This window comes from Arvicola amphibius, chromosome 9 (genome assembly GCF_903992535.2).
Source record: "Arvicola amphibius chromosome 9, mArvAmp1.2, whole genome shotgun sequence".
In the NCBI taxonomy this organism is placed as follows: Eukaryota; Metazoa; Chordata; class Mammalia; order Rodentia; family Cricetidae; genus Arvicola; species Arvicola amphibius.
The window spans coordinates 33,593,860-33,734,428 of NC_052055.2; the positions used below are offsets into that span (position 1 = coordinate 33,593,860).

The following is a 140,569-nucleotide window of genomic DNA, read 5'->3' on the forward strand; positions in this document are numbered from 1 at the left end:
TGATGTATCACTCAGTAAAATAAAAAAAAAATGTATCAAAAATACAGCTGGCTTTCAAAAGAAATGATGGGGAAAAAGGGACAGCATAGATAACAACAACAACAACAAAAGTGACTCCTGGTGCATCTGGAGAGGAGTGGCCACTTAGGAAATTTACCAAAGGTCCTGGCTCAAGACCATTGTCCCCTCTTTCTCCTACCTAGCACCTGAGCTCTGCCATCCGGAGCCCTACTTGTCTGTCATGGCCTCAGACCTGCCCTGGATTTCTTGGGCCTGAGCAGCAGGACTGAGGCATGGTATGGGCACAGGCCAAGGGAGTTTGGCATATGGAGTGCTTTCAGTGCCAGGCAGGTTGAGGTGATGAGTACTGGACAAGAAGGGGTGCAGCGAACAGTGGGGACACAGTCTCTTCCTTCCCAAGGGACCTAGGGCTATTCATTTTCCCCATCGTGGAGGTGACTGTTGTATTTGCTCTCTCTAGATAATCCAAGTCAAGGTGGATTGTGCACTGGCCTGGAGAAGGGCTGGCCCCGGGCAGAGCCCCTCCAAACACTGTCAGAGTGGCCCCATGTTCTGTCTGATCTTTCCTGCTGGCAGTTCAGCCTGGTTTCTAACCACATCCCCTGAATTACTCCTGTGTCATGAAGAGGAGTGGCTTACTGGGGCTGATGAATTGGGTGACTCCTGCCTCTGTTTCAGGGTCTTCTGTCCCATATCCCTTGTGGGACTGATGCATGGGCCACCCCACTTCTTTGCTGCGGGTGGAGCTTCAAGAGGCCTTGCTGGCCCAGACTGCACCAGGCAAATGGGCCTGAGACCGTGGCTGGGGAGCAAGTCATACAGATATGCCCTCTTTATGTTTGTACCTCCGGGAAGGGGGAGGGTTTCACAGATGCTTGGCCCTCTCTGACCCTGAGTCCTGAGGACTTCACACAGGTTGCCTTGACTCCACATTAGAGGTCCTGCCAGGGCCAGGTGGCGAGGCCACCTCTGCAACTGATGATTGAGGTCTGGGAGGCCCATGGGAGTGGGGATATAGGGAACACCATGAGCAAGGAGGACTCCCCCCAACTCCCCCGTCTCCTGGACAGTCCTCAGTGCCCAGGGTGCCTGCCCCTCCCCCATTGCAGCCTCGTCTAGTACACAGGAGGGCACTGTTTAGAGGCCGCAGGACTACAGAGTGGCTTTTGTAGCTGGTGTCTAGGATGCCATTGGCAGCCTGGGGTGGGGAGGGGACACAAGGCGCAGGCCCCTGGTTGATCTGTTGATCTGGGACTAGGGCAGGGCCTTGAGAAAAGATGGACACACAGAGGCTGGAGAAGGGTCTCTGACAGCATCCTATCTATACCCCTGAAGCATGATGTAGAGACCAAGTTACTGGGCCTGATTGCTGTGAGTGTGTGTGTGTGTGTGTGTGTGCGTGCGTGTGTGTGCGAGTGTGTGCGTGCGTGTGTTTTGATTGAGTTTATACTGGAATTTACACTAGGTTGGACTGGATCTAGGTGGGAATCTGGTCTTCGGGTATGGCTTGGATCAGTTAACTCCGCCCCCAGTGCTCCAAAGACTTGAATGGTCATGAGGGGCCATGCTTATTCTTGCCTGCAGGTGGCACTCAAGGGGCCAAGTCATGGGTTCCCCTTTCTCCTGATTGCTGCTCTTCGCCCCACTTGATAAGGCATCATTAATTCCATCAATGGGACCTCCCCACTGACACCTTGCTACTACTTCCTCCCCTCTGAGACTTCTCTGGGGGCTCTAGAAGATGCTGTGTCATATCGAGGTGAGCCAGCTTTCTCTGCAGAACCTACTATCTAGACACTAGGAAGTAAACACGCGGGCCTTGAGAAGGGTGTTAGGAGAAAAGAGCCTGTGGAGGATTTGGTACAAATTTGACAGTCTTTGAGAACCAGAGTGGGTAGGAGGGTATATATACTTCTCAGTGTTACTCAGACCTGGAGATGGGGACTCTATCAGAGAGGGAGCCTGTGGTTTGGCAGGGGCAGATGCAAGATAGTCACTCCGTTTTCTGGAGAGAGGGCCAGTGACAGCCTTGTATTAGGTAGAGAACATTTGTTCTGAGGCTCCATCAACACTTGGGAGGGAAGCATGAAACATCTCTAGCTGATCTTGAAGCTTGTAGGCTCTAAAATTCTGTGGGCTGCCCATGACAGGTCAGGCTGACTTCCTGGCTCCTGATGGATGCTTGGACCATCTCTGGGGGATGAGGCTGGCAGGCACCTGCAAGGTGTGCCAGGCATTCACTAGGGAAGGACAGAGCATGGCCTTGGGAAGTATGGAACTCAGAGTGCCCGGTCCAGGCCTGAGGAGCCCAGGCACCCTCTCAAGGAGCAATGTATGGACTGTAGCAGAAGAGAGCGACACAGGATAGGTAGAGCAGAGGATCTCTGTGCACGCTACAGTGGCTGCAGGGCCACTTCCTGTGGGAGAGCATCTGACTCAGCTGTCATCCTCCCCGAGCTCCTGGCCTTCATGGTTTTCTGAAACTTGCTACCTAGGTGAGTCCATCTTTCCCAGCCTGACTGGCTCATCTTCCTCTGGACAGCAGAGTGGGTGTACCTCTGAGGCTGGGCTGTCCAGCACATTATATAAATACACCTTTTCTGTGCTCGTATAAACACATGTATGTGTGTAGACAGGGATTACACAGACACGTGTGAGTGCAGTCACACAAGGAACACATGACTCCTCCACCTCCCCATCTCAGTGATGGCCACCAGACACCCCTGCTTGCCCACCAGCCATTGCCTGTGGCCTTCTGTCCCCACTGATAAGGGTCTCCTTCCTCTCTCCTTGCTATAGTGTTCCCTGACATCACAGATGCCTCTCATGAAGATTAGATGAGTCTTGAACCACAACTCCCAGCAATCCACTTGGGTTTGTTGGGGCTGAGAAGGAGAAGAGGGACCTTGTGGGAGGAGCCAGGCAGGGGGCTGCAGGCCCCTGCTGAAGGGCCACTGGAGGCAGACTCCAGTGTAGGCAGGGGGCCAGTGTGTTGGCACCCAGGCTTCTTCCTAGACCCTCCTGTGACAGAGGACAGCCAGGCCCTGCTATGACTCTCTCTTATGTTGGTTGTGATGCCTCTGGGCCATGTGTGCTTTTTCCCAAGCAGAGATGAGGTAAAGGTCAAGTCCAAGGCTCTCAACCCGTGGGTTGCAACCCACCATGGGGGGGGGGGTGAGTCCTGCATATACTATATTTACATTACGATTCATAACAGGAGCCAAATTACAGTTATGAAGTAGTCGCAAAATAATCTTATGGTTGTGGGAGTCACAACATGAGCTGTGTTAAAGGGTCACAGCATTAGGAAAGTTGAGAACTGCGGGTCTAAAGAATGCCAGACTATCTGGAAGAGACCTGAGCCTTACCACCTTCCTCCCTTGGTGTCCCTGTGTCCCTCTACAGGAGATTTAAGAACCTGTTTAAGAAGTCCATAGGCGGTGTTTGTTGAAGACCTTGGGGATTTCCAGGAGTATGTGGTCTGACACTGGACAGTGCTCTCATCTGCCCCTTCTTCTGCCTCTCATTGGAACCTCCTACGTTCTTAATAACCAGTCCAGAAATGTTCCCTCTCGGTCCCCTATTAGTTGGCTCTGGCTCTAGGCCCTTCTTCCTGCTTCCTCCTTGGCCTCTTTTGCCCCCGGCCCCCAGCCCACAAGTGAACACCTGCCTGTCTGATGGGCTCCTTTAAGGGACAGCTCTGTGGCTATACTGCCACTGGCCTCCCTGGCTACCTTTTGCCGCTGGGATAAACATTTGGAACCTATGTCCACGTCCAATACTCAAGGAATAGTTGGCCATTCTGTAGGAGTTGACCAGTGACAAGAGTCTGGCCAGCAGGGACACTGGGCAGGCCTGCACCCAACTAGTGCCCTGGGTTCCTGGGATGGTGGCAAGTGAGGGCAAGGTAGGGATCTTCTGTGGACCTTGGCCATTTGTGAAGTGGATCCAAAACAAGAGTCCTTAGGCTATTGACCGCAATGACAGAGTGCAGGTATAGGGCCGTGTGTACCATGTGTGCTCCTTCCAAGAACTGGGATGAGTTTGCCTGTGTTTGTCACCAAACTGACCCTTGGAGGCCAGTGCCACAGTCCATATGTTTCTAGGGACACACTACTGATAATGCCACACTGCCTGGCTAGGTTTCCAAACGGATGCTAGAGGCCTGGGGGTGCTTGTATTTGTCCTCAGATCCGGAAGTGGGGCTTCAGAACCAGTGTTTTGGGGAGAGGGCCCAAGGAGCCAGTGGTCCCTTGGTAAAAGGCAGTGGTTTAGGGGGTGATCACAGCTGTGAGTTGTGGCTCCCGAGATGACCTAGGTTTCCCAAGTGCCACTTGGGCTGGGCAGAGTGAGGTCGGCTGGCCTGGGTTTGTGTAGTGACAGCCTGGGTGACTGACCCAGGCTTGGGTGAGCGTTTCCTCCAGATCTTACTTAACCAACATTACCCTGGACCTGGTGCTGATCCCTGCTTTTCATGGGAGAGAGTTTGCCCCCGGGGTGGGCTCTACTGAGGGACTGGTATCAGGAACAACAGAATGAGGGGCCTACTGAGACCCTGGCTATAGCTTCTCTGATTCTGTAATGGGGAGGATGGTCAGGGAGGCAGTGGGAGGCCATAGCAAAGGTCATCCCTAAGGATGTTTACCTTGGAGCTGGTAGAGGTAGGAGACCTGGGAAGTGCTTTCCAGGGTACCTGGAGGCACCAGGGTTAGAAGTTAGCAGAGCAGGTTTGGACTTTTTAAAGACCACGATGAGGCTGGAATGCGTGTGCTTTGACCCTCCTTCTGGGAGCAGTTGGGGTCCTGCCCATTCTACAGATGCATAAACAGAGACTTTGTAAGGAGTGCCCAGCTTCAGCCATCCCGGCTTCCATCAGCTCAGAACCTCCACCCAGGCTGGGGCTGGGCCTGGAGGCTGCTGCCTGTACAGGAGGCAGTCCAGGAAGGACGCCAGGATGAGATGCAGAGCTGTGACTGACCTTGAATCGCTGGTCAGTTTGGGCCCAGGCTGCGTAGAGAGTCCCTGGGGTGGGGCCAGGCTGCTACATATGCAGGGTCAGCAGAGCCAATGAGTCTGCTCCCAGAGGCTGAGAGGGCAAGGAAGGAGGGGCTTGGCTATAACCTCCCTTCTTCCCCTACTGGCTCAGCGGTGGAGGGACAATGGGGAAACTGATATCTTTAGCAGAGCAGTTCTGGGCTGGGTGGCACACAGCAAACATGCTGAGCCCAGACTAGCTTTCCAGTCTTTGCCCTCAGGAGTGCACAGGGAATCGCCCAGTGGTGCCGCTCCTGCACCAGAGGCACTTGCTCATCATCAGTCCGGGGTTTGGGTTGTAGTCTATTACTCAATCCCTGTGACCTTGAGGAAGCCCCATATTCTCTATGCCTCAGCTTCCTCATCATGAATTGTGGGGTGACTGTGTGGCCATTCAGAGCTGCGGGTAAGGGGAGAGCCAATGAGGCAGGTAGTAGAGGGAGGAAGGACATTCCCAGCATGGCATTTCCAGCCTGGCGTGCACACGGTGCAGGGACTGCCATGGATGGGAAGCAGGCTGTGGATGCTGTCATAGCAGCACTGTGTATGAAGCCCTTCATCTCCAGGACTGCCTTGTACCTCCTGTTATGGAAAGGCATGGAGTCTTTGGGGAGCCCTGGAGATGCCATGGTGACCTCTTTTCTCTTCCCTCCTGCCTGCCCAATTGTCAGATTCTCAGGAAGGAGGAAGACCCCTGAGAAGGGAGTGGAGGTCGAGAGAGGGTCTGAGGGAGCCAGGCTTCTCCTCCTGGGGCCATGATAAACCAGGCATGGCAGAGGCCTGAGGAGCATGGCATGTCTTTCCTCAGGAAGCGAGAGGACGAGGTACAGTGTCCCCTGAGTTGGACCACTGGTGGAGACCCAGGAGTAGGTGGACAGAGCAAGTGTCTGGGAGGACACCAGGGCCATATACCGCCCAAAGCCTCATGCCTCGCTAGACTTACTGAGCTCCTGCTTCTTCAAGTTCTGAGCCCACGCCCCCAGAGGCTCACACTATCCCTTCTGATTTTTCTTCCAGCTGCCATTGGAGGCCACAGGCAAACACCAGGAGCCTGGACTTTAGGAGTCATCGCTGCTCTCACTGTCTCCTGAGACCCTGCCCTGTCCCCACCTTGCCTTCACCCAGACCCTGCCTCCGGCCCACTGCTCTGGACGGCCCTGTTTGCTGCCGGACCCTGGCATGTCAAGGCCTGGCCTGCACTTGCCTGCCCAGCCCGCGGAACCCCAGCGGCCCCGCGAGCTAGGATGAGGGGCCAGGCTGCCGCCCCGGGCCCCATCTGGATCCTTGCTCCACTCCTGCTGCTACTACTGCTGCTGGGGCGCCGGGCACGTGCTGCCTCTGGGGCAGACATAGGGCCTGGGGCGGAGCAGTGCACCACGCTGGTGCAGGGCAAGTTCTTCGGCTACTTCTCGGCAGCTGCTGTGTTCCCAGCCAACGCCTCACGCTGCTCTTGGACCCTTCGCAACCCGGACCCTCGTCGCTACACGCTCTACATGAAGGTGGCCAAGGCACCTGCACCCTGCAGCGGTCCTGGCCGCGTCCGTACCTACCAGTTCGACTCCTTTTTGGAGTCCACGCGGACCTACCTGGGTGTGGAGAGCTTTGACGAAGTTCTGCGACTCTGCGATCCTTCTGCACCCCTTGCCTTCCTGCAGGCCAGCAAGCAGTTTCTACAAATGCAACGCCAACAGCCACCCCAAGATGGTGACCTTGGTCCCCGGGGAGGGTTCCCAAACTCTGGTGACGACTTCTCTGTGGAGTACCTGGTCGTAGGCAATCGCAACCCCAGCCATGCTGCCTGTCAGATGCTGTGCCGCTGGCTGGATGCCTGTCTAGCTGGCAGCCGCAGCTCGCACCCCTGTGGCATCATGCAGACTCCCTGTGCCTGCCTGGGTGGAGATGCTGGAGACCCTGCTTCCAGCCCTTTGGTCCCCCGTGGGGATGTCTGCTTGAGGGACGGCGTAGCAGGTGGCCCTGAGAACTGCCTCACCAGCCTGACCCAGGATCGGGGTGGGCACGGCTCAGCAGGTGAGTGGTGGAAAGGGGACTCTGTACAGTGTGGCAGCAGAGGGAGTGAGGGCATGGGGGAAAGTGTGGTCCCCAAGGCCAGAGTCTAGACAGCATTACCTTTGTCATCTGGGTTGAGAGACCACGCATAGAGTTCAAGTTCACTGACAACTCCCTGTTCCCAGGGTAGGAAGCATGTGAATGAAGGAAGGAAGAAATGATCAGTAACTAGTTACTCCCTCAGTTTAAATCCTCCCACTGCAGGAGGACACTACTTAGCCTCAACATTTCCAACCATCCCAAGGCTGTGGGAGCTAGTGCCCGGGGACTGAAGTGGAGGTCGTTGCTCTCCCAGAGTAGAACATGGGAGCACTATAGACAGTATTCATAGGGCTGTTTCCAGGAGGTAAGGTTTTGGGGTTCAGTGTAGCATGTCCAAGGCAGCTGCCGCTGAGGTGTGGTAATAAAAGCAGGGGCAAAAGTGCCATCCTGGTCTTGTGGCTACAGGAAGGCGGATGACATCCCGAACCCAACAGTATATAACCATCTCAGGCAGAACCAGGGTGTCAAGGACATCCAGAAGCCATTGCTGAAGGAGCCACTATTCTAATTCAAAGCTAGAGAGGGCCCAAGGGCTGGAGACCTGAGGACAGGGGCCCTTGGGGAAGAATGACAGGACCCGGCCTGATGGGGATAGGTGTGGTTGACAGGTAGTCATGGAGCTATGGTGTCTTTGTGAGTGTCCTGCCCACTACTGAGGTAGGGTGGGCCCTGCCTGCTGTTACCTGAGAGAAAGGGAGGTAGGAGCCTCCAAGCTTTGAGCTGGAGACCCGCAAGGGGACTTTGAGGTATGAGAAGTCAAGACTGTTCCCCACCTGGTGTGCAGGGTCAAGGCAAGGCCTAACTGAGAGGACTTGATGCCAGGAGGGCCAGAGTGGGGTGGTGATGCCCTTGGAGTATTTCTGAGACCATGAGGTCATGCAGGCTGCAAAGGAATTTTCCAACCCTGAGCACATTCTGGTCAAAACCCTGTGGCAAGCCTTGGGTCAGGACCTGTGTGAAACTGAGGCTGAGCTGACCTCTCCAGGGTCCGCAGAAGGCATCCTGCACACATCGTTGTTGTGGGAAGGGGGGGAGGAGGACCAACCTTCCTGCTGAGTAAGCTGGAGGTCATTGTGACCTTGACAAGGGCAGGTTTCATTGTGTGGCCGGAATGGGAGTGGGCTCAAGGGGAACCCTGGAAGAATGGAGTTCTCACTGGAGGAACTGGGTGGGAGGACAGGGCCAGCTGTCACAAGCGGAACTGGCCACGTACCCTGCTCTACCACGCCCCATCATTTAACTGCCCTGGGCCTTGGTTAAGTCAGCTGCAAAACGCTTCCCGGGGTTGCACCATCACCTTGGTTCTATCTGTCTCTGGCTGGGGCCACAATCATCCCCTTTGGGCAGGAGCCTGTCCTCTGTGGTATATTAGGGCAGCTACTATGCCAGGGAGCTTCTGAAAGCTGCTCCAAGCACCTTGGCACAGCTGCCAGCAGCTAAGACCTTTGGGACTGGTGTGATAGATGCTGGGGGCACCAAAGGAGGTGCTTGTGTGCTGTGATGCTGGAGGAAGTATCGACCTGCATTTATCTCCATTTCCTGAGGACCTACTATGTGAGGGCCTTGTTGTGGAGTGGCCAGGCCTCTCTGTGGAGTGTTTGTATGACCTTGAGAACAGGAGGACTTTGGGGCTTAGTGGCAAGGAGTGATGTGTCTGGGCTCCTCATAGGAGCCAGGAGAGGGAGGTGGCTGATGTCGGTCTGGTCAGGGTGCAATGGGAAGGGGGAGGGAAGAGGAGGGCCTTTAATACTGCAGATGGACTGTGGATGAAAGGGTGCCGGTGTGGAGGAAGGAGGAGCAAGTGTGGCTTCCAGGATCCTGTCAGGAATGAGGACATCCATGTGGGACAAAGGGAGCAAGACTGCAAGATGCAGCTTGAGGGTGATTCTGGGGTCAGGGTAGGACTGGACGCTGAGATGCTTGTGACATAGGTCATGGAGTATGTGAGCACAGCCTGGTGAAAGAGGACAGACCCAGACTGAAGCAGTGGCCTTGGAACCCCACTTTGGAGCCTTGGGACTGACTCTGGCCCACCTGTGTTGCTAGGCCAGCCCCTCAGCTCTCCTCTCTGGAGGCCTGAGAATGCCTTCTTCTGTCTCTGTGAGGATAAGAAGTGGGATGGAGCCGCCAATGATGAAGAATCAGTGTCCTTGTTTATAGCTCAGCACACTCCTGGGGCCTAGGAGTAGAGGCAGACAGCCAGGGGTGTATGCAAGTTGAGCTTGTGCAGTTTGGGCTATGAGTATGGATTCCAACAATGTCGGCTAGTGGTACTCAGAGGCAAGCAAGAGGTGTATGTGCATGAGTGTACATGTTTGTATTATACACGTGTGTGTACAGGTACAAGTTTGTATACACACATGAACATGTATGCATATGTATACGGTAGATGCACCCGTGTATGTATACATGTGTGGAGTGTTTTGCACACATGAACTCAAATGTGGACATGTATGACACATGGAAACCTATTGGGCATACTGATTATTGTGTTTGCAATTTTTTGCATATGTGTATGCACTCTTGTGTATGTATTTGTCAGCGTTGTGTGAGCCCACACATGCCCTTCTTTATTGCAAGGCAGACCTCTGTATGAATGGGTGCATGTAAACATGTAGCACATAGTGGTCATGCTTCAACCCATGCAAAAAAATTGTATGTGTACACGTATGAACACAAGTGTTCATGCAGCACATTGTGGCTGTGTGGCTGTGGATATATATATGTGTGTGTGTGTGTATGTGTGTATGTGTGTGTGTGTATGTGTGTGTGTGTGTATGTGTGTGTGTGTGTCCGCAGTATTGTGCATTGAGCATGTATGTTCGTGTGTGTGTGTGGTGAATGTGTGCTTGTGTATCCAGGGTAACCCCCATCTGTTTGATTTGCATAGACTGCTGGTCTGTTTGGAGAGCACAGAGACCAGACCCCAGCATATGAGGCAGGGAGCGTTCCTGTGTAGGGTAGACCATGGCCACCCATGATCAGATCAGGGAACTGTGCCCTGTGCCCGGAAGACTCTGCCACTTCCTGGCTGTGGGAGGGGAAGGAGGCCAGTAGTAACAGCAGTAGATGGTTGGTCACTGAGTGTTCTGGAAGGGTCACATATGGATGAGTCCCCCCTTCACATGGCCATGAGTCAGGCCCCAGCCGAGGCCCGTCCCTGCCTTGCTCACACCTTCACAGCATCTGTGCTTTCCCGGGATGCTCTCCCTAGACCCTCCTAAACAAGGATCTTTCCTGGAGCCCTGCTTATGTGTGTCCAGTGAGACACTTAACCCCCTTTTCCCTCTCAGACAAGTATCACTTCCAAACATGCCATGTAACTCCCCCAGTGGGCCTCTTGCTCACTATCTGCCTGTGTTAAGATGTGACCCCAACAGATGATGGGCATGTGCCCCATTCTCTGACACTTCCTTAGTGTGGAGGGCAGAACCAGGCCCCAAACGGGCCCTCAGTACATGCTTGTGAAATCAGGCCCAGCGCTATCAGGGTGGGTCAGGTCCCACAGCAGGGATGGACTAACAGCAGACAAGTGGGTGGCGTCATGTGCACTGAGCTCTGCTTTGGGCGGTGGCAGTGGCTAAGGATGCACACGAGATGGGTAGCCCTTCAGCAGAGAGGAATTTGTGCCAGGATGTGCAGCGGATGCCCTGTTCTTACCTACTCTGTGCTCCAGGCCTTCACCCTCCTTGTCTTTGGGAGCAGGCAAGCCTGGACACCCATCCCCTCCTAAGACAGGCAGTGTGTAGCTCAACCGGGGAGCCAGCAGGCAGCCCACTGAGCATGTGGCCCATTTTCAGTCCTGCCCTTCCACCAGGAGTGTCCAAACGCCACATGGTCGTGTCACGCGTTGGATTCCGTAAGCACTCCTCGGGCTAGGGCAACTGTCCCTGCTGCCTAGTCTCTCTGAGGCTGCCAGACTCTGGCACCCACCCTTATCTCGCACAATCTTCAGCTCCCTGTCTCTCTGTTTCCTCCTTCATCTCTCTCCCATCTCTGCCTCTGGTGAGATGGACCATTTCTCTCAAGGGTTGCTTTAAATATTCATGTTTTAATTAAAGAATATTACAGAAGTAACGTGTAAGATAATGAAAAAAAGCAACATTCTGGGTGTGGGAGCCTGTGCGTTCCTGTGAGTATGTGTACCTGTGTGTCTCTTTGTGTCTCTATGTGTCGTGTGTGGTTCCTATATCCTGTGAACACCTATAAGTATGACTCATAAACCCTTGTATGTCCCTGTGAATGTGGCCCTGTGAGCGAGTCCCTGTGGGTGTGTCTCCATGAGTCCCTGTGAGTGTGCCCTATGAGCCCTTGTGAGAGTATCCCTATGAATGTGTCTCTGTAAGCATGAGCCCCTGTCTCTGTGTGTGCCTGTGTGAGGCCCTGTGAGTCTCTGTGAGGGTGTTCTCATGAGTCCCTGTGAATATGTCCTGTGTGTGTTTCCTGTGTGTCCCTGTGTGTCTTCAATCATCTTTGTATGTTCCTGTGTGAATATACCCATGAGTTCCCATGTGTTTTCATAAGTGTGTTCCGTATTTCCCTGTGAGTGTCCTTGAGCATATGTCTCTATGAATGTGTACCTGTGAGTGTATCTCTGTGTCCCTGTGTGTATTGATATGTGTATTTGGGCATACATGTTCATCCCACTTTAAATGTAGTGTTAAATGTGTTTGTGTGCGCATGCGTGGGGTAGAAGGCTGGATTGAATATGCATGTCAGGGTGTGTTCACATGCTACACTTGTCTGGGGGCCTGGGGTGCTTGGGGGCTCATGACTTTCCCATAGACTAGAGCTGGTCCCCTCATTGTGTGTGCAGCCCTGATCCTACTTGGCCAGTAATCCCCCAATCTCTATGAGGCTCAATCCCCGCAAGACACCCAAGAGGAGGGGGAGCATTATATGGAAGTAGGGGCTGGGCTTGGAGAGAACCCCTAGTTGTGGTTTGGGATGCAGTGGAGTTGTGGGATGATAGGGAGGCACCAGGGTCCACCATGGAGATTCTGATGCCGTCTTGGCAGTGTAATTGGCTCTGTTTGTGTGTGTGTGTGTGTGTGTGTGTGTGTGTGTGTTTATTTATACATTTTAGAGAAATCCAGAAAACTGGCTTCAGTGCGCATCACAGACAATACTTCTAGAAGTAAAGAACAAGACAAGGCCCTGTGGAAACGCTGGATGTGACACCGTCATCCACAGGGAAATTCCCATGTGCCTTAGCTCTTACTGTGTCACCTGCCTCAGCTCAGTGCCAGATCTGCAAGAAGTCCTTGTGACCTAACTGGGTCATGCTTCCCACGCTGAAGGAAGGGTCAGCAGCCTCTCTGATAACTGAGGACAGAGGCCACTTGTCTAAAGTCTCCAGCAAGGACTAAACATTTTGGGCCTTTATATAAGATACCTTCTCAGGACAGGAAACATCCAGCAGCAAGAATTCCCTACAGATGTGGCTTGCTTGATCTTCAAGTGCCTTGGTTTCCCCGCTGAGAACTGGGGTTAGGATAGTACTCATTGGTAGAGCCTGCCAGAGGCCTAAAGGAGGCTGTGCAGCCATGGGATCAGGAGGTCAGTGCTCCACAGAGGACAGTGAACTTGGCCACTCCGGCTGTCTTGGGATCCGACTGCCCTTTTGTGGCCCTGATGGTTGCTGGCAGCCTGCAGATGGTGGCTGAGTCAGGGCCTGCCGGGTGAAGGAAGGGCTGTGGAGGAACTGTGGACAGGTTCCTCAGCATCCCCTGCTCTGCACTTGGTGTCTTCCTTGTTGCTGGTTTAGGAGGTCTAGACCCAGCTGTTGGTACCAGTGCCTAAGAACTTCATGATAGTCTTGCTCCCGCTGGGTCACTGGAGAGGCAGGGGCCTTGCTAGCCGCCTGGGCAGGGACTGTCCCTGAACCTGCCATGAGAATCTGGAAAGCTGAGTGGCACTGTAGATGAACCAATCTGCTGCTCAACCTGCTGGAGTAGGGGTCCATCTGCTGGAAGAAGATGGAAGTGCATGCTTCCCTTCCTCCAAAGGAGATTCCTGGGACTCCGGAGAAACTGGCTGGGGGAAGGGATCTCCTTCCTTCCCCCATTTCAGACCACTTGGGGTGCAGGATCAGGGGAACCCACCACCCTCAAACCAGGACATTAGGGTGGGAAGGGTACCGGAGCCTCCTCACTGCACACCCTCCCTCCTGGGTGGCCAGCCTGCCTGGCCAATAATTGGCTCTATTCATGCCTGTAATGAGATGGAAATGAGGCCGCCAGACAGAGGAGCATTGAGCAGGGGAGAATGACAGCTTCTTTCCGGGCCTGGAGGGGCAGCCCACCCCGGAGCCCTGCCTGCTCCTTCGCTGCCCCCTTGTGCCCACACAGCCCCGACACACCTCTGTGTCCCCCGGTGCCCCTCACTTCGGCCCCAGGACTTCTTTCATAATGCTCCCTCTGGCATGAATGCTTTCAGTCTGGGCAAACATTTATCGTGTCAGCTGTGTGTGAGGACACACATTAAAAATGAAAATGATAATAAAAACAGCAGTTACCATTTTCTGAACATTCATTAGTGGAAGGAGTGTGGCCAGCACTGGGGAATCAGTCTGTGACTGAGATCAGGGCCCAGTTTGTGATGGAGGATCGGGGATCAGATGCCTAGGATCCTAGGTCTGTGATAACAATCAGGGATCAGTGTCACCGAGGTCAGATATTGGCCTGTGACCAGGGCGAGGAATCAGTATATGTCTAGGATCAGGGATTAGTATACCACCAGAATGAGGACTCAATATATGAATAGGATTAGGAATCCGCATGTGGCCTGGATGAGGGTTCGGTGGGACCAGAGTCAGGGCTGGGCTAGAGGAGGGCATCCATCCTCTCCCCCAGCTTCTGATATGCCCCACCTCTTCCCTCCCCTCCCCCTCCCACATCTTCACCACCTGGGTCACCAAGGTAACCAGCCCCGAAATAGTGGGTGTTTTGGCAGCTGAGGCCTAACCTGGGTCTATCCTGAAAGGCTGTGTGCTGCAGCAGTTGCCATGGGAACTGAGTGGCATCCTCCGATTAGCCCAGCTTGGACACCCTCTCTCCCACCCACTGCCAGTTTTCACATCACTCAGGCTTCCTTGTGGGGGCTGGGCTGGAGCAGTGAGGGGGGCACAGGAAGGATCCAGAACCCTGACCCCACCCTGGGCCAGAATCAAAGACTCCCTGGCTCCTTTGTCTGGAATCATGAGACAGGAATGGCTGAGGCAGGTGAGATTCCTGAGGCCAGAAAGCTGGGCCCTGGTCGGTCCTGGCAGGTGGCCTTCCTGGGGCTGGTGGGTGGGGCAGAGATCTGGAATCCTATTTGGTTCAAGACCTGGAGTCTGACCTGGTTGAGAGCTGCTCTTGCTTGTCCTGAGTTAGAGCATGTGACCGGCGGCCTCAGAGCAGCCACCTGGGCCCCGTCTGTGGACAGCTGCTGCCCTGTCCTACCTATGATGCACGTGAGGCTGTGCTGGAGACGCTCTGCCCTCTCGTTCTCAACATTGTCTTGGTGGGGGTGTCGCTGCTTACCTTTTCCCGTACCCTTGCTATGCCCTTGCCCCCACCCTTGGGGCTCTGCTGGTGAAGAGAAGAGGGCATTGAGACAGGATCCTCCGTGCTTAAAACCATTACTCAGATCTTGAAACCCTGACTCCCTACCTCGACACCTCGGAAGAGGCAGGCTTTTGGGTTTCTACAACAAGCACAGGGGCATGGAAGATAGTTCTTCTGGGAACCCAGCGCCCCCTGCTGGTGCAGTCAAGCAGAGGCAAGGGGAGAGGCAGGCTCTGGCTGTGGTTCTTTCCAAACCCTGGAAGTTGACTGTCCTTGAGATGATAAGGCCGAGGTCCTCGGAGCTAACAGGTGGGACTGCTCACCCTCTGAGATCTATCCCCTCTGAGTTCTCACCTCAAGAGATGGGGCATCTTCCTTCCTATCACTACCTAAGCCAGGTGTAGCCATGAGTGTCCTGGACTTATTTATCCTCGCCTTGCTTAGTAGGTGGGCAGATCTGTCTAAGGAAGGTTTCTGGATCTATGTGTTTCTGAATGGTTGCCCACACTGGTCTCCAGGCCTCACACTGTAGGGAGCATGGGGTGGGCAGGAGCTGATTGTCTACTCAGCAAGGCAGCCCGGAACAGCAGTGTGTATTTGTCCCAGACCTACCAAGGACCCTCTGGCTCAGAGCTGACACAAGCTCTCTAGAAGGAGCCCGGACCTAGGGGCAAAGCTTCCCATGGCCTTGCCCTGCCTTGCTGTCTTCCCATCCAGACCTGACCTCTGCTTACTCTTTCAAAGACCATAACCACCTCTTCTGGTCTCCGCTGGACCCCAAAGATGGCAGGACCCCGAGTTTCACCCTTGTTCCCCCAGGTGGCTGGAAACTGTGGTCCTTGTGGGGTGAATGTACGCGGGACTGCGGTGGAGGTCTGCAAACTCGTACCCGTACCTGCTTGCCCACCCCTGGCGTGGAAGGCGGAGGCTGTGAGGGCGTTCTGGAGGAAGGGCGACTGTGCAACCGCAAGGCCTGTGGCCGTGAGTGGGCAGGGCATGGGTGGGGCTGACGTGGTGGGCGGGACCAAGCCTGGAAGGGCCAGGGCAGCTAGGCTAGGGCTTCAGTGGGAAGAAGGTGGGCGGGCTTTGAAGAGCTGACAGTGGTTGGGGCCCTGGTTGCTTAGAGGCGGAGATTTGACCCAGGAGGAAGCAGGATACCTGAGCTAGGTAGGACTAAATTAGGCTTCCTTATCAGATGGGGGTTGGGATTCTTGAGGTTGCCCCGCAAGCAAGCTGCAGCCAAGCCAGTCAGCTCCAGCAGGATAAGCCTCCGGGATGTATTTCTCTAATAAGGCTTTCTAATGACCTCATGCATTTTTTAGCTGCTTCCATAAAGTTAAATCAAGTTCTAATGAGACTGTCACTCTTCAGGTTTTGTTTTGGTTCATTGGATGCACTTTCCTGAGGAGACAGCTCTTCTCAGGAGCCTGGGGAGGCCCATACATATCTCACAGGGAGGAAGGGATGGGATGTTGGGTAGGAGGAGGCAGGAGACACAAGGGGTTGTCCTGCAGTTAATTACCTTCCAGCGGTCCTGGAGGGACTTCACAGAGGGACCCATAGTGAGCTGAAGAGAGTTGGTGCCATGGGTGGGGTCCCCCACTTGTCCGTTGGAGTTAAATTGCTCTGGTGACAGTAGCTGGCCACCTGTGGCCAAGGGTAGAGGGAATCACACAGGGATGCTGACCTGAACCCACCCCACAGCCACTGGGCGCACCAGCTCAAGGAGTCAGTCTCTGCGGTCCACGGATGCTCGGCGGCGTGAAGAGTTCGGAGATGAGCTGCAGCAGTTTGGGTTCCCATCCCCCCAGACTGGTGAGCTGGCAGGATGGGTAGGACTGGCCTACACACAGCCCTAGGCGGGGAGAGGGGGAGACAGCTGGCTTCTGGGGCCAGGTTAGTAATGGCTACTAGTTGCCAATTATAATTCTAATAGCTTATTGCTCATCTCATCTAGTTGGTGCCAGACTCCTGTTCCAGGCAGACTGGCTTAGGGGAGCTGATAGGAGAATAGAAGCCAGACCCAGACCCTGGGGCTTCCAGCCATTGGGGAAAATAGGCTATCATGAGACACGGGCCCCAGCCCGTGGCCTGTTACCCCACAGCAAGGTCCTGCCTCCCCAGTGGGCCTCCAAATCTGGCGCTGCCTTATGGGAGGGGGCATGGCAGGCCCATGATGCTGCAGGGCTGGACCCACAGGTGACCCAGCAGCCGAAGAGTGGTCCCCATGGAGCGTGTGCTCCAGCACCTGCGGCGAGGGCTGGCAGACCCGCACCCGCTTCTGCGTGTCATCCTCCTACAGCACTCAGTGCAGTGGGCCTCTGAGGGAGCAGCGGCTCTGCAACAACTCTGCCGTCTGTCCAGGTGGGTGGAGCCGAGCACGGGGCGGGGCTTGGGGTGGCAGGGTGGAGCCTCTGGGCTGGGGAACAGCCCTATGGCTTCCCATTTCTCTCCACAGTGCACGGGGCTTGGGATGAGTGGTCACCGTGGAGCCTCTGTTCCAGTACCTGTGGCCGTGGCTTCCGTGACCGCACACGCACCTGCAGGCCCCCGCAGTTTGGAGGCAACCCCTGTGAGGGTCCCGAGAAGCAAACGAAGTTCTGCAACATTGCCTTGTGCCCTGGTAGGTGAGAGGGAGTGCGTGGCTGGGGTTGGGGATGGGCCCAGCAGGCACTGGCCCATCCAGGGACCCAGCTTGACCCACCTCAGGTTTACCTCAGGGTGCTGAGGGGTTAAAAATTCAGACTATGCTACGTTGAGGTGGGACCTTGTGGCATTCCTTCCGCAATCCCAGGTGGGTTGTTGCGTGATGCCCCTGGGATGTTTTTGTGTGTCCCAGGCCAGGCCTTGGGGTGCTGGATATTCACACCAGCTTCCTGTTCCCTTCTTCCCCCGGGCCGGGCAGTGGACGGAAACTGGAATGAATGGTCTAGCTGGAGCACCTGCTCCGCCAGTTGCTCCCAAGGCCGCCAGCAGCGGACTCGAGAGTGCAATGGTCCTTCCTATGGAGGCGCTGAGTGCCAGGGCCACTGGGTGGAAACTCGAGACTGCTTCCTGCAGCAGTGCCCAGGTCAGGATGCCCTCTCGGGGCTCAGGGAAAGGGTAGGGCCCACTGGGGAGGTATGGCTGCGGAGGTGGGTATAAGGTGAAAACAGGGGCATTAGGATGCGGGTTAGGGTATTAGGAGGGAAGTACAGAGTGGTGGAGGTGGGCATGTGGTACAGGGTAGTATGGTGCTCAGGTCAGGGTGCTGGCTAGGGTGTCGGAGTCAAAGTACAGGATGGAAATGGTAGGGTAGTGCAGTTCAGAGTGGTGGGGTTGGCTGAAGGGTTAGTCAGGTTCAGGATGGAGCAGTGGAGTCGTGGTCAGGTGGCAGGGTTCAGCTGCACGTGCCACCTGACTTTTTGAGTCAAGCTGGTTTCAGACCTCTCCTTCACTGATCTAAGTTTTATGTCTCCTCATGGTCCTGCCCCAGCACTCCTGGGTCTTTTTTCCTTGTCTCATCTGAGTACTGTTTCTTTATGTCCCCCCGGCCCCTGACCCCACTTCCCTACTGATCCTGGGTCCCACCTCCGCTTCCTGTTACCTGTGACCTGTCTTTGGCCACCCTTCCAGTGGACGGCAAGTGGCAGGCCTGGGCGTCGTGGGGCAGCTGCAGCGTCACATGTGGGGGTGGCAGCCAGCGACGGGAGCGCGTCTGCTCTGGGCCTTTCTTCGGGGGAGCGGCCTGCCAGGGCCCCCAGGATGAGTACCGACAGTGTGGTGCCCAACGATGTCCTGGTGAGAGCCTTCCCACTGCATACTAGCTCAGAGGGACCCGGGACAACTGACTGTCACGGCCCTTCATCCCAAACCCTGTTCGCCTCACTGTCTGGCCCCTCACAGAGCCCCATGAAATTTGTGATGAAGACAACTTTGGGGCCGTGGTCTGGAAGGAGACTCCAGCTGGGGAGGTGGCTGCAGTCCGGTGTCCCCGCAATGCCACAGGTAAAAATGGTGGTCCAAGAGGCCCTGCTCATGCAGCTCTTGGGTGTGCTCATGCCAGATGGCACCAGATGGGACATCATGGCAGCCATTGTGTCTTGAGTTCACAAGGGTCAGGGCACATGCCATGGTCTCTGCTTGAGAGGTCCCTTTGAGTATAGACAGCTCTGTGAACCTGATGCCATTGCCTCTGTACTGGTAGGAAGCAGGCATAGGGCAATCAGCATACCTACTGTGGGCTTGCATTCTATAGGAGAGAAGTTGCCTTTGAACATCGGTAGTTAATAGTCCCATGTCATCCCTGGAGACTGATGGGGTACTTTCAAAGGGTATGAAAAGCGGGGTGGACTCCGTGGGGAAGAGACCTGCCCACCCACAGGCATTGGTCTTCTTCACTTGGTTTGAAAGAGTGTGAGTAGTTTTCATATCTGGGAGGTCGCAGGGAAGAAGGTTGGGAACCTAGTTCAAACCCCAGCTGTGCCCTTGTTTGCTATATTGCTTTTGAGAAGTGACTTAGTTTTCTCTGAGCTTCAATTTTCTCGTCCATGAAATGAGACTTCAGGTGATCCTTCACATTGGGCTGCTGTGGGCAGTGGGTGAAGTGACCAAATGCGTGCAGGGGAGGTGATAGGCGCTGAATATTAAAAGTCATGCTTGCTGTCCCTATCCTTGGGACACTGTCTTGTGTCCTTGGTTACACTGTCTTTCTGGTACATTGCAAACCCCCAGAAACAGGGAAAGATAGCTCCCATCCCTCACGGTATCCTTCCCTGGTCTTTCTCTACCTCCATAGTCACTGGCTTTCCCTTGTTGTTGCTCCCACCTAAGTTCAGACTTCGGCATCAGCCACTCTCTGGTTCCTGTCTGGTGATAGGGCTGGAACCATTCCATGTAGCTGTCACCATGTATTTATTTACTCTGCTGTCCCTGCTCAGAAATCTTTCTGGGGGTCCTCTGAGAGTGAGCTTGTGTTTCAGGCTGTTGATTTTTGATAGCAAGTGGCCCCAGGAGGCTGCACCAGTGTCCAGAGGCCAGCAAGGTCCCTGAAGCCTTGTGAATGTGCCAGGACATGGCAAGGGGCTAGAGAACAGCTGTCCCAAAGTCTCTAGATTGCAAGACTCCAAGAGAAGCTCTGGCTGAACCCAGAAGCCACTGCTTAGCTTAGGATCCCACCTCCACCCAGCAAAGTTCCTTAAGCTCTGGTGCCTGCCGCTCCAGGTCTCCAGCACCTAGAGTAGGACTGAAGTATGTGGCACATAGGCGTGCCCCGAGGTCCCTAGGCTCCCAAACAGAGCACTCCTGTCTGAGAGTTGTGGGTGGGACCCCAGAGCTCCTTGGTGAGCAGTCATACGAGGGGTAGAGTTTCCCCAGGCCTCATCCTGCGCCGCTGTGAGCTGGACGAGGAAGGCATCGCCTACTGGGAACCTCCCACCTACATCCGCTGCGTCTCTATCGACTACCGGAACATCCAAATGATGGTGAGGCCGGCCCCAGGGGCTCCGGGAAACGTCCCCGCTCTTTGAACGTGAGGTTAGGGCTGTGGGGGACCCCAGGCATCAGAGCCCCTGGCCCCCACCTGACTGTGACCTGCAGCAGTGACAGCACCCAGTCCTCTCCATCTCCCTAGACCCGAGAGCACCTGGCCAAGGCTCAGCGTGGGTTGCCAGGGGAGGGAGTCTCGGAGGTCATCCAGACCCTGCTGGAGATCTCGCAGGATGGCACCAGCTACAGCGGCGACCTGCTCTCCACCATCGATGTCCTGAGGAACATGACAGAGATATTCCGCCGGGCCTACTACAGCCCTACACCTGGAGATGTGCAGGTGACTCCGAGGGGCAGCCCCAGGGGAGAAAACTTGAGGAAATATCAGAAGAACCAACCCACATCCCAGTCAGACTAAGTCCCAGTGTTGAGTGTGGACGGGGCTGTGCCCCCACCATGATAGTGAGCTTTAAACATGGTTAGTTACATGCTGAATCCTGGTGTGGTCATAGGATGATATCTGATCTAGATAATATACTGAGTCCCAATCCAGTTTGCATACTGAGTCCTTGATCCTCGTCATAATAACCTCTGACCCTGATGATAGCCTGAACCCTATCCCTGGTCAAAGACTGAGCCTTGACTCAGACCATACTAGGATTAAGTCATCATCCTGGATCCTGCTCACACACTGAGCCCTGTTCCGCTCACACACTGAGCCCTGGCCTTGGTCACATATAAGTCCAGACCCTGATCACATACTGAGCCTTGATCTGATTCTGGCTATGCTCTGTGCTCTGATTCTCGTCCTACACAGCTTGGATCCTGGTCACTGACTGAGTCCTGATGTTGGTCATTCACTGAGCCCTGGTTCTAGTCTAAACTGAGCCCTTATCCTAGGCCTAGGCTGAGCTATGATCTTCATCACACACTAATGCCTTGTTCCCTTCCCCTGGCCCTTCCTATTTCTAGAACTTTGTCCAGATCATCAGCAACCTGCTGGCGGAGGAGAATCGGGACAAGTGGGAGGAGGCGCAGTTGGTATGTGTGGAGGTCTGGAGCCCCTGTGTTAGTCACAGGATCAGGATAGGGGCATGCAGCTCTAGGCCTCCTACATCCCAGGCCAGCCATGGTAGGGCCTGGCTTTGTTAGGCTTTGTTTCTCCACCCATGAAAGGACAGTGGCTATTTCCTGGGGCTGAATGAGGAGAGCCGGAACCTTTTTTAATGTCACTGAGTATGTCCAGAGGAGGGGGTGTGGTGACTCTCCCCAACTGCTCTCTTCCTTCCAGCTGACCTCAAACCTCTTACCACACTAACCCCAGGGCAGTAACCCTCATGGTGGATATTTGGACGCCTATGGTGTGCCCAGCAGCAGCTCTGGGCCTCTGAGCTTGTGGGTAAAATGCAAATGGGCACTCAGAGGTCAGCAGTCTGCTACCCCGCTCTGCAAGGGAATGACCCATAGGGCCTAGAAAAAAAGACTGCAGAGGAGGGGAGGAGGCGGGGGACAAGGGAGGGCACAGACAACTCCCCCAGCTTGAGCTCCTCCACCTTTCCCTACCCCAGATGGGTCCCAACGCCAAGGAGCTCTTCCGGCTGGTGGAGGACTTTGTGGACGTCATCGGTTTCCGCATGAAGGACTTGAGGGATGCCTACCAGGTGACCGACAATCTGGGTAAGCCCCTCCATGGCCTGGCCCTGTGCTTCCGGGTTCCTGCTTTATTTTTCTCATCTATAAGGAACCAATGGCCCCACCCTTCTGCAGCCTCTGATTGGCATTACTTATTAGCCTGAGGCTTAGGTCAAGTTCAGAGAGTTCCTATCAGGAGCCCTTTGGGACCTGGAGATCTCATGCCAGGGACCCATGCAGAAGTCCAGCCACCCCTGGGACTGAGGATCACTTTATCCTGCTGCCCCAAAGCCACCTCCACAGCTGCTGTTTTACTGCCCTCCAGTCTATAGAACCTAGGTGCAGTGGGGCAGGGGACTGGCATTTGCCTGGTTGCAGTTTCCTCCTTCCTGTATTGTAAGATTGAAGCTGTAGACTCGTCAGTGGGCCTGAGAATAACTGGTAGCTGTCTTCAAAAATACACGCCAATGCTGAGATGACCCCTCTCTAGGTGCCAGCTCTGCATCCCCCTGAGGATGTGATCCAGCTTCTCACTCTGAGTCTTCATCTGGTTTTACTCTTTGGCCAGCTCTGTCCCCAACTCATTCACTAGTGCCCACTCTTCCAGCATGAGACTGCTGTGCTCTGGCCTTGGAGTCCCCACTCTGTCCTAGACTGACGCCTGTCTCCTCTCTAATTCCCTCCTCTCCCTCCACCAGGTCAGACTGGCCCTTTGCACTTCAGGCTGACTTTACCCTTCTTCGTCACTGGGCCTCTTGCTTACCTGACCCTCCAGCCTAGGCCCCAGGCTCCATCGGCCTTCAGTGCCATGCCTTCCCCCAAGCTCCCAAAAGCCCCAGTGTCCATGTGAGCCTGCCGTCCCAGGTCTCTGAAAGCCCAGGTCTGGGCCCCTGATTCTGCTTCCCCTCACAGGACCTAGGAGTCACATGCTTCTGCCTCTGTACCTCCCTGCCTTCCGCCCACAGGGCCATCTTTCAGAGGGTTGCTGTCACACTCATCTCTCCCCCTGCTTTCTGCCACTTCTAGATTCTTCCCTCCCTGCCCTCTCCTCTCCTTGGGATATGTCTCTCTTTCTCTTGTCCTCTGCAGAAGGCTTGTCTGGCTACTCTGTATGGGAACATCACCCCACTTTATTGCCACTACTGACAGGCCATGTCCCCATTCTGTGAGCACCCCAGAGTGCTCTGTTGCCCACACAGTCTCCTCAGCACCTGTAATGGCCCTGTGTGCAGTTGGGACTGAAAATATGTGCCAAATGAGGTGGTGTGCTTATTCCCTGGGAAACTCTGGGTGCTGACATTCAGAGGGAGGCTTGTCTCTGTTCCCGTGGCCTCTGGTAGGGCAGATACTTAGGGAACACTGTGGGAGAACCCTCATGCTCCCGAGGAGCGTGCCGTCATGGTCACAGGAGGGCAGGGCCAGGTGGGGAGGCTGCTGAACCTGGCCAGGCAGAGTCGGTGGGACAGAGCAAAGGTAGAAATAAAACACAAGGACCATGCCTGGGGTGCATGGCCTGGAGCTCAGCTCCCTCATCATTACAAGTAACCTCAGGCTGTGGCACTAGTTGAAGGGTGGAGTGTGTTCCCAGAGAGCATGGATGGAACTGGAAAAGCCACCTCACTTACTGGGGGCCTCCCTTTGTCTCTCAGCCCTGTCCCCCGGGCCTTGGATCACTGGGCCAGTGCACGTGCACTGGAGGAAAGTGGGGTGGCAGGCAGGGAAGTCCTCTAAGATGTGCCCTGAGGTGGAGAAGGGACCTTCCTGCTGAGGTTGGCGCTAGACTGGAGCCTGGTCCTGAGTGTGCTGGGAGGGCCCCAGGGACTGGTCTGCTGCCTGGTAGAGGCTTGCCAGGCTGGGGTACAGGACAGTGGCATCCTACCTGACTACACTACCCAGAATTCTCCCTCCATACCTTCTGCTCCTCCCTCACCAAAACCTCCCACCCAAATAGAGAGATCTCATGCCTGAAGCTCATTTACACACACACACACACACACACACACACACACACACACACACACACACACACCTTTATAGAGAAGAGTAGGTCTCAGAGCTGACTCATGACCCCAGTGAGGTAGGGGCATGGTGGGAACCAAGATGGCTGCCTAGCTCTTGTAAATCCTTCTGTGCCCAAACCTTTTCCTGACCACAGTGGCTGAGTCTGAGCCTCGGTACTAACCAGGATGGACAGGGCCTGGTCGGATCTGAATCACCGAGAATAAGACTTCCTATAGGGATTCTGGCCTGATGTCTCATACAGTCCCCATCAGCCAGCTCTAGGCTCTGGGGTTTCTGCTCATCTGGGAGTAGAGGCCTGTGGAGGATCTAGTGAGTGCAGGGGCTAGGGTCTACAGGCTTGGAGCTCGTGTGTAACAGCAGCCTGACCATGTGGCCCTTGCTCACCCCTCGCCTCAGGAAACTGTACCATCTTCTTGCACCAAGGCATGCTGCCTGGGTCCCAGCTGACTGACATTCCAGGCGAGTGATGCTCTGTTTGTGTTGCCCTTCCTCCCCCTTAGTGCTCAGCATCCACAAGCTTCCGGCCAGTGGGGCCACCGATATCAGCTTCCCTATGAAGGGCTGGCGTGCCACAGGAGACTGGGCCAAGGTGCCAGAGGACAGAGTCACCGTGTCCAAAAGTGTGTTTTCCACAGGGTTGGCAGGTGAGGCTTCCGAGTGGGATGGGCCTGCTAAGAACCAGGGTCTCAGAATCTGAGGATTGTCATCCTGGGATGTGTCTTGTAGAGCTTTTGTGCATTGTCTCCAGTGACACCTTGTTATTCCTGAGGCCATCTCCGTGCAGGAGCCTCTTCCTTTCCTCCATAGGAGAGTGCCTGGGGACCACACTAAGGCAGAAGTATAAGCAGACTGGAAGGGGCTGGGTGGATCATACAGCAACAAGGACATTGGTTCCCAGGGAAAGAAATGTATCTTGCTTCCCCATATCTCTTATGGGATCCCTTGAGGGGATGATCTAGTTCTCTCTACCCATGTAGATCCAGACTGGTACCCCAGATCCAAGCTTCACCTCAACATCTGTGGTGGGATAGACTTTCTCTTGTCAGTACCTTGGATGTGACCCAATAGATGGGACAGTGGAGGCCATTGGGGTGGGGTCCAGACTAGGGAGCAGTAGCAGGGTTGGGGTAACACATGCTTCCTTCCAGAGGCTGATGATTCTTCCGTGTTCGTGGTTGGTACTGTGCTCTATCGAAATTTGGGCAGCTTCCTGGCCCTGCAAAGGTGGGTGTCATGGGAAGCGGATAGATAGCCTAGGTCCCTATGTGAGGTCAAGAAGAAGCTGGTGGGTTGGGCATGGTGGTGACTGGTGGTGTGGGTCAAAGCACCCCACTGGGACTGGGGGATGGGCTGCAAGGCTGGCTCAGTGCCATTCCACACCTCTGACAGCCTTTGATGCTTTGATGTCCCCAGGAACACCACTGTCCTCAACTCTAAGGTCATCTCCGTGACTGTGAAGCCCCCACCTCGATCTCTGCTCACGCCCTTGGAGATCGAGTTCGCCCACATGTATAACGTGAGTGCTGCCCATATGCACGGGGACATGGGCATGTTCATCAGTTCTGAGTGCATCCTTGCACATCCTTCTCGGGCACAGTTGAAGTGGTTCTCATCTAAATGCCAAGTGGGGAAACTGAGTCTTAGAGTTAGGGACTCACCCAGGACCATACAGCGGGTTCACATAGATAGTAAAATTCAGCCCCTTTCCGACCTACCCCCTGACTCTAGCCCACTCCAGACCCTGATCCCTAAAAGGGATCCACTCACTATTCCCTGTGCCCACGGCCCAGGATCCTCGGCAGCTGTGTGACAGGCCATCTACCCCAAACCAAGTCTCCAGACTCCCTTCCCAGTCCACATTGCTGGGAGCATGTGAGAGCCACCTTCTGCCAGAGTCAGGGCTGACCACCAGGCCATGTCATTCAGGACATCTGGGATGGCCGTGCCAAGAGCATCCTTCCCAGATTCCCAGGACTCCAGCCCACGACTGCTGCACAACTCTGGCAGGTCCCCAGTTCCAGGAATTTGACGGGCACAAGGAAACCGGGGGCAGGGAAATCAGTCCTTTCATATGACTTTTCAGAGACTATAGCTGAGGCCCCTGCAACCCATTGTCTCTGCTTCCTGGTGGGTTGAGTAAGAACCCCAGAGGAGCAAGGCAACTGCGTCACTCAGCCAGAACATGGCAGTGCCCAGCCCCAGGCCTCAGACCAGAGGTGTGGGAAGCATCTGGAAGAAACCAAACCTGCCCTTTCCTCCTGTGTGGCCTTGGGGGAGCTGCTTACCTTCTCTACGTCTTGGCTTCCTTCCCTTATCAAACAAGGACAAGTAACTCTCATGAATACTCAGGGCATGTAGCTACTGTGAGCACAGACACGCCCCACCGTGGCTGCTCCCATCTCTCCAGTGCCGAGCCCAGTCAGTGCCCTCTCAGGGATGGTGCCCTACAATGCTCTCATGGTCCTGCTTCCAGGACCAAGGACAGCAACAGCACCGCTTCCCCTTTGGAGCATCTAGCCCCTTCCCCTTCGGACAGGGCTTTGTCCTTCAGCCCAGCCCTGTCATGGGGTTTGAACCAGAGAAGGCACAGAAACTGTTTGAAGCCATGTGATGGGCATTGGTGGCCGGGAGAAGGGAGGTCAAGACAGGTCTAACTAACCTTGATACAGTCTTCTCTGCTTGAATTTAGTTTTTTACATCACAAGATGCAGTCTCTTGGGGGATGGCGTCAGCAGCATAGGTAGTGCCCCCATGAGTGTATTCAGTGACCCAGGCTATGGCTAGAGATGGCAGTGATGGCAGTGTCCCTGACACCTCTCTCTCTCTCTCTCTCTCTCTCTCTCTCTCTCTCTCTCTCTCTCTCTCTCTCTCTCTCTCTCTCAGGGAACCACCAACCAGACTTGTATCCTGTGGGATGAAACAGATGGGTAAGTTCTTTGGGGCTTGGTGGCCCCAGGGTCTCCGGGGTAGCGGGAGAACTTGGAATGTGGTTGGTTTTAAGAAGTGGTGCCACTGTTCCCTGGCCCCCTGTCCACGGGTACACCTGCATGGCTCTCCCCTTCTTTCTGTCCAGGTCTGTGGCCAGCTGTCCTTATTATTATAGGGAAGTCCGTGGCTCGGGAGGAGGGCCAGCGAGGTGTGTCCTAGCTAGATGCTGAAGTGGGGCAAGCTGTCCTGTCCTGTGTTGGGTTTGGAGCAGGTATCAAGCATTAAAAATCAGAAATGTGACTATGAGGACTGAAACAATATCGGGGTTGAGGATCCCGAGACTCCAAATAACCAGTCAGGGCAAGGACCCCAGGTGTCTCTCGCAACATTGTATGACCCTGGACCCTGAATTCAGACTTTTTTCAAGAGCATAGGGGCATAGGTCTGCTCCGGGGTACTGTCATGGACTGTAGCCTCGTGACTGGAATAAGATCCCACGTGAAGTGACAGGGAAGTGGGGAGAGGCCTCCAGAGGGGAGGAAGTATGTGGAAGGCTGGAATAGTGTTCACGGAAGCCAGGAAGGTCACTGTGCTTGCAGTGAAGGTTTACAAACTGAAGGCCTGGTGGTGGGCTGTGCCCGTGGGCCTTGGTGTGTGTTTAAGATGCTTTGGTTGGAAGAAGGTACAGAGGCCTTGTTGTCTTCCCTGGGCCGAGTGGCATGGGAGCTCAAGTGGGCCCAGGCACTGTCAGGTGTGTACCAAGCCCCAGTTCTGCGGGTTATGCCTTGATGGACATGTCCTAGACATCAGGGAAGGTCCCCCGAGTGACTGGCCTGGGACAGGAAGAAGGTTCCCAGAGAGGTGCAGTCAGGGCACCAGCAGGAAGGCTTGGAGAGCTCAAGGATGCTGGGAAAGCATGGACCAAAGGCATCTCGGAGAGGCAATGGTAGGAAGCAGTGAACTGTTGTGTGGGGATAGTTATCTACCATCCATCAAGTGACCGTGACCATTGATGACTGTCTGTGAGGTCCCAACCCTCATTTCCTCCATCCCAGGGAAGAGGAACAGCGCATAGTTTAAAGAAAAAATAACTGGTCCATACCAATGTCAGGTCCTGTCCTACACCATCAGGGTTCAGAAGGCTCTGCAGTAGGTTGTGTGGTAGCTTTCTGAACAGGGACATGGTGGTCTCTGTGTGTACATGTTGTGATTTCAACACAGAGTTCCAGCGAGCTCTGTGTGGCGGGTGACAATACTCGTGGTGACAAGAATCTCAGCAGAAGGAATGTCATGAGTGCAGAGCCAGGCCATGCTGCCTCACCTGCAGGACATGGGTCTGTGTGCTGTGGATGTGACACCAGACTGAGATTCCTGTAGCCTGGAAGGCCAGCCTAAGGGTGTGTGCGTTCTTGTTGTCTATGGATTGCTGCAGGTGTTGTGAGTGACGTGTGCTCTTTGGATGCGAGATCAGAGACGGATGCAAAAATGAAAAGTGAGAACGGTTCTAAGTTCTTGGCTCTCAGCTTCACCCTGGGACTGCCATGGGCACGTTGGGGCTTTGCACTTCACAGCTGGAAGTGATCTCCTTGGAGTGTTCAATGGTGGCAGCTTGTGGAGCGGCCAACCTGTTCACCCTCTTAGTCCATATTGGTGCCCTGCAAAGCCCTCCCTATTGCTAGTAATAAAGACCAGCCTCCTAGTGGGGACAGCCCCATCCATGTTTCTGACTTCTCTGGTGAGTCAAGGACACTGTCCCCTGCCAGGCCATAACCCATCAGACACCCCTTGAGTTGAAGCTCCCATTCTTGGAGCTGGCAGCTGCCTGATCCTGGATGGGATCAGGGCTGTTACAATACCATGGCGAGCCCTCAGATGTTACAAGTTAAAGTGGCCTCCACCTGTCCTGTCTCTGTGGGCAGTGACCTTGACCTCAGTCACCCTAAGCATGTTCTGCTCCAGCCCTAGAGAAGTGGACCATGGAAGGTCAGGCCCCAGGACAGCATATTGATACCTATTCAGTTGAGTGGCCAGTGCCTAAGTGGAGACACAAGTCCCCCCACCCACCCCGTCGATTAATAGGTTAGCAAGGCCTCCAAAGGCTGTAGCAAGCCGGAAACCCAGTGGTGGCTGAGGAGATTGCTCAGAGCAGGCAGGCAGAACCCTTAAGCTGAGGCTGGAGGGAGACTAAATGGTGGACAGGCTGGCTTCTGTAATTTCCCCAGGCCCTGGTCACTCCTCTGCTCTTCGTTGAGTGGCTCTTCATGGCTGTTGCATTTGCTGTGACTGTGGCCTGTGAACGTGAGTGCTCCCCTGTTGTCTAAAGTGGGACGAGTGGCAGAGCACTGGCCCACTTCCACCAGTGCCTATCGGCCAGTGTGCCTGTCCTGCCTGCTGTGCGGCCTGTGCTTGCCCGTGCTTGGCTGAGGAGAAGACTAGGGACCAAGGAATGACCTGGCCACTAGGGGGAGAGGAGCACCTCCTGTGACTGTCACCTGATGAAGGGTAACCTTTTTGTACTTTGTGACACATAACCAAATCATCCTAATCTAGGGTAGAGCCCAGATCCCTAACCGGAAGTGGACTGAGACCAGACACTAGTCATACCCTGAGTCCTGACTCTAACTGCGACATTGAGCTATAATTCTGGTCAAATGCTGCTCATGGTTACAGGTTAAGCTTTCTGGGACCCTGGTCACACACTGAACCCCAGTCCTGCTCTGACATTAAATGCTGACTCTCATCACAAACTGAGCCCTGACCCTGGTCACATGCTTAGCACTAGTTCTGCTCATGAACTGAGCCTTGATCCTGGCCATACACTGAGCATTGTTCTGGCTCACACACTGAGTACTGACCCTCATCAGACTCTGAGTACTGACCTGATCACTCGCTGAGACCTCACCCTGGGCACACACTGAGCCCTGATCCTTGTCAGACACTGAGCTCTGACCACGGCCACACACTGGATGCTGACCCTCATATCACACACTGAACCCTGAGCTTGGTCCTAGGCTGAGCCCTGTTCCTTGTCTCTGTTGGAACCACTGTATTTGTCCACATTCATCCCGTGTATGGCACATGCTTAGAGGATCACCGTCTCATTTACATGTGGTAGTGGGCAGCGTGACATGATCATGTAGAGAACAAGCCAAAGGCCTCCACCTACAGTGTAGCCTCTTCTCCTGCCTTCCCTCCAGGAGAGAAGACGTCCACATTGGAGGCGTCTGTCTAGGCTCCTTAAACATTTGTTCAGAGCCTCTGACGTGACCCTAGTCCTTCATGCGGTGTCTGTCACCCATGTCCCTGAATCTGGGTCTTGAACTCTAGGTTGGCAATAGGGTTCAAGACTTCTGTCTCTTACCCCCTATAGAAGCCTGGCCAGTGGCTGTGAGAGCCTGGGGTAAGAAGTGGGGAGGAAGGGGGCAATCCTTGCTGCAATACACTACTCATGCTGCATCCCCACAGGGCCCCCTTGTGTGTCTCCACTGATGGTGACAGTGACAGTCACCGGTGTATTTCCAGAGTCTCCTGCCACCTGTTAGGATGAGGAATTATTCGCGAGTGGAAGTGGGCAGCAGGAAGCAGGGCTGGGTGGATGAGTAGACCATGGTAGGCAGTGCTAGGCAAAGAGTGATGAGCAAGGTAAGCTGCTCAGGAGTGGGGGAGTGAGGTGTGGACTCTGGGGGTACAGGGTGAATGACTGAATGGGGATGAGATTCAGACGACAAGCAGGTGCTTGAGGAAGAGGCCAATGTCATAGGAAGCGGGCAGAAAGAGCACAAGGGCCAGCTTCATCTGGCTACTCTGGCAGGTGGGCAGAGCGCCACAGTATGGAGGGTCACAGCAACTGAACTCTGTCTCCCCCCTCTTCCCGTGCAGGAAGGCCAGAGCTCCAACCTCAGGCATTGGCAGGGCTGTCCCTCTCCACAGAGTGCTCCTTTCCAGATTCTAGATCCTTTCCTGGGTGGACTGCCAAGTCCCACTAGGTCCACCCATGTCCCTCAAAGAGCTTCCTACTGCACTGTCCTTTGTCAATCAGATTCACAGCCAAAGAGCCTAACCAAAGGCTCGGAGGCGCCCAGTGGACCCAGTACTACCTCAGGGACCCTTTCTGGACACTGTCAAAAGCATATCTTTTAAAAGTCTGCCCCCTATTTTTGTTTGTTTGTTTGGTGGGGTTTTTTTTTTTTGAGACATGTTTTTTCCATGTAACCCTGGCTCACAGAGGAAACCTGATGCCCAGCCTACAGTTGCTACCCTTAAAACATGGCTGAGCAGGGGCTTCAGAGTGGGTGGAGGGTTTGAGCTGGGGCAGAAGAGAGGGGCTTTCCCACCATCCTTTGCTACTCCAAGGAGCCATTTACTGTGCAGATCCCCACCTTGCCCCAAGGTTTTGGACTCTGCAATGTCCTCCCAAGGCTGAACCAGTAGGGCACGTGGGCTCCTAATGCCCACTTTAAGCGAACCTGGCCTGTACCTGCACAGAGCCCTTTGTCTGACCACCTGGTTACACGGGTGAGCTTCCATCATGTTGAGCCTTTCCACATCTGTGAAATGGACTGTTGCCGTGGTTGACATTATGATAGATGTCAGGACGGTCCCAGAGAACAACAGTAAGCCACGTTGACACAGTGCTACCTCACAGCTCTCTGTACTAACTGGAATGCACCTTGGAAACCCAAGGCAACAGCACAGGGCGTGTGGAGACCCAGCAGTGTGCAACTGGGGTTGCAGCGAGTGGTCCAAGGAGAGGGAGGGAGGGAGTAGGACAGAGAACCTGTTGAGCAGGGTGGTGGACAGGCCATTGGGTCCCTTTCTGTGATCCCAGTACCTCTTTAGATGTGGAAACTAGGCTCTGTGGTCTCAGAAATGACCCAGCAGAGGTAAAATTGGCAGGTATGGGTCCTGTTTTTAGACTTCAGGGAGTACAGAAAGGCAGGCACTGGGAAAGGAGGCTTGAGTGATGTGGGAACCTGCTCCTGGTCCTTGCCTAGAAGTGGTGGGATAACGGAGTGACCAGGTCCGCTGGGTCAGGTGAGCAGCGCGGTGAGCGAGGAGGGTCATAGGCGCAGAGGCAATAGTGCTGGTTAACTGGCTGTCTGCTCCTACCGCCTCGGCCTGTCAGGAAGCACACTGAGGCTCCTGAGAAAGGGTCCACCAGGGTGTCAAGCTGAAGACTGCTGAATTCTGGGAACAGTGTCTATCCTGCAGACAGGCTGATGTTGCCGGCAAGGCAGTAGCATACCCATGGCAAGCAGGTGCTTACTGGGCCCTATGAAGGAGGACACATTGGGTAAGGTGGTGCTGCCATGCTATGGAGTTTCAGCTGGGGCAGATGGTCTCAGCATCAGCGAAACACACTGCTGACTGCATCGGTAGGCATGATGATGATGTTGGCGCTGGTGTGGGTGATGCTGGCACTGGCCTGGGGATGTGGTGGTGAGGGAGGAGGATTGTGTAATGTCTACAGTGATGGGGACTGGATAGGGCTGCTGGAGTCAGTGCACTGAGTGGAACAGTGGGGGATGGGGCCGCGAGAGGGGCGCTGATGGCAGGGTGGTGGTGGCCATGGCTCTGTGGTCTGTGATGCTGCTGGTGGAGAAACAGTGTTGCACCATCCTTCACGATAGCGCTGTTGTGGATGGGAGAGAGGGTGGCGTGGCAGGGCGTGTTGATAGCATAACGAGAAGTAATGGTGGCAGCAGTGCTTCTGTTGGTGATGTTGGGGTGATGGTAAATTGGTGGCGTTGGTGGTCATGGTGATGGCGTTGACAACGTCAGAGACATGGTGGAAGTCACAGAAGTGGTGTTGGCAATGTGGGACTGGCCATGGAGGTGATGGTGGCTACATGATGGCCACAGAGACGGTGTCAGCAACCTGGCAGTGGCCATGGAAGTAGTATTGGTGATGCAGCAGTGACTGTGGATAAAGTGGCATGGTCTGGCTGTGGTTATGAAGGTGGCGGTGGCGGTGGCGGTGGTGGTGGTGGTGGTGGTGGCGGTGGTGGTAGCGGTGGTGGTGGTGGTGGTGGCGGTGGCAGTGATGGCGGTGGCAGTGGCGGTGGTGGTGAGGTGGTGGTGGTGGCGGTGGTGGTGGCGGTGGCGGTGGCGGCGATGGTGAGGTGGTGGTGGTGGTGGCGGTGGCGGTGGCGGTGAGGTGGTGGCGGTGGCGGTGGTGGTGGCGGCGGTGGTGGTGGTGGTGGTGGCGGTGGTGGCGGTGGTGGTGGCGGTGGTGGTGGTGAGGTGGTGGGTATGGATGTGGTATCAGAGATGTGGTGACCATGCTGGGGATATCAGTGGTGCAGTGGTTGTTGTGGAGGTGGCTGTGAGGGCCATGGTGGTGATGATATGGCAGAGGATAGGTGGCAGGAATGGTGGCAGTAGTCATGGAGGTAGTGATGGTGACATGGCAGTGGTAATACAGCGGTAGCTGTGGAGCTGTTTTGGTAACATGGAAGCAGTGGCAGAGATAGTAGGAGAACGCTAGGGAAGGGATGGCGGCTGGTGGTAAAAGCTTACTGACTGCAGATGCTATTGACCTGGATTTGTTCACTGTCTTGGTGGTGGTTCTGAGGGTGAAGGTTGTGGGCATATGCATTGTGGGAGGAGGCTGCATCTGGAAAGATTGGCAGACTCCCTGTGGGTACCATCTCCCTTCCCCTATGACACAGGTGAATCAGGCCACAGTAACCATATGCATGTATGTATCATATCATAGGTATGATAGGGCAAGTAAGAGAGGAAGGCTTACACATGGACGTATGAGATGTCTTGGAGATGAGGCTAGACCAGCTAGGATGGGCGTGAGATGTGCATCATCTTGAACTAGGAGGAACACCATGAGTGCCCAGAGCTTGGCAAGGGTCTAGTTCAGCAGGCATCAGAATGCTAGAGCATGAGAGCCGTGGAGTCTTGGTGGTGGCCTCGTGCATGACTGGCGGTGGGGGCATGACAGGTCAGGTGGATGTGTCTGTCAGAGCCATAGACAGGAGCCTAAGAGAGAGGCAGGGGTTTAGGGCAGGTATCAAGTACCTTCCTGAGCCAGGCAGAGTCAGCTGGACCCTGTTCAACAGGCCAGGTCACTTTAGCCAGGCTGTGGAGCCAGTGTCCACTGTCCTCAGGTTCTTCACTCTGTCCCACAAACAGCCATGACCTATGTGTCCTGTCTGAGTAATCCGAGAGGAGCCCCTAGGCATAGCGGGGGACAGTCTGAGACCAGAAACCCCAGTGCAGAGTGCCTGGCGTCAGATGGAAGAGAAGAAGAGATCAGTGTCTGAGTAGTGGGAACAGGAGAAGACTCAAAGGCCCTGCACAGACTTGAGGTGCAAAGAGGGGCTCGGATGGCGCCAGCTTCATAGTTAAGGGCACCAGAGCACAGGTCTTTGGATCTCGAAGACTTAGGCCAGGACTAGAGTCTTGGAAACAGGCCAGGAGGGGTGCCAACCAAGCATCAGGATGGAGTGGCCCAGACAGAGGTCGGACACAGGAGTCCGGCCCTCATAGGAAGAGCAGACAGAGAGCTTGGGCATTCGAGAAGGCCTTCCAGAGGTGGCAGCATCTGCCTCATTGCAGAGTGAGAAGTCGGTAGGTGGGGCAGGGAAATGGGCACTCTTGATGGAGGAAGTGTGACTAAACAGGTGGGATCTGGGGTGGCGATGGATCAGAGAGTTGATTTCTGGGGTGCAGGTTGACATTGTCTCATGAAGGAGCTCCAAGGCACAGTTGAGAACGCCTCAACTGCAGAGGCTTCAGCCCCACCCCTGCCCAGAAGCTAAGATCCCCCACTGGGGTGCGCTGTGCCCACTCCTGGCTGTTTTATACTGTGTGGGTGGATACCCTATGAGTCATTCATACTGGGGTGTGAATTAGCCCATCAGATCCAAGGGGACCCTGACAGGCACAGTCCTATAATAGCACCCGCTCGTGGGCTGGCGGGAGGCATCACGATCCAGAGAGGGCCCTGGCTCGGTATGTGGGAGGTGGGCTCCTTGCTCTCTCTGCATACTGTCCCCTCATGTTCCTCGAACACACAGGCCCTGCAGGCTTTATCAGTCTCCGAACAAGTACAGGTGACCGCATACAAGGAGAACAGGGCTAGAAGCTGAGTATGTGGCCAGCTGCAGGGTGCAGGGCTATCCTCTCGGGGTCTTCCAAACTTCGTGGGTCCACCTCTTTTGGGCACTGCTGGGGGTTCCTGTCAGGGGTTGCTGGGCAGTCAACTAGGGGTTGCTGGGCTTTCTTGGACCACCATCCCTGAAACCTGGAGATAGGGTTGTGACCCTGCTCTTGGAGCTGAGGGTAAAATGAAGCGTGGCGGGGAGCTGCAGTAAGAGTTGTGACTGCTCCCAGGTTTAGGGAGAACTAGACAGCCTAAGAATGGCTGAGATTGGTGCCGGTCCCCAGTGGTCCTGTGTGACTGTGGGGAGCAGTAGGCCTTGGACTTGAGTGAGGGCAGAGCCTGGGAAAAGTTCTTTGGGCAGAGGATGAATGGTGTGGGGTGGCAGGTGGAGAGCTGAGCTGAGGCTGAGCTGGGATGCAGGAGCCTGGTGGTGGTGGTGGCTCCCAGCAGGTTCCCATGGGTGCCAGGCCAACAGGAGGCTGCAGGGGCAGGTGAGTTACAACAGGTGCAGGCAGGGATGGGGAAGTGGACACAGTTCCCACAGACGGAGTAAGTGAGTGGTAGCCACCGAGCCTTCATTGTTCCTGCCTGCCGTACTTGCCTAGGGTCTGTACTGGGTACCCTACCCTGCAGATATGCCTGCAAGGCAGGGGATGATCGGGACCCGTCAGGACCTGTGCTTGGGGTAGAGGAAGTTGAATCAGGCCAGGGGGATCATCAGAAGTGGAGTGATGGGACAGAGAATTGTCTCCACATGTGTGCTGGCATGTGTATCGTTGGGCATCTGGGCAGGAGCTAAATATAATTTCCATGATAGGGAAAGGTCATTAGTAGCATGTAGAGAGATGGCCAGTGTCCAGACCCATCCTGGAGTGCTGGGACTGAAGGCCCTTCCCTCGGCCCTGTCTGAAGGTTGCAGGCCTCCACTTTCAGGAAGGGGTTCCTTGTTAGTACCCCAGACCCTTGCTGCTCTGTGTTCAGGAAGGTGCTATTGACCCAGCCCCTTCTCTAGGCTTGGACCTGTTGCAGGACATGGGGGTAGGTATGACTAACCCAGATTCTTTAGCTCTGGTCCGGGATAGGGATCTGGCTGGATGACCCAGATCACGTTTCTGAAGCTCAGAGGAGAGGTGGCAGTAGCCACTGTGGGAGCAGTAAGCGAGTAAGCAAGCAAGGAATGTCTGTGTATGCTGCCTTTGAGAATAGACAGCCCTGCAGCAGGATGCCCTGCAGTCAGACTTGGGGAAGAACTTCCAAATCTTAGGCATTGGGAACTGGGTATGAGAAGATTGCTCACATTTTGTGAAAGGGAGGCTGAGAGTTCACCCCCCACACACACCTTCAACATGTGGGGTGTCAAAGGTACACATGAGTGTCCACTCAGTTGGGCAGACACACTTGAGCTGAGTTGGCTAAGGTCCAGGGCTTCAAGGATGGCTCCATGGTTTCTCGGACTTAGCTCTCCTCCTGGCTTGGGGCCAGTTAGGATTCCAGGTTGCTGAAAGAGCCTGATCAGATCTGCATTCAGCCAGGGTTCAGATGGGGACGGCTGGGGGTTAGCAGTAGAGAAGAACTGGAATCTAGGCCCCGCTGCCATCTTGCTGTGTGGTCATCTGTACCCACAGCTCCTTTTTAGTGTCTACAAAGCTGACCTGAGTCTGTGGCAGAGAATGGAAGATGAAACACATAGGCGCCTCAGAGCAGAGCGGAAGCTGGGGAGGGAGGTGAGGAGAGGACCTGTCCCTGGGCTGCACGTGGGGTGCCCACGATACTCCTAACACACGTGGCACTTGACTGGAGGGGTGGGCAGGCAGAGGCGGGCCCGTATGGTAGTCTGGGCAGCTTACAGAGGCCAGCTCTGCCCTGACTGGCTGGCTGGCTGGCTCTCCGGGCCTTCTCTGCTCTCCACAGCCTGGGACTGGAGAGTCTGGTCCTGGTGACCCTCAGCTGGGTAAGGCGGCAGCCGCTCCTCCCCTGCCCCTGGGAGGCTAAGCTAATTGATGCCACAGCAGAGGTTCTGGGCAACATTGGCTCTCGGGCTGGCGGTCTTCCAGGTGGTGACCAGCAGCTGTCAGCCTGGCGCCCTGTGGACCTGACTTGGGCTTCTGGGAAACTGCCAGGCTGCCAGCCCAATTCTCTTCACCCTGTCTCAGGGTGCTGTCCCCTGAAGCCTTCCCAGCAATCGTCAGGCAGGTAGGATAGCAGAGAGCTCTATGTCCTGCTTTAGAGAGCAGTCACATGGCCAACAACATGGCCAGGCCCGTGGTGGCATGCAGGCCCAGCACACAGGGCTTTCCTGGAATGTATGTGCGCTGATGACATTTGTTAGTCTGTGCCTGATCTGTTGTTTGTGGCATGGGACTGCCCCTATTCCACCCCTAGCCCACACTCCATGGGTCCTGACCCAGAATGGGCATGGAGGGAGATGGGTAGAGGCTTGTCTGGATCTTAGAAACCTCTGGGGATAGTGCAGAATCTGGGGAACTGTTCAGAGCAGGGGTATTTCTGAGAAACCCGCATTCCCTCCCCTGTCCCCGTTGTATCTTAGCTCTTTTCCTGTATCTTCCTCAGTGGGGAAAATGTGGTTTTGCCCTGGGCTATAATCGGGGGTGTGTAGTGTGAGGTATGCCAGGTGGCGGGCTGGGGAAAGGCTACCAGAGCAATAGGTTCTTGGAGTTGGTACTGTGGCTGCCCTTTGAAGAACCGCAAAGTTCTGATGGGACAGAGTCTCAGGGCTCAAAGGCTTTCCTGAGAGCAAAGATCATGCAAGAGAGGGACCTTTCCTTGGCCGATTTCTAATTTGTATTCTTCTCTTTCTATGGGAAAAGAGCGCCCTTGGCCTCAAACCCTGGCATTCATGGGTCAGAGACCTTGTAGCTCTCGTGACCTGCACCTCAGAGTGAGCTAACAAGCGTAGGGGATGGGGGGGTCACACAGCTCAGAGCAATGCTGATGCTCTGGAGCTAGCCCCTGACCTAAGAAAGGCTTCTCTGGAGTAATCCTTTCTGAATGACAGAGGGACCCTGAGGGAGATGCAGATGCTGAGGGTCCTCTCTCTGTGGATCTGACTCACTGGGTTGCTGAGGAGAAGGGAAAGGAAGTAAGGCGTCACCAGTAATTAAAGGAGGGCTCAGGTTCCTGACATGCTGTGATTGACAGCATGCATTTCAGCCAGGCACTGAGTTGTGCATAGACAAGGAAACTGAGGCAAGGGGAGGAAAGCAACCGTGCTCCAGTAAGTAGGAAGTAGCTGATTCGGACCCAGCTATCTGGCTAGTCTTTCGGTTCTTAGCACACATGTGCATGGGTCAGGACTATGAGTTGGTCAGGTCTGTGCACAGGATGGCTCTCCAATACCACCAGGGAAAGAAGCCAGACAGAAAGAAAACCCACCTACAGTGTAGACAGGCAGGTCCATTCTCGTCTGTAAAGCCTCCGCTGGCACTGTGGAGGTGGCCTGGACGAGGCATCAGGCCATCGTCCTGGCTGGGAACGAAAACTACAGTCTGAAGGCTTCCTGGGTGCAGAGAGGACCTCTGGCTCGCTTTCCAAAGCCTTGGGCTGGGGAGGGTTCAAGAGACCACTCCCACCTGGCACTTTAGTAAGCTTGAATCCTGGGGTGCTTCTGGGACAGGAACAGAACTGAGTCACAGAAAGATGCCTCCTGGCACTTCCTGCAGGGCAAGCTCAGCCCCAGGGCGACAGGGTGAAGGATGGAAGCTGGCAACTTTCTGAACAGGGAGTGTCTAGCTGGTAGGTCCCAGGGGAATGTGGCTCAGTGGCCTCAGAAAGGGGAGGAGGGGGTATTTGCCGGAACCGTTCAGATCCTGGCGTGCCCAGAACATAGCACTTTGCTTTACTGAAAAGGGGCCAGTGGAGGCCTGGAGGCAGCAGGAGGGGCCAGGGTCAGCGCACAGAGGGAAGTTTCCAGCGGCGGGCCGGCTCCCTGCAGGGAGAGCTGCGCAAGCCCGCGACTGGAGCGGCAGACACCCTGGCGGCCTGGCCTGGAGGAGGCTGCCGCGCGGGATGGAGCCGTCCCAAGGTCACCAGCTCCGAAGAGCCCCGGGCTTTGGGGCTGGGGTGCTCCGGGGCGGCCCCTCGCGCGCCCCCGCGCCAGAGCCTCGGGCTCGCGCGGTCTCTCTGCCGGGCAGGCTGGCGGGCGGGGCGGGCGGGGCGGCCGGGCCCCGGGCCAGCTCCCGCCTCCCTCCCGCCGCTCCCGCGGCCCGCGCTCCCGCGGGCCGCGCTCCGCGTCTCCAGCGCGCGGCAGGCGGTGCAGAGCGCGGCCATGGGCGCCGGGGCGGCGGGTCCCGGCGGCGGGGCGGGCGCGCGGCGGGCGCAGGTGCGGGCCGGGCCGGGCCGGGAGGGCGCGGGGCCCGCGCGCCGCCGCTGACGCTGTCTCCCGTCCCGCCGCCTGCAGACCCTCCTCCTCCGCCCCCCCGCAGCTCGGGCCCTGGTCTTGGCGCGGCTGCCGCACGGTGCCCCTCGACGCCCTCCGGACGCGCTGCCTCTGTGACCGGCTCTCCACCTTCGCCATCTTAGCCCAGCTCAGCGCCGACGCGGTGAGACCCGGGCGGTGGGGGGCGAGGGGCGCGGGCGGGGATGTGCGGGCGGGCGGGCGGAAGGCGCAGGGCCCGGCCCCCCAAGGGGTCCCAGCGTAAGGCAGCCACGGTAGTCCATTGAAGTCTTGGAGAGGGTGAGTGGGAGCCTGGTGGGAGGCAGTGTGGAGTTAGAGACCCCCAGGAAGTGACTGCCAAGTGGGTCCTGTCTCCACTCTCCTTGGAGGCCTGGGCCTTGGAGACCTCAGAACTGTGACTGGGAGGCGGGCCTGTGGACCCCTTCGCTTCCCTTGCCAGAGAACAAGGGGAAGAAGAGCTCCTCATACAGCGCTTCTGCCTGCCCCCGCCCCAGTGGAGCTCGGGCTGCGGAGGTGGCTGTGTCCCCAGGCAGGGTTCTGGGGGTGGCTGAGGCTGCTGGGCCTGGCCCAAGTCCCTAGACAGGCCCCATGGTCTCAGGGGCCTCCTTTTTTGTTCCTGTGATTCTTGTGGGGGCTGCTGGTTTCTATGGTGACAGCATCTCAGGCCAGCTTGCTGTTTGGGGCTCTGGGTGCTGGCCGAGCCCTCTAAACTGGTGGGCTTTTCTATCTTACAGCCCCAAGAAAGGCCAGGAGAGTGGGGTGTAGGGGCTGAAGCTATGGAGTTCCTGAGCCAGACTGGCCCAGGAAAGGAAAGAGCCAGGGTCTGAGCTCTGGCCCCCAGCCCAGCCCTGTTGTGCAAGGGGCCTGGGGCTAGAATGGAGGACTCTGAAGAGAGGGCTTGGCTTTCCTAGATCTTGGCCCTCTCAGAGTCCAGAGTCCAGACTCCATGTAGATGAAACTCAGGATCTCAGAATGCTTGCCCCCCCCCCCCCCTTATTCTCTGGGAAGTAAGGAAGGCACACTGTCAGCTGGGGTCACAATGAGGAAGGGGTCAGAACCAGAGGGAGGGTCCTCAGTTCCTTACTACCAAACTCCTTTTGGGCAGTCATGGAATCTGAGGTCAAGAAGGGCCAGCTCCAGGTCCTAGGGTGAGTTTGGGATCTTAGTACTGGCCCTTTGTACCCTCCAACTGGGCAGCTCCTTCTGTGGGACTGCCTGTGTTGGCAAGTCTGTGGGCAAGGTGAGGACAGTGGCTGGAGCCACCCTAGAAACTCCCTGCAAGACGTGACTTCTGTGTAGATGGCCAATGCATGGCCATTCCAGGGTTCCTAGAGGCTGGCCTGGGCAGCATAGGTCCAGCCTAGTTTCCCATGCCGCATACTTAGGACATGGAGGCAGAACCAGAACAGAGGGGATGGCAGAGGCCATGTCCCCACTTCCGTTCTCCTAGCCCAGGCTTAGGCTGTCAGAGGTCAGCATGGTAGACTGGAGAAAGGGGCTTGTGTCTTACACACAACACAGCATGATCCTGGACTGGCCTTCTGTCTGTTACCTCCATTTCCCTTAAAAGGGAGGGGGCCCTTTGCACCTAGGGAAGAGCACAGTTGTTGGGAGCTGGAACCCTGGAGCATCCATAACCGGGCGTGATGCTCCTGACACTGGGAGCGAGCAGAGTGTTTGGGTGTGGGGGTCTCACGGGTCGAACTGACCATGACAGGTGACTGGGATAGGGAGAATGAGGCCACCCCGAGGGGGAGGGGCGGGTGGCCTGCCCCAGCTCTGCTTTTTTGTGGCAGGCATCCATGGATGCCCTGGGGCTTCTAGTATCAGGTTAGTGGTCACAGAACAGTGTCTCCGCAGGGTGTTGTTTCAGAGCTCCATCTCTGTAGTCCAGATAAGGCAGTAGACGCTGAGTTCAGAGCCAGGCAGTACCTCCTGGGGCCTTTTCTCTCACTAGTGTGATGGGATAGAATCTGACCTGCCTCGCTGCAGGGCTCCACCAAAGGCAGCCTGTGTTGATTCAGTGTGGGGCTTGAGGAGGGGACTGGGAGGTGTGGCTTCTGCTTACCTCCTCCCTGAACCCCTCTTGGTCTTTCCTTTCCACCTGACCCGTACTGGCTGTCCTGGGGTTGAGACCCCACTTAAGATGCTGAGGGAAAAGGGCCCAGAACTTGAGAGAGTACTCCTGTCTGGGTGATCTTAGTTTCTAGCTGGCTTGCTTGGCCTCTGCTGACATTTGAATGCCCAGGGCTGGGGACTTAGGCAGACCTTGGTGGTGTTCTGCAATGCTGGGTCCTTGCTCACATGGCAAAGTAAGCAAAACAGGAGGCGAGGAGGCTGTGGAGGGGGGCAGAAGCAGCCAGCAGCCTCAATCCCGAAGGCAGCATCTAGAAGGAGTATGTAAAGAGGGGTTTAGAGTGATGTCTAAGGGGTCCACAGGGGTTCACTAGCCTAGCCTGGGGTAGGAGGTGACAGCCATCCCATTTAGGTGAGAAAGGCATAGAAATGCCAGGGATATGGGGATGTGAGAGAGGCATAGGGCCCAGGACAGGAGAGATAAGGTAGGCAAGAGGGGTGTTGGGGGGGGGGGGGGGTGCTCAGCTTTGTACCAACAGAAGGAAACACAGGAAGGACAGGGAAGAGACTAGCAATGGAGACATGAGACCCTGGAAGGGACGAGAAAAGGACAAACCTGTCCAGCTTCAGAGAGGTGGCAAGGACTGAGTTAGGTGGCTGCAGAGAGAGTCAGGTGGTCCTCTCCCTGGCCGACAGGGTTGGACCAGCTAGTTGGAAGCATAGGTAGAGACAGCGTACCCGAGACATGGTGGCTCAGGGGACTCTTGTCTAAAGGACCCGAAGCGGAGGTAGAGTGTGTGGCACCCAGAGCTGGGGTCGCAAACTGGTCAAGGCATGATATGAGCGAGGCAGACCTGAGAGCCAGGAGCTGGCCGGGAGCCAGGGTGTGGGCGCAGATGCTGCTGGGATGCGGCTGTGGGAGGTGAGTAACTGCTCTGAGTCACACCTGTGAGTGGGATGTACCACCTGCCTGAGCTCTGTGGATGGACTAGGCGGTGTGTTTATGGTGCCCCGTACAGCCTGGCCGTAGTAAACAGAATGTGAGGCCAGTCGCTGGTTGGCATTGCTTCTGGGACATGCCTCAGACTTAGATGGTAGTGGACCAGGCCATAGTCCTGTGTGTAAGTAACCAGTATTGGTATCAGTGAGCCTCTAGCTCAGGGCTCAGCGTGTGACCAGGATAAGTAGGGTCAGGACCCAGGTACTGTGGGGTCAGATATCAGAGTATGGGCAGGGGCAGGGCGCAGAGCCTGACCAGGGTCAGGGCTCAGTGTATGAGTAGTCAGGGCTCAGAGTGTAACCAGGATCAGGGTTCATTGTGAGTAGGGTCAGGATTTAGAGTGTAGCCAGGATCAGGGCTCAGTGTGTGTCTAGGATTGTGGCTCAGCCTGTGACTAGAATCAGGGCTTAGTGTATACATGGTCAGAGCTCAGCTTGTGACCAGGGTCCGGACTCAATATGTAACCATGGCCCAAGCTGAGCCTATGACAAGGATCACGGCTCAGCGTTTAGCTGATATCCATACTCAGAACATGCCCTAGATCAAGAAGCAGAGTGGGACTATGGCTGGGACCAAGACTTAGTGTGTGTTAGTGGTGAGGTGCGATTAAGTTTAATCTCCGAGGTGGGGTTAGTTTGTGGGTACTCGGAAGCTGTAGACAACAGCAAACAGAACAGGAGGAAGCCAGCATTGCAGGACAGAAGCGACTCGAGGAGGTGTGTAGACCACATGGAGACTCGGAGTAGGGAATTCACAGGGTGCAAATTGGCAGCAGCTGTGGGAAGTGCAACCAAGGCAGGCCATTGGTGAGGTGGGTACAACCATTATCCAGAGCGCCCAGGGAAAGTGATGGGCAGAGAACCAGAGGCCGGTTCAGATGGAATGTTCCAAGGGTTTCTAGATGGTGACTTCTTAGCTAAAAAAAAAGCCAGTCGTGTGAAGGTGAGAGGGACAGTCCAGGGTGAAGGGAACAGCCTGTGCAAAGGCCCCGAGGCATGCCGAGCTTGGCCTTGGAGCTGGCCTCCCACAGTGGGCCAGCTTGCTCCTGCCTCCTCTCTAGGATTTGGGGCCTGTTTCTTGTCCTTGGGGTCTCCAGTCGGACCCTCCTAATAAAACCTGGCATTCTCTTGACACGTCTGCTTCAGAGATTGCTGCTGCCCTCCCACCCTCCTAATGTGCAGAGCTGCGGCTGTCATGAGTGACCCTGAGCCAATTGGGAGGAGCAAGCAGGCTAGGGGTGTCTGACAGCTGCCAGACCTAATGAGGGCAGACAAGGCAGATGGCCATAGAGGTCGAAAGTGGAGTCAGTCATGGCATGGGTGTGAGCCACTTGCTCAGTTAGCTGTGACCTTCCCAGAGCTCTGGAATATTTGTTAGCTACTCCCCCTCACCTGTCCCTGTCACCTGGCCTCCTCTCAGTTTGGACCCAGGTTCTCCATTGGTAAAGCCAAGTGCAAAATGACCATGATCCTAGAGGGCTCACACCTGGAGGATGGTGCCCAGAAGTTCACTGTAGGGGTACAGTGCTGTCCACAATTGCTCTTCACCATTATAGCTAGAAACTTTTGAGGTTGTATACACACGACTGGTCATCCAGGTCTCCTGCAAGGCCCAGAGGCCTAGGGTAATTAGAGGAAACTGCTACTTCATACAATAGGAGTTGAGCCTCTCTCCAGAGTAGGCATGGCTGGAGCATAGGTGCCTAGCATATACAAAGAGTGGGCTTGGTGTTAGGGCCAGGGAAATTCATGGTAGACAGCACGAGTCTGCCTGCTTGTGCCAGGGGTATATGGGTCTATATATATATATATCGGGTAGGTGGGTGTCTGTGGATGTGCCAAGCATGTGGCCTATGTCACCCTGTGGGTAGAGCCTAGTTAGGCCACCTCAGGCCTGTTTTCATTCTGGAAGAGGGAAAGGAAGGTGGCAGGAAGAGCTGGGGGTGGTACAGAGGTTCTGCTAATACCTATGGCCTGGGGCACTGCCTGGCTTATGGTGTGAGCCATGGACTGTGTCATCATTTGCCGTGAGCGTTCCCTTGTGTGAGCAGGGCCAGCCTGCTGCCTCTGGGTTGTGCTGGGCCTGTGGTAGAGAATGGTGTTGTCTATGAGCCCTGCCCTGTACTGGGATGAGCGAGATCAGAATAACCAAGGCCCCAGTCTTGTGGAGGTGGGAAGTGAGTTTGGCGAACAGAGAATCCCAGGTGCAAAGACTCTGAGGTAGAAAATAGGCATCTCAGTGACCTTTGCAACAGACTGGGGGTACTGAGCCAAGCAGGGAGGGGGTAACCAAAATATGGAGGTGAATCAGGGTATTTGCAAGAGCTGGGACTGGAGAGAAAGAAAGAGGAGCTTTGGTGGAGCGATGAAAAGTAAAGCTGTGGGAGGAATGTCGGGGTGGATGACCATGGAGTTGGGGGTGTTGGCCGGCTAGCTGCCCAGTTAGATATAGTGGGAGCTGGGGTCTGACTGTGGGGGCAGGGCTGAGTCTGTGCCTCCCTCACCCTACCTGTGTGAACCCTTCCGGAATTAAGGGACTGTGTCATGAAGGAGGGAGGTGAGGGCTACTTTCAGGCATGGCCTATGACTGTCATTACATTGGAGAGGGTTTGTCCTCAATGAGGGACAAGAACTGCTCTTAGGAACAGCCTAGCAGGGGAAGTCAGAAAACCAGGGTGGGAGGTCACAAGACCCTGGGACTACAGGGGGCCATGGTCAGACCTCTGTTCACCAGCCATGGGTCCTGTCTCACTCCTTGTCTCCCCTGCTCCTCAGAACATGGATAAGGCGACCGTGCCATCCGTGACGCTCATCGTGGGCTGTGGCGTGTCCTCCCTCACTCTGCTCATGCTGGTCATCATCTACGTGTCTGTATGGAGGTGGGTGCCTGCTCCAGAGCCTGAAGACCCAGCCCTCCCTTGTTCCCTTGTACCATCCACTCTTGACCGTGCTGCCCTCTTCAACCCATGCTGCCTGTGTTCCCAGTCCAGGTTCCTGATTGCTGTGTTACTGAGGGGCCACAGAGAGGGATGGGGTAGGGAGCATGTTGAACATACAGGTCCTTTTTCCTACTGTTTCCTGACTACACCTTTTGGCAGACATTAACCCTGAGCCCAGGCCCCAGCTGGACACACAGAACAGTTTTCCTTTGGTTACTTGGAGTCTTCTGGCTAACCACTATCTCCGTGTACCCTCATACCTGGAACTACAAACTCCCTGGGGTCAGAAATAACTTCCTGTACCAGGCTACCAGCAAGGACCCCCTGGGTCCACTCAGGCCCTGCCAGACCACTTGTAGGCTACGGAGTGGCACAACCTGTTTAAATCTCAGGCAAATATGGGTATAAGAGGATTTCATAGTGTGAATTCTCTTAATGGCTGAGCCATTAGGAGCCCACTCAGGTCACAGATGTGTCTAGGCAATACCCCCACCAGTAGGTATATGTAGCCATGGGTATGTGCCAGTGGGGTGGCCCTCTCCCTGCTTACCAGCATCTAGCCCCTCCCAGCCATTTGCAGTGAGGTTTATTCAAGGTCATTTTACACAGAGCTGTTCTAGGGCTCCCCATGTGATGGCTGGCCCCAGCGACTGGCTATTCCAATTCTCTACCCTGTGTGATGGCAGCCGATAATCGAAACTGATGTGCCAGTCTCTGCCTGCAGTCAGTCAGCAAGGGATCGATGTGACCAGAGGGGCCGTCTGTGCATCCTCCAGCATCAGCTGCCCTCTTCTCTCTACAGCATGCAGATCCTTCCTGTAGGACTCCCTCTAGGCCGGCCTTCAGGATCTGACAGCATCTAGAGCTTGGAGCTCAGAGGCTGAACTCAGCTCTGACCTAGAGAGGAGGCTATTTGGTGTTTCAAGCCCCTCCCTCAGTGAGCACTGATGGCATCACTGTGCCCTGTGAGCTGCAGACAGGACTGTTCTGATGGCTGGTTAGGGAGCAGGGGCCAGATGAAGTAAGGGCTGTGCCTACATCAAGCATGTCAAGCCCCAAGGCTAGCTGAGGACCCTCTAATCTCTACCTGGTTGGGTCTCATTTCCCAGTAGCTGGTGATGGTCCATGGTGCTGATGATTAATGATGACGATGACAGTGATGGAGGCTATGGTGGTGGTTGTGATGGCCACAGGGCTGGTGTTGCTGTCGATGACAGTAGTGGGGATGGTTGTGGTGGTGGTGGTAGTAGTGCTGTTGATGTAGATGGTGGTGGTTGTAATAATGATGATCGTGGTAGTGATGTTGATGAAGGCTATGTCGCCAGCGGCTGATGGTTATCGTAGTGGCAGTCCTGGTGGTGATGATGGCGGTGATGGTTGGGGTGGTGGTGGTGGTGGTGATGGCAGCAATGGTGATGATAGAGGCAGTGATTTCAGGGAGGAAATTGAGCACTGTTTCTTGGCCAGGCCACATGACCTTGATCCCTACTAGATGCTGACCTCAGGCCCTAACCCCTCTCACAGGTACATTCGCTCAGAGCGGTCCGTCATCCTCATCAACTTCTGCCTGTCCATCATCTCTTCTAACGCTCTCATCCTCATTGGGCAGACCCAGACCCGCAACAAGGTAGGCAACCTCTTGTCCAGCCCTGCAGAGCCTTGTGTTTTTGGGTGTGATGAAGATGCCACCCCCGTACCCACCTGGCTGGGCAGCTCGGTATGAGAGCCCTCTGTTGACCCTTCCTAGGACCCCTGCCTCGTTGACCCTGTGATCTCCATACCCTGTCCTGCAAATGTGACCCAGAGGCTAGGCTTTGGGAGGGATCTTCATGGGCTACCCTAATGTATTGGAGATAGAAAGAAGGCCTGGCCCAGACACTGCTGTGTGCCATGGCAGAAACTCATAATCACAGCAGGCTCACCTGTGATTTGATGTGGGTCTGAGGGTATGACTTCCCTGACCCTCAGGCCTCAGTTTCTTCCCTGCTCAGGGATAGGCCTGACTGGAGTTTCTCAGTGGGCCCCTGACCCCAGTTTGCTGTCAGCTGGGGGAGGAGGATTAGCATCTAGTCCAGGTTTTAAGTTTCAGTGGTCTATCTAAGGGGGGGGGAGGGATGGGAGTTGCTTCCTGCCCAGGAACTCGGCTGGTCTCAAAGTCACTTCTCCTAGCTGTGCCACATGCTCATAGGGGGTGGGTGAGAGCCAGCGAGCACCTGCCCAGTCCCCTTGGCCCCTGCCTGCCCAGGTTGTGTGCACGCTGGTGGCTGCCTTCCTGCATTTCTTCTTCCTGTCCTCCTTCTGCTGGGTGCTCACCGAGGCCTGGCAGTCATACATGGCCGTGACTGGCCGCCTACGGAGCCGGCTCGTCCGCAAGCGCTTTCTCTGCCTGGGCTGGGGTGAGCAGGGCAGCTGGGGTCGGGAGGTGAGGGTGGACTGTGGCTAGGACTGTTGGGGTATAGATTAGCAGCTGGGAATGAGAGTGGGCAGTGGGCGGGCGTTAGTGGCCAGGAGCGAGGGCAGGTAGCTGGAGAGAGGGCGGGCGGTGGGCTGGGGTAAGCAAGGCATCAGGGGATGGGCAGCTTGAGTAGGATGATGGGCTATCTCTGTTCTTGGCGTTCTTGTACTGGCCTTCTGCTTATTCCTACTACTAGAGTCTCCATTTGCGACACTGGCTTCTCCCTTTGGGCCTCCAATCCTTTATAAGATTGCCGGAAAATGCAGCCCAGCCATGCCCATTAGCATTCATATGACAAATCACAGTACACTGTAGCTTGTACTGGGGGCATATGCTCTGAAAATGGTACACTCTTTCTATGAGACTGAGCGGTAGCAGGCCGCGTCATTCTCCTAGCCCTCACCATCCGACCCTGTCCACCTCTTTCCTGTAGTGATGCCCTCATCCAGGGCATCCCTCTTGCCACTTGTCCCTCTGCCTATGTGGGCAAGGGATGGCAGGACTGACCACCCCTTCTTCTGGTCCTCTTCTAGGGCTCCCTGCATTGGTGGTGGCCATTTCCGTGGGATTCACCAAGGCCAAGGGGTACAGCACCATGAACTAGTGAGTTGGGCAGGCGGGCATGGCATAGCTTTCTGCAGACTGGGGAGATGCCCCACCTTGCTGGCCTAGGAGGATGGGTCCTTGGGTAGCTCCCTCTCTCCTAGGCAGTTAGGTCCAGTGGGCAGGGAGATGAAAAGAATGCCTGGGGCCTCCTGCTTCCTCATTGGGTGATCTTGATGGCCATGAACTTCTGGAGTCCTCACCCCCGTGTGTGCAAGTGTTGAGAAGAACCCCAGAGGACAGCAGATGCACCCTTGCTGTGGGCATTATAGGGATGAATGAGTCGGTTTCACAGATGAAGCCCTGGGACAACTGACCTAAAGCAGTGTGAACTCCATGGGTTACAGCTAGGACCCCAGGCTCAGGATGGGGCTAGAAAGAGGGAAAAACCCTGAGGGGTTGACTGGCTCACACTAGTCAGGCTCCGGGTGGGGCTGGTGGCTAAAACTAGCAGAGTGTGGGGGTAAGAACAAACCTAAATTATTCTGGAGCCCCAGGGAGGTAGGTGGTAGGGCTCTGGAACCCCTGTATCTGAGCCATGTTGGAGACACTGATGGGGGATTCTGAAGAATGGAGAGAGGTGCATTGAGCAGCATTGTCTAGAATGCCCAGGCCAGAGCTGGAGGCAAGCCTGCAGCATGCTGAGTATCCTCTGTGGGAGTGATTCTCAACCTGTGAATCATAACCCACACAGGGTTGCACACAGATATCCTGCATATCATATATTTGCATTTCAACTTATAACAGTAGCAAAATTACAGTTGCAGAGTAGCAAGGAAAATAGTTTTATGGCTGGAGTTGCCATAGCAAGGAACCATATTAAAGGGCTGTAGCGTTAGGAGGGTTGAGAATCACTGCTCTATGTGTTTCATCTCCTGTGGGTACCATGGATGGTGCCCAGGGGTTGATGAAGAGCTAGGCAAGTGAGCATAGGTCTATTGACCTAGGCCATGAACCTAATGTCAAGGAGGGCCTGCTAGAGACTCTGAGAAAAAAATTAGAAAGGACCCCATTCACACAGGACAGAGGGGAGCCCCAGGGCTTCTAAGAAGGCGTGCCCTATTCCATGCCCTGGGTTATGCCTCCATTTGTAAGTGGGGGTAAGGTGGCTGCATGGGAACTCCTGGGGATCCAAACCAAAAACTTATGCAAGTTTCCCTTTTTCCTCTATAGTCACCCTGTTCATATATTTTTCCTGACACTCTGGCTGCCTACTGGGCATGGGGCTGGGTACTGACAGCTTGTCTCTTCCCCAGCTGCTGGCTCTCTCTGGAGGGGGGACTTCTGTATGCCTTCGTGGGACCAGCTGCTGCAGTTGTGCTGGTACTGACACAGCCCCTCCCCTCCCCTATCTCCCAAACTGGACCCCTGGGTCTTTATCTGCCCCTGGCTGGCCTACGGGGGATGCTCGTCAGCTCCATTCACCCCGCTCCCGTTGCTCAGTGTGCTGCACTGTCCTTCTCTTACCTCATGAGCATGACTTGTCTGGATGTTGGGCATTGATTATACACCTGCCAGGAGGCCCTTGCAGGTTTGGTGAGTAACAGGGAGGTGGGGACAGATGGACAGATGGACAGCTGTAGCTGCAGGAATTGAGCAGACATGGCCCAGGTCATGCATGTCCACCACAGCTGGCAGCACCCTGAGTGCCAAGAGCTAGGGCTGCTTGCTTCCTGGTGTCAGAGGGACCTTGCCTTTCCCTGGCCCTTCAGTTGACATGCCCATTTGGAGAAGAGTCCAAAACTACAGCTGGAGACTGGCCCAAAGCCAGGAATGGCTTGGCTCAGCATGGGAGTAGATGCTCTCTCTCTAGTCCTTGTCTCCCCGTCTCACCTTCTGTCGGGGAAGGGTGGTCAGGGAGCTAGGTGCAAGTCAGTCTACCAGACAGGTGGCCCAGGAGCAACTGACCCTGCAGAGTGTGAGTAGTGGGTCTGAGGAGAGTGTGTAGGTGGTAGAGAGTTGGATGACTGCCAGAGTCCTTGTTCCTTACTCCTCAGAGGCACCCAAATGGAAGGCCAGATGGGCATCACTGGTCAGTGCCTCGGAGGGTGGCTGCCAACCAGTTGGACTTAGGTGTTGTTTCAGAGCGGGCTGCAGGGTCTGCATGAGGGACGGTTGAGAAAAAAGGCTCCTACCCCTACTTGTCCTCATGTATCAAGGATCCTCTGCCCTGGCCACTCTTCCTGTGACAGCTAATCAGAGCCTGTTGCAGAAGGGTAGCCTGGCCTAGAAGGATACCTGCAACCCAGCTGTATGATCAGCAAGCTAGGAGGCAGGACTGCACCAGGAGACAGTGCCCTGTGTGTGGAATCCATAGAAACTGTCAGTTCCTGGGCCGCTGGGCATGATCCCTGGCACAAGAGTTTAGAGTGTCTCCCCACCTTGACCTTTGCCCCTTAGGGCCAGGCCAAAGCCTCAGGGTCCTGGAAGCCTTTCTACAAAAAAGGAATTACCTAGGGGCCCTCAAGGATTCTCTTGGAGTGGGAATAAGAAGTAAGATTTGAGCAAGGCCTTGTCCCTTGTCCCACATCCTGGCAGAGAGAGCCAAGGAGAGGCAAGGTGACAGAGACCCCAGGGCATGGAGACTGACTGTGGACTTAGGAATGATTCTTACCTTGTATAGTAATTTGGCTAGCAGCTTAGAGACGCACCTGAGGCCCTAAGAAGCCCTCAGGAGGCACCCAGTGGAAATTGTTAGTGGTGTTGAGGGTTAATGGGATTGGAGGAGATCAGGAACAAGGGGTGACCAAGATCAGCCGGTGAAACCATCCTTGGCCCTGGGCTGGGAGCTCACCATCATCAGGGATCAGGGGAGGGGTGTTGGTGGTGTAGGGTACATTGAAGACAGGACTCTGTATGGATCCGACTGGCCAGCACTGGGGTCTGAATTGTGGGGGCACATGAGTCACCCTTGGATATCTGTGGACATTCTGGGCATGGCCGTTGCTGATCTGGGCACCCTTGGGCTCTGGCCCACTCCTGCCTCTGCCCGGCAGGTGAACATGGTGATCGGAATCCTGGTGTTCAACAAGCTCGTGTCCAAGGACGGCATCACGGACAAGAAGCTGAAGGAGCGGGCAGGGTAGGCCCTGTGGCCCTGGCACCTTGCCCTTCTTGGCTGGAAAGACCCAGAGCCCACCCACCATTAAGTCCCAAATCCAGTCTGACAGTTCAGGTGTCCTGGAGCAGATTGGGAAACTGGGGCACAGAATCTAAAGGCTTTTTCTAGCCGGTCAGTCTCTGTTGTGCTCTGTGCCTCAGTTTCTTTATCAGACCTGTAACAAGATGGGACCCATTAGCGTCTCCAGAAACATTTCCAAGCTCGTTTCTCAAAGAGAGCCCCCCCTGCTGGGCTCAGGCTGGTGGGAGTGCACCCCAGGCCCAAGTCTGGGAGTGCTCTCCCTGTCCCCTGAATCCCATAAGAGGCCTTGCCTGTCTGGTGCCTTCTTCACTGGAGGACAGCTAGGGACAGGTGGGACAATGCTCTTCCCACACTACTCAGGCACCTACTCTGTGAGTTGTCCTGGGAGTGAGGATAACATGAGTGTCACTGCTGCCTCAGCTTAGGGACATTGGAGGGTCACAGGAAATTGGGGTGGTAGCTTTGCCCTGCCCAGAGTTCTCCCTGTCCCACCTTCTACATCCTGCAGCTGGTGTACTGGTGTCTTTGTGGGGGTCCTACCCCAGCCCCTCCCCTCTGTGCCTGTCTTGCTTGGTGTCTTTCTCTGTCTCTCACTGTCTCTTTTTCTGGTTCCTCCTTCTCTGCCCAGTGACTTCTCTGGGTGCATGGTTAGAGCCCTTAAGTGGGCTGAGGGGACTCTGTCACTGTGCTGGGTGCTCTTCTGCCTCAGTCTTGCTGTCTACCCCAGAACAGTGGGCCCACATCAGAGTCCAAGCCTCACACACGTGGGCTGAGCTGTGGCTGGAGTTGTAGGTGTGAAGGTTTCCTTGGACTTTGCAGCACTGGCCTGCTTGATTTGCTCTTAGAATAGCCACAAGGAAGCTGCCAAGACTGTATCCCCTCTTATCAGAGTAAACAGAAGTATAGGGATTGGGGAAAGCTGGGAGAGCTGGAATCAGACCCCAATTATGGGTGTCGTGAACCAATGCCTAGATGGGAAGGTGTACATAGATGCTGTGTGTACATGCACACACATCCCTCTCCCCACCACGTGTGCTCGCACACACACACACACACACACACACACACACAGGGCTGCCATACAGCTCAGCCTATCTCTGCTGTCCTTGTGAGGCCTGCAGGTGGATCCTCCTTCCATGACCCAGCACACGTGGGAGGAGGAAGGATATCAAGGCCTCCGTCAGATCTTGCTGCTCCCTACACTTAGTGACCAAGGCATGCCGTCAGGCAGCAGATGCCCTAGGCTTGGGTCCCTTAGATGACAGAGCCTCAGGCTACCGTTTCTGCTCCTCGCCTCGCGGTTTCGAGGGAACCTGTTTGCTTTTGTTTCAGCCTTTGATTTCACTTGCAGTCAGCTGCCCGTGCCCCCCCTCGGGCGTGCCCTCACGTGTGCCGAGTGCGGAGTCCTCTCTGCTGCTGAAGTCACCTCCGACGCCACCAGTAACGCCATGTTAGTGCCTTGCTGCCACCTTGGAGCAGCCCTGCATGGGCTCTGCTCTCTCCTGAGTCACATTTGTTTGTTTTATGTTTTTCTTTCATTTCTTTCATTTCTGCCGTCCCCTCTGATATCCAAGGCAGCCATGCCCTCTACCTGCCCTCAGCCTGCAAGCTCGTCTCACCCAACTCAAGGCCTGGTTGCTATGCAGCATATAAAACACCTGGGAGTCAAGGAGTGGGTCAGCTAAGGTATAGAGAGGGACTGAGTCCAAGGTGAGGTGGAGTGGGCCTGCACTGCTTCCTGCTGCTCCCTGCGTTCCCCTAACAATGCTGGCCCAGAGCCTGGCCTCAGCCCCCACCTCCACAAGACAAGTTGATAGGTGATAGAGTCATGTGAGTGTGTATATATGAGTGTTTGGCAGGGAGGGGGCAGGTAATGAACCTGTGCGCATTGCTCACGTAGAAGAGTAGCTGGATATGTATACAGTATGTGTGTGCCACTGTGCATAGGGATGTTGCCTGTGTGGGAGTGGGTATGCTTATAGGTGTGCATAGAGGCTCCCATATGTGAGAGTCGCTGGGTGTGTGGACAGTGTGCTGCTTTGCATGGAGGTGCCCATGTGTAAGAGTGACTGGTAAGTGTGCAGACAGGGGGAAGAAAGCGTGCAAGTGTGAACAGGTGAGTGGTGAGTAGGTGCGAGTATGTGTGTGTGGGGGTGATTGTTGTACCTGTAAGCATACAACTTTAAGAATATACCTGGGCATAGACAAAGGTGTATGGATGCATGTATAACAGATATGTTATCCCCAGTGGGTATGTATGTTGTGTGTCTGTATCAGGAAGATACGGCCATGGGAACAAGATACAAAGAGCAAGGGATATTGATCCCTGACTTGGCTGTGACAACATAGCTGTGTTCAGCATAGAAGGTCATCTTATCCAGGTCCCTGCCTCCTTCATGTCATAGCAGTAGCAGAGACCCCAAACACTAACCCTCTCAGGTCCTCGTGCTCATTCTCTGAGCAGGCACTGGAGCCCAGGACTCTTGGTGCCTCAGGCAGATATGAGGGCCAGGTTATGCTGGACGGGTAAGGAGATGTACATGGTATAGGACCCAGCCTGTTCCCATGCTGGCCCCACACTGCTGTGAGCCCCAGTGACCACCTTTTGAATCAGCAGTCTTTCTGGGTGGAGTGCAGAAGAACTCGGGTCCAGCCTGAACTAAACAACTGAGTCCTGGGATCCTAAAGGTCAGGCAGCAGCTGGAGGTGGTGACACCAAGGTCTCCGGAACTCTTTTGGTGATCTGGGGTATCGGAGTCTCTAGGGAGCTTGTGACTCCACTTCCTCTAGGTTCCTGGGGAAGTGATCTGGAAACTGGCGGACTGGAGGAGACAGAGAAATGGCAGGGCTGACCTTGTGGGAAAACAAGGGATCTCTGCTGATGGGGAGCCCTTTCCTGCACCAGACACAGGTGACGTGAGGTGTCAGGGGTCCCTGCTCAAAGAACGTCTGCTTTGAAGGGAAGGGAAGGGGTTACTGGGCTTGGTGCTGTGCTGGAAACAAGGCTGGAGCTGAGAATGGCCCTTCCAGTGACAGGAAGTCATTTACTAGAGGGTCAGGGACTGGTCGGACTGGGGTTGGGAGGGGGAGATACTTCTAGCTTCTGCAGCCATGAGGGAGGGAGGTGGAGTAGCTGGCACTGTGCAGGGAGACTCCACACTGTCCTCAGCTCCAAAAGTATGGGTGGGGTTAGCAGGGAACCATGAGTTGGGGCTTTGTGCCTCCCGTGGGATTCCCTCTTAAGAAGGGGGTGATAGGTTGTATAGTTGAATGGAAATGAAGACTGAGGTACAGTTTAGGAGCCCACACTTCAGGGCATTGAGGGAAAGGTGGGTCATCAAGGTGATTCCTGGTTTGGGCCTGAACTGACAGAGATCTGGGCGGGGCTGAGAAAGCCAGTCCTGAGTGTCCTGGCTACAGGTAGTTGCTGTGTTCACCAAGTGATGATAGCTGTGGCTGGGGGCAGGAAGCTCCCTGGGGTCAGCATAGCATGGCTTCACAAGGGCACAAAGGTAGGCCTGGAAGAGGCCGTGGTAAAGGGTTACTGTGGCCTGCTATGTGACCTCAGAGGCCAGAGCCCAAATAGGACCCCATGCCAGGGCTATACTCTGGTTTGGTAGGAGTTTGGGGGATCCTCTGCCCAACTGGGTTCTCCCATAAGCCCTGCTTCCCTAGATCCCACTCTTTGTTCAGTCCCCTTCTCCCATCTCCTTTGTGGGGGACAGTATGACCCTAAGAGAGAAGGAACAAGTGATCCGATGTCCACCTGACTCCTGGAAAGGATGGGATATAGACAGGCCACAGCGGTTCCTGGGAACCACAGCAGTGCTGAGGCTGGGGACAAGGCACAGTTCTCAAGTAGTCACATGTCCCATGGCCTCAAAGCAGCAGCATGTCCCCACCTGAGCATGGGGGAAAGCTCAGTGGTTGCAGGCCAGGTACTGATGGAGGGGATGGAAGGCTCAGGCTGCTAGGCTCCCTGTGCCAGCCAGGTGCTCGAAGAGACAGGACTGAAGGTAGGGGTGGCTCAGGTTGGGGCCACAGGAGAGCACTGAGACTCAGGAGGTGAGCTGTAGCCCCGGAAGAGGAAGAACACCCTTTGTGTCTGTTCTGTCTGTCTTGGTCTCTTCTCTGACCCTCTGGCCTTGTCCAACTGTCCACTGTCTGTCCTGTCTCTCCCTCACAGTTTCTCTCTCTCCTTCTCTTAGTATTTCCCAAGACTCCTGTCTCCCACAGCCATCTTGTATTGCAGTTGGGGCCCTGGATCTTAGGGTCCAGGGCTCAGGGCCTGGAAGATGGAATCAGGGGCTACCTTGCTCCGAGCATCTCTCCCGTCCCTGTGCCCTTCCTGTCTGTCACCCTTCTGTCACCTCCTGGACAGGGTCCAAGTTCTTTCCCAAAGCGCTCCTCTACTTGGCTGGGTCCCTTGCAAGCCCTCAGGCCTGGGGATGGGGGAAAGGGGTGTCCTCAGGAGAGGTGGAGCGCCCACGGGGCCGCCCTGACGCCCTCCATCCCCAGGGCCTCCCTGTGGAGCTCCTGCGTGGTGCTGCCGCTGCTGGCGCTGACCTGGATGTCTGCCGTGCTTGCTGTCACCGACCGCCGCTCCGCCCTCTTCCAGATCCTCTTTGCTGTCTTTGACTCGCTGGAGGGTTTCGTCATCGTGATGGTCCACTGTATTCTGCGCAGAGAGGTGGGCACCCTGGGCCTGGGATCTACCTGTGTCCTCTCGAGGTGAACCTGTGCCCAGCATGTAGCCAGGGTTGCTGGGAATGGCTCCTTTTAGGGGATAGTTTATTTTTAAGGATAGCTCATCAGCTATGGGAGGTCTGTGGCTGACAGGGCAGAGGAGGAAAGCCAGTACTCAGTGTTTGTAGCATTTTCTGAACCTCTCAGAAGGTGAGAACATGAGGTTCCTATCCAACTATGTCCGGATGGCCACCAGCAGGAGACAGTAATGAGACTGAGTGGCTGTCCTGATCTCAGAGAGGCTGCACAGTGGATGGAAGTGTGTCTTACCTCATCAGACCAACTTCTGCTCCAGATAGAGTCAGGACATGGCTAGGGGCTAGAAATAGCCTGCTGCCTCCATTATTCTTGGAATGTTCTAGACTGCTGCCAAGGGATCTGAACTGCAGCAGCTATAAGAGGTCAAAAGCCCTCTGTAGCCGCAGAAACCAGGGACCTCAGTGGACAGAAGAGCCTGGGCTGGCAGGGCAGTGGTGAGGTCAGATGCCGCTGATCCTCTAGGGAGACTCCGGAGGAGCACTCTGAGAAAGAGGGCTGCCTGAATTTGCAAAGGTATTTGTGAGGATATCACAAAGCCTGTGCCCGCCTTCCTCCTTCCTGTGCTAGTCATGTGTCACTCAGTTGTGGGAAGCTACCTTGCAGCCCCATTGCAGCGCACAGGGAAGAGTGGCTTCTGAGCCCTGCCCCTTGCCCTGGCTGCCTGAGCACTGCATCCACACTCTCGGTCGCCCTGCCCTCCAGGTGCCCTGACTTGGAGCGCACAGGCAGGTGAAGTCTAGCCTCGTATTGTAAGGCTATTGATCCGCACTAAAGTCACACTCTTGCCCTCCGCTCCTCCCTCAGTGTTCTGGCTTCTTCAGGGCCAGCTGACACTCCAGGAAGTTAACAGGACAGATGTTAGCAGCATAGAAGAGCATCCCACTAAGATGTGGCCCTAGGACTGGCATCCTCACAAAGCCTTGTCAGGAAGCTGAGGTGTGACCAGTAGCCAGAGGGCTCACAACTCCATGTTGGGTAGGGTGAGCACATGAAGCCCCCTTCAACCCTTGTGTATGGTTCCTGCTGCAGGTCTCAGAACCTCACTGCTGTCTCCAGAGCCTGGATTTCAGGATAGTGTTTGATCCTGCGTCCTTCCTCATGCTGATTCTATTATCCTGGGTGATGAGCCACTTTCTTGACTTTTCTTGCCGAAATGTACGCTGGCCTTGTGGCTGGTCTTAGCCTTGTCCATCCAGCCTGCAGTCAGGATGGGTTTTGGGGGTACTGACTGGCCCTGAAGCCAGGTACCTGCGTTAGGCTAATGTTCTTACAGTGACCTCCAGCCAGTGGAGTCTGCAGCTCCTTCCCAGCATCAGAAACTCCAAATGTCTTCATCTTACATCCTATCTCTGCACTGCTGTGCCACAAGGAGGGGTCTTGACTCTGCTGACACGCTTTCCCTCCTCCAGGTTCAGGATGCTGTGAAGTGCCGTGTGGTGGACCGCCAAGAGGAGGGCAATGGAGACTCAGGGGGCTCCTTCCAGAATGGCCACGCGCAGCTCATGGTAGGACTGATTGCCTGGGAATGTAAGCCTCTAGGTTCTCCTGTGCCCAGAGTTCTTCTGGGCCCTCGTAGCCCTAATCGGTGAACTCTGAGCCCAAGTTGAAATCCTTAATCCAGGGTTTTGAGCTGGGAAAGGCTGTTGATGAGTTGGGAGGGGGCTGGTGTGCATCCTTGCCTTCTTCAAAGCTGGCCTATCCAGAACTGTGCACAAGCTAACTGTGAGTTTACCCATACTGACTGCTTCAACTATGGGATCTAGGCATAGTAACTTCTGAGCAGAGCCCTGGGCTCTGCTGGCCAGCTTCTCGCCCCTCTGGCATCACCCATGTGTTGTCCCAGATGTCCTGTACCCCAGGGGTGAGGCACTGGGGAGCATCTCCAAGTGGTGTCTACACAGGGCCAACCCTCTGGGTCTTTACCACCATCTAGAGGGAACAGGTGTCAGCTGGAAAGGTACTTTGTTGTTTGGGGACACAGTTTTCCCTCCTCTTGATGTTTCTCCTGGCCTGACCTCTGACCTCAGGGGAAGACTGCCACCTTCCCAGCATCCTGGCTCCTGCATTTCAGGGAAAGACCTCCAGTTTGAGATTAAAGGCCAGACTGACCCCCCTGGAGCCCTGTGGCCTCTGGATGGGTCTTCTAGACCCAAGCTCCTAAGGTGGTCCTGGGTCACCACTATGGCCTCCCCAGCTGCTGTCCTCAGAGATGCAGTGGGGACCATGTTTCTGCTCTAGGGGAGGCTGGTGCTGGCCCAGGTCTGTGTCTGTCCCATGCTGTCTGTCTTGGATGGAATGGCAGAGGCTCTGGAAGCCCTGGCAGCTGCATGGCTTTGGGGGAGCATGGCCAGAGGGGCAGAGTCCGGCTGCTCCATGATGCCTTGGAGGGAGAGGACGCATGGTTGATTGCACGCACACACAGGCAGACACAAACACATGCATGGAGAAACGTGCATATGCTCCTTCACATAAATGCATAGACGTGAACTCTGACTCATGTGTGAGTCATACACACAATATTCCTCTCAACATACATGTTCACGCTCACACAGTACAGTCCTCTGCCCTCACAAAGGCACATGTACCACGAGCACACGGAAACACTACCACACATGCATGTGAATGCTGACAGACACATCCATGCTTGCATAGACAAGCATACAGATGCATGGCCACTCCATGTGGCCCTTGGACTAATAATGTGGGCTGGGGTTCTTGGTGACAATATCAGCATATTTGTGACCTCTGAGGTGTGGGTATGGCTTTGGTGGCCCCCTTCCTACTACCCTGCAGGTTGCAACCCCACCTGCTACCAGCCTTACCCTCATCTTGCCCTTGGTCTCTGTCTTGCAGACTGACTTTGAGAAGGATGTGGATCTGGCCTGTAGATCAGGTGAGCGCCTGACAGGTGAGAGCCATGGTGGCCAGTCGGCCCATCTGCTTCTTTCTTTATTCCCAGCATCTGTGTGCCCTACCTGTCCCCATCCCACACCGACTACCACATGGCCCAACCTGGGCTCCATCCCCCGCCCCCCGCCAAGTCTTCAGGAATCCTGTGGGCATGAGCCTAGAAAGCTGTCGTGGAGCCCATGCTGGCTGGGACCATCTTTGGTACCCCTTCACTCGTCTGTCTGTCCCTTTTCCCCTCATAGGGCAGAGCAGGTAGGACACTTCTGTGTGAAACCCTGCCCTGCTCCTGCCTCTGCCCATACACTCCATTGTCACCTGCCCCTACCTGCCCTCCCTCAAGCACCTGTGTTCTGTGTTGTCTTCATTTCTTCATTGTTAACTTGGGGTGGAGGAGGGGCAAGTTGCACTTTGAGAATGGGAGACCTCAGTAGTGGGAGGAAAGAAAAGGGAAGGACCTGCTACTGGGACCCTAGGCTAATGCTTAGCTTCCAAGGTCAAGAAGGGACTCAGTGTTTCCCCATGATGCCAATTTCAGGCCATAGCATCTGAGGACCAGGGGCCAGGGCAATAGCAGATAGTCTCTGGCTATGGACGTGCCATCTGGCTTTACTCCATCTGGTTCCCAAGTGGGCATTGTCAGCTGCCACCTGGGTGGGATTCTTGGAGGAGATAACCTTGAGATGGGGTGGAAAAGTCCTTCCCTGGTCTTCAGTGATCCAACTCCACAGCCCAGCAGTGGGGGTTGGGTGCTGGCCCACCCTGTTGGTATGTTCTGGGCTTCCTGTGCCCAGCTGTGCCTTATAGAGCACAAGGTGCTGTGGGCTGGATGTAGCTGATGGGCACATGATAGTGTAGCATGTATCATTACATGATAGGTGTCCGTGGATAGGTGTCCGTGATAGGCAGAGTGCCTGTTGGGAGAGGTTGGGATGTGCAGGCTGAGGAGGTCCTGGAGATGGGCATACAGATTGGTAGAAAAGATGGCTAGTCTACTGCTGGGGTGTTGGGGAAGGGCTGGAAGAGGACAGTGCTGGGTGTCTCAGTCACTGTTCTATGCCGTGAAGAGACACCTTGGCCAAGGCAGCTCTTACGAAAGGAAGCTAGTTGGGGGCTTACCTACAGTTTCAGAGTTTTAGTCCATTATCATGGTGGGGAGCATGGTGACATGCAAGCAGGCGCTGGAGCGGTAGCTGAGAGCTATGTCATGATCCCTCGGCCAAGAGACTCTGGGCATGGGATGCTTTTGGAACCTCAAAGTGCACCCCCAGTGACACACTTCCTCCAACAAGGCCACACCTCCCGATCCTTTTCAAACAGTACCGCTCCCTGGTGTCTAAGCATTCAAATATGACCTATGGGGGCCGTTCTTATTTAAACTGCCACACTGGCTGATAGTCTGGAAGAGCCAAAGGTTGTCATTGAAGGTGAGCTGGGAGTGAAGGACCTTTGGCCTGAGGAACAAGGATGATGTGAATGACCATAATTGATGAGATGGCAAGAGCTGCTGGTGGGCCCCAAGGCTGGGCTAGATGTGACCAGAACAGTGCAGATCTGGGCCAAGTTTCCTAAGAAGGGGGTGTGGCCTTGCTCTAGAGAGAGTGCCCAGGAGGAGCCAGAGTGCGCAGCTGCCTTGGATCAGAGCTAGTCTGGTGCTCTGCTGGCCAGTGGAGCTAAGTTGATGCACGAGTGACAGGTGGGGTATGTAGTGAGCTGGAACCCATGCCAGATGATTCGACGTTTGGAATAACTAACCCAAGAGAGGTGGACGGGTGGGGACTTCAGGAAGGACTTTTTCAAGGTGGAGGGACGACCAAGGGCAGGAGAGCCCTTCATAGGGGTTGAGCTCATGTGCCAGGTCTCTTGGTCCTTGGGGCTGATGTGCCTGTGGCAAGCACAACCCCCCTGCAAGGACTTGTGTACACTGAGCACTACAGGGGAGCCTGGACTCAGTAGAGGAAGCTGTTCTGCCCACTTGGAGGTAGCTTGTTCCTGTGCTTTCCAGCAGAGGGCACCCTTGCTTGCCTTTCAGAATTGCCGTGATGGGCTGTATATGAGTGACTGTCTTTGGTTGTCGTGGGAGACAGGCAGACACTCGCATGGGCCAGCCTCATTGGAAAAGGCAAAGGAACTTTTTGGCTGTCCAAGTGCCAGCATGGGTGGGGTGGGTGTCAGGGCTGGTGTGGCAGCAGTATTGGCCAAGCTGAGCCCCTGCTGCTGCAGACCAACCTCACCGCTCTGACCCCCGCTTCCTATCTGCTGTCTTTTCTGATGCTCCCATTAGTACTGAATAAAGACATCGCGGCCTGCCGCACAGCCACCATCACAGGCACCTTCAAGCGGCCATCACTGCCCGAAGAGGAGAAGCTCAAGCTGGCCAAGGGCCCACCCCCCACCTTCAACAGCCTGCCAGCTAATGTGTCCAAGCTGCACCTGCACGGTTCACCCCGCTACCCCGGTGGGCCACTGCCCGACTTCCCCAACCACTCCCTCACCCTCAAAAAGGACAAGGCCCCTAAGTCTTCCTTTATCGGAGATGGGGACATCTTCAAGAAACTGGACTCAGAGCTGAGCCGGGCTCAGGAGAAGGCTCTGGACACGAGCTACGTGATCCTGCCCACAGCCACAGCCACACTCCGGCCCAAACCCAAGGAGGAACCCAAGTACAGCATCAACATTGACCAGATGCCCCAAACCCGCCTCATCCACCTTAGCATGGCGCCTGACGCCACTTTCCCCACCCGTAGCCCACCTGCCCGTGAGCCCCCAGGTGGTGCGCCCCCTGAGGTGCCCCCTGCCCAGCCCCCACCACCTCCACCTCCACCACCCCCTCCACCCCAGCAGCCCCTACCCCCACCACCTACCCTGGAGCCTGCACCCCCCAGCCTGGGGGATACAGGGGAGCCTGCGGCCCACCCAGGACCCAGTTCAGGTGCTGGGACCAAGAATGAGAACGTGGCCACTCTGTCAGTGAGCTCCCTGGAGGTGAGGGTGGTTCAGAGTCTGCAGAGCAGAGATGGGAGAACCCCCAGACAAGGGCTGAGGGCATATCAGAAGTGGGTAGGGCTAGCCCAGGGCCAGAATCTTTATGTACTCAAGCCCATTTCACAGAGCAACAGTCTCTGTCGTTAGCCTAGTGCTTGTGCCCCGGGAGCCTCATTCAGCCTTTAGGACATGGGATTGAGGTCAGGATGGGACCCCCAGGATGTGCTGCCATCTAGCTTTCAACCTCTTAGGTGCAGCTAGCACCCTGACTTCACTTTTAGGGGTTCAGCCTTGTAGCCCCAAGATCAGCTCTCCTTAACCTGTGTAGCCTGGCTAAGCTGGACATTTCAGAGAGAGGACAAGGCCTGGAGCAGGGAGGGGAGACCTCACCACACACAGTGAACTTGGGGTAGTGTTGGAGTAAGGACTCTGAGACCCCACCCACATTTCAGCATTGTCGGGTTTCCCTTTGGTCTCAGCACACCCTCTGGACCCAGAGCTGGACCTGTATCCCAAGGGAACAGGCAACCTTGGGTACTTGATAGACCCTCAGCATGAACCCTGAAGGCAGGCTGGTGTTTCCTCAAATGTCAGGCAGGAGGGCCTGGACATGTGGTCTAGGCAATTTTAGGGAACTTATTGCCCATGCACACAATCCCTTTCTCCTGCAGCGGCGGAAATCACGGTATGCAGAACTGGACTTCGAGGTAAGTGCAGATGCCTCTCTCTGGACAGACAGGCTGGTTACTAGAGCCTTTTCAGCAAGTGGGAGCTGGGGAAGGGCTTGAGGTCAGAGCCCAGGGATCAACAGCAGGTGGGACAAGGGGGTGGCTGTGGATGCCCATCCTGGCTCAGGACTCGTGGCCCCAACCCACAGAAGATCATGCACACACGGAAGCGACACCAGGACATGTTCCAGGACCTGAACCGGAAGCTGCAGCATGCAGCTGAGAAGGAGAAGGAAGTACCAGGCGTAGACAGCAAGGTCAGGAGGGTGGGCTCTGCTCCAACCACCACCAATCTCACTTCCTTCACACCCTCGCTCCCTGGAGTCTTGGTTGGTCTTTCCCTGTGCTGGCTCTCCCCTCTCAGATGTGCACAGGGCAGGGCAGGATGATCCTGAGCCTGGCCCTGCCTTGCAGGTTCCAGACTGTCCATTCCCACAACACTGACCCTGACCCCATCATGGGAGCTGCATTTCCACCAAAACTGGGGCTGTGGGATGCAGGGGTTGCTGCTCTTTGGGAATCCCTCCTTCAGAGCCCTCTCTCTCTTCCCTTCTCTCCCATGGATTCACTCCTATTCGCCCCTGCCCTGCCTACACTGCTGGCATCGAGTAGCCAGAGAAACAGCAGACTCCCAACAAGAGGGCCTGGGAGAGCCTCCGCAAGCCCCATGGGACGCCCGCATGGGTGAAGAAGGAGCTGGAGCCACTGCCCCCTTCTCCACTGGAGCTTCGGAGTGTGGAGTGGGAGAAGGCGGGCGCCACCATCCCACTGGTTGGCCAGGACATCATTGACCTCCAGACCGAGGTCTGAGCGGGCGGGCGGTGGCCCCGCACCGGGCCAGCAGGTGGGATGCTGCTCTGCCCGCTCCACCATAGGACGGGCACAGATGCGCTCGCGGTGGCGGGCCGGGTCCAGCCCCGGCCTCAGGGCGCTCGGAGGCGGCCAGGCAGAGGGCCCGCGGTGCTGGGACCAGAGCCAGACACAGGACAGGAGGTGGCATGGCCCGCGGGCACAGGGCTCAAGAGGCCAGATGGTGCCTCAGACTCTGCCCTCCTTGGGCAAGCCCGGACAGGCAGGCGGGCGGCTGTGGACATGGACAGGCCTGGTGTGGCCAGCGTCCCCAGGATGCCCCACCTCAGCCACCACTGCAGAGGACTGCCTGTGGCCCGCCAGCCTGGCTCCGTTTTTTAGACACCCCTACCCCTTGGGAAGCAGCCAGACCCCCCCACTCCCTTCCAGAACCCTGGGCCCCTCCCAGACCCAGGCAGAGAGCATGGTCCTGACCCAGAGACCCGGGGACAGGACTGAGACCACTCTGGAAAGAAGTGGTATGGGGAATCTATTTTTTCTCTCCTTTTCTTTTCTTCAATAAAAAGAATTTAAAAACCCAGTGTTATGTGGTCTATATCTCTCTGAAGCAGCCTGGGCCCATTCAGCGGCAGTTGGGCTGCTCCTGCCCTGCATGCCTACCCATGACCCTCTTCCCCCACCCTGCCCGGCCTTGGGTGCCTGCCCTCTAAGGGGTCCCTTGAGGCTGGACTTACCTTAGTTCTCCACCCCAGAAACATTGGACTCACTGGCTCCCGAGTCACTTGAGAAGACAGAGTTAACAGGTAGCAATTTAAAAAACACCCTGAATGGTGAAAGGAGACACAATGTGTGGAGCTGGAGTCTAGAGTCCTCCTCTTACTTGCAGCCTGCCTGAGCCCGTCTTGGATAAGCCTGCACTACTGTTGTGTTCAGCCCAGTACTAACTGCCTCTGCCCATCACTAAGTACTTCCTGTCTCCAGGCCATGGTGATGCTCTCCATCCACAGAGTGAATGTGTGAGGGAAATGTGTCATGGTCTGATCTCCAGAGACCTAACCACCAGTGAGCCACCTTCACTTGATGGTATCCCAACTTCAGCATTCTTGCAATTCCCAGAACTTCCAGCAGGGGGCAGCCTAAGCCACTCAAACCCAACCCTGGGACTGCACAAACCCGGACCTTTGTAGACAGAGCCTTCAGGTCTCCTTCAGACTGCAGCTTGAGCTGGAACTCAGATACAGACCATTGGCCTTGAGGGGTATGTGGAGCCCCTAAGACCCCAAAATGCCAAGAGCTGGAACAGGAGTACAATCCACTATGGATTGTTTTCATAACCTCACCCGAACCTTCATTGCTATGACTCTCACTGTGGTCATGTCTTTACACACACCCCACACGAGCATCATCATGCTTTTCAGCAGGCAGAGACAGGGTAGGGATTGGCACTGTTGCCAACAGTGACCACAGTGAGCTCAGGAAATTGTGATGGCCATGCACACCTCTGGGTGCACAAACATGGGTGGGTGAATGGCAAGTGAGAAGTGACGTCCAAGGATGCTCAGAACAGGGTGTGCAGAGTCCAGCACAAACCCGAGCTACAGACCACAAACAATAACAAAGCAAACAACAACAAAACAAAAATCCACCAATGTTTTGGTGAGATTTGGCAACAAAAATACAATCCAGGCTTGACCCAGGCCATGACTAACGTGAACTGTATGCACCTGTGCAAAAGTTCTGCACTGGGAGGCTTCTGAGCCTTATCACGGCACCTCCTGCAGGTTATATAGAATCACCATCACTACACTGCACAGTCTGCACAGAGGCCCTGTCTTCCAGACCTGGGGGGCTTCCTGTGAGTTGGCTGGCCATGGTCTCCTCCTTGCCCCTGGGTATTAAGAAATAAAAGAAACTTGGAGGGTCTATGGGTGCAGGTTGAGAAGGCCCTGAGGTTCTACCACCTTGCCTATGCAGACGGCATGTGCATGTAGGCCAGGTCTGGGCCCTGAGGGCTCATCTATGCTCAGACTTAGCACTGTCCTCATGGAGTGACCAAGCATCCTTAGCCAGCTCCCTAACCTCCCTGTCCCTGCCCACTCAGCACCACCAAAGCACAAAGCCACAAGGAGTACTCCAGCCCCTCACACCCTCTGCATGAAGGGAGAGACAATTCTGAGTGGAGACTGCCGGAGTCAACGTTCTGTCAAGATGCAGCGTGTGTCCAGAGACAGTCTCTCCTCTGCAGGCTCTCCCTCTGGAGAGCTATGTGTGCTAAGAGATGCCCAGGACTCATGGCTGTCCAGGATTCTACCACCTCCCCCTGGAGTGACTCATCAGAGAAATTGCTGTCTACTTCCGGCTGTGGCATAGGAAGCTGGCCAGGGAAGGCTCTACTCCATCAGCACCCTGGGTCCTGCTCCAGCGGGCCCTTCTTCAGCAGGCTCCATGTTCGTTTCAGTCATTTCGAGGGGAGTCCTGTACTGAGTGCTGCCTTGGCCCGGAACTCTCGTGGGGACAGGGACCTTTCCATGGGCCTCTTTTCAGTTCCCTTTGTTCTTCCTCCAGCTCTTTGGAGTGCTATGTCCCTGACACCCAGCAAGCAGGGTCAGGCCTTATCTACAGGGAGGAACGAGACTCAGGGTGATTAGAGGATGCTGCTGGTATCTTACAGGTCAGGAGGGATTGTGCCCGGAACTTGGCTCTCCTGGCACCATTGGCTCCACCAATGGTTGTCGTTCCCAAGGACACTGACACCATCCTCAGTTGCTGATACCACAAGGCTCCTGTGGTTGTGGCTGTGACCACCACAAGCTGGCTGGGCCTCTAAAGAGATCTTCCTGGGCCCTTCTTTCATGACCTCTTACCACCAGTGCCACCCATTTTAGCAGCCTGCCACAAGTGAACCTGAGACACCGAGAGTAACAACTACTGGGCTCTTTGGGTGAGCCATCAGCTGCCTCATAACCTCATGGACATTCAGGAAAACCACGAGGAGCTGGCTCTGTCACCCTGCCCCTGCCACCATTAGTACTACCTGGCCTTAGGGGAATATGTGGGACTTGAGGTGATGGTGGTCACTGTGATGGCTGGAACACCTTGGGGGCAAAGATAGTGGTGTAAGTTTGATTTCTAGACATAGAACTGGAGGTTTTACTGGTGGTGAGGGTGGTGAAGGGGATAAGGATGATGCTGATGATGGTGATAGTAAGGTTAACAATAACAGTAATAGTAATGGTAATGGTGACGTCACGAAGAGAGTGGCAATGATGTTGGTAAGGTGATAGCTGTAGCTATGGTGGGGGTGGTGATGGTATCGAAGAGGATAGTGGTAGAAATGATGACGGTGAGGCTGGTGATCGTGGTGATGCTGCTGCTGGTGGTGATGGAAGTGGTGGGGACAGAATGACGGTGGTAATGAAGATGATGACAACAATAAGACTAATAACAATGGTCATGGAACAGCAACCGACAGTCGTGATGGTAACAGCAACGATGCCAGTGAGATGGGGTAGCGGTGATGCTGGTCGCGGTGATGGTCACGGCTGTGGCTGTGGTATTCGTCCTGGTGATGCTGAAGGCAGTCGGCTACTGTGATCTCTGCGGAGGACAATTGTGCTGATGAGATCAGGACCCGGGATCTTACAGTTTACTGTTCCTGGCTCCTACAGACTGGAGAATGTGAAGGAGGGGTGTGTGAAAGGAAGGACACACGAGGACAGCAAGTCTCTGCGTCAACCGGGTGTGCAGCCAGTAGGAGCCGCTGCCAGCAGGTACTGAGCTCCTATCAACACCCACGCCCCTCCGATCCAGAGGATGCCCCTCCTTACCTGCTTCGGTTTGCTCATCCCTGCCTGTGACGGAATTGAGCCCTGCTGGAAGCGGCCTGAGCGGTGCTTCTTGCTTTGCCTCTGCAGCGACCTCTCTTCCGCTTCCTGGGCCCAATTTGGCAGAGACTTTGCATCTAACCTACTTGCCTTGTGCTCCATCGTGTGAGCGTTTCTGTTACCCTGGAAAACTCTATCCTTCGGTGCCCACCCATCCCCCAGTCTCCTCTCCAGGCTGTCCCCAGGTGGTAACAAATGTACAAGGTGATACTGCTGGTCTAGGACTTGTTCCAGAATCTTCTACTACATAGAATCTCCTTTACTCTACCCTAGAACTTGTTCCAGAATCTTCTACTACATAGAATCTCCCTCCTTGACTCTACCCTAGGACTTGTTCCAGAATCTTCTACTACATAGAATGTCCCTTCTTTACTCTACCCTAGGACTTGTTCCAGAATCTTCTACTACATAGAATCTACCTCCCTTACTCTACCCTCAGCTCCCTGTTACACCCAAAGAGCCCAGTAACTATCACTCCCATCCAGGCTCAACCACCCCTTGGCTTTCTTCATGGACAGAGGTGGCCAGACAGTACTCTTAGATAGATATAAAGTCCTGTGGTCCTCATTGGCTCTGCCCTCAGATCCTTGCTAGTGCTTTGGTCCTAAGGAATCAACCCCCTGAGGATGATGCTAGGACTCTGGAGACATCTCAGACCTGGCCTTTGAGCACCTGCCCATTAAGGGTCCTAGCTGGGGCTGTGGAGGGCAGCTCTGCTGAGGGCGGCTGCTGCCGCCTCACTGGCTTCTCAGGGCTGATCAGGGAAAGGGGTCAAGTCTGCTCTTCCCCATGTTGCACATGCCCACCCTGCTCTAAGGTTCCCTACTGGGGCCATTAGTCCCTAGGGACTCCCAGGGCCCCAGATTTTTAACTCAAAGCTTCTTGAGCAGTCGAGAAGCTTCGGGCTCCCCTTTGTCAGGCCCTAAAAATAACCAGGCAGGAGGAACTCTGAGCAGCAAGCAAATGTGCCAGCCAGCACCCCACGCAGCGGAAGCACCTCCAAATAAGGCCTAGGCAGAGAGGAAGCCGGCCTCCAAGCTCATCACCACTGACGTGGATTCCAGAACCTTCCCCTCCCTGCACCTCAGAGTCTCCCCCGGGAGCCTGTGTGACTCAGGGGCCTGGGAGTCTGACTTGTTCGGGGTGCCCAGAGCTCACTAGACAATTCATTTCAGTAGTCTGTTCTTGGGTCCTGGAACTTCTATGGTCAGTTTTGGGGACCTTAGAAGCTGCTAGCTGGGGTTGTGAACTCAGAGGTATGGACTCTTAGGACAATCAGTCATGCCTTCCCAATCTCAGTGGTCATCGTGTGACCTCACTCAAGTACTATGGGGACCCAGGGACTTCCCTTCCCCACTCCTTTGGCATCACTGGGAAATGAGACCAGATGGATATAAGGAGGCCGACACGGGATGGGACAGTGACACACAGCTGTCCTCGCGCAGAGGAGGTGTTGCTGGGTTCCTTATGGCTTCCTGGGAACACCATATGGACCTCACTCAAGAATGGGGGAGGCTAGAGGCAGCATCCCCATTAACTTCTTCCTGTCCTCTCTTCCCCGGGGTTCCTGGCAGGAGTATGGAGTTACAAGCCAGGACTTTTGGGTTCTGAATGAACTCCTTGGCTGAACCTCACTGAGTTCACAGTGAACATGGGGCTGGGGCCACTCCTCATTGGCTTGCACGGGCATGTACCCCCACCTGTCCTCTGTATCTGTTGGAGCAACCCAGGCCCTGCTGAAGTTCAAGGATTCTCTCAGAATCTCCTCTGTGAGCCCATCCATAGGACAAACTCAACCCCTAATGAACCAAGGCCAGAATGGGAGAAAGGGAGGATGGACATGGGTTGGGGTGACTAGTGGTGAGTGATTCAACCAAAGAGATATGACCCTTCCTTCATATACCAGGCTTTTCTCAATCTGCCTGCATCTGCAACAAGCACTCAGCCCTAGACTTTGCTAAGACCTCCCTCTGGGTGGCCTGGCCCCACCCCTGGTTCACCCCTGGTTCACCCCCTGGTCTCTCTAAACTAATCATTTGCCTTATATCAGCCTGGTTCTGCTCAGGACAAGGACCTTGAAGCAAGCACACATGAAGATGTGCTCAGAGGAGGTTCTTGACAGCCCAGCCGCTGAAAGGAACCCTGGGGCACAGGACACACAGGTAGGTCCCAGGAGTGGCTCCCAGTGGAGAGTCTTCCTATGTCTGTCCCCTTGTGATGGACCAAATGGAGGGATGGTGAGGACAGATATTTGTAACAGCTTCCAGCATCCCGAGGGGCAGGACCACAACCATTGTCCCACTTTACAGAAGTGGGCTGCTACTCCTCCCCCTCCCCCAGATGGTCTTCTGTGCATATGCAAGGGACCTGGGAAAGCTCACTGGTTCCCTTTCCAGACTGACACCAAAGCAAGAGCTAAGACGGAGTGCTGGCAGAGCTGGTCTGGGCCTTTCATGGACTGGCAAATGTGAAGTGCGTCTGCGCCAAGGGGGCTTGGCACAGGGTCAGGTAGGACAACTTGGTCTCCCTCTAGAGCCACACACATCCCAGCACTCAGGCTGCCATGCTTCCAGCTTCTGCTGGGTTCAGACCCTTCCCCACCACCCATCCTAGAGTCCCCTCTGGATTGTTCGCCCAAGGCTGTCCCCACCCCACACTCCTCCACGCTCCCCTCAACTAAATCCTTCTCTGTGGTTAATTATAGCTCTGTGCAGGCTTTGGGACTTTTTTTTAAAAGGCACTTTTAGTTCATTTGATTTCTTTGGGATTCTACCTCAGACACATCACTATGCAGTGCTCATAATAGCCTCTGGCTACTCTCATGGGCATGCCGGGTCCCCCTTGCCATCCCCAACATGGGAACTGTTTTCTCTGGGTCACCTTGCTAAGGAAGCCACTGTGTGCCCCTGCAAGGGCCCCTTTGCTAATTCCTGCTTCTGCCTGTCACTTCCTTCTTTGTCTGAGTGCAGCAATGGAAACCAACCGCCAGCTCGAGTTGGATTCCTCCCACGTTAATTGTTAGCCTTTCTTAGTGTCTGATGTAAGCATTTTTAGGCCATCGGCTTTTCTCAGCACGCCACTCGCGTTCCATCCTACAGGTTCCCATAGAAGTTATTTCTGTCATTCAGTTGTAATTATTTTTCTAATTTTATCAGGAATACTTACTTGGCGAGGCAAGTTAGTTTATACATGTTTTAAGGGCTCTAAGCTGTAAGACTTTGAAAAACAAATCTAGCAATTTATGATTTTTTTTTCCTGACAGGGTCTTTCTTCTTAGGTCGCCCAGGCTAGTCTGGAAGTCTCCATCACCCCATCTCCCCTCACAAGTGCGAGGATCAGGGGCGTACACCCCTGCTTGTGATTCCTAGTTTAACTACCATGCCGGTAGCCTGGAGCCTGTATGGCAAATGCTATGTTGCATAAGATGTGAGCATTCTCATAAATATTCCATACGCATTTTCTCAGCCTAGAGCAGAGTCACACGCTCATAAAGTCAAGACGATCAGTTGTATGGCTCAAATCTGTGATCTTATAAAATCTGCTTCCTGTCTTTGTTTTTTCACACACACACACGCACACACACATGACTCCTGGGACTTTCTTGGAGATGACAAGTGTCTTTGGTAAGCGAAAGAGATGGCTGCTAGCTGGGAGCCCTCCACAGCTGAGAAAGGGGCTGGTCACAGGGAAGCTGAAGGCGGGACTGGTGGGTGGAGATGGCCAGTCTCCCGAAATATCCAGGAAAGGAAAAAGGACTAAAGGCAAAGGTTAAACTGGTCACCAGGGGTCAACCAATTATTTGGGATGGGTGTGTTCTCAGAGTTTTGGAGGTTGCAGTTCAAGACCAAGGTGTGGGCAGGTTGGTTTCTCTCCTCGGCTTATGGATGACTGTGTTATTCCTGTGTCCTGTGATCTTTCCTCTGCCTTTGTCGGTGATCTATTAACCATGCCTACATAATGACACCTCCATGAAAACCCCAAAGGACAGAGTTAAGGAAGCTACCAAATGGCCAATCACAGAGTCCCCCAAGTGCTGCACTGAGAGCCTGAGATGGGGCATGGGAGCCAAGCGCTCAGAAGTCCAAGAAGACTTTCTACAGCCTGGGGGGCGAGGGGAATGACACTTTGCCCAGGTGTGGGATGGAATTGAAATGAAGGGCATCCAGCTATTAAGGACACAGCCTCTGCTCCTCTGGTGGCGGAAGTGACTAGTCAGCCGGGAGACTCTTTCCTGCTGTTTTTCTCATAACCTTTCAGTATTTTGAATCTGCTCAACCATTCAGTAACTGCAAAAGACATATGGAAAATTCCCATTGTCATAGTGGAAAATTCCCCACAGTCCTGTCAAATGCTGCCTTGTGTGTTTGGAAGGATGCAGGGTGAGAACAGCTGGGTCTTCCAGGAGCACAGAGGTTCCAGGTCATTCTGTAAGCAGACATCCCTCAGGCAGGGTGGTTACTTTTGACCTCAAGCTTACCCTGTCTGAGACTAACTTGAAGCCCCGCTGTCCTCTGCTGTTTCCCCAGGGTATTCCTCAGGACAGCACACAACCACACTTAGGATCCATTCGCACAGCTTTGAAATCTTTCCCTACATTTGCTGTGCTTACTGGCGTCTTTTGTCTCCTCCACCTCATATCTCCAGGTCTTTCCACCTTTTGTGGTAGCTTTTAGAAGTCCCTCTTCTTGATTTTCTGCAATAATTGCATCTCGTACACACTCTCATCTTGTACTGGTGTGGGAAGCGCACAGGCTCTTTCTGCTCCCTCTTGGCATCCTCTGTGCCCTATTGGCCAGAAGATCTAAGATGTGTCAAGGGGGTGCCTGTGCCACATCTGATAGCACAAGGAGCTCAGAACTTTGCTCTGGTCCCTGTCCTCACCCTGGGGCTCTAACTGCTGTTTCAGTCCTGTGTTTGAGAATTCTGCAAGTGGGGCACTATTGTCCTGCTTTTGCAGATGGTGTAAGGTGCCAACTATGTGTGGGCTTCACCTGGGTGCACTGGCTGAGGTCCCAGGCTGGTTCATCTCTCTCTCTCTCTCTCTCTCTCTCTCTCTCTCTCTCTCTCTCTCTCTCTCTCTCTCTCTCTCTCTCTCTCTCTCTCTCTATCTCTCTCTCCATCTCTTTCTCCTCCCTCCTTGAGTCTGTCTCTCTGCTGTTAATGACTGAGCTAACTACATCTACCCAATGGCACCTTCTGCCATGGTCATCGAGAAGCCCCAGGCTTTCCAGACTTTGTGTCCCCAGAACTCTACCCACGCCTGCAAGGAACTGCTCTAATTTAGTTGATGTGTGGTTCCTGTTTAAAGGCTTCTTTAAGATTGTTGTGACCATTTCCAGCACAGAAAGAGGTGCAAAGAGAGTGTGGGGAGCTTTGTGGCCCGTTCCCCAGCTTCCCCCCAGCTTCACCTCCCACTAGCGCCTTGCATAACTAGGGTCCAGTGAGCAGAGCATGGCTCATTCCAATACTGCTCTATAGCTTAATCTATATCTTAAATTTTTCCACTAAGCACATTTTAAAAACCACCCATCTGGTTGTGACGTGTGCATCAGATCTGTTACTTTTTTCTCTTTCCTTTCTCAACATGTGTTATTTTAATTTAAAAAAAGGATCTATAGCCAAGCATATAGCTCAAATTACACAAAACTATACTTAACAGCTTTTTTGGCACATGGCGACCAACGTGGCCTTAGGTTCTTGGAATTCACCATTTCATTCAAGTTTAGCAAGGCACCATTTATATATGCACAGTAAAGTGAACGAGCTTTGTCAAGTGTGTACGCATCGGCTCCACGGCTCCCGGAGTTGGGCTTAGGGGAGCGCAGCAAGGGGCGGGATGCAGAATAGTATCCCAGACCTCCAATCCTGTTTCTTGTCAAGCCCTCTCCTGACAGCCAGGCCTGGGTTTTTTTCTTAATTCTTCAACACTGTGGTTGCAACCAGGCCTCACACATTGTAGGTGAACACCCTAGCACTGAGCCATACCCCTCTTGCTCTTTCAGCCTTGAGTCGGGGTCTCCGAAAGCTGCCCAGCCTTCTAGCTGTGGACTTGTGCGGTTGGCATTCTTTTCAGGCAGGTGTGAGTGCACGTGTGCATGTGGGTACATGCACCTCTGTGTGTGTAGAAGCCAGAGGAGAACACTGAGTATCTCTGTTATCATCATCATCATCATCATCATCATCATTTATTTTGTTGGTGCCATTAGGATGCTGGATTTAAACTCAAGTCCCCCTTGCTCTTACCCACTGTACCATCTCCCCGACTCTAGGCTGATGTTTTTTCACTTAGGAATCTGCGTGTAAAGCTCCTTTCATGGCTTAGCTTGCTGCATGTTTTAGCAAACAATGGCCCATTGTTTGAACACACTGTAGTTAATCTACTCTCCTACTGAGAGCTGTCTTAGTGGCTTCTAGGCTGAGGAAGTTAGGAGTGAAGTCGCTGTCAGTTTCCAGCTCCTTTCAGTAAATGCCTTGGACTGCAATGTCTGGACCAGAAGGTCAAGGCTGTATCTTGTCTTCCTCCGTGGCCATTTCACCTGCCTGCCCTCATTGGCACTGGCTGGTGTCATGCTCTGCCTTGTGTTTTAGTGGTTTTCAGCCATCTTACTTACTACACACATGGTGCCCATTGTCGCCGTGACTTGCTGTTTCCTCCACTGTTTATGAGCCCAGGGCCAACCTCTTCATTCTAAAAGCAACTGTCTTTTGTAGAGCAGAACATCTGTGAAGAGCTTGAACATGTGGGGGCGGGGGGAATCGGGTGCTGAATGTACTTTTTGTGTTGACCTAAGGACTCCTTGCTAAATTCAAGGTCATTCTGTTTTGTTTTGTTTTTCCCTACTGTCTTCTAGGAGTTTTCAGTTTTGTGTACTCTAGTGTTCATTCTGGTGGTTTTGGTTTTGAAACAGCATCTAATTATTTAGTCTAGGTTGGCCTGGAACACAGCTTGTAGCCCAGGCTGGCCTCAGGCTCAAGGCACGCCTCCCAGCTCAGTTGCCCTATTGCTAGAATTGCAGATGTTAGCCACAACCCCTACACAGTCAATCTGATAACTTTATTTTTAAATTAAAAAAAATGAAACTTTACTATTAGTTTATGGTGTGGATGCTTTGTTTGCACATATGTGTATTACTGAGCGTGTGCAGGACTTGCAAAGTTCAGAAGGGGGTGTTGGATCCCCCTAGAACTAAAGTTGCAGATGATCCCGAGACATCGTGTAGGTGTTTGATCATTTTCATGTGAGAAGGGAGATGAGAGCAACCTAGCCACACTGGGTTGCCTTTGCGGCTTTGTCCAGGCTCAGGCGCCTTTGCACAAGGCTCTCCCTGGGCTCCAGTTGGCTCTGCCCATTAGTTTGTCTCCGATCAACTCTGCTGCCTTCGGCTTTGCTTATTTCTGTTTCTTTGTTTGATTCTTCTGTTTCCTCTCTGCCTTGCCTATTTCTTTTCTCCCTGTCCTGTCTGATCCCCCCCTTTTCTGTCTTGTTTCTCTGTTTGGTTCTTGTTTTCTGTCTTGTTTTCCTGCTTCATTCTTGTCCTCTTTTCCTCTTGCTGCCTGATTCTTCTGTCTTCTGCTGCTCTGTTGTGATGTAGCCACTGACTGCTCACTGCATTGCTTCTCAGAGCATGGCAACAGCGGTTGCTCAAAGTCTTTGGAAAGTCACCCCGTCTTGCCTGTGTCTGTCATGTGTTCTTTCCCCTGCCATCATTGAGGATTTTCAGATTCTTTACAGAGCATTTAATTTTGGATCCCAAAACTGGCTTTTCAAATGGGGGCTTTAGATTCTTGGCTCTATGAGGCATCTGTGTGCCTGGCCCTCTCCAAGGTCAGGCACCAAGGGAATAAGGAGAAAACAGAAAAGCAATAGCATCCTGTGCCCTCTCAGTCCCGCTCCTGTCTCTGAGGTCTGTGTCTTTGGTGCTCACTTAAGATTTCCCAAGACTGGAGCATCAGACAGAAGCACACAGAAGGCAGAGCTGTTCTCCAACTGTCCCCTGAGGTGTTCTGCCACCTCGCCCACACCAGGCGTCAGCTGACTGTCTGACTTGCCAAAGAAGCCTGGAAGGATCTGGAACCTTGCTCCAGGCACATCTCCCTCATTCTTCCCAAACTTTTGCTTCTTTCCCTGTATTCATAGGCCCCAAGTCTTCCATCCCAGACTGAGAGCTGTGCACTGTGCTTTTCACCCGTTTGTCTGTGGAGCAGCTGCTTGTCCTGGCACGCCTGTATGTTCTGCAGCCCACCTGTATTAGTGACTTCTCTCCTTGCCGTGACAGAAACATGACAGAAGCAGCTTGAGGAAGGAAAGGATTAGTGTGTCTCACAATCCAAGGGACACAGTTCACTGTAGCCGGAAAGGCGGGGTGGTGGGAGTGGGAGCAATGCAGCTAGCCAGTCACATTGTCGCCATAGCCAGCAAGCAGAGCAGCAAGTCCTGGTACTCTGTGTGCCGTCTCCTTTCTACTCGGTCTAGAACTCCAGGCCACACGACAATGCCACGGCTGTTCAGGGTGGGGCTTCCCTCCTCCATTGAACTTTTCTGGATTCATCCTCATAGACACACTGAGATGTATGTTTCCATGGTGATTCCAAGTCAAGTCGGCTGTAGAAAACTATCACAATATCACAATTATTGCTAATGTCTCCTCACTTCATCCATGTATGTCAGTAAACACATGCCCAGTTGTGGTGATGTTTCCCAGGATGTTGGGTTGCTATGAGCTGCCTTCTTTGTCTGTTTTGCCATAGCTTTTCATTTTAATTTAATTTTAATGAAGTCTGTTGACTATATGCCCCAAAGACAATCATACCACAAGGACATGTGCTCATATGTTCATAGCAGCATTATTTGTAATAGGCCAGAACCTGGAAACAACCTAGATACCCCTCAACTGAAGAATGGATAAATGAAATGTGGTACATTTACATGATGGAGTATTATACAGCAGCAAAAAAATTAATGACATCTTGAAATTTGCAGGCAAATGGATGGCTCTAGAAAAAAATATTGAGGTAACCCAGACCCAAAAACACAAATACAATATGTATTATAAAAGCCACTTATAAGTGGCTTTTGGACATAAAGCAAAGAAAAACCAGCCTACAGGCCTCAACCCCAGAGAAACTAGAGAATCGTGAGGCCCCTAAGAGAGACATATGTGGACCTACATGGGAAATAGAAAAAGACAAGATCTCCTGAGTAAATTGGGAACATGGGGATTACAGGAGAGGGTAGAAGGGGGGAGAGGAGAAAGGGAGATGAATGGAGAAAAATGCATAATTTAATAATTAAAAAAAGATTATGGATTTGTGTGTTTCTTCTGTTTTGGAGAATTTCTCAGAATTTCACCTCATTCTCCTTAGCCCTTCCTGCTGTGCTAATTTTTGTCCTAATCTAGTGTTCCATGCAGGGGAGTTTTGTCTGCTGTACTGTTCAGTGTGGTATCTGAAGTTCCTAGTGCTAAAATCTGTGCAAACCTCACTTTCGTCTTCCATAGCGAGGCTTCTGACCGCTTGTCTCTAAGCATCCGACAGGGGTCCATTTGTGGTTTAACACAGTCGTCTGTATGAAGAGGGCTTATGGTGGGAGCACCTCATGGGAGCGAGGCTCTGATCCTGCTCTTGGCATGGGTGGACATTATTGTCTTGCGGACCCTTTGGAGCCCTGACCTGCTGTGGCCTGGGTTCAACTCTCTTCCCTGTAGGAGCCAGGGCCTGTCTTCTGGCCCCATCCCATGCTCTCATCAGTACCCGGGCCTTCCCTCATCAACTCTTGGGTCAACTCACTGTTTGGGGGTCGTAACTGTTTTTAAGCCATTAGAATTGTCTGGTGACACATAAAACTAATTATTTTAATGTGCCCAAGATGGAGGCATATTGGTTTTAGTGGGAGCATCTATCACATGCACTGTAAAAGCTGGGGACCCCCCATCACACACCCCTAGTACTCTGGAGGGACATACCCTCCCCCTTCCTCAGCCCAGCCTCTCATGGGCATCCCGGACAGTGGACCGCCCTTCTCATGCTGTCTCTGCTCTCAGCTCTCATGACCCACACAGCCTCCTGCTTATTTTTCTTGCTCTGGCTGCTTATTCTGAGTGTTGTCTCTGGGGCCATGCTGCTCCAGCCACACCGAGATCTGTAATTTTTGATGTCCCCTGTTGGGGACAGAGCTGTGAGCCTGGACTTTACCTGCTAGCAAGGGTTAGGGGCTGGATGGACTTTCTCTGAGCTTAGGACTGACTTGGAAGTTCTGGTCCTAGAGGGGCATCCAGAACCTCTTCAGCTCCTTCCTGCTTCTGATTCCTCCTCAATCCTGCTGCCTCCCTTTGGGGATGTGGCTGGCAGGTGGGAGTGTTTAGTAATTTCTGGGTTTCTGATGTGACCCAGCACCTCCACGCTGAATGGGCACAGTCTATCTGAGCATCTCTTAGGAGTCTATGTGCCTCCTGTACAGCCACACCCGAGTCACTGGCTGTATTTACGTCTGTTTTCCACATCCTGAGTCTACCCTGGTAGTCTCCATGGTATCCTAATGCCACTGTGGTAGGCAAAGGTACTGCGCATGACTGAAGGGCCTGAATGGGCTTAGGGAAGGTGTCTTTGCTGGGGAGAATGGGTATCTGCAGGAGAACCACACAACAGCAGAGAAGCAGCCAAGCTGATTGTGAGAACGGTGTCCCCAGAAAGCTGGAAGTCCCAACCAAGTCCTGGGTGTCAGCTAAGCAAAGGTTCTGAGCGAGTAGGAGAGGGTCTGTGGCCACAGGAGAGAGGCAGGTATTAAGCAGATTCATGGAAGACCTACCTGAGGAGGGATGTGGACAGGCAGATGAACTGGGTAGGCAAGGGGCCAAGTGGGCATGTGGGGCAGCCTGGGCCTGGCTGAGGACAAACTAGGGCCAGAGAAGAGGCTTCTGAGGGTGGCTCCTAGGGCCTCAGGGTCTTGCTTAAATATGGCAGCACCTATTCTGAAGATTCCAGCTCTTGCTGCCTCGGGGAGCACTATGGTAACTTCTGGAGTTCTGAATCATGCACCCTTCCCACCCCTACAGCCTATGGAGCCGAGATTAAAAGGGAGAGTTGGCCTGACCTGTTGCACACATGTCTGGGAAGAAGCCAGAGATCCTCTGTGGCATTTAATAAAGATAGGACTCAACAAAAACAAAAATAAGGACAAAGCAGCCTCAGCTTCTCACGTAGTGGGACAGCTCTATAACATCATCCCAATGGTTCAGATAGAACTTTCTGGTCCTGGAGTCTGTATCATGGCTGAGGGCCTCCAAATCTGCAGGAGAGACCGCAGGTCCAATCAGAAGCTTTCTGTGGAACTGAGCGGCCCAGTGGACCCACAGTCTGGATGGGGAAAGTGAGCTTCCCCCAGGGGCATCTCCCACCAGAAAGTTCCCTCAGGGGTTGGGAAGGCAGGCCTCAGCCACCCAAGGATGCAAAGGCTCCACTCGCTCACAGTTCTTCAGCATGATCACATCGTCCTTTGTCAAGTAGAAGCAGAGTTCATTGAAGTAGTCCTGAAGCAACCCCCCTGGGACCGTTGAGGAGGTGGTTAGCAGTGGCCACCCTTGCCCACTGACAGCACGTCCCCCCCCCCCCCACTGTCATAGAGCTCCTGCTCCTGCGGTTGACTGGGGACATGTGAACCTGACCACCGACTGTGGCAGCCCAGGCCATGGGACACGAGGTAGGGTTTGTGGCTGCTGAGTCAGTACGTACCGATGAACCTCATAGCTGCCAGCTTCAGGTTCTTTTGGGGGCTGTCCAGATAAATCAAGGCCTGACTGAGAAACTGCTGGTAGCTGCCAAAGTTGCTTTCTATCTGAAGAGAGAAGAGAGGGCCTATGACCATATTGAGTATCTGTGTGGTACCTCACTTCAGGGACATGGCTTTCCTGAGGTACCCCCAAACACTGAACTCCACTTCCAGTGCTTAGGGCCTGGAAGAGAGGAGGGCGGGCACCAGAGAGTCCCATGGGGGATCTGGAGGGGTGGTGGGTAGTGATGGCCCAGAGTTCCTTCATTTGGTCCAATGAGGGGAGCCCATGCCGAGTTTGGGAGCACCCATATTTGCCGTTGCCAGCATCACTCTGGAGACCACCCAGCACGCCTCTGCCTATCCCTGACTAGTTGTCGTCTCCTCACAGACCAACAGCATATGTCCCACAGCCCCAAGCCACCAAAGTCCCCTGCAAGGCCCGTGTCATGAAGAGGGGGAGGCAGGCTCATCCTTGGCAGCTTCGGTGCTCTCCTGGGTTTTCTCTGGGCACTTACCTTGAGGCATGGCCATCACACTTTGCAGACATGACACAAGTGCCTGCATCATACACAGGCTCTGCCACTCTGTGTCCTTCAAAGGCTTCTCCTTTTCTAAGTGCCCAGTTCCCTGTCCTCTCTGCTGTGCCTTTACTCTTTAAACTTTGGTTCCTGGTGGCACCTGGACCACGGTGAAAGAGCTGGAGGCCACAGTCCTGGCTCTCCCTCAAGGGCCATGCTTCTATTGTCACTGCTATCAAGGGGCATGTGGTGCCATTGCATGTGATGGGTAAGCAGGCCAGGAGCTCAGTGGCCCCACCCTGTCCAAAGACCACCTCAAGATCTTTGCAGCCACAGTTCTAGGCCTTTTCCTTGTGGCCAAACCAGATCCAGTGAGGCCTGTAGACTGAAGACAAGCCTGTCCTGCCTTGTGCGTGTGACTTCGGTCCTGTTCAAGAGGCTGGGATTGTGGCCCTGACAGCCCAGACCCAGGAAGGCAGAAGAACTTGGGTCCAGAGATTAAAGTGGCTGCTAGGTGGCAGGAGGTGGCATTTACTACTGGTCTCTCACACCTGAGCCCTGCAATGTCCGGACTCTGAGGCTCAGCTGTATCTGCCTTAAAACTGCACTGGAACATCAGGACAGAGTGCCCACTAAGGAGGCCTTGGGCATACTCTAGAAACATCATGGAGACTCTTCCAATCTTCCTGGACAACTCACTTCAGAGAACCCAAGCTCCATTATGAAGGGAAAACGCTCCCCCACAAAACCTCAGTACTTAAACATCGTTTGGACTGCCTCTCCCATCCCCATACCCCACCCTCAGAGCAGTCTGGGGTGACTAAATAGCCATCATTCTCCAACTCCAAGCTCTCCCCTGGAAAGGGGCCCACACCTTACCATGTAGACAAAAATGTCATTCTCAGCACCTGGCCCTTGGCCCCATGCCAGCTTGCCAAACAGCTCCTTCCGGAACTCCCATTTTAACAAGATGGCGCAGCGCAGGAAGGTGTACTTGGCCTTCTGTAAGTGGAGAACAGACTGCCTCTGCTTCCACCCATCATTACCCCCTTCATCCCAGACAGACCCTGAGAAGAGGTTTCTGTAGCAGCAGCATCACTGGACTCCTAGGGTCCTGGGCACTAGTCAGTCCTGGCATAGTCGGTGGGGTCACTAGAAGGGAGTGCATCACCACAGGATGGGATGACCCACTTCCCAAGCCCAAGGTGCCCTGCTCTGACTCTCACAGAGCTTCCAGAAAGGCTGCCCAGGCCTCCTTCTGAAGAACCAGCTTGGAGTACCAGTCTCAGAGGGGTGGGGCTTATTCTAAGTTTAGGAAGGGACCTGACTTCCCACAGTGAATACTGGCCTGGGCCAGGTTTGTTAAACATGAGGCCTTACTCTCAGAAGCATGGTACAGCTTGTTCCCAGGGCCAGCAGAGGCCAAGCTTGATCTGTGTGTGTAGATACAAACTAGGCTAGATCCTCAGAGAAGAAAAACTAGAGGCCTACAACACCCAAGGCCCTCATGGCATGGCTACGTGTTTCAGGGTCACCCCAGGGAAGTGGGGTGTCCCTGAAACACAAGGTTCCTCTGGAGGGGGTCATGGCATTAAGCAGGCAGGGTACAAGTAGGTGCTCCAGTGCAAACATGGGCACAGCAGGGCTGGAGAGGAGAAGGTAGAAGTTGGAAGATCCTGAATGCCAGATTCTTGCAGCTGATTTTAGATGGAAGAGTGGAGGTCTGCAGCCAAAAGAGGCTGCACAAGGGCATAGAGGGATGGATGGATGGATAGATGAATGGATAGATGGATGATGGATGGATGATAGATGGATGGATAGATGAATGGGTGGATGGATGGATGGATGAATGGATAGATGAATGATGGATGGATGGATGATGGATAGATGGATGGATGGATGAATGGATGGATAGATGATGGATAAATGGGTGGATGGGGTGAGGAATCTGAAGCAGGTGACTGAGGAAATACCACCAGGATAGAGCCCACTCCTTTTCTATGGCTGCTGGATTGCCCTACAAACCCAAACCCAGCCCTCTCTGTTGCCCAGGTGGACTCTCCAAAACATTAGTCTCACTCTGGTCTCCACTCAGAGAGCTGAGTCCACCACCTGGACTTCCTTTGGCCTTGCTCTCCTGACTGACCCAGCTGAGCTAGAACACACTCACCACAGCCACTTCTGGGCAGGGGTCAGCCATATGGAAGAGCAGGGGCACTAAAGCTTGGAAAGCCAGGATCTTGAGGCTCTGTCGAAACTTCTTGCCACCATAGTGGATAACATCTCCAAACAGGAAGATGGCATGTTCTCGTATCTTTGCTCTTTCCTGGGGGAGATAGAATTCTCAGGCATGTGACAAGTCAGCCTTCTCTCATGACTTCTAGTTGCCTCACTTTGGCCCTGATTAGCTCAGGGACAGCCTGAATTGTCCCTAACCCCACAGGCCAGTGTCTGCTTAGTCCCTGACTTCTGTCACCTTCTCTCCCATGGTGTGGGTTTGAAAGAAAATGGCTCCCAAAGGGAGTAGCACTATTAGATGGAATGGCCTTGTTGGAGGAAGTGTGTCACTGTGGAGGTGGGCTTTGAGGTCTCAAGGTTCTCTCAGTGTGGCAGTCAGTCAACTTCCTGCTGTCCACAAGATACAGGACTTTAAGCTATTCCTCCAGTAGTACCACATCTGCCTGCATGCATCATGTTCCCTGCCATGATGACAATGGACTGAACCTCTGAAACTGTAAGTGAGGCCCCTCAATTAAAATGTTTTCTTTATAAGAGTTTCTGTGGTCATGGTGTCTCTTCACAGTGATAAAAACCCTCACTAAGACATGGCCTTCTCATGTTCCCCATTTCCTCAACTCCACTCACAATCCCCTCCCAGCCTTCTATGACTTACTCCTTCTTCCTGATTTCTCACCTCTGGGTTTCTCTGCATGTCCCTGGGGTGACAGCAATCATACCTCCACTCCTAGGCAGACCTGACTATGGAATCTGTGACATTCTAGCTCCGTGACCCTGGGCGAGGTTCCTTCCCTGCACCGTTTCACCTTTGGTAAACAGTAGCTGGCAACAGTGCCTTTGTCCTTGGATTGAGGTGGATGCAGAACCCCATACCTAAGGGAGTGCCTGCTAATGCCAGCATTGCTCCTGCTACAAACCCTGTCATGACTCAAACTCTTGTCCATGAAAGGCAGAGACATCTTCTGCCCCAAACTGCCTCCACTGCCACCTCCTTGATTTCAGATGTACAGTAGCCACTGACTGCCTACCTACCCCAGCTGGGGCTTATCCTAGCTCTCATCTTCCTGGTTCTAATCTATCACAGGGGCACATCCTGGTGGTCTTCCTGGGACTGTCCTTGCCAAGAGCAAGCCTTCCTTGTTCCCAATCTCAACCCCCTGAAGTCACTTGACTCATGTTGTTTTCAAATGGAATCACTGGTTCTGATGGCCTGAGAACAAGACTTAGCACTGACACAAACTTCAACCAGCCCCAATCTACAGAATCTGTATTCTTAGGTGGGCTTTGGGGATGGTGCAGAAGCTGGATGCTGAATGGTTCTGGTTTCTGATTGCTGTCTGCAGCCCAGGCCTACCCTGTTCTGCCACCCCACTCCACCCACTTCCCAGCTCACATCTGTGAACAGGTTAAGAAGGTGTTGAGCAATCTTGAAGCTGGCAATTCCGATGCCATGGACACCCAGACAGTGTAGGAGGTGGCCCAGGATCTCCATCAGGCCCAAAAGGTCCTTGAACTCAGGCTGCAGGAAGTTGTCCAAAAGCTCCATCAACTTACTTCTTAGCAGAGTTACCTGCAGGGAGACCACCACCCTCCAGTAGGGCCTTTGACCAGTTTCTGCTAGATGCCCCATTGAGGCAGACAGTCATAGCTCTGGGAAGGTACTGGGGCTCCTGGCCTTCCTGCAAGGTTAGGCATCTGCCCATCTCTGAGTCAGTACAGATGTGGAGGAGGTCTGCGTGCTGAAGCTGGCTGTTCCCAGGTCCACTCCCTATTTCCCCTCAGGTTGGACAGAAAAACAGACAAAACCACACCATTTTTCTGGCATAGGCCAGCTCTGCAGCCACATCCCAGCCCTGTCATGAGAGACATGTCAGAACAGCCCTGCTCTGGGAGGCTCACAAGGGTAGGGTGTTGGGTACCTGACAGGAGGTTATCATATGAGGGACTCCTAGCTAGGAGGATATAAAGGGCCAGTTAGGAGCCCCATTTGAAGCAATTTAGCAGGGCCAACCAGGCTTGATCGGCTCTCTCTATCACCCCTTGCAAAGGAGATAACTATCAACACGCTTCTTCTGTGCCCTGTTCTCCCTATAACCTTCTGGAATGGCAGAAGGCACCTCTCTCAATCTCCTGCCCCTCACCTTGTAAGGCTGCATCAGGGCGCTGCCTAGCCCCTTCAGGCTCAGAACTCGCACTGTTTGGTTGCGGCTGGAAAGGCCCAGGTTCAGGGAGTGGTCCATGGCCTTCCGAGACACGTTCTGGCAGACATTTGGGCTGTTGAGAAACTGGGCAGGAGTCGGCACCATCAGCCCACTTGTTAACCACAACTGCCAAGGAATCAGTCGACCCCACACCATGATAAAGAGTTAGACCCCCAACAGCAAGCACACCTGAAACATGAGACAGATGTATACATTTCTATCAGAGACCTGGAAGGGACGTTCACTGGGGTGGCTGGGGAAAGGCTGACCTCAGTGATGATGCAGATGGCCACGATGTTGTCACGCTCCTCAGTGCTCTTCAGGGAGATGAGAGCCTGCCCCAAGACAGCCTTGACCTCGCAGTTATAGTGAGCCATGGCCCTGTCACACACAAGAGGAACACACACAGTCCCAGAGGGCTCCATTCTCCAGTAAGACCTCAGAGCTGGCCAGACTGTTAAGTCTGGAGTACAGGGTCCAGAGCAGGGAGGATGAGCTGCACTGGTGACCACCCCCAGGCAAAGGGTGCCTAAGCTGAGGGGCTCACCTGGCCAAAAGGGTCACTCCCTTTGGGAAGGTTTCCAACTGCGCAAAAAGCTCCCAGCCCTGGATCAGCTTGACATCGGCAAACACTTCCCAGTACTCATTGGTCCAAAAGAGGCCCTTGAGGGCTTCCAGGCAGGTCCTGGGCAGGGAGGAACAAGACAGTACCTGAATCCTGTCAGCTACATCTACCTGGCTCCCTTTGCTCAGGAGTCTCCCTCCTGGCCAGGTTGGGTATTCTGACCCACCCCTACCCTACCTCCACCCAAAATCCTTTCCTACTTGGGTCCCCCAGAATCAGCATAGCTCAGTGGGTTCGAGGAGGGGACAGAAGCCATCTTGGCTCACCTGCAGGGCCCCAGGGGCTTAGAGGCTAGATTATCTTCTTCGTAGTCAAAGATACCATCCACCAGGCCCACCTCCAGCAGGTAGTAGAGTTCTGTAAGGAGGCCCAGAAGGATCCCTGCGAAAGCCCAGCGGACCGTGTCCCTGTACTCCGGGGTGTAGAGAAGCTCATAAATGGTACCCAGTGCCTGCAGTGGGTGACAGCAAATCCCGGAGGGGGACCCCTGAGTGGAAGAGTAGGGACAGCAGCTTCAAAGTCCCTCTAGCCCAGGCCTCACTGCCTTCGTCTGGCCCCTGGGGTTCACCATGAAGCTCCTCTGGATAAATCCCTGAAGGTCCTTGTGGTAGTCCAGAGACTGAACCAGACCCCATTTCAGTCTCTGTAGCTGGGCCCTGACCTCCTGGCTGTGTTGAGACCCCAAGAATGTCTGACTTCCACACTGCTGATTATGCTTTTCTTGGCTTGGCTCCACCTTCTGGTAAGCCAGATCTCTCCAAGTGCTCACCCTGCTGGGAGATCCTTCCCAGACCCTCCTTGACTCTCAGACTCTCTTGTCCCATCTTTTTTGTCCCTAACCCTGAGTTTGTCCCTAACCATCCAATCCTGTTTCTTTGGAGTTGGGCTGTGGTGTTTTTTGTGCAGGGGGAGAGGGGTCTTTGGGGTTGGCCATAGAGTCCCCTGGCTCTTTCTCTAAACCATCTCCTAGCCAGTCCTATGGTAGCATGCCCACTACTCTGCTTGGTCTTCCCCTGAACTGAAAGGTCTCTTTTCAGGGGCCAGAGATGAAGTGGGTCACTCACAAAGTCTTGGGGGAGTTCAGGTGCTAGCCTCGGCTCCCAGTCAGTGCCGGCAATCTTCCCCTCCCACCCTTGCCCTGCTCTCTGCTCAGGAATCCCTCTGCCTTCCCTGGCTCCTCCTCTTCCATCTTGCTTCGCTGTTCTTGCTCTTGCAGCCAACCATGGCCCAGTGCTTGGTCACTGTGTCTCTGGGTCTTTCCAGGATAACCAAGACTTTCTCTCCTACTCCCCAATGTGTCTAGGAACCACTTGCTGAGAGCTCATGGGATTTTTAGTTCTGTTGTGGTCTATGATGGGGCATCCCCATGGAGAAACAAGTGCTGATAGTAGCAGGGGTCTGCAGCCAGGCGGCTGGTCCATCAGTGGGTACCCCAGACACTTAGCAGAGCCATGCATGCAGGTTGGGAGGCTCGTGAACAGGTGCAATGCATTGCCTACCTTCACAAATGTCCGCAAACCATGATGAAAGCTCAAGGGTAGGGCTCTTGGAAGAAGTTCAGTGTCCTCGTGGGATCCCACTGAGGCCCTGGATACCACTACTGTCCCTGAGGGGACCATGCTGGTGGCAAAGCAAAGGGTTCTGCTCACCATCAGGGAGACCAGACGGGCCTGATATGTGGAGTGGAGGAGCCTCCTGGGTGGCCGCAGTTTCAGCTTTACATAGAGCAGGGTTATAACATCACGAGCTAAGCGGTAGTTGGTAGCCAGAGCCCTCCACAGCAGTAGGATCCACCTGCTGAGACAGAGTCTAGGTCACCACTGGGAGCAGCACTGCAGAGAGGCCTCCCACAAGTGCTGACCATTAGCAGGATGTGAGAAAGCAAACCCCTTGGAAGCAGCAGGTTAGGGGCCCTGAGGTCTGCATTCTGTGATGCTTCATTAGACATCTGCATGAGCCCCAGCCTTTCAGCTCCTCTCTCCAGGACCCTGAAGCAAATAGCTGCTCTCCAGTCTGTCTTTTCTCTTGGGAAGTAGGGGCAAGCCCCTCAGATGGTTTGAAGAGAAGAGCAGAGCCAAAAACCACTTCAGGCAAAGCTCATGAGTCCCTAGTTGCACTTGGCTCTGCCAAGGGCTGTGTGCTCTGAGATCGATTGGCCACTGTCCCTGCCACCTCCCACATTGCCAACTATATATATATATATATATATATATATATATATATATATATATATTCATGAGGTGCTTAGTACATGGCCGGCCACCTAAAGACTGACAGGCTTATGGCTATGCTGTTGCTGCCAGCCCACAGCCATGTTTCGAATTAGTAAGGCTTTATTATCAACAGACTGCCACTGGGAAGACCCAGTGGTATCTAGTGTGGCAGCTGGAATCAGGACTCACTGGGGCTCTGTGGTCACAGGGCACCTGTGGATGCGTGGAGTGGTGTGACTGTATTTTCTCAGCCTCTGACTGATCTGTGGTTCTGCTTATAGGCTGACCTCTGGTGACTGTGAATCTGAAATGGTGTCTATGCCGATGGCCCTCCTGGGACTGTTGGAGTCCTGTTTAATCTCCAGACACTTTCAGAGCCCCTCTGGCCACAGTCCAGAGTCAGGAAGAAGACAGAACTGTTGAGAGCCTTCCCCTGCCTCGTGCATTCAGTAAATAACTGCGAACTGTGCTGAAGGGCCACCACAGGCCTGGGTGATGCCCACATTGGGGTACCCTGGGCCAAGGGAAGACCTACCTATCTGAGGGGTGACATAGGGACAAGACCACCTCCACCACCTCCTGAATATGCTGGGTCCCCAGAGTCATGGTGACCTTACTTATGGTCTGCTGAACACTCTGAGAGTGGATGTTTGGCAGTTCCTGGAACAGGCCTTGCAAGATCTCAGCCACCTGCAGGGCAGAACGCAGCTTCAGATAAGGCAAGGCCCTCTAAGTTCCTGAGAGGACTTGGCTTTATGGCTTAGCTCCCAGGCTGCATCTCTTTCTTAAGGGAGGTAGGGTGAACAAGTCAAGAGGAGCGTTGCTGTTGACCTGTAAGAGCACCCAAGTGGACAGGGCCTGGCAGTCCCCAAGGGTGAATCTTCAATTTAGTTGGCCAAGCTGAACTAGAGGACAGTTAAACGTGCCTTCTTCCACAGGCCACCTATGAGGCAACAGAAGGTGGGCCAGGACTCTTTAGGACAAAGGTAACTGGCCAGGAGTACATTGGGATCCCACTCATAGGCTGCTAGGCTGATCGCTCATTGTCTCTGTGACTACATGTGGATGAATGTATATGGCACATGCTCACATGGGCAGGTACACATAGTCTGAAGGGAGCCACGCCCACCCTGCCTCACCTGTTCCTTCCTTAAACCAGGTTCCTCACAGATCATCAGTAGAAGCTGGGCAGCAAGGTCGCAGCGGAGGTAGTTCCAGCTGCCCAGATTGTGCACCAGGGTAAGGATCAGCTGTGTGTGCTGCGCCACTGTCAAGTTCTTGAAGGCCTGTGTAGAGCCAAGGTCAGGAGTGGGGGTGCATGGAATCTCTGGCCAACACTGGCTCAGGTCAGGCAGCGAGCTAGGCTCTTACGAGAGAGGGAATGAAGGCTGTGTGCACAGTCATGTAAGTGCCATGAACACAGGCTTGCAGCGTCCCAAAGTGTCCATTCAGCCCCTGCCCCAGGCTACTATGACCTGTAGTTCCCCCAAATTGGGGCCAAGGCTAGGTGACTACAATGTCGCAGCCATAAGTACCCAGCTTCCTCTTCTCTGAAGACTTTCCTTAAGGTAGTAAACAGCCTTGCAAAGAGTCTGCACCAAGGTCCTGCTGGGTTAGAAGGACACTAACTCCTTCCCAACTCTAGCCCCAGTCTTTTTTTTAAATCTTTTTAAAAAGATTTATTATATATGTAGTGTTCTGCTTGTATGTCTGCCTGCAGGCCAGAAGAGGGGGCCAGATCTCATGACAGATGGTGTGAGTTACCATGTGGCTGCTGGAAATCAAATTTAGGACCTTTGGAAGAAGAGCCAGTGCCCTTAACCACTGAGCCATCTCTTCTGCCCCTCAAATCCCTGCCATATTTTCTTCTCCTACTTTCCCTGAATGGTGGGACCTGAACTGCCATCCACTGTCTTTTGGGAGGGGCCACTAGGACAATAGACTTGGCCTAATCCATTGCCCAGGAGACACGAGATGCTTCTGACCCAACCTGCCTCAGAAGCTGGACCCTCACTTGGAAGGTAAGAAAACTGAGGCTCGGGAAGATGGGATGACCTACCCAGGACCTCCCAACCAGTTCTGGAGCTTGAAAACAAACCCTGCCTCCTCTTCCCCATCTGATGTAACAGGCAGGCCAAGCTTGAGAAGAACACAGGAAGGGTCAGAGAGGGGGTGTCCCTCAAGCTTACCTAGGATGAAGAGGTAGTGCTAAGAACAGAGTGTCCCCAGAAGAGCAAGATTGCTGGCTGCCCTTATCCCCAGAGGGAGGTACACAAGTGAGAACCTCTGGCCCGTGGGCTCAAAGGCCCTATCCGAGCTGAGGCTGGAAGGTGAGGTACAAAAACAGACAGTTTTCCTGGAAAGAGCAGAAATCCATCCCATTCTGGTTCTGCCCAACCTGCATGCTTGGCTGCTCAGGTCCCTGGGACCCTTTGGCCCCATCTGTTCAGGACCGGGAATGGAGAGGCCCAGGCCCAGTCTGAGCAACCTCACCTTCACCGCGTGGTAGAGCTTCACCTCCCACTCTCTAGACTCGCTGGTTTCAAAGTGCTTCATCTTGCTCAACTGTGCAGACTCCACCAACTTCCCTGTGTACGGTTGGGTTCAGGAGGGCTGCTGGGCCCAGAGGCAGCCTCTTTTCTCCACTGCTTTCCCAGCTCACAATGAGGCCGAAGGAAAGCCTACCCAGAGCCACTCAGAGTCTCCCCTTCCCCAACCCTGCTCAGCTCACCTTTCTGCTGTAACACGAGCTGCATGAGGAGGAAGACACAGCGGTGGGAAAGCTCTTGGGTGATCTCGTTTTTATCCCGCCAAAGCAGAGTCAGGAGGCCTAACTGGTGGCCCAGCACGGATGGCACGGCCTCTTTCTGGGGAGAGTGGGGCAGTGAGCAAAGCCAGGCCTAGCTTCCTTATGTCACTTTGTCCTTCCTTTCCTGCCCTCAGCATCTGTGGGAGATGCACTGGCTGGGCTTTGAGAGAGACTCCTGTCCCACCCATGAGAACCTCTCTGACCTGTCTGCTCACTGGAAAATGGAATTTCTGTTTTTTAACAATAAGAGGCTGGGCATGCCTATCACTTCCTTCAGGCATGTTTGTACAGGTGTGCCTGTTGATAGGAATGTGACTGCATGCTTATATGCATGTGTGTGTGCTAGTGTGTACTATGCATGTAGGCATGCCAGTTGGTGTTCATATGTACCTGCATGATGGTATGGTCATGTATGTGTGCCTGTGTGCACATGCATGCATGACTGTTTAAATGTGTGTATGCCTGTGTGTGCATGCATGCTTGTGTGTATATGTGTGCATGTGTGTGTCCATGTATACCCACATAGGCTGGTATGTGTGCATTGTCTCTCTTGGCTGTTTTAGGAGTTTCCTGTCTTTCCCTGGTCTCCAATAATTTGGACTGTGGTGTGTTCCCGTGTGTTTTCCTTTGTGCATGTCCTGCTTGAGATTCCTTAGTATTCTTATCCGAAGGTACATATTTTTTTTTCAGCCAATCTGAGCAGTTTCCAGGGTGGTAGGACCACCCACTCTGCCCTGATCGTCCCACTTCTCCTGGGATTCTACTTCCACTCCACATTGTTCTACACCCACTGGGCTTCCCTCCTTTTCCTCAGGGCTTTCTTTTCCCTTTGGTCTCGGCAGGTTCCTTTGTCCTGCTTCCGATTCTTATTTCTTCTGTGGTGGCTGAGCTGCTGGTTAATGGACCCAGTACCTTTTCATCTCAGATCTGTTTTGCTTGCAGTTCTAAAATGTTCTTCCAACTCTTTCTTGTGGTTACCACCTATCTCTTAGTATCATATTTTCCCCTTTAGCGGTTGTTCCTTTAAAGTCCTGAACACAGGCGCACACTGTGTATCGTTTCCTCAGTTCCTTTTACCAGATGCAAAGCCATACAGAAGAGGAGTGGCAGATGCCTCCTGAAATCCTCACGGAGATGACAGGGAGGGTGTTTGCAGTCTCCTCTGAATTTCTGGCCTCTGAGATCTGGAGGGTCACATGGTTGGAGCTTGACTTTAGTGAGTCTCCTGTGCCCAAGTAGGTTGGACCTGAACAAAAACCACCCCAAACTGAGCCATTCTACAGTGAGTCTGTGGGGTTGGAAAGTGACCTGATGAGGGGTGCAAGGATGGGGACAGGGGCTAGGGGTGGGGACAGCCCTGATCTGCAGAGGCTCTTTTTTCCTGTGTGGGCCACACTGCTGCCCTCTCAGAGTGAAGAAGCCGGAGCATCCTGCTCACTCACTGTCAGCTTAGGACACTTTGCATCATTCATGAATCCGTTGCTCTGTGAAGCCCATGGTGGATGCTGTTTCTGAAGTCTCCAGGCTGAGTCTCTTAGCTCCCTGCCAGATCCTGACACCCAGACCAGCACGGTGGCCCGAGTGTGCAGCGGCCATCACACACCTGGCCAGCCCACCCTACCTGGAAGCACACATCCCATTGCAGATTCAGCAGCCACTTCAGTTGGTGACAGGTGTCACCTCACTGCCCCTCCAGCCCTAGCCTGGATCCCCAAAGCCAACTTTGCAAGGCCTAACTCACACAGTTTCCGGTGAAGCCCTTACCCACGTTAAACCCTGGTCACATCTAACTGCTCTGTGAGGACCTTCACGGCCTTTCATTTTCAGCATTGTAGCGTTAACATTGATTCCACTTCAAACATAGGGAAGAACAGCTCGGAAGTCCTGTGTCCTCTAGCCACTGCCTCCCCTTAGCTACTCTGCTCTGCTCCGTTCCTTCCAGTCGCCTCCCTTCTTCTGACAGGAAACACTGCCATTTGACCTCAAACACTCCATTGTCTGCTTCGTAAGAAGGAGGACAAATGTGACAAGTGCAGTGTGTCAGCCACAGTCACAGAAATCCTGACGCCGGTGACATTGTCTCCTCCATATCCAGACTTCATCAGTTGTCCCAATACATGACACGTGTCATTAACACATGACGCTCCTCGTCCACCTGACACTCCACACATGACACTCCTCCCATATCTATAACATACATAGAGCACTCCTCACAGAGAGAGCACTCCTCACGTACACACAGAGCTCTCCTCACACACACACACACACACAGACACACACACACAGAGCTCTACACACACACACACAGACACACAGAGAGCTCTCTTCATACACACACACACACACAGCTCTCCTCACACACACACACACACACACAGCTCTACACACACACACACACATACCTCTCCTCACACATCCAACACTCCTCACGTTCAACATTCTTTACACACATATTTTTTGCATACATAACCCTACTCACACACACACACCACTCACACATCCAACATACATCACACTTATATGTGCATACCTCTCATTCATACACCCCAGTACACATACCTTACACGCACACCACACAGAGCTCGAGGAATGCTGAAATAGATACATATCTAAATTCATGCGGATTCAGAGAATCAAGTGTCCAGTGTTCCAGCTCTAGAACAGGGCTGCACGCTGTTACTCTCCAATGGAGGTCCTCGTCCCTTCACAAGAGACCCCCAGCTTCCAGGCCCTCCATACCTTCTGGCATTTGTAAGTTTCTGAAAAAATTTCAGGATACTTCGAATACCACACGGAATAAAATTTCAAACCAATATTACTTCAAAAACCAAACTACAGAATTCTTACCAGTTTTATGGTCATTTTTATTTACGATTACAGTTACAGAGAGGTTACAAACATTAAGTGCAAAATGCAATAGCTTTGGAAATTTCAATAGATTGTTGTATCCGCATCCTCTTTCAGCTGCTATGCCTGAGGCTGGGCGACTGAGAAAGAAGTTTATTTAGCTTGCAGTCCTGGATGCCAGGAAGTCCAGCATCAGGCAGTGGCTTCTGGCGAGGGCCTCTCACTGCATCGCTGTGTGTGAATGACCCACAACAGGCATGCATCAATGACAAAGGAGACATCCAGTTTCTCAAGCGCTGACTGATTCCGGAGACAATCCAGTATCAAGATAAAACATAATTCCCTCTGGCAGGCCCCATATGCCAACATCTCTGTTGATTTCCACATTCCAACACACCACCCAGCACCCTCCCCAGTCCCTGTGCATCTGTGAGAAACTCTTCATCGTGTTTCCTGGAGCAGCCTCACAGCCGGTCCTGCCTGCCAATCCTCACTCTTCTCATGGGTCCTCTTCTCTGCTGCATCCTGGTAGCCCACCCCTGTGGTCAATGTGTGAACGGCTGGGTCTGGGTCAATATCGCCACATGTTGCTTGCCTGTTCTTATTGCTGGACATCTGCAGGACTTCCAGCTTGGCTCCAGCATGAACAAAATCATATAAGTATTCTTGCATAAATCTTTTTTTATATATATAAATGTTCACTCCTCTTGGGTAAATTCCTAGGATCAGACCTGTGTGCTTAGGGGATAAGTATGTGTTTAACTTTCAAAGAAACTGCCGGAAGTTCTGCCAGGCAGTTTTAACATCCTACACTCCCACTGGCTCTGTGAGACATTTCCGGGGCTCCACACCTTGGCCAACACTTGCTGTTCCCAGCCTTTAATTTTGTGCTTCCAGTGGTGGGTGGTGGCACCTCCTCGTGGTTTATTTGCATGTCCTTTATGACCAGTTATGTGGGGACACACTCGTTCTCATGGCTTCCGCAATGTCTCTCCTGTTGCCCATTTTAAGGGTCGGTTGCCTTTTCACCGAGTTACAGCTGATCACATTTTCCGGACCCATTTCTTGCTCATCTGTGTCCTGTGTCAGGGTGCACAAAAGTTCCTCATTTTGATGAGGTCCGTTTTGTCAATTTTTGTTTTTCAGGTGGGGTCTCATATGTCCCAGGCTGGCCTCAAGCTCAGTATATAGCAGAGGATGACCTTAAACCTCTGATCTTCCTGCCTCCACCTTCCGAGTTCTGGGATAGCAGCATGCACCGTCATACCTGTTTGATGTAGTGCTGGGGATCCAACCTAGGACTTGGCCCCCGCTAGGCAAGTGCTCTACATACAGCCCCCAACCCGTGGTATCCATGTTTATTTGTAGCTACTGCCTTCTGAATGCTGTCCAGGCCATCTGCCTGTCCTTCCTTTAGGAAGAGGGTCTGTCTTCTTCTAGAGACCAGGAGGTTCTCAGCTTGCATTTTCCCCTCCTCTTCTCTTCCTCTCCCATCTCCTTCCTGACAGGGTCTCACAATGTAGATCATGCTGGCCTCATACAATCCTCCTACCTCTTTTCTGAGGGTTAGAGTGATCACATTTGGCCTGTGGGAAGCCTGCTTACAATGTTCCTGAGCTGTGGGGTGGTGGCCCAGGCTCACTGCCCTGTGGGAGAGTCTTCTGTTTGTGTTGATTTCATTCATTAATAAAGAAACTGCCTTGGCCCATTTAATAGGCCAGCCCTTAGGTGGGTGGAGTAGACAGAACAGGAAGAAGGAAGTGAGGTAGATGGCTCAGACAGTCGCCATGACTCTCCTCTCCGAGATGGATGCAGGCTAGAATCTTTCCCGGTAAGACACCACTCGTGGTGTTACACAGATTATTAGATATGGGTTAGTCAAGATGTGAGTAAGAGGCTGAAACTAATGGGCCAGGCAGTGTTTAAATGAATACAGTTTGTGTGTTGTTATTTCAGGGCATAAGCTAGCCAGGCAGCCGGGAGTGGGGCGGCGGGAACACAGCCCGCAGCTCCTCACTACACTGCCCTAAGGAATTTGGTTTATCTCAGTCCTTCCCATCTAAGCCTGATGCCTCCATGTGAAGTAGCTGGAGCTCGAGAACACAGCTTTCTCTCAGCTGCTCCATTCCCAGCCCTCAGATCAGCAGATTCTAGGCTTGTCTGGGGCATGGGTCCTCCACACTGCAGCTTCCCTGTTTAGATCCAGGCTATTTTCCCTCCCCTTCCCTACTCCTTTAGTCTCTGCCCTCTGTTGGTTGTAGTCTTGGCTTGGGGATTTCCTCAGGCCAGCCTGCTAAATGGTAGCCACAGTCCCAGCCTGAGGGCTCAGAGTGTGCCTATGGCAAGACTCCACCTGGATGCTAATCTCCATTCCCACCATCAGGAGCTCCCCAAGGCTTTGGGGTGTAGGGAACTCACAGCGAGCTTCAAAGAGTCAACCACATACTGCAGAAGCAGGAAGATGGACTGGAGAGCCCGGCAGCGCTCATGGCTCTTGTCAGATTTCAACCAGTGCTCTGTGTGCTGGGAAGAATAGGGGAGAGCGTGAGAACCTGCGCCCACAGAGCCCATCACACCCAGCTCAATATCAGCCCAGAGTAGGGCCACTGAGAAGGGTGACAGCCACCCAGCCAGGCCATTAGCCTCATTGCCTGTCCATCAATCTACTCCTTCAGTCCTGGGGTGCCTTACAGGTTTGGACCATCTGAGCCATATGGAAAACCCAAGCGATAGTCTTATTCTTACACAGCCAGGATGATTGTTCTAAGACCAGCCCAAAAATCTGACAGTAGACACCAGCAGGGCATCCTTCAACTCAGCTCAACTCCAATGCTGTCAAGGTTAAGGGCTCTGTCCTCGAGAGTTTCCTGATTCTGGAGCCCCAACTGTGGCTCATGTTTCAGTCCAGCCCACTGTAAATTATGTTCACCCAAAGCAGACTGCTTTACAAAGAGGTCTACAGTGATGTGTGACCCTGGAGGTCTAGAGTGCTGATGGCCTTCTTGGTGACAGTCCTAGGGTGGTGAGGGACACCACATTGTAGAGACAGGAGACACATATACACCCGTTTCTTCCAATTCCCCTCCACTTTTCATAAAGCCTGTCACAGGGTTGGGGGTATGGCTCAGTGTAGAACACTTATCTAGAATGTTGAATGTCTGTGTATAAATAAGGGCCTGGGTTCAATCTTTACCTAGTATTACATGTGTGCGCATGAACGTGCACACACACACACACACACACACACACACATCCACTCCCACACTCCCTCTAGCAGCTCAGGCTGGAGCTAGGGCTGGGGCTGGTTTACAGGCCTCACCTGCAGGAGGAAGCAGATCTCATCCATGCTCGGGTTCTCAGAGATGAAGTTCTGGAGGAGCAGGTCCAGGGCACGCATTGTCTTCTTGTACAGCACCTGGCAAGGGCAAGGGACAGGGACCGCTGGCATCACATAGCCAGGTCACCTCATGGTCTCCCCAGCTCCTCCATGAGGGCTGAGAGGTATCTGCTTCCTTGGGCCCAACTCTAGCTGGTGAGGCTGATCACACCATTGGCGGCAGCTGGGATAGTAAGTTCAGCCTCCAGACTTTTCCCGGAGGAGCTGTGGTGTGAGCAAACGGGTCCCTCTAGCTGCTCAAGCATGTCTCCTCCAGCTCTGCCCACCTCTCTCCTGAGGCCACTGAGGTAGTCTGCTGCTCTGATATCTTTCCTGCTGACCTGCTGTTTTCCCAAGAAGGACTTTTGGCTAATGTCTCAGCCAGTGACAATTTAGCAGTTATAAATGAAACGTTTGTTGGTTATTTGGTTGGTTGTTTTTTTCAAAATAGGGTTTTTCTGTGTAGCCCTGGAACTTGTTTTGTAGACCAGGCTGGCCTCAAACTCAGAGATCTGCTTGCTTTTGCCTCCTGAGTGCTGGGATTAAGGAAGTGAGACATCGCTACCTGACTTTTTTTTTTTCACATATTTATAAAGACTAAAAGAGAGAGGAAATGGTTCTATATGAAAAGAATCTTGAGATGATAATCTTGTCTCAAGTGAAGGATGTTTTCAAATGGAAATAAGATCAGAAAGTGTAACTGCAAACACACCGGAAGGCCAAAGCATGTCACTGCAAGGAGTCAAGAATTCCTCCCAGCTAACACCATCCACTGAGAGCTTCTGACATGGAGGCAATACTCTTATGTGGAGATATTTCAAATAAGAATGCTAAAATGGCAATGAACACTTAAGGCTGAGTTGACCTAAGGATGGCCTTCCTCCTTTCCCAAATACAAACTTACACTTATCTAGGAATCTCAGAAGCAAGAAAGGAGACTCTATTTCCAGTGAAGGATACAGTTTGGTCACCTTGGGTGACTCTAACAACCTATGATCTCACCCTACCTATCAGACTGCTGTCCTAACCACTTCAGGAAGCACCTCAGAATCTCATTTACACTAAAAAGAGGGCGTGGAGGAAGCGCTCTTAGCAACCCTGTGGGTGGAGCTTGTGTGCCCAGGGCTAAGATATTTAAGCCTGACTTCTTCACACTTGGGTGTGTCTTATCCTTTCTTTGGATAAGAAGCCTCTACTTCTATCAACCCCATGCTAAATCTATGTTAAACTGTCTTCCTAATAAAATCCAACACTACTCCAAACTGGACCATCCTAAAATTCTTTTCTGCACAAAGCCTTGAATCTTGGCTTTCCCTGAGAACGTGTCCCTGCAAGGAATTCTCCAGCTCTCTGAGGGCAGCAGTATAGAGCTGGGTCTCTCCCTGGCTCCACTTAAACTGCTGAGCATTAACACCATTTACTGTGTTGGTACCCAAACACTCAACATGAGCAACTTCAAGGTTTGTTTTGGCTCATAGTTCAGTCCATACAGTGCATCACAGTGGCAAGGCATCTTGGGAAGGCATGCTTGGGCTGTGGCGGCAGGAGCTTGCTGCACACCTTCTCATATGACTCAGAGCAAAGAGAGCACTCAGGCTAGAAGCAGGGCCAGGCTCACCACAGTGGCCCACTTTCTCCATGTAGGCCCCAGACTCCAGTATCACCAGCTGGAGAATAAGTATTCAGACACATGGGTTTGTGGGGGGCGTCTAACATTCAAACCTTGTTCTTGCAGCCTCCAGAGCTGTGGGTAGCAGCATACTGTTCTTTACAGCAATGGTACTTCTTTTCAACTGCCCCCACAAAATACAAAGCTGAACTCTCAAAATGCAAAACTTCCAGCAGAAAAACTTAAGCAATCTTTGTGGCCCCTGGTCAAGCAAACTTCCTAGACATCCTACACATAGCACAGGCCAAAAAAACAAACAAACAAACAAACAAACAAACAAACAAGAAACAGCCGGGCAATGGTGGCGCACGTCTTTAATCCCATCACCCAGGAGGCAGAGGCAGGCAGATCTCTGTCAGTTCGAGGCCAGACTGGTCTACAAGAGCTAGTTACAAGACATACTTCAAAGCTGCGGAGCAACCCTGTCTTGAAAAATTTAAAAAACACAGTATGATTTTTCTAACCAGCAACAACTGTCTTCAGAAGTCACAACCCAGAGATTTTGAGAAAGTCCCAACTGAGAGAACAGATTTTCAAATGCAGACTATAAACTCACATCCAAAGCATGAGGGGAGCTATAAAAGCTGCCTAGTAAGGCTGGCAAGATGGCTCAGGGGCATAGAGGCCCTTGCAGTCAAGCCTGGGCATCTGAGTTAGATTCCTAGGACCCACATGGTGGAAGGAGAGAAACAATTTCCACAAGTTCCCCTCTGATTTCCACATGTGTACCACAGCACACAGACAGACACACATACACAAACAGGCTCACCTACACACACACACACACACACATAGACACATCTAGACACATACATAGACACACACACAGGCTCACATACACACATATAAACATATACATACATGTAGTCACATAGACACACATACATAGACACACATACATAGACACACATACACACACAGGCTCACACACACACAGACACACACAGAGACACAGACACAGACATATAGACACAAACACACACACAGAGACACATATAGGCTCACACACACAGGCACACACATAGAGACACACACTGAAACACAGACATAGACAGACACACAAATAAAAAGTAGTTTTAAAAACCTACATAGTGGCCCATTTCAAAGGCAGTTGTGAGAGCTGAACAGGTATTTCACCAAAGTTAAGCACATGCCAAAGTGCTCATCCCAGTGGCCGCATAAAGCTGACAATGGATCAAAGCTACGGCCGACTGCGGGATGAACTCCACACAGGAATGGCTGCTGCCTCCCTTGTGACCATGTGGAGGTCAGTTTCCCTTGGGACTCACCCATCTTTCCCAGCTCCCTGGGCTCTCCTGGTGTGGTTCTGACCATCCACAAGGCAGTGCCTCATGTGTGCTCTGGGAGCCTAGCGCAGACCACAGGTCAGCTCCCTGTGCCTACCCTGGCCTCGCTGGCTAACCTGGTTCCAGGGCCGGGAAACAAAGTGTGAAAGGCTTTGTTTCCTGCCGTGCTCTTTCTGCTGAACAGAAGTAGCCACCCTCAGAGCCATGCCAGCCAGATGACCTCTTCCCAGAGCAGGCAACCCCCAGCAACACTGTATCCTCCCTTCACTTCTGGTGGATGGAACTGGCCTCGCCCGCTTTGGATATGGCCTTGGTACTCACTTAGGTCCTGGAATGGGGCATGGCCTAATTGTGTGCTGAGTGCCAGCAAGAGTGATCAGAGGCATGTGAGTGACAGCCAGCCTTGTCCCCGCCTCAACTTCCCTGGAGCCTGGGTCTGGGGCAAGATAGTTTAAGATAGCCAGGTAGCTGCACAGCCGAGGGCCAGATGTGTCCAGCGCTTTGAGGCATCTGTGAGCTTACTCTTTGTCAATGAGTACAAGGTACAGGAAGGCTTGCTTCAGAGAATGCCCCAGAGCAGCACTGAGACCAGGGTCTCGTTTGCGCAGAAAACCTTCAAGGTCCCGGCCATTCTAAGGTTGAAGTGAGCCTGTGTTCCAGGCAAGATGGTTCTAAGCCCAGACAGAGCTCCTCTTTCTGTCAATTACCAGACAAAGCTAACCCCCAGCCTAACACCAGGAATCCACACCCCTGGGAGAGAGACATGCCAAGCCTAGGGCATCACCATGACATCTGGAGCTTGTTTTGATGAAGGCGAACCACTCTTCATGGGCTCAGTAGCGGGAAGCCTGTTGACATCTGGAGCTTGGCTCCATGAAGGCAAATCACTGTTTAGGTGCTCAGTAGCAGGAAGCCTGTATACACTGTGCAGGCAAGTCTGCAGGACCTGGGACTTAAGCAGGGGTTTGAGTCCCGGTCGCAGGTTACTGCAAGAAAACAAAGTGTTGGGTTGGGGTGTGAGACTGGCCCAAGGGACTCCCAGCAGGGGCATACCAGAACAACTAGAACATGAAAGTAGACAATGTCTTGGCTCAGTGGAATAAGAAACATCAACACAACAGGGGCTATGGTGAGCGGTTCTAACTCACTGGCATTTGCTTGGGGGAAATCTAGACATTTTCAGGGTCAGAGTCAAAGCTATGAATAGGTCCGGTCAGATAATAGAGTAAGATCCGGGTCCAAGAGTGAAAAGCTAGGCTTCATGTATGACCTGGGCTAGGGCCCAGTCTGTGCTCAGGACTGTGGTTCAGTGTGTGGCTGTGGGCAGGGCTTAGTTTTTGCCAGTATTAGCAATCCACCTTGGTCATGAAAGAAAGCAAACTTAGAACAGGCAGAGCCTTTTAGGCAGAACAGGAAGAGCCTCAGCACAGCCAATATTCTGGTGGCGCCTCGGGCCCCAGCCCCACAGATTCAGGATCTTGCCTGTCTTCCTAGGAGAGCTACCTCAGGCCCATGACAACCAGGATGACCTTCTGCCGGAAGAAGGTGGCCAAGAAGTTGGGCTCCTCCTTGAGGATGTCCTGGAGGGCAGAGGAGGGGCAAGTGTGGCAGCAGCCTTAGGAGGACCCACGGTGACCCCAGTGTCGCTTACCAGGAGGCACTGGATGAGCTCTGGAATCTGAGTGAACTTGTACCTCCGGGAGCTATACTCTTCCCGGAGCGATCTCGTGAGCAGGATGGCCGCAGACAGGAAGCTTGACTTCAGGATCTCATCCTGTCCCCCACAGATGGGCCAAAGGTCAAGTCAGGGGACACTTCCCTAAAATCCTGTCACATAGCCCAAGCAGCCACCTTGATCAGGGGACCAGCAGGGTGTGCCTCACACACACAACACATGAAGCACACTTTGTACACACAGGACCCAGAAACCTTACAAAGACAACCTCTCTGCCAATCAAGGAAGCTGAGCACAGGGCTCCCTTCTCTCTAGGCCAACCTCACTACCCTGGATGAACACAGCCTTATCCCAGCCACCTGTACCAGAGCCCTGGACTCAGGAGTGCAGAGAAAAGACCCTGAGTGGGCTCTGTTCCCAAGCCCCCAGGGCTGTCCTACGAGTATTGCCTCAGTGACTGGCAAGTTAACCCAGGTGGCTCTGTCCAGCCTGCCCTTCAATGGAGGGGTGGGGAGGGCCTCACGCAAGGACCACAGGAGAAGTAGTACACCATCCTCGAGGCGATGTTGTCCACCCAGGGCAGGATCTGCTCCTTGATATGTTTGGCTATCTGCCCGTAGCACAGCAGGGAGGTGCTGCTGACCCATTTCCATCGAAGGTTGTTGTCTGACGGCTGTGGTCGAGTGAGAGCTAGGCTGAGGGGATCCAGGCTCTCAGCCCTCCAAGCCCCCACCTCCCTACTGCAAACAAGAAAGCTGTAGCCTCTATACTGACTTCGGGTAGAGGCTGGCAGTATGCCTCCTCCACAGGACCGAGCCTGGAGTTGCCACTAGTCCTCCTGTCCAGGAAGCCCCACTAGCTGGTTCCCCAGGCAAGCCTTCTCCTTTGAGGTTCTCTTGTAGAGAACCCAGCACAGCTACTTGGGTTGGAATTGGCCAGGAAAGTAGAGCTGCTCAGTGTATCTACTGGGCCCAGGGCAAGCAAGAACTTGAGGCCCAGGCCTGGCATAGCTCTCAAAGTATTGGAGGTTCCCTGGCCTAAAATCCTTAGCTCAGTTGTCTCCATGCTGAGGCCCTGAGGAAGGGACTCCTATGAAGCATGCATGGTCACAGAGCAGGTACTTCAACTATCCTGTGTCTCCGACACCAGGTCCTAAGGTAAATGGGTCAGGCAGGAGCCCTGGTGTAGTGTCATCAATGGGCATGTGGAGGCTGGCACCTATCTGTCCACTGCTGCCATATTAAACATGCTGTAGCACTCAGGGCTTCCCTACCTGGCTGTCTGGGGACACAGCGGCTGAACGCAGGAACTTGGTGCGGCCCAGGTGCTCCAGCAGGGCCCATACCTCCTGCAAGTGTTCGGTGGAGGCCAGGCCCACAGCCAGAGCAATTCCCTGTGTACCAGAGGACCCTGAGAGGGAGCTCACAAGTGACAGGGCAGGTCCTTGTCCAGCTCTCTGGGGCCTGTCCTTCTATCAAGGCCGCCTCCCGGGGGCTGGACTAGTGGCAAGCTGGCAAAGTGTGCCATGCAGTGAGAGCCACGCAAGACCCTAGTGATGGTGAATGGGGCACGAGGGAGGCACAGGCTATAACCCGAGGACTCTGACCCACCTCTCGGTAGCTGGAGTGCTGGTGGGACAGCTCCAGGAGGCTGGCCAGGTGGCACTGAACATGCTCCACGCTGGGGCACTCACGCAGGATCAGCCCATAGAGATGGAAGACCAAGGCCTGGATAGGACAGGGTGGAGAGTCTGCTAATGCGGCTAAGAAATCCACCCATTTGAGCATGGCAAGGCTGTGTGGTCAGACCTACTCCTTCCCCACGAGGGAACTCCTTCTCCTCCCACTGTGCGGGGACAAAGCAGGGGAGGGACACCCTCCTGAAGTATTTCCAGGAGGCTATAAGAGCCTAGGGCTTCTGATGGGGCACTGACCTTATCAGAAGTTTGCTTGGGGTCCAGGCTGAGGAATTCTAGGAGCTTCTGCATAGAGGAATCCTTGGGTGATGTCTTCCGCTTTTCCCAGAGCTGTGGGCAGACTGTCACTCAGACCCTTCCCAACCACCAGGGCAAGACAGATTCTAGAGCCCACGGGACAGTTGTAGCCCTCCCAGGACCCTGAGTGGGGGGAGGGCAGCTTGCTATCAGATGGGTGAGAGAAAAGGAAACAGAAAATCCCTCCAGGAACGAGAGCCTTAATTCTGAGTAAATCTGCCCATGAGCACCTCTGCTGTAGTGCCCTGAGACCCTAAGGACAGAGGCTGACATTTCTAGCAGACACAGACAGTCCCATGGGCATCTGGGCATGCTCCCTGCTCACTATGCCTCTATGTTGACCCCCTGGGCCTTTGCCCATCCTGTTCTGACCAAATGGTTTTCCCTCCCCACCTAAGTTTAGGTTCAGAGTCATAACCAGCGGTGAGTGCTTAGGTAGCCTCCCACTGTAAACATGGGCCACCCCTGGAAGGAGGAGGCCCTGGGTGGACCCTGCCTTCCCACCAGTGTGTGGGAAGTCAAACATCCACTCTGACTCTCTGAAATCCTCCAGCACCTTCCCATAGTGTTAGGCACTTCAGGGATGACCAAGACCGTGGGAGTCCTAAGGTGGTTGATGAGCTCAATGTTGTGGCTGGGGAAAGATTCTGGAGGGGGCCTTCACTTCCTCCCAGGCCCCATGAATCTCCCGCCCAGTGGGAAGCATCAATCTCTCTGATCCTACCTGGCTGTGCTCCTCTAGGAAATGGCAGATGGTGTCCAGTGCCAGGCCCTGCTCTGTGACCATCATGCTCTTGATCTTACTGACTGCCACATTCTCCCAGGATGGGTCAATATTCGAGTACTCTCCCAAGATCCCCAAATCCAAATAATCTGTGGAGATCCCAGAAGTAGGGGGTCAGTACCAGCCCTACCCACCAGTCCCGCAACACCTAAGGCCCAATAACATTCCTGAGCTGGGTGAGGAGAAGGACTCTGGTAGAGATCCCAGGCCCACCCAGCATCTCCTGCCAGGTTCCTGCTTGGCACACTGGAAGGACAGGCCGTGGAGGCAGACTTGCCTCCACCAACACAGGCACATCAAGGAGGCCTGGTGGCCAGCTCAGAGCAGAATCAGTGTTCAGTCGGTTGACTCAGGAACAGAGACCATACTGGGGTCAGGACTATGACCACAACTGCTGATCATTTGAAGCAACATATTACGTGGCTCCTGCCTAGTCCCAGTATCACAACAGCTGGTACTCCTCTTATTTAAACCACAAGGCTGGAGGTAAGCACCCATAGGCCACTAAGGGGTTTGTCATCTACAAGCCTAAGCAGAACTCCACAGAGCAGACACTTCCACAGTGAGCAGGCACAGACTTCCTGGGGCCTGGCCATTCACCACACTGAGAAGAGTTGGAAAGAAATTGGCTGAATCTGTGGCAGGATCCATGTGGACACTAGGAAGCTTCTTCCTAGCCAGCCAGTCAGGGCTGCCATAAACACATCCAAAGGAGCCACACTCACTATCACTGGAGAGGAAAGGCATTCCCAGGGACTGGACTTTGCTGTCTTCTCATGAGACAAAGACAAGAATATGTGAAGGAAGACAGCTCATCCTACAGACATGTGGCTGGGGAGTGAGTCTTTCTCTGAAAAACCAACTTAATGGCTTCATCTACCGCTGATTGGGTCATAAGTTAAAAAATGTTATTGGTATTTGAGGCTTATGTAGAGCATGTAGGCCATTAGAAAGCCCCTGGAGGGGGTCTTCTTGGTCCCTTCCTGTTTCCCTGCCTCCGACTCACACCATCTGGTGAGAAGCTTTACCTGTCTGACTCTTCCGTCATGCTGTGAGGCCACAGAAGCAACCCACTATGCACCAGATGCTCTCGGTCAGCCAAAAAGCATCTTTCCTCCTTGGCTTATGCCAGAGATTCTGCCATCACCATGAGAAACTAGCATATACATGTGTTAAGTGTCCCTTCCTCACCATCAGGGAAACCCCAGAGGTTTTATGATGACTGTATGTAACTTTTACATTGTCTAATGTTTTTACAGCCATGCCGTACAGACAAAGTTCTAAATGGCTGCAAAGCCAGATAAAGTCAAACTGAGTCACACACATGGGCTGCCTTATCACAGGGTTCTTGTCACTCAACCTTTGCAAACCATGCCTTATAGGATCTGGTACCAGGAGTGGTGTACAGGGTCCTCACACGAGCCTCGGCCTTGACCCAGAACAGTTCCCACGGAAAGGAGCCTGCTGTTAGTGTCTGAGGGCATCACTCACCCAATGCTGAGCTGGTAGCCAAGACACTGCACAACCCTCTGAAAGCCATCATTCATGCTTGCACACATTTGGTCATGCAGTAAAAGCTATCAACCTCCAGGCACTGACCCCTAGTAAGCCCGGGTGTTTCTTAGCAGTCTTTGGATGATCCAGGCTACCCCTCATGTCCTCAGAACACCAAGGATGACACAAGAGAAGCTGTGAGGTCCCTGCTCAGCTGGGTGGCAATGGTCCATAGTCTGCCCCACCTGACTTCTTGGATATAGGAATAGTGGTTACATTTCAGCTGTCCATCCCTGGGGATGGAGATGTAGGGATGAGTGGGCTCCTCTGTCCAAGGTCCTGTCTGCTCAGGGCCCTACTCCAGGAAGTCACAGTCTGAGTGAATCCCAACCCATACAACTGTATGGATGTGAGCACCTGGTCTTGGTCCCCCGATCATCCCAAGGGCTCTTGGCAGCTCTCAGCAGTGTGTCCACTCTGTAAACCCCACTTGCTGTGCACCCCACTTACTAAGCTCCAGCTCTTGCTCCTGCCTGGGCAATGAACGGTTGGCCTTTCTGTAGGCTGGGGGGGGTGGATCTTTCTGGGGACTGAAAGGAGCCATCATCAACCATAGCCAAAATGGGTCCAGGGATTCTTTGGAGGACAGCACCTGGTAAGGACAGGATATAGATGTTTTTTTACCTACCTGGCGACAGAGCACGGCCACAGTGACTCTCAACCACCCCAAGCCTTCTCATCCCAGCCCTTAGTCACCTTAGCCTCTCCTGCCCCCTCCTCTTTCACTCCAGAGACACCACAGTTGGTCCTGTAGGCAGTGTGACATCCAAAGGGCCTTGGCCCAGTCTTTCCTGCTCAGCTGTGGTGGCAGTTTGAATAAAAATGTTCCCCATAGGTTTGTATATTTGAGTGCTTTGTCAACAGGGCGGGACACTATTTGAAAAGGATTAGGAGATGTGGCCTTGTTGGAGGAAGTGTGACACTGGGAGTGAGCTTTAAGTTTTCCAAAGCTCACACCAAGACCAGTGCCTCCCTTTCTTTCTGCCTACAGATCAGGATGAAACTCTTGGTTTCTACTCCAGAGTGAGCCTGCCTGGTGGCACCATGCTTGCCCACCATGCTTCTTGCCATGATGATGTGAAACTGTAAGCTACTCCCCAATCAAATGCTTTCTTTTATAAGAATTGCCTTGGTCATGGTATCTCTTCACACCAATAGAACAGTGACTAAGACAGGTGCTTAACATGGGGTGTGGTAGTGACTCCAAAGCTACCCTTCCACCTTCACCCTGACAATCCTTTCTTCTGGCATCCTCTGAACTTGGTTTCAGCCCCTTGTCCATGGATGAGCCATGCTACCCACACATAGGTTAAAGGTTCTCCTTGGACATACTAAAATGGTGCAGGGATCTGGGGACCCTATGAATCACCAAGGCCACCTAGAGGCCCTCAGTTCAGAGCACCTGATCTTGGGTGTTGACTACAGATTCACCCATTCTCGGGATATCTCCTAAGAATCCTGAGCGAATGTCCCATCTGCTCAGTCTTGCCAAGTTGGGGTATACACTAGATTCCACAGTGACAGACTAGCCAGTTTCCCAATTAGTTCATCTCTTACCCTGCCAGGTATGGGATCCTCACAAGTGTCCTGAGATCCACTCTTCATCACTTTCCCCTGTTTTGCAACTCTAATAGAAAACTTTTGCCTCAAGCTGCCTACCCTACCTTCATTGTCAGATTAAATGGATTTAGAAGTACCTAGGCCAATCACACCTCTGGGTAAATCTGTGAGGATGCTTTCAGAAGTGATCAGTTGAGAGGAGAAGACCTGGCCCAGATGTTGGATGGCACCATTCCATAGGCTGGAGACCCAGATGGAACAGAAGAAGGAAAGGAGACCGTGAGAGGAGTGGAGTGCCAGCATTCTGCAGTGTCCTGGCCTGCCATGACCTGAGCTGTTTCTCTCTGCCATGCCTTCCTCATCATGGTAGACTGAGACCCCAAAGATGTGAATCAAAATTAACTTTCCTTCTTTGCTTCTGTCAATATTTGCCGTGCAATTGATACACAGCCTGTTTCCTCCCACCCAAGGCTCCTTGTTCTGGGTGCTCTGATCAGCCCTACCCTCCTAGCTGCAGCCCTTTCAAGCCCTGCTGGCTCAGGCCTGCCTGCAGTTTCTTTATCCCTCTGTCCCAAGTCTTCATGTGGCCTCTCCCACTAACTCTATGGCACTGGGGACCTCTGAGCACCTGCCTTTCCTGAAAAGAAAGCTCTGTTTGCCTTCAGACTTATGCTCAACAACCTGGCAGTGAGGGTGCCCACTGTACCAGGGAAGAATGGATACTATGGGATAAGCAATGAGTGACTATCAGTGAGGAAGAGGGGGGGAATGAGGAGTAAGAGATTGAGTGAATGGCTGGGCATGCAAGACCGTGAGTGGGGAGAGCATGAGGGGTCTGCCTTCTAGTCAAGGTGGGGGCACCTCTACTGGGGCTCTGGCATATTTGCCATTGTTGTGCCCTGTCCTGTCCAGTGCCAGGGGCTGAGTCAAGCCTAGGCAGTGTGGGTAGCCTTAACAGTGCACCATCTGTTGCCCACCTGGGTCCTCAAGGTCCTATCTGGTCCCCTAGTGCCCGACCCTACCACGACCCTGGCTAGGGCCCCTCCCATCTGCTTTTTGCTATTGCCAGCCCCAGCTAAAGGCTTTGAGTTTCCAAGCCACAGTGGCCATGCCACTGCCTGGAGGTTACAGCTGGCCTTGCTCCCTTCAGGCTGTCGCGTCCTGAACTCTTCCCACCACTTTCGCTCTTAGTGGCCCCACTCACCAAGCGAGAGTGAGGCTTTCACAAGCCTCAAAAGGACTCTAGAGAAGTTGAACCTCTCCTTTGCAAATTGGCCTCCTTACAATCTTTTCATGGAAGCCACCAAAGTCATTCTCAAGTGACTGTCTCCAAGCCTGGGGTAGAAGTGAAGGGGAAACAGTCTGGAAGGTTGCATGGAGGACCAGACAAGGAAACCAGAGGAAGACTCAAGATGAGTCCAGAGGGGGTCAGTATGGATGGCTACGGATGGCAGATGAGGTCTGAACCACAGACTTGCCAAGAATAGAGAAGATATCGTTGTCTGTTCCACCCACTCTTCCCCTCCTATCCCTTGCTTGCTGGCCTCTCCCATGCAAACTGTCCTTCCTCTTTGACCTAATCCAGCCAGCTTGCACCCAGTCTGACTACCCAAGGAACCTGGGTATCAGCTTTTCCACTGTCCTCATCCCCCTCATTCTCTCGATCCTGCAAGTGCCCCGAAGCACCTGCCCAGCTCCAGATGCCTGGTTCTCTCAGCTACAGTTCCCTGCCAAGCCTCTTGTGGTCAGCCACAGCCCTGTCTCCATGAAGCCACAGTCCTCTTCGGTTCTTTGAAGGGAGGCACAAGAGACCCATCAACAGCTCTGTGGAAACTGTCTCATTACCTGGACTGGTCTCGACTGCCTTCTCGTCCCTCACTCCTTCATTGTGTCACCTGTCCATCCCTCTGCTGTGGTCTCTCCCACCTGGGCTCTCCAGTTGTATCCTTATCCTCTGGTTGGTGTTGCTGGAATCCTACAGATGGTGAGCTTCTGAGGGTCACTAGGAGGTCAGCGGTCAGCCTGTGAACACTGAGGCTGCATCAGTGAACACGGACTTCTGTAGATGAAGAACACTCCTTCCACATGCTGTAAGGCAGCTCAAGAGATGGCCTCCAGGCTAATCAAAGAAACACATGAAAAAGGCCTGTTATCCACATGTGCACATGGCTTGGGTGATCATACAGAGGCCAGTCAACACCAAGAGCCCCTGAGAACCCTGCTGGTCACCTGCACCTGCACCTGTACGGGTCATTTGCTGTCAAAGACTCCCTTATCCAGGGACATGGTCTGCTTGTCCCTGAATCCCACTTTGAGGAATTTAATCCATGGGGTAAAATTAGAAATACATGAAAATTCACTATTTAAGGACTCTTCACAAGGCTTAAATAGCCACGGAGGTCAAAAGGAGATGCCCAGCGGGCAGTTCTGGAAACCTGATCTTAATGCTGACTGACCACTTGGATATGGTCTGGCTCAGAAACAAAGTCCCAAAATTCTAATTTAAGATCCATTTTTTCCCAAACATTGTGATTCTAGATTTTCTTTTCTGAATCCTTGTTGGAAGCAGTGAGACCCCAGATCCTGAATTTCTTGTAATCCCCTGATCTGAGTGCCTACAGCTGCTCTGAGCACGAGACCTTCAGGAGTTCCTGATGGCAGGAGAGTGGTTTCTGGTGGGTTTGGCTGGGGCGTGGCTATCTCTATGTAATCTGCCCCTGAACACAATAAAGGGGGCATTCTTGGGGAATTCAAGGATGACCCGTGTCGCTGTCTGTCTGTCTGTGTGTCTGTGTATTTTAACCTCCAGCCCCTTGCCCGAAGCTCGGTAACTGGGTAAAAGCGCATTGAACGCAGACACGGGGGCACGGTGAGTGGCAATTGGATGTCTCCACCGAGATTTCGGCAAATCCTCTTTTAAAATTTCCGGGAGAGGGTGGGGGGGGGGGTGTAAAGGAGGATGCTTTACTGTTACAAAACGACAACAAAACGCTACTGAAAATACAAAAGCTGTGGGTGGTTTTCTTCTTTTGGTTTTCTGTTTGGTTGGTTTTTGTTTGTTTTGAAAGGCAAGCAGAAGATACTCTGTAAAATCATTACCTCTGGCTTTGGGGAGGGAAACTGTGAGGTAGGAAATGGCTCAGGGTTCTGCCACTTCCTGGAAGTCCTGAGCTTGGTGGCCTTGAGCAGCCTGAGGAGAAGAAGGGACACTGTAAGATCGTGGACTGCTTGCAGCTAGCCAGGGGTAAACTTGCTGAAGACTTTTGGCTCTGCCTGTGCCAAGGTTCAAGGAAGGGTGAAACGAGGCTAAGCTTAGCCAAGGGTAGAGGAACTGTCTGGGACTCCCAACAGCTTCCTGAAGGGAGGGAGCTTTACAAAGGACAGTGACCAGCTGCCACCAGGTATGCTGCCCACTCCATGCCTGAGGAGACGTTTTGTTGAGATTCTCTGATGTCACCTGACTATCCAGACAGGACCGTGGGCTAGAGAGAGACAGCAGGAGAATGTCAAGTAGGGAAGGTGTGCAGAACTTGTTAACAGCAGGGAGGAACAAGGATGAAGAGGGAGAGGTCTTCCTCATAGTTCAGGATGTGGGAATCTGCACCCAAGAAGCCCTCTGCCACTGCCTGTTGAAACTTCTAGAGGAAGTCTCAAGGCCCCCATTGTGGGATTTGGTCCTTGTGGACAGGGAACAGACTTCAAAGGTACTGAGATGACAAAATTGGACTAGACCCCAGTTGGGTCAACCATGAGGCTTAATTAAGGGGGAAATTGCCTCCCCAAAGGCAGACCTGTCTTTGGGTTACTAACCCCCAAACCTCAGTAGGGACTGTGTTCTGAGAAATCCAACCAGAAGCCCTGGGACAGGGTGGGGAGGAGGGGCTTGAGTGGCAACTTCCCAACAGCCACTGCCTGGAGGTCAGGAGGGACCCTCACCCCTGAGGATTCCATCCTAACTGACACTGAGGGCAGTTGAGAAGCACTGGGCCTGGAGCCTCCTACAGAGGAGTCAGTCATTCAATACTCAAGCCATGGAAGTCAGGCTCTGTGTCATTTGAAAAGCCAGAGGGCTGCTGGGAAGAGTCCTACCAAGGCTCTAAGGAGCCCATCTGACCGTTCCAGGAGGCTTGAACACCATGTACAGAGTCTGATTCACAGTCTGAACAGGCCAGGCCAACTGCTTGGGATCCTCCCTAGAGCCCTGCCCTTTGGCTTCTAGCCTGGGAAGCCCCCACTATAAGCTCCAGGTCTGACTGATGACCTGATGGTCAGAGAATGAGCGTTGTCCAGATGACCTCAGGACGTAGTCAGTTCGGCGGACTCACCTAGGCTATCCCCAGGCCATTTGGACTATTTTGCTCTTAGATTTGCAATGCCCCTCAGAATGACAGTTGGAGGGGGTGTGGCTAAGTCAACTGTCTCCTATGACTCTGAAAGATCACCAGTAACCCCCAACCCAGGGTAACAGACAAGGCAACAGCTGTGCAGGCTGATGATAGAAAGGTTAGCAAGAGAAAAACCCAGCCCCATGAGTCCCTTACACTGCCCTCAGGAACAACCCCTGCTCTAGAATTCAGCTGACTTCAGTACAGCGCTCATACCCTAAAGCCTTGTTTAAACAGGTGTGATAACCCATCAGTGACAAAATGGGTTCTATTGCTCATTTTTAGTTTCTTTTCCTCAAAGAGGGATACTGAGTCCCTGAGTGAGGTTCTGGAAGTAAGGGCCTGTTGAGGGAACTCTGATGAACAGTGTGAGTTGAAGGCAGAGAAAGGCCAACAGGTGAAAGTTTTGTGGGCAGAAAGGGTCTGTCTCCCTGATGCAAAGCTACTCCGAGAAGGACAAAAGCCGGGCCCTGCTCAGCTAAGGTGGGTCATGCTGACACACAGAGGGGACTGCCAAGAAAAGCTGCCACCATGAATGGCTAAGGCACATTCAAATATTGTCCAGACAAAAATATCTGAGAAGACCTTAGAGAAGAACTGAGGTCTAGGGCTTGGGGTCAATCTCGCGTCCCCAGAAAATTCCCGAATGAAAAACCTCAGGGCAGCATCTGTGTCTGCCTAGGCCCTCTTGAGAGGCCTCCTTTCTCTTCAGAAAAAATCTCCTGAAGTTGTCACCGCACTGCTTACTGCCCCCTCCCTGTGACATTTTGGCCTCTCAGGATGAGGAACATTCCTTTGGGATGTAGACCTGCTTCTGAGCCCATTTCCTGTAAAATAAGGGAACTGCCCAAGGGTCACTATTAAACATGTTAAGCAGTTAGCTTGAGATGAGTTTGGGGATCCTTAGCAGACCTGTCTGTCTGTCTGTACCCTGAGAAATGATAGTTTGGGGCTTTATGGGTTCTCATCTACAACTACAAAAGGCGTTAGGCTGTCAAGAACACAAGATCTCTAGCAGAAGTGTTGTGATGGCCGCTGTAGCCCTGGTAGAATTTGGGGGAGATTTTTTTTAACTGTCCCAAACCTGTGTGAGAGACTGGAGTCTTCTATATCATCAGTCCAAGTGGCCTCCTATAGCATTTTGATGGTTCAAGTCGGGATTCGACCTGACATGCCAGCACAAAAATGTCACATATTTTCTGGCACGTCACCCTCCGGTACTCTGCCAAAGACAGTGGGGCAAGTCAGAGACCCTGACCTCAGCTGTAGAGGACCCAGGATTTGGGGAACAGTCTGAAACAGAATCTCATTTTATCTGTGAGACAGTGACAGCAGCTGCGGCCTTTTGAGTAGTGGCTGTGTTTAGATTACTCCTGTCAGGACCAAGGTCTCACCAGGCCCCACTAGTAGTTCAGCCACCTTCCTTGTTCTTTTGAAAACTTAACATTGATTAGAACCATGGTAGCATTGGGCAGCCATGTGGCTTGGGGATCCGGATGGATTCCTCCCACACACCCACAGCCCACAGATTCCTTTGAACTTAAACCCTTAGTTGTCTACCACAGAGGGTCCCCTAAGAACATGGAGACTCACCTAGGCTCAGGCCTATTGAGGTTCTGTTTGAGGTCAGGGCCCCTGGACATCCGTTTTTTATTTTAATTTTTTGAGCAACCAAGAATAGCTACATGCTGTGTGTGTGTTTGTTAGGAAGGATTCCCTATTAACCCCTCCTGCCTTAGCCTTTTCTTTTTGTGCCTTCTCAAACTGTGGCCCCTGTCGGCCTATTGCTGTTCTAACCTCTGACAGAATGTGCTGGCTACCTGGGACAGCTATGATTCTGCACATAATTATTGAGGCTGTTAAAGCATCCATTACCAAACCCTGAGCCCACAGACCACTATGGAAATAGGAACACATCTGTTTGTTCTCTAGAGGCCGGGAACCAACAGAGCCAGCTGAGCCAAATTTCATAGTTAGATCTTTGGCTGGGAGTGGGGGAGTGGATTTCACCATACCCTGTGTATATGCCCCAAGGTTGTGCAGGAGAAATTGCGTGGGGACAAAACCAAGGGGACCCTCTTTTTTTTTAACCCCTAGGCCCCAACACTGTGACTTCTCATTCCTAGAACATGTCTTTTTTTCTCTCTTTCAAAACTGAAGTAAAAGATTAGCTTTGAGTCTGACCAATCAGATGCTCATATAGGTCATACGGGAAAAGGAAGCAGGCTTGTGAGCTGGGAGAAGGGTTCCTGGTAATAGAGACAGGCTGCCTCCAATTGAGTACTCCCAGCAGACAAATAGTTTGAACCAGACCAGCTCCTAGACACAGGCACAGCTGCTGGCCAGGTTCCAGCCATTTTCATTTGGCCAAACCAGGAACATTGCCCAGCTTCTGCAGCAGAGTCCTGTAGCTCCCCGCACTGTGTCCTAAAAACAGCAGACAAATAGAATCTATACCCAAACTCTTTTCAAGGACCTGGCACCACTTCTTGCCTCATGGGGAATCCCCGAGTAAAGCTCAGTCTGGTCTCTGTCCTTCTTTGACAACAGCTCCCAGACAGAGAAGGGCCTATGAGCTCAGACAGAAGGTCCCATCTGGGCCACTGTTGCTTTGTAACAGGGATTCACTGTTTCCTGATGGGGAGTAAGATGAGGGCAGATGTCATGCAAAGATTATTGACAGAAAAGAACTCTACACTGGGCTCTGAAATCAGGGTGAGCTGCAGAGGGGAAGGGAGAAGGGCCAGAACCTCCAAGGGATAGGATGGTCCATCATGGGTGCCACCTAGCCATCTGATCCTCTGTACTTGTCGTGTTCCGGAAGTGAGGAGCCAGCCCCTCCATGGCTGGAAGTTTCACTGTTAGACTGAGGTTGGCCCTTGAGTGGCCGGAGTGTGTGCTTTAGGGTGGCTCATGGACCATCACTGCTGACAGCTCAAAAAATGTGTTAGAAAAATGAACCCCCTGGATTTCACACTAAAGAGGACATAGTCTGCACCATGCTTTCACAGATTTGCCCCTCTGCTAAGAGGCCAGAGTGAGGGCTTCTCAAAAGGTCTTGTGCTGGCTGCCATTTCCCTTTGTAGCCCCTTTGGGTGGAGCTTCAAGAATCTATTAGAAGGGCACTGGTGCAATGAGGTAGGTATTTGGTCACTGCGACAAGTACTTTGCCAGACAAGGGAGGAAAGATTGTTTTGGCTCGTAGTTCCAATTATTTTATCCCATGGGTGACTGAATCCGTTATTTAGCTATGGGGCAGGGTAAACTACTTACTCCCCTAAGGACCAGAAAGCAGAACAACAGACAATGTCTTTCAGTAAATTCTCCTAATGAACGACTTTGAGCAAGACCCCACCTCCTAAATGTCACCAAATTATGGCTCCAGCAGTGGATTAATCCATTAATAATTAATGGATGAGACCAGAGTCCAGTCACCTCTCAATGACTGGATCCACCAGTTGGGCACAAAGACTTCAACACTTCAGCCATTTGGGGACATTTCACATCCAAACCACACGGGGTCACCCTCACCCTAGCGGGGACCTGAAAGAAAGGAACTTTGTCTCAAAGAAGGCCTGGCTCTATAAACTGTGGAGACACTTGAGACTGCTTTCTTTCTTTAAGGGCACAGAACCCCAGGGCGGGGCTTGCCTTACCAGGGGCTTAAGATTGTACTCTGTTTTGTTGACTTGCATTTGTCTCCATTACCTATGAAGGTGGGGGAGGAAGGAACTGGGGCACCAGCATCCAGGACAGAGCAGTGTGGGCCAGTGATGGCAGGTGGCTCCCATATTTGCAGAGAAAGATGCAGGGTTGCGGGGCTCTTCTTGGCTTCCAGTCCATTTTGGCCATGGCTGCCCACTAGGCTACCTCTTACAGCTTCTTTCATTAGTCTGCATAGAGCGCCCGGGATATCCTGTCCTGTCACGTGGGGAAAGGAGGAGGCAGAGGCTAGAAGCCAGCAGGGAAGCCAGACTTTGAAAGCACAGTTATGCAGGGCGGCAAGTGAGCAGAGGAGGGGGCATCTCTGCTTGGAGAATGGGTGCAGGCCTCACCAAGGTATGGGGATGCCAGCTGAGGCTTGAAACACACAGAGACATGTGCTGGGTGGTTGGGAGGGAAAAGGCCTCCTAGCAGCAGAAAGCGATCACAGAGACCCATAGCAAGGAGGATGTGGCAGGCTGGAGGCTGAGGATACTGGGTGGAGGTTTGTCCTCATCATGGCCAGCCTGGCCAACATAGCAGAAGGAGGAAGTGGGCTGGGTACTCATTGCAAAGCCATTTTAAAAGTACACGGTGTCTTATGAGATTTTTGAAGGGTGTGGAAGTGGAGGCAGCTGACAACTCTGGGCCTTTCAAGAGGGAAAGACCCACTGAGGAGGAAGCACAAGAGGTGGCCACCCAACTTCCCTCTACCCAACTGAGCTGTCACTCAGCAGGGATTGGTCAATGTCAAGCAGCCCAGGATAGGTGCCAGGTGACCCAGGCACAGGAAGACAGTCTGACTTGTCAGGGCTTTTCTTCCATATCTGGGTTATAGCAGAGACATTTCCTTAATTGCCACCTCAATTGTGCCAAGAGAGTGTTCTTCACCTTGAATCTGAGTCCCAGATGGGAACTGAGTTCTTGGAGGAACCCTAGGATTGGGAGTCCTCGGGGTGGTCTGAGGGTGAGGTGAGAATTCAGAAGGACCCTGATCAGACTCCCTGGGACACAACGCAGCCTTCACACTCCCAGCAATCCTCTCTCCTACTCCCATAGAGCCAGGCCAGAGGCAGGTGCCTGCTCTGTGCTCCTGTGGAAGCCCCACACCTCCCACTATTGCTGTGTGGTCTTGTTACCGAACCTGCAGGTCCTCTTTTCCCTTTTGTACCCATTGGCAGATCCTCCAGCAGTCCTGAGAACCCTCAGAAAAACTGCATCAGTGGCCAGTGAATGAAAGGGAAGGGACACCTTCAAAGCAGCTTCTCTGGCAGGCCTGAAGCCTTAAGTAAGGTGTTTTCTAGGAGACAGTTGTGAGGGTGTGGTGTGCACTCTGTTTGACATTGTCAAAGCTTTTCTGGGAAAGGGAGCCTTTAGGGACTTGGCCCTACCCTCCTTCTTCCTACCCTAATTTGGCTGGATCTGTTATGGAGATGGTGGGTGTCTTTTAGATTGAGATGATGATGAGCTCAAGAGAGTATGGGGGTTAGTGGCCTGGCTGGTACCTAGGTGGTCTGGTAGCATGTAGTCATCGGCATCTGGTTGTTACTCTAGCAAGTGAACAGCGTCTGGTAGAGATCACCAGGCCCTGGGATTTGAGGGTCAACCCTGGAAAAATCCCTAAGCTCTTTTGCCTCTGCAGCGCCTACTGCATGAGGCTGTGATGAAGGCTGATTGAGTACTTACCAGGCTTGGGCAAAGCCTGTCCCCACAGTGGTGCACTGTAGGTGCTGTGTTGTTGGGAGACATTGCATCATGAGGGTTGGATTATGACTGGGTGGGAAGGGCTGTGAGGGTGGTAGGCACATCCCTCAGGGGACAGGGGAAATAGAAGTGGCATAGAGAATAGGTCAGAGGCCTGGGAGGGTAGCATCTGTGTCTAAGGTAGAGCCAGGAGTGCTGGGGATGGTTAAGGCCACTCTGTAGAAGGTTTCCACCCCTCACTTCTGCCTTCTGTCCATCTGACATATGGGAGGCTGGACACTGGGTTGGAAAAGTACAGTGGACAACAGGGTAAGCGAAACACAAGCCTCTTCCTACTGTAAGCCTCGAGGAGCAGAGAGTCGGTTAAGATAAAGGCCGTGTCATACACGGTGGTGCTCAGTGGGCTCACAGCTCAAGCCGGGATGGGGCTGCAGTTTGATGGGCCGAGGAGGTAGCCTGGCCTCTTACGACCTCTTTCAGCAGAGGATGCTTTCCCATACTCCAGGAAGAGAAGCTGGGGAGGAGTCCTGAGGTGCTGAGACCCCACTCATCCCCAGAAATATATCCTCACATTAGCTGTCATCCTCCAAGGGTCACTCCAGATGCTAGGAAGAATGGAGTGTGAATGAGTCTGGCTCATTGTCGGTTACTGCTGTATCCCCAAGTTTTCCCCTCAGAGGCCCTCCCTGCCCACACAAATTCAGTCTTTCTAACCGACCGCAGCAGAAGAGGTGAGCTCTGGGCCCCACAGGTGCTCAGCTCGTGTCTGTTGAAGGAAAAATGTTGTGTACAGAAAGTACCTGTGAAGCCTGGTCACAGCAAGGTTTCCAGAATCAAAGAACGAGCGAAAGGCCGATGATTTGGCTGCCTTTCCCTGACATCTCTTGCGGAAGCACAGGAAACGAGGCCTCTGCTTTTTCCGCTCAGGAATGTCGGCCCTTGTCTGGCATCAGCCTGTGACCCATGAAGTCTTAGACCCCTGAGTTAAAATGGTCCTGTCTAACTTCTCTGGCCTGCTTCTCTGTTGAATGAGTGAGTGAAGGGAGGTGATATGGGCAGACAAGGCACAGGGCTCATTGGAGCCAAGGACACACCAGCTGATAGACATCCCTCAGATGGACGCTTCAGCTGCAGTGTATTTAGCTAAGGGCAGACAGGTGGAGAAGGGAGGCTTCCCCAGACATTCCCTGAGAGGAGCTGGGGTAGGCCCTGGCAGCCTCACGAGTCTCAGGGAAGAAGGGACCTGAGTGTGCAGAGGAGGCCTAGATGGCCAGTGTTATTCAGGCTTTACCGTAGTGGGTGGGACTGCTCAGAGCGGAGAGCAACAGCAAGGAGTAAAGCCCATAGCGTCAACACCTCTGGCCATTCAGGAGCCCTCATGAATGGGCTGTCTACCCTTGCTATCCTCCAGGACACACAGCCTAGGTCATGAGGGCTGCAATGGAGTCCTGGGGCGGCCCTCACTCAGCAGGTGTCCTTGGGCTTATGCGGGCAGAACTGGGCGTGAATTTCTGTGTTTTTCTGTTTCATTCTCTGGGTGGCCTCTGAGCCCTCATCAAGCCAACCAGCCTCTTGTCACTGCAGCTGTCCCAGCAGAACCCTGAGCATGGGTCGTCAAATCCCTTCCCAGGCAAGTTTTAGGCGGACCTTGTCCTTCATGCTGTCTCTGATTGGGAGTGTTAGGTAAACCCACTTCACAAAGGGAGTGCGGTATCATATCCTGCTTCTGGAGCAGAATACAGAGTTGGTGTCATCCTCTAGACATGGGGAGGGGTTATCTCTAGCAAAGAAAGTTCTTCTGGGGGGGATCTAACATTGAGAAGCAGTTCCATCCCATTGTCCCCCCTCATTTGTTCATGATGAAATAAAAGCCCTGATCACATCACAGTGCTCTTGAATGAATCACATTCTAATTTTGAACCTTCTTTCTTCAATTATCTCATCAGCCAGTGAGGCCAGAGATGAATGATTCTGGTCTGGGTGACTGGAAAGACTCTAGGAGGGCAGGAATGTAAGTTTGAGGGTCTGAGGCCGTGGAGTAGTAATGAGGGCCTATGGGGCTGGGCTCGATGCTTCCCCTTCTCCGCTTGGACCAGCACCCTCATCTGCTGTCTCTGGTACCCAGATGGAAATCCACTCCTCCTCCCAGCTGCAGAAGCCACGGGACATCCTGGGTGACTGGAGCGTTGGGAGCTGTGATTATCTCCAAAACTGCAAAGCAGAAGTCTTGGAGAGTGGGTCAGTCTGTCTAGGTAGGGGGACAAGAGTGAGATCTTGTTTCCCCTTCCCTCTCCAGGGATCCTTGACTTAGGATGCCACGTACAGAACCCTGTGGATCTGGGATCTACTTCCTGGAAAGTTCTCCCCCAACGCCTCCCTAGGGCCTGTCAGATGAGAGCTAGGTGGAGGGATAGCAGCGGGGGCGGGGCCCTCTCCTTGACTGAGGGCACCTCAGTGTGTTCCTCCCTGGCCTGGAAACTGGGAAGCTGCTCTGGAATCGTGGCTACTTATGCCACTCAGAGAGGCAGGTATGAGATACTGCTGCACCTCTGGGGCCAAAAGGCCACCAAGCTGTCTGTCTCCCTCATGTGACTTTTCAGGCAGGTACCAAAAGAGAGCAGAGAATTAAAAGGTTCTGGCCTTGTGCTACTATAGGGTTTTGGCATGTCCTTTCCAGAGCAGTCACTGTCCTGTGGGGCCCCGAGATGCCTGGGATTTGGGGTTTGGCTTGGTGGTCTTTAGCTATGTATCATTTGTTATCTCTTAAAGGAACAGGGTACCCAGGTGACAGACCAGGCCAGCAGATTAAAACAGTTTCATCTTTTTCTTATAATAAAAAGGTGGGGAAGGTAGGCCTAGCAGGTTGAGGGAATTGGCACGGTGGACTATCAAGGCAGTTTCAAGTTTATTTGTGGGCCTCATCTTGAGGGGGGTTGCTGAGAAAGCTGGGTGCTGGTCACATCTTGGGGTAGCTGGTCACTTTACTCTGTCCAGGGTTTGTGGGTGTGGAAACTGTCTGGTGTCTCTTGGACCTGGTGTTTGGCAGAGCAGAGGACAAAGTTAAGTCTAAGAAGAAAAAAAAAATCAGGACCAGTGAATTGAGAGCGGTGTATCTGGCCCGTGAAAGGTGGACCCTTCATTTCGGCTCCCTGGAACTCAAAACACATAAGTTTAAACAGCAGCATATTTGTCAGAATGACTGTGACAGATGTTTTTGCACAATGAAAAGTATTTGTAAGACTATGAAAGGCAGCGTGAAAGACAAATTTGATAACTTATATTTGTCCTCACACCTTTGTAACTTACAGGTACACATTTTAGTAACTTGCATTTGTACATTTTAAAATATCTTTTATTTAGAACATATTAGAAGTCATACTGAAAAGATGTTGTCCTTTTAAACTGGCAAAACTTCTCAGCTGTCAAACTGTATCAGAGATCTTTGAGGATAAAATTTTACTTGAGGAGTTATTGATTAAAAAGAATGACAAGAGAACTTACTCGGTTGTCTACCTAGAGCCTTTCCTCAGGCTCCTCCATGGTCTTTGGGGGTCATATTTGCCTTTTGTTGTTAAAAGCAGGGCTTGCCAGACTCCAAAAGATCCTGTGTCTTGGAAAATCTGTAGGAAGACAAGCCTGCCTTGACCTGAGCAGCTAGGCTGTCGATTCCAGTGATTCTGTCCACTGTCTGGAGATCTTCAGTTTAGAGGAAAGGCAGTTTTGCCCATTAGCGCTTTCACTTGATAGAGCGAATTGTGGATGGATGTTGTTCTGTACCCATCTGTCTTCTTCTTTGGAGAAAACAGGGTGCTGCCGCTAGGAGCCAACCTGTCTCTCTGTTATGAAAAGTCTTTTAATAATTAAACATTTAAATGGAGAGAAGGGGGAGAGAGGGGGAGAAGAGAGAAAGGCAGAGAGAGAAATAGGAAGAGAGAGAGAGAGAGAGAGAGAGAGAGAGAGAGAGAGAGAGAGAGAGAGAGAGAGAGAGAGAGAAGCTACTTCTTCAGAAGAGGGATGGAAAGCAGGCTGGAGAGGCTGGAGATCTGCTTGCCTCGGTGGAAGGAGGGGCTGGTAGGGGCTTGTCTTTGTGTGTGTGTGTGTGTGTGTGTGTGTTTATATTGGTTATTTTTATTAAATATGCACAATAAAAAAGCATGAAAAAAATCATTGATTTACAAAGGGACTCTCTCTAAAATTCAGTTAATGTTTTCTCCTTATGACAGCATAATTTGAAATTATCTCCTCATACTAGTATAGTATCAGGAGGCAAGGAACCTGACTGTAAAGTAGTTCCGAGTCGTCTGTGTAGTGCATCTATTTGGGTGATGTAATCAGTCAGATTTCTGCCAGGGCTATACTGCTGTAGCTGAGGATTGCACAGTCCAGGGTTGAAATCAACTGGAGTTCCTGGGTACCTATCGAATGGTAAGGGAAACCTCTGATCTTGAGCTAGCATATATATTTTGTCTTAGATTTGGATATAGTTCTAGTCCCCTGGTAGAATGATAAGAGTGGATCTGTTCTTTCAACACCTGGACTCATTTCAAAGCCATTCTTATTAACATTGTTGGGGCCAGAAGCTTTGACTCGGTGCCACAGCTGAACCAAGTATTTCATTCTTGTAATTGAGATAGACGCTCTCATGGCTTTATGGAACATGGCCAATTCCCTTTGGGCAGCTTGGGGCCTGTTTCGGGATTGTTGAAAGCCTTGGAATCCTATAGGCAGCCCCACAGTAGCATCTTCACACTCCTGGAATCTCCTCAGGCGCAGTATCCTGTATTTCTTTTGAAATACAAGGTCTTTTCGAAAACACTCAGCTCGCAAATATTCACCATAAATTCTTCCTTAAATTTCCATCAGCGCTTTTCTCTTGATAAAACCTTATCTGTTCTTCCAGTTGCATGACAATGTTCCTTAAGATATTATTTTCCTCTGTTAGTTGGTTAGCAAGTCCTGTTATTTCAGAGTTTTGTCTTAAGATGATCTCCGTACAAGAGGTACGAGAGGATACTAAGCTGTGCTCAGTAATATTCTGACATTGAATGGTTTGTCTTTGTCTTACCTCCCATTCTAGCATCCCAATTTTCGGTATTCCTGTGGAATTGTTTGTAGTTTTCCCTCAACTTCAAGCTTGTGTACCTGGTGCATTTTGTCTTTCAGATAGAGCTGAAGCTCCTTTTTCTCTGGGGTCAGGGAGTGCGGGGCTTGTCTCTTAAAGGGACAGGGTACCCAGGTGACAGACCAAGCCAGCAGATTATAACGTCATCCCTACTTCTGTCCTTGGCATCTGTTAGGCCTTGGCTGCTATGCCAGGGAGGGGTCATGCTGTCCTGAGATGTCTTTTCAGTAAAGGGAAGACCACATTTGTCCTTGTGTAGAAGTGGATTCCAGAGAGCTGAAGGCAAGCTCTGGAAGCAAGCATACCATGCTCTTCTAGAATGGAGCCACTAACTCAGACCACAACGGCTAAGAATTGTGGAGCTAATAGCAGCAGCATCTCCTCTGCCATCTTGGACATCTCAGGTTTCAGGAGGCTGTGTCCTTCTCTAAGTCACTTCACTTTGTGTGAGCAGTGCCTTCTGGGCTGAGTCTTGCCCTGGAGCCCTTTTGCAGCTTAGAAGGACTCTGCATCACCTTCCCAGAACCACCTATGTGATGCAGACTGACAAATAACTTAGTTCCAAAGTAAAAAGTTACAAGATGTAGACACACCAAAGAGTATGGGACATGGGTATAATACAAGGTCATATTGAAACTGGAGCATAAAAATAGGACCTGAGACTATACTTGTTATGGGAGTCTGGGGTGAGGAGTGGTTGTCAAGGGGGTGCTACCAAGTTTATTCTGTGGGATAGACCAGAGCTGTACATTCCGGAAGGGAGGCCTGCATAGTGAAAGTGACTGTGAGCTTCGACTGTGCTCACTCTAGTCAGAGGGCCCCTCTGTCATGATTTCTAATCAGTCACAATGATATTTGGTGCAGGTCCTTGGGGTTGAGGGGTTGTCTTTAGATCCCAGACAAACCCCTACTACAACTGTTCCAGGATCTGGGTGTGAGATCACCATGTAGGGGTACCACCAAGTTCATTCTATAGGATAGACAAAGAACTCTGAACCCTGGAAAGAAGACCAATGGAGAGACAGCATAAGTGACAGCTCCAGCAGATGGGACAATTAAAGGGGAGGCAACCACAGGAACAAGAAGCCCCTCTTAAAGGGACCCCATCTGCTTTCTCAAGGCTAAGCTGCCCTGGTTCTGCTTCATTCTCCTCTCTCGGAAGCTGGTGCTGTATTGCCATCAGGAATGGGGGGCAATGGCTGTTCTGACTGGTTCCTTCTGAGGGAGGTAGTATCTTTGTGGTGCTGAGCAAAGAAAGAAGTCACTTGGGATGCATCTGAGGTCTTCAACAGAAGTAGTCAGCCACATAGATTCAGAGGATGGATGATAGTGTCTGTCCTTACATTGTGGCAAGTTAAGGCAAGGAGATAAAACTGTTAAAATAGCTCTAACCACTATTGGAAACGTGATTTTAAACAGTTGGATCAGCTTTGCCCTTTGTAGGAGAACAGGCAAGAAACCATCTCAGAAGCTCTCTACAAGCTTTGCCATGAACATCAATGAGGCTGACGGTTTCTTGATGCTCACTGTGAGGGGGTGCATCAAGGAGGAGGCCATGGGCTGTCTTGAGCTCCAGAAGCTTCTCATCAGCCGCCTCAAGTTCAGAGGCCATGGTATCTCTCCTGTCAGCATGTCATGAGGAACACAGGGAGGGCAAGGCTAATGAAAAAGGACTTTTCCACATCATAGTTAATATGTTTTGTTCAATGAGATGAACTGCAACCATGCTACAAGCTGAACCACACACCAGAGCCCTGACCACAGAAGGTCAGAGAACGATCCCTCTAGTTTTGACAGATCTAAGTGTAGCTGTGCAATCAGCTTGTACGTCAGAACCCCTGCATAGTGAAGTAAAACTCCTGGAAACTTACAGATGTAGTCAGTAAAAGTAACTGTCTCCATTGCCAGTGTCATCCTAACACCTGATACCCTGATCCATGTACCAGATGTTGATGCCATGAGCCTAACCTGAATGAAATCTGGATTCTATTTGGTTGAAAGCACAACCAGACATCTAATTTGATAATCCAGAGAGAAATATAAACCCACTGGATCTTGTAAGATTGCCTTGGGCTGCACCATCCTGGTGTCCTGAACAATTTACCCCCAAATCTGTGAGGCTGTCACCAAGGTATCTGATGGTCTTCTTTAACCAGGGAATGTGGGTACTTAGGGCACAGGAAGACAGGTTACAAGCATGAGAGTTTGTTGTCTCTCAGAGTGTCCTGTAGTTGGTAAATATATTCTTAAATTCATCATTTGAGAAGATGGCCATTGGCCTATTTTTCTTCAGCTTCAGGTAGACACAGAAGGATTTAATGAGGTCCCATGTTTGGGCAGCATTTTCCCTTATCATGAAGAAAATCATTAGTGTGAAATAAGTATCTAAATAACATCTCATATGGTTAGGCCTACTGTCCAGGGGCTTTAATAGTCCCTTTGGTTATTAAAAAAGATGCAGCACCGATTCATTTGGTGATACTTTGCATTTGGGGTTTTTAAGAACCCGTCGTGGCAGAGCTGTCTCCGTGACTCTTCCTTTTGCCACTTTTTCCTTAGATGTGAGAACAAGTCAAAAGCCTTGCTCAACCATGACTTTCTTTAAATATATGGAGGGAATTTTCCATCTGTTTCAATCCTCCTCTTTGTAGATGGGGCACTGATTAGAAGTCACCCCGCAAATGGAGTCTCTGTAGCCTCCCTGAGCAGGAGAACAGGTGACTCCCCACACTTACAGAACATTTTGAGAGATGTTCTATGGTCTCCTTGGACCTAGTTGACCTTGGAGGGCAGAGGGCAAACTCCTGTGGCCTTTTAACCTATGTCTACATTAGTGCAGCCTCCAGGTATGTTATTGAAAACCCAGAAGGCCAGGTGCACCCACCAGTCCTGGTACTTTTAACTACCATGTAATATTTGGAAAGGGTTATTTTAAAAACAAGCAAGCAAAACAAACTTTGATCAAAACATCCATTTATTAAGTCAAGTCCCTACAATGGTTAAGTGGAGCAGACCAATAACACCATTGATATAAGCAGAAGTTTGCCATTAAAATATGGGACTTTCTCAACAGTGAGACATGTCTGCTTCTGGAAGCACCAATTACTTCAGAGAGGTTGATGGACATTGAGAAAACTCATTATGGAATTTGCCTTCAATGTTACAAGGGTAGCCATTTGGGCAAGAAACTGCTCTTGCCTGGACTGCTTAACTGAACGTGCAGTGCCCACAGAGAAATGACTGCTGAACTTGCCTAAAGGTGAGACGATCCTTTGGGGTTCCTGCTTCATGAAAAAGTCTGCCAGACATTCTGCAGGACACAAAAGAAAGTGACTGACAAACTGTCAATATAGGCGGACCTGTCTTTGAAATTTCCAAGTCTGCCGGATACTGTGGGCCTGTAGGCCGAATATGGATGCCCACGGAACAGAAGAACTTTAGGTGACTATCCAGGCAGCGAGACATCTCTGTTGATTCTAGAGTTTTGGAAGTTCTTACAATGTACTTCCTGTTTACTTAGGTAATATCATATATCCTTCTGGAGTCTTTGATGGAGTTGAAGAATTTATATAGTTTTCTTCAGTTTTGATAAAAGATAAGGTAGATATAAATATTGTAACTGTAATTCTTGCTTCATAACTGTTTTGTTATATGCAATTTTACTATGTTAAAGTTAAAGCCTCCTTTTTATTTAAACAGAAAAGGGGAAATGGTATGGGATGTCCTTCTATGTGTTGCTTTTATTGGCTAATGAATTAAGAACTGCTTTGAGCCTATGGCAGGGAAGATCAGAACTAGGCGGGGAAAGCTAGGTTGTATACTGGGAGGAAGAAAGGCAGAGTCAGAGAGAAGCCATGGAGCCACTCAAGCTAAATGCTGGGAACTTTACCCAGTAAGCTACAGCCACGTGGCGATACACAAATTAATAGAAATACATTAAATTAATATGTAAGAGTTAGCCAATAAGAAGCTAGAGCTAATGGGTCAAGCAGTGATTTAATTCATACAGTCTCTGTGTGATTATTTTGGAGCTGAGCAAGCGTCCCTCCCACAATAGCAGCTCTCTTTGGGAGACATTTCACAAGTCTGTAATCTCTACCACTTTGGAGTCTGTAAAGCAATTCATGCTTCAATTTCTGCTCTCCAGGCCTCCATGAGTGGTCTCCCCTGTCACATGCCCTGTGTCAGTGACTTTTTTTTTTAACCACAGAAGAAGATTTCACAACTCATGTATCCTTCTTGACTCTAAAGGCACAACTACTTGGCTAAGGCACTATGTTGGCTGCCTGATTGGGTTGGAACTTGGCCTCCTCTGTTGTGGGATGTTAGTTGAAGATGTGTTACATTTGTTTATGCTGTGGAACACTTGCTTAATGATGCAAAGTTGTGCTGCATTCTTTTATGTTGGATCTCTGTAAAGCCATGTTACTTTGCCTATTTAAAATATCTGATTGGTCTATAAAGAGATGAATGGCCAATAGCAAGGCAGAATAAAGGATGGATGGGACTGGCAGGCAGAGAGAATAAATAGAAGGAGGAAAAGAGAGATCATAAAGCAAAAGAAGATCAAAGATCCAGAAAGAAAAGGGCTAGCCACACAGCCAGACACAGGATAAGAAGGAAAGAAAAGATATACAAAAATAAAGACAAAAGCCCAGAGGCAAAAGGTAGATGGAATAATTTAAGAAAAGCTGACTTAAAAATTAAGTCTCTGAGCCAGCAGTGGTGGCACATACCTTTAATCTCAGCACTCGGGAGGCAGAGGCAGGTGGATCTCTGCGAGTTTGATACCAGGCTCTAGGAGCTACTTCCAGGACAGGCTCCAAAACTACAGAGAAAAACAAAAACAAAAACAAAACAAACAAAAAATTAAGTCTCTGCTGCATACATAGATCTGCTTCTGAAGGAAACAAAAGACAAGATCTTTTGAGTAAATTGGGAGCAGGAGTGTGGTTGCAGGGGGAGGATGGAAGGGGAGAGGGAAGGAAGGAAGAAAAGTAGGAAAGATGTATTGCTCAATAAAGACAATTTTAAAAAGAAAAAGAATTAAGTCTGTGTGATCAATTAGCTGGGGGGAGGAGGAGGCAGAGATCCAAAAGAGTGAACAGAGCATAAACAACAGCACCAGCTCTCCTCCTTGAATTCAATCTGCTCACGTGTTGCTGCTCTTTAAGAACAGAAAGAGTCCCTTGGCCTTCCCCTTTTACAGGTTGTGGGGTTGGCTGGATGGGACCTTGTCTTGAGGATGCAGCTCCCTTTATCCCTTGTCTCAGCACAAGCCTAAGCTCCAACAGTGCATTTCCTGGTGCTCTTTTTCTTTTCAAACTGTGCATTTTGAATTTCTTTTTGTCCTGCTTTCTTTTTTGTTGTAGTCCTGCATGTGAGTGATTGCCTGTAACCATGCACAAAATTGTCTTAAAATCTCCTCTGTAAATGAAATTACTCCAAAGCTTTTCAATTCAGCCTCAGGCAGATTCTTAAGACAAGGGCAAAGAGCAGCCACATTCTTTGCCAAAATATCACAAAAAATGTAGCTAGCCCGGTTACTAATATTATTCCCCTCTGAAGCCTCTTGAACTTGGCCTCCACAATCCATGTTGCTCCCAGACTATTATCTTCCAAGCTCCTACTAGGATGACCCATTAAGCTCCACTTAGAGCACTTTCCTCAGGCAAAGTCCCCAATTCTTCCACATTCCTCCAAAGAGCAACATGGTCATGTCTGTCGCAGCAATGACTCACGTCTCGGTACCAATTTCTGTCCTAGTTAGGGTTTTATTGCTATGCAGAGACACCATAATCACAGCAACTCTGAGAAAGGAAAACATCTCATTGGGGCTGGCTGGCTTACAGTTCAGAGCTTTAGTCCATTATTATGGTGGGAAGCAGGCGGCAGGCAGGCAGGCACGGTTTTGGAAAGCAGCTGAGAGTTCCATATCTGGATCCGCAGGCAACAGGAGGTGACAGTAACACACTGGCCAGACTTGAACTATCTGAGACCTCAAAGCCCTAGTGATGCACTTCCTCCAACAAAGCCACACTTCCTAATGGTGCTACTCCCTGTGAGCCTGTGGAGGCCATTGTTATCAAAACCACCACGGCTACTTTTCAGTTACTGTAACAAAACATAATGACGAACAATTTATAAAAGAAAACATTTAATTTGTTAAATTACATGTTGTAAAACATTTCCAGAAGGTTAGAGTCCCTGACCATGGTGGCAGAGAACTGTCAGCAAGCAAGCAGGCCATGGGGCTGGAGCAGTAGCTGAAAACTTACATTTGATTTATAGGCCCAAGGCAGAGAGAGCTAACTGGGAATAAGGGCTTTTGAAACCACCAATGGCACATCTCCTCCAGCAAGGCCATACCTTCTAATCCTTCCCAAATAGTTCTACCAATAGGGGGCCAAGTATTTGAATATATAAACCTATAGGGGACATCTTCTTCAAACCACCCCAGATCCCTTCTGAAGTCACCAAATAGGGGAGTTTTAGGGATGTGATATTCTCTCAAGAATCTCTGCCTGTCAAGGACTGGGGTAATGGGCTTTAGTTCCCTTCTTGTCTCTGGCTTGAGTGGGTACAGTTTTGACTTGGAAAATACATGGGATCCTTAAAGTGTATCAGGACTTAGTTTCCCAACCCACACATTTTTATTCCATATCAGAAGTAAACGTGAGTTTAGCCTTTATGGGAAGAACCAACTATACCTGGCTTTGGGATACACATGCCCAGTAGAAGGAGCAGTCTCAGTTATTATGGGGAAAAAGCGTTGGAAAAGGAGGCCCCATTCCCATTTTCAGGCAAGAGACTGTGTAAAATAGCAGTTTTGGAGTTAGCCAGATACTCCCCAAAAGGGAGTGAGGTTAGAACTTGAGCCAGGGGAGAAAGATCATATGGAGTATCACGCTCCCATATCTACAAAGAAGTTGACCATGTTCTGTTCTGCATGTAGGGTCTCCTGGGACTCCACAAGTTGCTCTGGTATGGTGAGAGCCTGGAGAGGATTACCTTGGTACCTGCCAGTGTTCAAATGAGAGATGTGCTCTTCGGCTTTTGAGGTTTTTGAGACAACTGGCTTCCCAGTGATTGTCTTTGCAACTAAAACAAGGTCTGGGCAAAAATCAAGAACATTTCCCTTAGGGCCCTCCCCTTTTGGGGGGTATCTCTCCCAGAAGTACCCCAGCAATCCGCAGAGAAGGAGGAAAAACATTCCCCAGAAGAGCTTCTGTGAGGACCCTTCGTCCCCTGGGTGAGTCTCGTGATCACCAATAAGTCTGTCTTCCTTCTTCTTTGTTTCCGGGTCTAATTTGAAGTAATGTGGCACTTTGAAATGATCAGTGGAATTTTGGGTCACTTAGCTCAAGCTCCTGCCTGACTCAGCCACCAGACTCTTCAGTATTCTGCAGCCTTTTGAGGAAGATTGGGTCAGGAATTTGTCTCTCAGGAGAACCCCTCCTTCAAAGGCCCTGGGACCATGCTAATGTGTTTCCTGGTTACTCCTTACTCTCTGAAGAGACTAATAGGTTATGCCTCCCTTTGCAGGCAGTAGCTGGGGCTTGGGGGACGACAGCGTTAGCTGAAGGTTTTTTCTCCTTTTGTCATCTCAGCATCTCCATCATGCAATAGATAATCGCTTCCTACACCGGGCTTCCCCCTGATCTAAAGTCTAAGAGTACTATTGTGCACCAGTGGAGTCATTGCCATGGGACCTATGGAAGGCATTACCATGTCAGTTACCTTCTCTGTTACCCTCTGCTTCTCTGCTGAGAATCAGCATGACATCTCTCCAAGTCATGAAGAGTGTTTAGTGGCTGGAATGCCTGTAAATACTAGTCTGGATATTCAACGAAGCACCTGCTCTCTTTCCGGCAGTCTTATTTCTGAAAGCACTAAGACAAGCTTGGGGGCCTTCACTCCCTTTCCCGGTCCTAACTTCATAAAGGGAGTACTCAGGATGGGGTCCAGAAGGCTCTGGATGAGCCTCTGAGGACCCCAAAGATGTGAAGGGCAAATCTGTGAAGGAGGTGAGGTGGGATATGGGGGTTCAGGAGCAACATTTAGAAGAAGAGGAAGGGATGGATGTAGGAGCCATGGGTGATATAGGAAGGTCCCTTGGCCTTTAAAAGGAAAGATTCATCTTGTGGGCCACGGTCAGCATAACATGTCTGATTGAAATCCCCCAGCAATTCGGGGTACATTGAGGTCAAAGGTCAATTATACATAAAGCACCATTTTCTTTCCCTTTCATACCAAGAGTGGCATTGAAAATAAGGGTTCTCCTGGAGCGCTGTGCTGGCAGGTTTTTGTCAACTTGACACCATCTAGAGTCCTTTAAAAAGAGGGACCCTCAGGTGAGGGTTCTCCCCCCAGACTGGCCTGAAGACAATTCTATGGTACATTTTTTATTTATGATTGATGGATATGGGGGGACCTTGTTCACTGTATGCAGTCCACCCATGGGCTATTGGTCACGGGTACTCTAAGAAAGCAGTCTAAACAAGCCAAGAGGTGTAAACTGATAAGCAGCCCTCCTCCACAGCCACTGCTTCAGCTCCTGCTTCCAGGCTCCTGTCCCCGTCTGAGTTCCTGTCCTGACTCCCTCAGCACCTAGGTGAGATCTGGAAGTTGTAAACTGAAATAAATCCTTTCCTCCCCAGGTTGTGTATGGTCATGATGCCTTATCACAGCACTAAAAATCCTAATAAAACAGATGGCTACTTCTCATTTTCCCCTGGGGAGCCTTGAAACAAGACTTCTTAGCCAAAAGAGAAAAATGAAAGAAAGAAAGAAAGAAAGAAAGAAAGAAAGAAAGAGAAAAGAAAAGCACCTTTGCTTGAGGTTTGGAGGATGCAGTGCTGCCCAGGGAACAGCTAGTGCAGCCTAGTCTGTGCCATGCTAGACAGTAGGGCTTCCACAGATGCCCATGCACGGCCCTGCTACCATTGTTTAACCGGCTCCTCTTTCTACCCGTGAGATACCTGCCTGCAGGGCCCTGGTCCCCGATTTGTCATAGTTTCTCAAATGTCTCTAAATAGTACCAGACCCAAAAAAAAAAAAAAAAAAAAAAAAAAAAAAAAAAAAAAAAGCCGGGCGGTGGTGGCGCACGCCTTTAATCCCAGCACTCGGGAGGCAGAGGCAGGCGGATCTCTGAGTTCGAGGCCAGCCTGGTCTACAAGAGCTAGCTCCAGGACAGGCTCTAGAAACTACAGGGAAACCCTGTTTTGAAAAACCAAAAAAAAAAAAAGAAAGAAAGAAAGAAAGAAAGAAAGAAAGAAAGAAAGAAATAGTACCAGACCTCAAAACAAAAGAATTACCATCTGATTTTTGGAGGGAGAGCTCCGTGAGGCAACAGAAGCCAATCACCCCTAAGTTTGTAAGAGTTTGACTGGAAAAAAAATGTCAGTTTGGAAAAACGAAACACTATGGCTAAGCTAGTTTCTTGTCAGCTTGCCAGGCTAGAGTCATCTGAGAAGAGGGAGCCTGAATTGAGAAAATGCCTTATTATAGTGGCCGATAGGCAAGTCTGTGGGGTATATGGTCAATGACTGATGTGGCAGGACCCAGCCTACTGTGGGCAGTGATAACTCTGGGCAAGTGGTCCAGGGTTGTATGGAAACTGAACTGAGCAAGCCACAGGAGCAAGCCATAAGCAGTGCATCTCCATGGCCTCGCATTTCTGCCCTGACATTTCCTCATGATGAGCTGTTAACTGTAAAGATGAAATAAACCCTTTCCTCCTAAGTTGTCTTTGGTCTTGGTTTTTATCATAGCAACGGAAAGCAGACTAGGCCCGGGTATGGTAGCACATACCCAGCACTCGAGGCAGAGGCAGGAGAGTCTCTGAGTCTGGGGCCAGCTTGGTTTACATTAGTTCCAGGACAGCCAGGACTACACAGAAAGACTTGTCTTGAAAGAAAGAAAGAAAGAAAGAAAGAAAGAAAGAAAGAAAGAAAGAAAGAAGAAAGGAAAGAAGGAAAAAAAGAAAGAAAGAAAGAAAGAAAGAAAGAAAGAGAAGGAAGGAAGGAAGGAAAAGAAAGGAAAGGAAAGGGAAGGAGGAGGAGGAAGACGAGGAGGAGGAGGAGGGAAGAAAAAAAGAAGAAAGCAAACTAGACAGAGGTCCTTATTCCTAGGGACCACCAGACAAAATAGGGTCCCTGGCAAATCTAGTCAATATTTGCCAGAACACAATTGACTACACTAGCAACAATATCCTCTTCAAGCCTTAATTCCTTTAGTCGAATGAAAAGGAGTAAGGCTGCTGGTAAAGCGGGTGATGGCTGAGCAAACACAGCAATAGAAATGAGGACAGCATAACAGGGTGGTCGGGGGGGGGGGGGGTCCAGACAGGGTACCAGGAGATGCTCAGCTCTCATGGATCTTGCCCAGGAGATGCTCAGCTGAGGGGTGAGCATATCTCATGGATCTTGCCCAGGCTCCCATAAACAAGTCACCTGAATGTTTCTGAGACTGCTCAGCTGGACAGTTTAGGGTTAGGATAAAAAGCTCTCCTGGGGGTGGATGGCAAACAAAAACTCTTGGCTTAGAAGTGGCGGTATGACACTTGCCCTGGTTTAGATCTCTGTTTAGTTGTATGAGGTTAGAGCCTTTGTTCTCTGAAGACTAGTTTCTTACTTTTCCTAGTCCCCAAAGAAAATGAGGGGGGAGGGCAGACAGGGAAGTCAGCTGTATTAACTGACCAGAGGGTCCTGTCACTTTGTGAGGTTGCTTGGGGCACCAGATAAGCGCAGCCATCCCTGAATCCTGTTGCAATTTTCAGTCAGGTATATCAAACTTAAAGTCTTCAAATCCAAGTAAGGGTGGCGGGGGGGGGGGTGATCTTGAATCCTGGACAAGCCTGCACAACTGTTACAAGGGGCGACCATCTAGGGGTTCTGATGAGATAAAGAGTTAGCAAAAGCCACAGACTGGAACCTGCCACTGCCTGGGTATCTTAGCAGTCAGGAGGAGCCAAGGAATACCACAAAACCACACCATGCAACAAACCTCACAGAGATTTATTGGGGTGAAGCGCAGTATGATGGCTAATTCTGAGCGGGAACAGAGGCAACAGCGGGCTGGAAGGGCAGGGCTTTATAGGGGGTTTGGAGTGTGCACAGTGAGTTAGAAAGGGACAGGCCAGGGGCCGGATGATTTGCTGTTGGCCTGTTACCCTAAACTGAGAAAGAGAGTGGCACCAGGAGGGAGTAGCAGTGCTGCAGATGAGGAGCCTAGGAAAGCTGCAGCCATGGAGAAAGAAGTGCCAGAGCTGGGAGTCCACCTGGCAAGGCTATGGAATACTAAGTCCCCCTCCCCTTCCTGACGTCCTCCCCCCACCCCACACCTTTCCTGACTCTCTCTCTCCCTTTCTTCCTCATTGGTCTCTCCCAGGCTCGTTTCTTTCCATCAGGGGCCTTTTTCTTCCAGATGGCCAAGTCCTTGTGGGGAAAAATGAACAGCTGGAGCAGGAAATCGTCGTTCCTGGAAGGGACCAAGTCCCTGCTGTCCTCTGATCCTCCTTTAACCTAACAGATGAGACTGGTGGAGGGTGCGACAGCCTCACCTGGACTCTGGAAGCAGGAAACACCTAACACTGTGATGCAATGGCCTCCGCACAGCTATCACCTGACCCTCCAGCGTGTGCCTCAAGAGACGGACAGGCCAAGAACTCTGGACTGTCCCCAGGACTTCAGCTCAACTTGCTGTCTATCCATCCAGGCCTAGTCCTGTGCCTGGTCCTCATTTCTATGGCCCTGAACCTCTGTAGCTCTGCAGGGCCTGCTCCTGCCCTTTGCTCTGAGTTCTCAGTAGTTCCACCTGGGTCCCTAACATCTTTCCTAACCCACCAGAGACACTGTGAAGAACCAGCCTGTCTCCATCTTAGGCTTAAAGGCCACCTTATAGTAAAGACAAGCTAGATTCAATCCTGTTTATGATTAAACCTTTGTTTCTCACTGGTTGGGCTATGCCCCACCTGTAACCTTAACTACAAATGTTTCTATACTGCTTGTTCCTGGAAAGGAAATCATGTCTTTGTTTCAGAAAGCTAATAACCATCCTGCAAGCCTACCTTTGTTTTAAAAGGGTTGTTACAGTTACCTTGTTATGACCACCTATTGTTACAACCACCTCGCCATTAGGTCTCTGCTTCAGGAGGTTGTTATGACTAGCTTGTTATATTTATGCTCTGCTCCTGTAATCCCCCCTTTTTTGCTCACCAAATCTCCCATTTGGAAACTTCTCTACTCTCTTTTTTTTTTTTTTTTTTTTTTTTGGTTTTTCGAGACAGTGTTTTCCTGTAGTTTCTAGAGCCTGTCCTGGAACTAGCTCTTGTAGACCAGGCTGGCCTCGAACTCAGAGATCCGACTGCCTCTGCCTCCCGAGTGCTGGGATTAAAGGCGTGTGCCACCACCGCCCAGCACTTCTCTACTCTTGAACTATAAAAATCTTGTCTTCCACATCCAAGGCTGACCTCCTCAAAACCTTTAGGGGGAGGAAGTACATGAATAAACATGCTTGCTTTAATTTAATTGCTTGCTTTACTTCATTTGGCCATGATGATTATTTGGATTGGTGGTCTTTCTCCTTCCATCTTTGAGACTTACAACTGCCCCTCTATCAGCTGCCTTCCTCTGCTTCCAATAAGCCCTCTCTAAACTCCTTAAGTCTTGCTGCTGGCTTTTAAAAGCTTTGCTGGCATTTTTTGTCAAGAATATGTCGTGTGTGTGTGTGTGTGTGTGTGTGTGTGTGTGTGTGTGTTTCACTGTGTGATGTGTTACCTGAGAGTTAATAATCGATGGGAATAAAGAACCTATTTGCCTCCACCAGTCATCAAAGGAAATCAGAACCACTTGGCAAATTGCAGCCAGCGAAACAGACAGAGACTCCAAATTAGTGTTAGTCGATACATTCTGCTTTGTGGACCGATATAAATGTGTCTGTGTATGTTTCTGTGAGGACAGGTTTCTGACAGAGACTGTGGGGCACTCATTCTGCCTGGAGCTCCTTAGTACACATGACCTCCAGGGAGCCTAGAAGAGCAGCAGCCTGGGGTCCATCTCGTAAGTTAGTCCACCTGTGTTAGTCCCAACCCTTGTGTTGGGCAGGAAAGCCAGTCTTCATAGCACCTGCCCCTACCCCCTGTTTCCTGTTGGCCTCCGGTGGAGGATGTGGGTGCTTGCCCTGGTCAGCACCGTGGACAGAGGCTGCACTGTGAGTCACTACCATGACTTGGCGTTTTCTGTTAGCCGCGGAGGGAGGGGAGGGTATATAAGATGGGTGAAGTTCACTTTACTTGTGTATTTTATCTTACCTGGTACGTCCAAAACATCTTGCCATGTATCCATGTATGAAGCATTTGAGACATTGACCAGATGAGTCCTGTGGCCAGTGAGAGCTGAAAAGAGTCTGTCTAGGATGCCTGCTGGTTCTCTTGACTTAACTGCCCTGGGGCTCTGTCTGAGGGGGAGATTGGGCTTGGCCCTGGGAACCTGGTCTGGTGAGACTCAGGACCCCAAATAGAAGGAACCTTCCTCCACCCTGTATCTCCTAGAGCCTTTCACTGGCTAAGCTGGGGGAGGGGAGGAGGCTCTCCTCCCGCCCACGCAGCTCTTTGGGACTCCAGGCACGGAGCTCCCCAGCTCCCCGTGGGCGGAAGCAGTGACAGGCGTAGGCTGCTGTTAGCGGGAGAATCGCTCCTGGCTATACACAGAGCCATACCACTGCCACCTACAGAGCTGGTGCTGGCTGTCCAGGTCCCTTACACTCACCTGTAGGTGGCCACAGACTGTAGAGTGGGAGAGAAGAGGGGACGAGAGCAAACACATTGTGAAAAAGGGAACACAAGTCGGAGGAAGGGAACATCATTTTGCAGATTCACAGGAGCCACCCTCGGGTCCCCAAGCAAGGTCATGTACACCGCCTGCAGCTCTGCTGGTCCATTGCTGAGGAAGCCAAGGATGGTAGAGTAAGGAGGAGGGGATCAGGAAAAGTTCAAGGAAGGTCTAAGGGCCGACAGTGTGAAGGACCCATGATGGTGAGAAGGATGGACGGAGAAGAAAGGTGAGGGGTTGTATCCTGGTCGGGGCATTGCATGTATGGCAAGAGATGGTTTCCAGCCCCTTCCTTCCCCTCCACCCCCACAACATGATTCTAATCTCCCAGGCACCTTTCTTCAACCCACAGCCCCCAGTCTATGTATAAATGCCCACACAGGCACATGCCTGCTGGGTCTGAGACCTATCCATCAGGGATGCTGTGGTTACCCTAGCTTGGTTCCCATAGCAATGCCTAGTGGGTGGGGGAGGGGCAGAGGTGGAAACACACGGAGAAGGTAAATAAAGAGCAACAGCTTCAAAACTGAGCAGCTGGGGGCAGCCAAGAGATCAGCTCTCTTTCCTAAGGCTGGAGTCCAGTGAGCAGCTCTGTCCTTGCTGTTTCCAGCATATGGCAGGCTCACATGCTTCTCTTGCAGACCCAGGCTCAGGTCCAGGGCACATGACCAGTCTCTGACATCCTAGCTTGCCCTCGGGCTCACTCTGAATGGTGGTGGCCTTGCCTGCCGTTCAGTGTGTGAAGATCAGTCACAGCCAGCACTTGCTAACACCTCCCTATGGCAGTCTCCTGAGTGCTGTCCTTATGCCTGATGCCACCTGTATGTCAGCCCAGCGGCAGCCACAGGAACTGACACCATCACGGCTTTATTGGCAGGTAAGGGGACATGGAGAGGCACTGTGGCCACAGCGAGGAGGGGGGCAGGGCCTGCTTTACTGAGGCTGAGGCAGAAATAATACTGGTCTCACACAGTTCTATGGGCCATAGCTTATGAATGGGGTGTCACAGCTGTTCCTCAGAATGTGCTACAGAGAGCCTTGGACAGACTCTGTGGGGTACCACATCTCAGGGCTCTTTAACATATCCCTGTTTTTTTTTTCTTTTTCTTTCTTCTTTTTCTTTCTTTCTTTCTTTTTTTTTTGTTTTTTTTTTTGTGTTGTTTTTGTTTTTGTTTTTCGAGACAGGGTTTCTCTGCAGCTTTAGAGCCTGTCCTGGAGCTAGCTCTTGTAGACCAGGCCGGTCTCGAACTCACAGAGATTCACCTGCCTCTGCCTCCCACCGCCCGGCCATATCCCTGGTTTTTGAAGCCAGCTACAGCAAGGAGTCCTTGCTGAATCGTTGTGACATTGTTCTGCCATCCTCTCAGCTCTCCCTCTGTTTTCCTCTGGCACTCCCTGACATCTCACGATGACACTAGACCCACCTTCATCTCAAGCCCAACCACAAGCCCAATCTCAAGCTGTCTTCTGATCCATGCTGGGTAATCTAACATGAAGGGCCCAGTCTGCCCACCATAAGGTAAAAGTGGAGAAAGAGCAGGCGTCACGGTGGCAAGGTCATGTATAGCAGGTAACCGTGGTCACAGTTTGGTTGGTTGATTGATTGATCTGGTCCTCAGTGGGGACGTAGGTTAAGGTCAGTGCCTCGCTGCCTCATGGCTATGACAAGGCCTCTTGAAGGAAGGAGACACTCCGATCCTTGCAGTGGACAGAGGGTTGGAGAGCAGGCTGGGGAGAGGTTGGTAAAGCAAGGCATTTCTGAAAAAAGCTTTTGGAGTCCCGACCCAAGACTTCAGGTACAAAAGGAAGAACCATTCCAGCTGCCTCCCAGAGGGGAGCAATTAGCAATAGGTTCTAGAGCCGGGGCTGGGGGTGTGTGTCTATAGCCCAACAACCTTACCAGGCAGACTTGAGGGGTGGTCTCATGGCTCAGAGCAGGAACTAGAGCCACGGGTGGGACCTGGCCTCAGGGGAATTGTTTCCCTTCTCTGGCTGAGATGCTGACTTCACCCCAGGCCCTCTTCCTGCACATGCCCAAGGGAGGCATGCACAATCCCTAATCCACACCCCATCTGCTCTTACAGGGAAGCCCTATGCAGCAAGGGGTTCAGCTGAGGGGTCTGGAGAGAGTAGATGCCCATGAGACTGCGTCCCAGATTCTGGGTATAGTGGGAGCCACAGACCCCTTACCATGAGTGTGACTCCAAGACATGCCAAGGTCTGCGTGAACCACCAGCTTCTTATTTCATCCCAGAATCAGCGTTTGGCTCCCAGAGGCCAAGTCTATTTCCAGGACTCTGGAGAGAAAATGGAAGCACCTTCCAAAGCCTCCAACCTCCCTTGCCAGGAAGTGTCAGGGCCTCTTGAGAGGTTCTGCTGGCCTATGTCAAGTGCAGACAATGTGGAGTGGACAGAACAGAGCTTCTGAGAGGAGGGAGAAGATAAAAAATGGAAAAGGCTTCTGACCACTGTCACTGTCCCTGACTCTGGCTCACAAGGGCACCATCCCCTCGTCCCGAGTCACCCTGAGCATTAAGAGACAACTGGCATCTTCCAGAGGGACTGGACCAGGTGCCAGGGACAAGCAGACGAGATAATTACAGGGGCTAACAGAGACTAAAAATAGTCTCCTTCACAGCCATGCTCCTGGCAGGGAAGACGCCAGACTGTCAACAGCCTGAGCCTGGGCTCTGAGTTCTGAAGGGAGGGTCACCTGTACACAAGGCCCAGTCCACTGGGAGCTGTTGGCCAGGGCAGGGGCCCATCTTGTGGCTGGTGCCCAGGAGATCTGTCCGCATGAAACAGCAGACAAGTGCCAAAAGAGAGGGGGTACCCATGGCACAGCCCAGAGACCTGGTGAGGGAGCATATGCCCATGGAGAGGTGTAAGGGCGTGGCTCCCGAAGGTGTGCAGGAGTCTACATACAGAGATCTCCCAAAATCCCTGCCTGGCCCTGCCTCCATGCTGAAGAATTTTCTGAGTCATCCTAGCAGGGACATACACCTTTGAGGAAGAGGCTCACATCCTCTTCAGGTGGTTGCTATCCTTGGGTGATAGTTGCCAGGCAGGACTTTGCCTCTCTTGGTATTCTCTCAGCCTACCAGTGTCCTATCACATTTTGCACAGGGCTAGGCTCCATTGTGGGCTTGGAGAGAGACATAGAACCAGCTTCACCTGCCACTTGCCCCGCCTTCCCAGGGCTGTGCCTCTGGAAAGGGAATAGGTCAGAGAAAGAGCACGCTGTTGGTGAGACACTGGGTGGACAGAGATGCCATCCTAAAAGCCGCTGGTGAGAGTCAGGCAGGATCAGGGGTGGAATGAGCAGCCCTTGGGGAATGAGGGCTGGAGAGGCTCTGGCCAGCCCTGAGCATGGCAAACACGGTTCTGGCAGGCCTTGCCCTTCTTCCCATTCCCTCTGCCTTCCCCCAAACCATTAGATTACATTCCCAAAGCTAACCACCAAGGTCTATTCCTTCATTTGGTCGCTTCCTCCTCCTGAAACTGACTACCAAGGTCCGTTACCAAAATACTGAAGTGCAGCAATCAAAAGCCCCCTTTGTCTCACCTAATTAACAAGCACCTCATCCTAACACAGGGTTTCCCCCTTTATAAATGTCATTGACCTATTTACCATGCCTGTCTCCTCTCTATCCAGAGTCACCCCCAAACCCTTGAGATAAATACACCTTCCCCCTTTTCCATGTTCCCTTTCCCTTCTCCCTTGCCCTCTGAATCTTGTCTATGTCTCTTATTCCCCTCTCTTTGTTCCTCTGGGGCAAATAGATCTCCTTTGTTCTGAGAACTTGGTCTTGGGATTCCTGAGCCGAAGCCATCCCTTACAGGGGTGACATTTACTCAACCTGTGTGAGGGCAGAGAGCCTGGGAGGATGGGGAGGGGCTAGGGAAAGAAGGTGGGGAGGTGGAAAAAACAGGAGAGAAATAGGGAGTGACAGAGCCAGGGAAAGAAACACAAAGAGAAGGAGAAATAGAGGGGACACTGGAGATGTGTGACAGTGAGAACCAGACTGGTCCCCGATCCTCTATCCAGGGCTCTCTGCTGGCTGGACCCTGGGGTAGGATGAAGAAAGACAGATACAAGGAGACTGTGTGGTTCAGCTGATGACTCCTGTTTGCCTTGGGCCTCACAGGCTGATTAACTGACATTCATGCTGAGAGGTCTTTTCTGCCTAGAGGACAATGTTGTGTCTGAATGTCCCGTAGAGCTCTGCATCTGGTGCGATTCAGCACTGTTGACTGAGTTTTTGTCCTGCCCAGTTCCCGCAGTTGTTAAGGCCCAAATAAATCACACAGAGGTCTACATTAACTATAAACGAATTGGCCCATTAGCTCACACTTCTTATTAACTCTTATAACTTATATTAGCCCATTATTCTTGTCTATGTTAGCCACATGGCTCGGTACCTTATTCAGAGAGGCAGTTACATCTTTCTTGCTCTGTAGCCGGGTCAGGACTGCCAACAAAGCTTTCCTCTTTCCAGAATTCTCCTGTTCTCATTTCCCACCTCTACTTCCTGTCTGGTTGTCCCACCTATACTACCTGCCTGGCTACTGACCAATCAGCATTTTATTTAAAATATAATGGACAGAATACAGACCATTGTCCCACAGCACAGCACAGACGGGAGTGTGGGCATGGAGGAGTACCTGAGAAGAGGTCAGGGTGACTGCCAGGTCTTGGTCTTGAGGTCCTTTATAACCCAAGGTGAAGGGTTTCATCGTCTGTGGTTGCTGAGCTCATGTACTGTGTTTCAGATAAGATCCTGTATCACCTGCACAGGTGTAATTCTTTTGGGGGCATAAATAGTCGACTAGTTTGTATTTCCTAACATGCTAGCAGATGGAGGCTGTTTACTGTTCAGCAAGATGTGGTACCAGCCCTTAAAATGAAAAAAACTCAAGTCTAAACCTTGCTTCATGAAGACAGTATTCTGAGCAAGGAACAGTGTGAAGCCACTGTTCTTAACCGAATGAGTAACCCAAGCAGGTGGCAGAGACGGAAATACTAGATCTGTGACTATGGATCATCAGGCAGAGTGGGGAGGCCTAGAAAACCAGCTAT

At 52.5% G+C, this 140,569-nt stretch overlaps 2 protein-coding genes across 4 annotated transcripts; one reads left to right on the forward strand and one right to left on the reverse strand.

The window, feature by feature from the left end:
• Positions 1-6,299: 6,299 nt before the first annotated feature.
• Positions 6,300-63,724, forward strand: Adgrb1 (adhesion G protein-coupled receptor B1). Of its 3 annotated transcripts, none has more exons than XM_038342795.1 (30): positions 6,300-7,083; positions 15,534-15,695; positions 16,419-16,529; positions 16,914-17,078; positions 17,173-17,337; positions 17,587-17,784; positions 18,330-18,494; positions 18,600-18,701; positions 20,070-20,176; positions 20,326-20,520; positions 21,153-21,221; positions 21,749-21,857; positions 24,335-24,478; positions 24,983-25,058; positions 25,248-25,350; positions 26,718-26,761; positions 39,299-39,440; positions 45,146-45,249; positions 46,834-46,936; positions 47,555-47,705; positions 48,298-48,367; positions 49,624-49,690; positions 51,364-51,449; positions 56,028-56,199; positions 57,704-57,799; positions 59,148-59,187; positions 61,486-62,186; positions 62,858-62,893; positions 63,064-63,171; positions 63,527-63,724. In XM_038342795.1, exons 1-30 carry the CDS (start codon positions 6,300-6,302, stop codon positions 63,722-63,724), a joined length of 4,773 nt encoding a protein of 1,590 aa, XP_038198723.1. The 3 variants fall into 3 exon arrangements, with proteins under 3 accessions (XP_038198723.1, XP_041911622.1, XP_041911623.1); XM_042055688.1 differs by having other exon boundaries at positions 48,298-48,349; XM_042055689.1 differs by having other exon boundaries at positions 17,620-17,784.
• A 14,116-nt stretch (positions 63,725-77,840) lies between these two features.
• On the reverse strand, positions 77,841-105,177 carry LOC119823662 (maestro heat-like repeat family member 5). Its single transcript, XM_042055718.1, has 29 exons — positions 105,122-105,177; positions 104,209-104,321; positions 103,571-103,719; positions 102,787-102,879; positions 102,464-102,580; positions 102,127-102,246; positions 100,830-100,952; positions 100,682-100,758; positions 99,963-100,164; positions 97,763-97,869; positions 96,375-96,571; positions 96,146-96,267; positions 95,245-95,349; positions 89,902-90,037; positions 89,664-89,758; positions 88,310-88,456; positions 87,706-87,860; positions 86,607-86,751; positions 85,224-85,408; positions 84,880-85,017; positions 84,602-84,713; positions 84,273-84,416; positions 83,525-83,701; positions 82,064-82,219; positions 80,773-80,895; positions 79,336-79,438; positions 79,073-79,147; positions 78,804-78,892; positions 77,841-78,230 (listed from the first exon to the last, which is right to left on the reverse strand). The coding sequence occupies exons 1-29, from the start codon at positions 105,175-105,177 to the stop codon at positions 77,841-77,843; spliced, it is 3,951 nt and encodes a 1,316-aa protein (XP_041911652.1).
• Between the last annotated feature and the right edge of the window lie 35,392 nt (positions 105,178-140,569).

What these genes read in the sequence shown, in the direction of transcription:
- LOC119823662 (XM_042055718.1), bottom strand. Translation starts at nt 105,177, where the DNA reads ATGAATGATGGCTTTCAGAGGGTTGTGCAGTGTCTTGGCTACCAGCTC. An exon ending in CTGGTTGTCATGGGCCTGAG is followed by an intron (nt 100,165 to 100,681) that starts GTAGCTCTCCTA and finishes GTTTTCTTGCAG; the next exon opens with TAACCTGCGACCGGGACTCA. An exon ending in CCATCTGCATCATCACTGAG is followed by an intron (nt 84,417 to 84,601) that starts GTCAGCCTTTCC and finishes ACTCCTGCCCAG; the next exon opens with TTTCTCAACAGCCCAAATGT.
- Adgrb1 (XM_038342795.1), top strand. Translation starts at nt 6,300, where the DNA reads ATGAGGGGCCAGGCTGCCGCCCCGGGCCCCATCTGGATCCTTGCTCCA. An exon ending in GTTCCCATCCCCCCAGACTG is followed by an intron (nt 16,530 to 16,913) that starts GTGAGCTGGCAG and finishes CTGGACCCACAG; the next exon opens with GTGACCCAGCAGCCGAAGAG. An exon ending in AAGCTGAAGGAGCGGGCAGG is followed by an intron (nt 51,450 to 56,027) that starts GTAGGCCCTGTG and finishes CTCCATCCCCAG; the next exon opens with GGCCTCCCTGTGGAGCTCCT.